Source organism: Triturus cristatus, chromosome 3_2, assembly GCF_964204655.1.
Source record: "Triturus cristatus chromosome 3_2, aTriCri1.1, whole genome shotgun sequence".
Classification (NCBI taxonomy): Eukaryota; Metazoa; Chordata; class Amphibia; order Caudata; family Salamandridae; genus Triturus; species Triturus cristatus.
The window spans coordinates 957716984-957861162 of record NC_140584.1 but is presented as its reverse complement, the minus strand read 5'-3'; the positions used below and the strand labels follow the sequence as shown (position 1 = coordinate 957861162).

General features: G+C 45.4%; 1 protein-coding gene across 2 annotated transcripts; it reads left to right on the top strand.

Annotated features, from left to right (window-relative positions):
- Window positions 1–22795: 22795 nt before the first annotated feature.
- On the top strand, window positions 22796–137992 carry HNF1B (HNF1 homeobox B). Of its 2 annotated transcripts, none has more exons than XM_085649499.1 (9): window positions 22796–23408; window positions 43922–44121; window positions 49558–49822; window positions 51304–51548; window positions 116069–116229; window positions 121145–121277; window positions 123194–123388; window positions 125458–125573; window positions 135173–137992. In XM_085649499.1, exons 1-9 carry the CDS (start codon window positions 23068–23070, stop codon window positions 135191–135193), a joined length of 1677 nt encoding a protein of 558 aa, XP_085505625.1. In that variant the 5' UTR covers window positions 22796–23067; the 3' UTR covers window positions 135194–137992. The 2 variants fall into 2 exon arrangements, with proteins under 2 accessions (XP_085505625.1, XP_085505626.1); XM_085649500.1 differs by having other exon boundaries at window positions 22920–23408; window positions 49636–49822.
- Window positions 137993–144179: the final 6187 nt, after the last annotated feature.

Below are 144179 nucleotides of genomic sequence, written 5' to 3'. Positions count from 1 at the left end.
CTGAAAGTGCACACAAATAATGTGAGAGGGTCTTATTGTCTATACTGAGCGGGCGGGGTCCCTCCTGAACCATCGCCCCGCCCTTCACGAACTAAGGACAATGTGTGTGTGTGAGAGAGAGAGCTAGAGGCAGGGAGATATAAACTGTGTGCGTGTGTTAGAGAGAGTGTGTGCTGGAGAGGGAGAGACAAAGAGTGTGCGAGTGTGTTAGGGAGAGAGAGAATGTGTGTTTGTGTTAGAGCGGGAGAGAGAGTGTGCGTGTGTGTTAGAGATGGAAAGGATGTGTGCGTGCGTATGTGGGTGTGTGTTAGGGAGAGAGAATGTGTGTGTGTTAGAGCGGGAGAGAGAGAATGTGTGTGTGTGTGTTAGAGAGGGAAAGAATGTGTGCGTGCGTATTGTGTGTTAGAGAGGGAGAGAAAATGTGTGCGTGTTAGAAGAGAGAGAGAGAGAAAATGTGTGCCTCTGTGTTAGCGAGCGAGAGGGTGTGTATTAGGGTACATTACAAATCACAAATTAGTTTTGGTTCTGTGATATTCACATAGCCGAAAGCAAGTGGTTAAATGTCTCTGGGTGGAATTATAGGACTAAAGCGCACACGTCAGTATTGTTCATGAACTAGAGATGTCCCTCCGCTGTACAACACGGGATGGATGTTCACATTACGTGAGTTATGGCACTATCTATGGTTTTAGATATGACAAATGTATCGCAGGGTGAATGGTAGTGAGCACTCTGCTCTTACGCATTTACGTCTGCTGTGTCTGATGTTTTAGGAGATTCTATGGCAGGACCGGAGGCTCAGATTATGCTTTTCAATCTTTACTACTCAAAACAGCAGCCAACAAAAAAAACAGAAAATTCACATACACACCCCATGAGTCTTTGAACCACGCTCCCTTCATTAACCAATCTGGTCATTCCAGAGTCTACAAAATAGCAAGGCACAATCTTACTGCCTCTTTCTTTGCTGGGCCGCAGTCAAAATAAGTGCATTGCTATTTTGCATTCCTTAGGACTTATGTGATATACATATTGTTTATACTGTGTTTTATAATAGTTATTTAGGGGCATATTATCAACGGCCAGCGATAATTATCGCTGGCCGTTCATCGCGATAGAAAAATTAACGCCAGCTATCGCTGACTATTATCGCCATGATAACGCTATATTTACAACGCATAGCGCTATGGCGATAATATTTCAGCGATAGCGGTGTTCTCAATGGAACATCGCTGGTTTTCCAGCGATGTTCCATTGAAAACAGCGATAACATTGCTGATAGGACCCTGTGGTCCTATCAGCATAATCCATATCCCATTAAAAGTATGCCTTAGTCAGGAATTTAACAGGTGTTAAATTCCTGTGTTAAGGCTGAGGTAGCGCGATTTATTTTATCGCTGCACCTCCTTGTTAATATCGCAAAGCTGCCTTCACGATATTAACATGTGTTGTTTTCACAGCCACGCCTCTTTTGCATCTCATTAGCAATGCGAGGCGAGGCTGTGAAAAAACGGGCTCTACATCAAGGAAACACGCGCTAGCGTGTCCTTGATGATATTGCGATATAATTATCGCCGCTTTTCACCCAAAAACGCACGCTAAAGCGGCGATAATTATATCGCCAGCCCTTGCTACTATGCCCCTAATGATTGATAACAGCGTTGTGCTTGCGACGCTGCGCTTAAGTTGTTATACCCGCGCGATAAGTTTTTAAATTGCCGATCTCCCCAGCGTGTGTTGCGCTGTTTCTCATACCTCCCAAACTGTTATTTTGCCCCCGTTTAGAAGTTACTCCTCGTTTTCATGCCCAGCGGCAGGGCCACGACGCGCATGCTCTTCGCGCTGATGGTAGGGAGTGGCCCCTTCCTTTGAGCGAGGACCCGTAAAGAGCTCACTTGTGCTATTCGCGCATTCCTCTCGGTAGCCTGCACGCTTCAGTGCATGCGCAGGCTCCCCATACAAGCTGGATCGACGCCTCACCCCGGGCTTGTAAAACAGAGGGTTGCAGCATTGGCAGTGACGCGACTGTACCGGGCCTCAATAAACAAGTATCTGGGCAATTTTTCTCCCTGCATTTAACCCCTTAATACTCCGCTGGCATTCAGCTTAGTTTTTGGAAACTCACAACTGTTATACAGACTTGGGGCCTTCGAGCTCCACTTAAGTCCTTCCATTGCAGCATTTTGGTACTGTTGTTTGGCCTCACTGTTCCAGCCTTTGCTCCCACCTGATGCCCTCTCCTTAATCTGGTCAGGGCTGTAAATAATTGGCTTCCCACTGGGGAATTTAGAACATAATAAGTCATATTCACCAAGATGTCGGACTGTGAAGTCTACAAGCAAGAGCTAGCTGCATATGGTCCTGCAGAGGAAGAAGACTATTATTACAATGAAAATATGGAGACCCTCATTGACAAAACTTTGGATAAAAAAATTAGATAAGACCCTTTCTTCCGCCTTCCTGCCTATCGCTCTTTGCTTTGACCAGTTAGTAGGTTCTACTCCTAATACCCCGCCTGGCAACCTCTCCTCTACCCCTCTCATTCCTTTCTCTGAGCCCCAGGACCCCTCATGGCCCCATGTAAAAATGTACTCCAAGGTCACACAAAAAGCCAAAGATCACAACTACAATGTTAATCCTCTGGCCCCTTCGCCACCGCCTTTCCCCTCAAACCCACCCTCTTGCAGACCGATACAGACACTGATACAGACTCCTCACAGGAATCACGTCAGCGCAAGCGCACCAAGAAGCGCAAACATTCTCTATCCCCTGTTACTCCATCTCCTTTCACTTTTGATCCTTCTAGTATAGGCCACCCTAGGTTTTCTGAATGGGCGCCGGCCCCGGCGGTGGCTGAGTACATGCAGACGAACCTGCGTGAAAGCTTCGATAAAGAACTTGGATCCCGTCTTAGATCAGAATGTCCCTATCCCGATCTCCCCAACAAAACGTCCCTGACCCCAGAGATAGACACGCCTATGCAAACCTTTCTAAAGAAATATAAGAAAGACCCCAAGAAAGGTATAGATAGAGCTCTGAGGGCCTGCCAGGACAAGTTACTCGATGTCTCTGGTCCATTGGCAAAAATCTGGGAACTGGCATTGCAAGCACAGGAAACGGGTGCGGCTATCCACCCAGAAGTCCTAGCTGGATGAACTCAGAGAGCTATTTGCCTCCTTGGCAATGCAAATTGCGCAATTTCTTCTGCGAGACACAAATCGGTCCTTTTGAGAACTGAGCACAATTAGCAGAATTGGCCTCAGCCAAACCAGGCCCTTTAGCAGAATGACAACTTTTTGGTGAGCGGTTCGTGAAGGATATTGCCAAATTTGTGAACACCTTCACATCCCTAGACAAGCCTCAGTCCTCCATCAAGAGAGTATTTAATCTCCTCTCTGTTAGGGCCGGTCGTGGCAGAGGATGCTCGACCGGCCGCTACGGTCAACAAAGTCCTCAACATGGCTTCGTTCCCAGACGCAGAGGCTATCCTCGGCAACCAGATCAGGCCTGATTCTACCCCACTAGATCTCGGGGTTTTCGCAGCAGATACAACAGAGGGATCAATCGAGGTTTCAGAAACAATAAAGCCCAATCTTCAGGTAACAAATCCTTTTCTCCCCTCGATTCCTTTGGGGGAAGACTAATGCATTTTGTTCACAATTGAGCAAAGATCACCTCAGATGCATGGATCATGAACACGGTTCAAGGGTATTAAATAGAGCTGATATGTGTTCCCAACCAACTTGTTTTTCCCCCTCCTTTCCATTTGTCCCTACAAGAGCAGTCTTTTATAGACTCTGAACATTTAGAACTCTTGACAAAGCAAGCTATTGCTACAGGAACCTTCATTCCAGAGGGCTTTTGTAGCAATGTCTTCTTGGTACAAAAGAAAGGAGGAGTCCACAGATTAGTATTAAATCTCAAGGAGTTCAACCTATTTGTAATTTACAGACACTTCAAGATGGAAGGTATCCATCTATTAAGAGACCTATTGCTAGAAAATGATTGGATGGTGTGCCTGAACCTAAAAGATGCTTACCTAACGGTCCCAATTTGTCCTCTGCACCAACAATATCTCCAATTTCAATGGAAGGGTCAGTGGTTCCGAAAGCAATCTCTCCCCTTCGGCCTCTCATCAGCTCCCTGGGTGTTCACCAAATTGTTGAAATCGATAGTGACTCGTCTAAGAGAAATGGGAGTTCGCATGATCGTTTATCTCGACGACATGCTTCTGTTGGCACAAGGTCAGAATCAGTTATGCGTACATCTACAGTGGACCATTTCTCGGCTTCAAGAATTGGAATTTGTAATAAATCTAAAGAAATCCATGACGACACCTCCCCAACAGGTGGACTATTTGGGTTTTCAAATCAACTCTGTGACGGCTCAATTGCTCCTCCCTGCAACCAAGATCAAATCCATCAAAAGGGAAATACTAATGACATTGTCGAAACAGATGGTTTCTTTGAGGTCCCTGGGAAGGATTGTGGGTGTTCTGGCATCCTCGATCCGGGCAATATTCCCTGATCTTCTCCATTACAGAGCGTTGCAACGTCTCAAGATTCAGTACCTGCAACAAAACTTCACTTATGATCATTTGATTGCTCTGTCATCCAAAGCTCAAGAAGAACTACAATGGTGGCTAACACACATGGAGGCCTGGAATGGCAAAGCCATTTTCGGAGCGTCTCCAGATGTAATTATCGAGTCAGACGCCAGTCGCTGGTGCTGTGGTGCAAGATGCGGAGACTTCGCTACAGGCGGCCGTTGGTCAGCAGAAGAGTTGAGGTTGCACATCAATTGTCTAGAGTTGTTGGTGGGCTCATTTGCCATCAAGTCAATATCCCCAGTAAAGAGCAATTGTTGCATCCTCCTCAAGATAGACAATATATCAGCGGTGAGATACAAAAATCGCCTAGGAGTGACGCGATCTCGTCTGCTAGCCAACATTGCTTGAGAATTCTGGCACTTCTGCCTGGCACAGAGGATCACGATAATAGCGGAATACATTCCCGTCAAGGACAATCGAGTGGCAGATTGGAACTGCAAGCTTCTGACAGACATCAGCGACTGGAAGCTCCATCCTGCCGTGTTTCAAGAGATCATGAATATTCGAGGCCCATGTCAGATAGACCTCTTTGCCTCCTGTCTCAACACCCAACTTCCCCGCTTGATGCGGATCGTAAAAGAAAGTAATAATGCAGTTCGTAATGCAAGTAGTAATGCGGTTTGTAAAGCAAGTAATAATGCAGTTCGTAATGCAAGTACTAATGCGGATCGTAAAGGCAAGTAATTATGCAGTTCGTAATGCTAGTACTAATGCGGTTCATAAAGTAAGTAATAATGCAGTTCGTAATGCAAGTAGTAATGCGGATCGTAGAAGCAAGTAATAATGTAGTTTGTACTGCAAGTACTAATGCAGATCGTAAAACAAGTAATAATGCATTTCTGCACCGATCGCGGTGCTAGTGATGGTCTCTATGCCACTCTTGGCTGACTAGCGGTCAGCGACTGCCAAAATATGCCCCCAATACTGTTACGAAGGAAACAAAGTGCAGCTCCACAATCCGACCCCGGTACTGCCACTCCTCGGCGAGTACGGGCCGCAATACTGCAAAGATGGGAAAGGCCGAGAGTGGTCTCTCGTAGCACGCACTCCGCCCCAGGCGGCGACACATGCACGGTCGCTGAGCGTTAACTTGGGGGGGTGCAGTCTCTCTCTCCTTTCTTGGAGTCACGCTGTGTGGCTTTGGTTTGGCGGCGGCTGCTCCTCGCAGTGTGAGTCGGGCTACCAGGCGATGGCCTCGCAGCTGTTTGGCTTCCGGGGCGACTCCGTTGATCTTAGGCAAAAGACCTCGGACCCACGATGGTTAAGGTTCACAGGTCACTCCTTGGGAAAGACAGGCTCGGGCCGGTGGCAGTGATTTCTCACGGCTCCCCCTTGGGACGACGGTCCGGGCCGATGGCGATAACAATCACAGCACTTTGGGTCACGCTGTCGATCGAAGTAGAGCGCAAGACTGCTCCAGGCCACATGGTCATGGGGCAATTCTCACGAAGGTCTCAGGCTGCACAAAGCACACGCACACATCGTCGCTGGGCCACACTTGGAAACTTTTATGTTCCTGAGTTTCCACAACAGGGGGCCAGCTCCTCTCTGGTCCTTGGAGACAAGTTACTTCAGGACACAGTACACAGCAAAGTCCTTTCAAGCAGGGGGACACAGCACACAGCAAAGTCCATTGTCCTTTCCTTAGTCAAATCAGCAAACTGCAGGCCAGCCCCAGAGCACACAGCAAGGGCAATCCTTCTCTTCAGTCTCTTCAGCTGTTCTTCCTTGGCAGAGGTTCCTCTTGACCACAAAGTAGTTTCAATCCTTTTTCAGGCTTGAGTTCAGTCTTAAGTTCTGGGGTCTCAGCTCTCACATTTATACCTCTAAATGCCTTTGAAGTCTTTGTGTTCAGGGGGCTCTGAGCCTGTTCCAAACCAGACCTGGGTGTCTTCCTGCCAGTGCACACCTTCTTTCTTTGATACTCAGGGTCTGAGCCTCAGACACTCCGCAGGAGGTGTAGCCATTCCTTTGTGGCAGCAGCACAGCCCTCTTGGCATCAAAGGGGCTACTCCTACCACCACACCAAATGCAGGCCAGGCACAAAAAGACGAGGTATGAGGCAATAGTGACTGCACCTATTATTTAGTGGAGTCAAAGTCTATATTAATTTCTTGGGGTGCTAAGGATCTGAGGTTCAATACCCCTAAACCTCCTAAAAAATCATAAACAAAGCACTATGATCCAGCACACCACCTAATCATTATATGTAATACAATATTGCATATCAAAGAATATCAGTCCATTCAGCAGGTCTGGTTTCAAATTTCTTTATTTAATTTCTTTTTTTAAATCTGCCTAGCTGCAAACAAAGAGGTAGTAAGATGTTGCCTCGCTATTTTGTAGACTATGGAATGACCGGATTGGTTAATGAAGGAGGCGTGGTTCAAAGCCTCATGGGACATGTACTGTTTATGTGAATTTACAGTTTTTTCATTGGCTGCTGTTTTGAGTAGTAAAGATTGAGTAGCATAATCCTCACCTCCTGTCCTTAATAGAATCTAAAATTCTTGTAGCGAATGCTGGAAAATTTTGTATTCAGCCTTAATGGAAGTTGCACTCTGCGGCCTGTATGCTGTGAATACAAAATAGCTCAGTGGTTGTTAAAACTGCTCCTGAGATGTATCCTCCTGGACCTCAGTGGCAGCTCCTCTGCTATGGCAGCCGAGCGTCGCCCCACTGCTTTTAAGCAGTGCCAAGTAGAAAGATAAAATGATAATAACTTAGAGTTATTATCATTTTATGCTTTGTGTCCTGCTGCTTTGCGGGTGGGCGGGTGGCGAGGCTGCTCTGCTCTCAGAGCAGGGGAGGAGTGGTTTGCCGCATTTGGCGATGTAGCGCGTGCAACAAAATTCATTTTATTTATTTATTTGTATTCTTACCTCCGTTCTGCCATAGTCCGGAGTTTACTACCCTCCACCCTGCCCCTCCCCCGCTCTGCGTCACACCCTGGTAGCACTCCCTCCAGGAGCTGCTACTAGTGTTGTTGCATTTTAGCGATGCAGGCGCTTTACTTATTGCATATATTGCACCCAACGTGGGTGCACTGGAAGCAGGAAGCACAGCATTTAAACACTTCAGCATTTGTCCTCTTTTCAGCTCGCTGCTCGCAGTACGCACATCACGCACACCGAGAGAAGCTCTGGCACACTGTGCATAGCGAGTCACACTACCTCGCAAGCAAAGAGACTGCCCTGCCAGATAACACCGAAGTGCACAGTAAATGCTTCCCTATGCCCATGTGTAATCATGTATACAGGTTATATGCCTGAGGGGCCAGTGTCAAGTTCTGTTGTCGACTAGCGGACAGACTTTTCTGTGGGCCATTGTTAGGGTTGACGCCCCTTTCTTGCTGCTGGTATTTGCCCCTTGGCCTCATTATTGCACCTGTATGAAATTTCTGTCCAAACAGGTCAGGGCGCTAGTTTTTTTATGAGGACTACCAGCCTGACATGCAGGATGATTTACCTCTCTTTGAGGAGAACGTGGTTGAGGCCTTTGTGGCACATTCAATCAACCCTAGAGTCTGACCTCCAGCCCTTCACTAGCCATTTTCGGCGCTATGCATTCAGTACTGCACCCCCTCATAGCCAGACCCAAACAGATACTGATGCGTCATCCACCAACTGGCCCTACATTGCGATTATGATGTGCATTTCCCGCACTTTTTCCTCCAATCAAGCCTACTCTGCAAGTGACAGGTCTCCTGAAACAGTTTTTCCTCCTCCTTCCACTTCTTATGATCCAAATTCTGACCCTCACTCTTCCCCCCCAGGCGCGGCCTGTGCAGGTACGAGTGGTGGAGCGGGGAGTTGCCCAACGATGACGAGGGAAACTTAAATTTAAAGAACAAAAACCACTTACCTTGTACTTGCTGCATCACCGAGTCAACGATGCGGCGAGCACAAGGTAAGTGTTCTTTGTTTTTTTAAATGTAAGTTTCCCTCCTCGTCCTCTGTCGACTTCACTCCTCACCCCGACCTACCGCTCTTTCCTGCATGGGCCGCACCTGTTCACCAACTTTCAGACACTGAAGGGTAGACTTCTCTGCCCCAGAAACATCTGAGGGCCCAACGTGACTCTTCCCACTCCTCCACCTCTTCTCAACCCCCCCTGCTACCTCAGTTGAATTCTTTTGACTTCAATGAGATTATCCACCCTCGATCTGCAGCCTGGGTGCCTCTCCCTCCTATCACAGACTACGCCCATGAATGTGTTAGTAAGGGATTTGATAAGGAGGTGTGCAATAGATTGCGTTCCGAGTGCCCCCGCCTTGACATTGCTGACAAAGTGACTGATACACCAGAGATAGATCCAAATTTAACAACCTTTCTCAAATGCTCTTCTAAGGATCCCAAGAAAGGGGTCGATCGACAGGTCATGGAAGGCCTGTTAGGATAAAGCCCTTGACTTGGCTGGACAATTGTGCAACATTTTGGAGATGGCAGTCCCTGCGAAAGATAGAGCTTTCCCATTAATCTTGACAACTTAGCTTGATGGACCCAGCGAGCGCTATGCATGTCGGGGAATGCCACCTGCGTCTTACTAGCATAACGCCAAAGGGCCATAGCCATCCGCATACACCCTAAATTAGGAGAATTGGCCAACGCAGAACTGTGCCCAAAGGCGAATTGACTCCTCTTTGGAGTCACATTCATGAAGGACTTTGGAAAATTCGTACAGACCTTCACGACGCATAATAAAGCGCATTCATCCCTGCATAAGGTTTTTTGTAACCAGCACCTTTTTGGATGAGCCGGTCAATAAAGAGGGCATTCAACCGGCCACCCTTACACACCAAGCCTTTCCAGATACTACCAGGGTGGAACCCATAACTTTGATTCTGAGGTACGCCCCAATATCTATCCTGCCAGAGCACAAGGGGGTCGATACAGCTACCACAAAGATATCAGTGAAATTTCAACGTCTCCTCAGGCGCCTCAGATAAGCCTTATTTCTTCTTCCTCCGTTCAACTGGGGTGGGGTGAACACAACACTTCCTTCACAACTGGGATTCCATCAAACAAGACCCGTGGGTACTTGAGATAGTCTACAGTTTCAGACTAGAGATTTTCGGAACTCCCCACCAACCCATCCTCCCACATCCTCTCCCTTTTTCCCTACAAAATCAAACTTTCATTCGAAACAAATTGGCTTAACTTCTGCAGAAAGGGGCAATCGCTCTTTGCCACTTCAATTCAGCTGGGTTTTGCAGCAATATTGTCGTGGTCCACAAAAAAGGGAAGGGTGCTCATCTGGTTATCAACTTGAAAGAGTTACATTCCTGGACTCTGTATCGTCACTTCAAAATGGAGGGGATTCACCTCCTCAAAGATCTCCTTCAGGACAGAGATTGGATGGTCCGCCTCGACCTGAACGATGCATATCTTTTGATTCCCATTTTTCCCTCTCATCGTAAGTTCCTCCAATTTCAGTGGGAGGGTCAATGATTTAATTTCAAGGTTCTTCCTTTCGGTCTGTCCTCTGCACAGCGGTGCTTCATTAAGGTGATGCATGTGGTAGTAGAACAATTACGCTCCAGAGGTGTCATTTACCTTGATGACAACCTTTTAATGGCGCGGTATAGATTTCTCTTCCCAACCCATCTGTCATGGACCATCCAGATACTCCAAGATTTGGGTTTTCTGATCAACCAAAAGAAGTTCAATCTTTCTTCTTCCCAGTACATGGAGTTTCTCAGCTTCCAAATACATTCAGTGGAGGCTCTTCTTCCCTTTCTCACCCAAAGCTGAATCTGATACTAAATGAAATTCAATCAGCCCTTTCTAAAGACAGGATTTCTCCAAGAATCCTAGCCAGAATAGTGGGGCCATTGTCCTCTTACATTCAGGCGATCTTTGCAGCCCCATTGCATTATCGAGCTATTCAGATTCTGCCGATGAGACATTTTCAATCGGGTCTTTCTTATTACGAGATGATCAATCTCACTCCAGACACTAGAGCAGAGCTGCAACGGTGGCTCGACAGTGTGACCGACTGGAATAGCAGGGCTATATTTGGCTCCCGTCCGGACGTGGTGATCAAATCAGACAACAGTTATTGGGGTTGGGGAGTCAGGTGCAGGAATGTCTCCATAGGGTGGGGATGGAATCCCAGCGAATCTCAACTCCATAGCAATTACTTGGAGCTTTTGGCGTGCTCTTTCACCATCAAAAGGCAGCCCCCCCCCCCAATCTTCCAGATGTTGTGTTTTACTGAGGATGGACAACGTCTCCGCCATCCAGTACATGAACAGACTGGGCGGGACCAAGTCACAGGTGTTAATGGAGATTTCCAAATAATTTTTGCACTACTGTTTTCAACATCACATCACGGTGATCGCAGAATATCTCCCAGGCCGAGGCAATATATTTGCAGACTGGAATTCTCAATATCTCCAAGACACCAGCGAATGGACATTGATCCCGTCTATATTCCAGTCACTTCAAACACTATGGGGCACATGCAACACCAATTGCTTTGCCTCACGTCTGTCCAACCAACTCCCAAAATTATTTTCTTGGCACCCAGATCTGATGGCTCTGACGACAGATGACTTCCTTCAGGATTGTCATGACCCTCTCTGTTTTGCCTTTCCCTCTTCCTCCTGATTCTGAAGGTGTCTACTCAAACCCGCAGTCAGCAAGCAGAACTCATTCTGATTACACCACTGTGGAAATCCCAACCTTGGTTTCCCGTTCCAATAGAGATGTCTTGCGCGTGTCCGTCTCTGATTGCTCAATTCCTGATCTTCTTCTTGATCCTCAGGAGCTTGACATCCCTTACTGATGCTGGGACACCTACATCTCATGGCCTGGTGCATAATCAGGGACCTCTGGCTCCTACCTGGCCAGGGCCAGACTTGGCGTAGCGGGCACCGGGCAACCGCCCGGTGGGCCACACGGGTGGGGTCCGGTTTTGAGCCCCTGGGGGCCGTTTTTGTTACAGGGCCGTTTTTGAAGCATAGCTGCAAGATCGGCCCTGTAACAAAATCGGCCGAAAACAGGCCCTAGCAAAGAGCTCAGCAGCACCCCCAACCCTTGGGGGGAGGGAGCCGGCCAAGCACTTTGCCAAAGCCGGTTTTGGTTCCCAGTCTGGCCCTGTATCTGGCCTTTCGGAACAATCTGAAAAATTATTTCTTCGTTCCTAGTCCGACGCTACACACAAGCGTTATGCCTCTGCTTGGCGAAGATGGCTGGGTTGGTGCAACCAAAGGAGTTTGTATCCCCTGGAGGCTCCCATTGTATTTGTAATAAACTTACTAGCAGGACTAGCGTCTTCTGGATTGACTTATTCTTCTGTCAACAGCGATCGCTCTGACATTTCAGCTGGTCACGCATTGGTGACTGGGAAACCGGTGGGTGATCATCCCTTGGTGTGCCGAGTTATGCATGATATTCTCTTGAGTAACCCCCAAAAATTACTACTTGTGGGACAAGAATATCGGCCTTTCTTTCCTACAGAGATGGCTGACCAATTCTGACCTTTCACTAAAACAGTTATTGGCAAAGTTGACTATGTTGCTTTGTTTGGTTTCTTGCAGAAGAGTATCTAATGTTAAAGCTCTGGACTTAACATGTAGACTATTTACTCCCAAGTGAGTTTCCTTTACTTTGTCTAGAACAGTGTTCCTCATAGTACGGCCCGCGGGCCGCTGGCGGCCCGCCAGGCCTTCATTGGCGACCCACGGACCTTAATCGAGATCGAGTACAGTGCACTTCTCTGGAGTAAGCAGGGAAGATGCCCTCAGGAGCAAACGTTGTGAATACGCGTTTAATACGTAATCACAACGTTTCCTCCTGCGGCCATCGTCTCTGCTTCCCTCCGATTGGCCTGCCTGCCTCTGACGTCACAGGAAGCTCAGGCCCTTTAAAAGTCAGAGGTAACTAGCGCTAGTTACAGCTGACTTTTAAAGGACCTTTTGGTGAGCTTCCTGTGCCCCTGGTGTCACGACGTCCTTCCAGCCCCGGAGAACCTTCGCAGCAGCGCCTGCACGGGTATGTTTTTTTAATCGTTATGTACATTTGGCTCCTGCGCACAGCCTCCCCAAGCCCCTATAAATTAAACTGTGAGCGCATGCCCCGGTGACGGCCTCTAAGCCTCCGAGTCGCTCCTCAGTGAAAACCAAGACTCCAGGAAACGGGTAGTGCCTTCTCTTTCCTCCTTTCCATATTTGCTGCCCTGTGAAATGGATCCAAAAAAAGAAAACGTGTCTATGGACGTCTGCATTTTCTGCATAGGGCCGACTGCAGGCGAGGCAATTTTATATCAAACAAGGATCTACCACAAAAGTATTGCCCAGACTCCATACCGGGGTGAACTGGAAGACTCTGAGGGAATTCCCACCTGGAAACGTGAACACTAAACACTGCAGGAAAGGGATGTATGTGTTCGCTGCACAGAGGATTGAACGCCATTTAACGGCTCACATATAGCCTGCAAAGGGAAGGGCTCTACATGCATAGAGCGCAGGAGGGAAGATTGCATATCTATAGCCTGTAGGCTGGAAGTCTGCACACGTGCACTCTACAGGGAGAACTGCACACACACGAACACTGTGTGGTCCTTCAGGGAGGGAGACAGAGAGGGAGGGAGGGAGACAGAGAGAGAGGGAGGGAGACAGAGAGAGAGGGAGGGAGACAGAGAGAGAGGGAGGGAGGGAGAGAGAGAGGGAGGGAGACGGAGAGAGAGGGAGGGAGACAGAGAGAGAGGGAGGGAGACAGAGAGAGGGAGGGAGACAGAGAGAGGGAAGGAGACAAGAGGGAGGGAGACAGACAGACAAGAGGGAGGGAGGGAGGGAGACAGAGAGGGAGAGAGACAGAGAGGGAGGGAGACAGAGAGGCAGACTAGAGGGAGGGAGAGGGAGGGAGGGAGGGAGGTACTGAGACAGAGAGGGAGGGAGACAGAGTGAGGGGGACAGAGACTGAGGGAGGGAGAGAGAAAGGGAGACAGAGGGAGAGAGAGAGAGAGAAATAGATAGAGAGAGAGGGGGAGACAGAGAGAGGGAGAGTGATAGAGGGAGAGTGATAGAGGGAGGGAGGGAGCCAGAGCTAGATAGATAGATAGATAGATAGATAGATAGAGATGTGTGAATCTGGTGGCTCAGTGGACGAAGGCGTCTGCTGCAGGGGCCTGTGTTCAACCTCATGGTCACAGTTTTTTTTTATTGCTCTAGCCCCGCCCCCTCCCCCACTGACCCCGCCCCCACCGGTGTGGCCCTCTGCCACAAACCACACTGTAAATTTGGCCCCCGAGAGAAAGTTTGTGAGTACCCCTGGTCTAGAAGAACAAAAACAGATTCCAAGCAGAGTGCATGTCTGCACTTTCCTAACAATCCAAAATTATGCATTGTGCAATGTTTAAAAGAATATGAGGACCGGACTAGATAGTTCTGGCATTCTGCTGGTGGTCAGTTACTAATCAATCAGAAACATTTTAATTATGTTTCTTCTGCCACTTTGGCTAAATGCGTGAAGTGACTTCTAGGAGAAGCGGGAGTTGATACTAGTAAATTTGTGTCTTACTCCGTCAGAGGAGCAATGGCCTTCAAAACCTTTTCCCTGGGTTTGCAACTTCGAGATATTATGAAGGCTGCTGATTGGCCCTCAGATTCTACTTTTAAAACATTCTATTGTAAACCTATTCGATAACCTAGCCTCAGTGGTTTTGAATCAGCTTTGAACAAGCATAATCTGAAGCCTCCTGTCCTAACATAGAACAAAAGATTTTCTAGCTAATGCGTCTAGAATTTTCAATTCTATTAAGGACTCGAGGGCAGGGATTATCCTACCCATTCCTTCTTCCACATTATACCAGGGTTTGGTTGATGTTTATTACCCACCCAGATTCTGGATTTATAGGTCTGTTGAAAACTCTTACCATGTTAAATTAAGGGTATTGTCTTAATAGTATGTGGATGTTGCTCCAGTATGCTTGGAAATTACACGCTCTTCCTTTTTCCAGGGTCTGAGCAGAAATCAGAATAAGCGGATGTCAGCGGGATAAACCAGTATTCCAGTTTTACTTCAGATGTTCAGACAAGTTCTTCGGTCCAGTTGGGCAGTCGTGGGGCCAGTTGGGTTAGACCAGTTCATCCTGTTAACAGAATTTTACATTTTCAGACTGTTCGACGTTGCTGGCGAACAAATAGGATGTAATATGGCATCTTAATATTATATCGGAGTAGGCATGTGCTGATTGGGTGGCTGGGGATGACGTCATGAGTGGCTTATTGGAAAATAAAGGTTTTTTTTTCAAACGTTAAATTAAATTGGCTGCTGTAAAATAAAAAATAATAAACAGCGAAGAAAGAGAAAGTAGAATCCTCGCCTTCAAGCCCTTAATAGTATGGAAAATTCTAGACGCGTTACCTAGAATCTTTTTTATCTCCAGCTGACTTCATCAGACAAATGAACGTTCTAGAATTGCCATTGTAGAGCAGGATGAGAATGCAGAGAAAGAACTTATTCAACCACCTAAATTGAAACAGCCATTGGCAAGGCCAATTGGTCTCGCCCATGAGAGCTATTGGCTTTGGCAATGTTTTAGACTAATGAAGGATATCTGAGTCACCGACACCTAGGTATATACACACTTGGGGAGAGAATGTGGCCTAACGGCTAGAGTGGTCGACCTCAAAGCTGGGGAACCAGATTCAAGTCTCGCAGGGACGCTCAACATCCTGTGATCTGGGCAAATCACTCAATCTCCCCGTGCCTAACAAAAATGAATGTGTCTGTCTGTAACGCAACTCGTGCCCTAATGCCTTCGGATCAAGTTCACGCTATATAAAACTCTGTAGACCTTTTTTTTTTTAACTTGAGACTTTGACAAGGTGTTATTCCTTCTTGCTGGGTGGCCGGACAATGCCAACTTTCTCAAAAACAACTTTTTACTAAACTCACTATACTGCTTTGGCTCATTTATTGTGAAAGGGTGTCCGATTTTAGAGCTTTGGACTCACGTGTTCGATCATACTCCCCGGATGGGGTAATGTTTAACATCTCCCAATTAACAAAATCTAACATAAGAACTGTTTTCTGCCCAGCCTTCCCCAGACAACTCCAGATTGTGTGCGATACGCTGTGTGAGAGACTATGAACATGTGTCATGGGAGCTCTGGCCTACTGGTGTTAACTAGTTATTGATCTCTGTTACTGCCCTCGCAAGGCAGCATTTACACCCACTATGATGGGTGATGTAGGAAGCTGGTATTGATATGTCTGTTTTAGGGGCACATTCGACCAGGGGGCTATGTGGTCCAAGGCCTTCATTTTGGGGGCTAGGTTGGCAGATATTTTACAGACTACGGACTGGTCATCAGATTCCATTTTTAAGAGATTCGGTTTCAAACCAATTAATCCGTTGCCCTCTTAGGTGGTGAGTATAATGAAGCCACTGGTCCTGATACATAATGTAAAATGTCCTAGCAGACGGAAAGGAAAATGTCTATTCTATTAAGGACATAGAAGTGAAGATAACCCTACCCTCTGTATTAACTACAGTACCCATCGCGATGGGTCAAAGATGGATGGTCCACGTTGGGTATAAGTATCTTGATTAAGATAAACTTATGACTAATGTATCTATGAATTGTTGGATTATTCAATGTTGCCTTTGATCAGGCACAGTCTTGTTGATGAGCAGTCATGCAGAAGACTAATTATTATTCTTTTTTTTAGTTATAGATGACGAACAGTAAATTCCATTCTGGATTGAAGGAAAAGCAAGAGAGGCCACCAGTCGCACAAAGAAAGAGGATTTGGGGAGGATGGACTGTTTACTGTGATTGTAACAGTGTAGCCATGTAATGTTGACGTCATATTATTGTTATTCATGGGAGTTGTTTTTTACTTGCTGTTGCTAGTTTTGAGTAAAGAAAATTAAGCATTATCTTCATCTGTGCATCATTAATGGAACTGAAATTTTCCTTTATGTCTGCTAGAAAATGTTTCATTCTCTATAAAAAAACGCATTTTCAACAAATTTGCTAATAATAAGAAAACAACAAAACTGTGTAAAAACATCTGTCATGTTAGCCCATGCGGCAGGTTGAGTAGCAGGCCCATGACAATAGAAATATGCCAATATGGCACGTTCATCAAAGAGATGGAAGAAAGACTTCACCTGTGTTAGTGCCATGGAAGAAAGACTTCCCCTGTGTGTGGTCCAAGGATTACTACACAATACACATGCGCCTTTCATGTTACCAGCACGTGGGGTGTGTAGTTAAGATACTGGAACAAATCCTAAAATAATGTTCTAGAGAAATCGGGAACCGCTGTAACTTGCCTGCTACCTTACACTTGTCGCTTATTTTTTATCCAAATACTTGTTTAGTCTCTGAGTGGAGGCGACAGGAAGAACGGATTACATACATGGGTGCAAAAGGGAAATGGAGGGATGACAAGAGGGGGCATTAAGCAGATCTATTGTTACTGTTGTTGATCGTATTATTTTTAGTATCATTGTTGATAGGGCTAGGATAATTAGCATTATTCTCATTCACTCTGTTATTATTTATAGTATCATTAATATGATCATTGTTATTCTAATTATTACGTTCGTGATTCTGATTATTTTTAGAATTTGTAACTTTAATGTTTTTATTGTATGACCTTTTTTTATTTTTTATGATCTACCTTCGGAGGATCGAATAAAGACAACGGAATGGATTCTGATTATAATTGTATTGTTATCTGAAAATCTGCCCCTCTGTGGCTTCTTTTTGTTGTCATGGCTATTATTGTTGCTGTGGCTTTTTTTGTTTTTAAAATGTCGCTGTCATTGGGGAGTTATTGTAGTTAGATTCTTATTATTTTTATTATTATTAGTGTTATTGTACAGATAAAAGTGGTTGTGATTGTTACCATTACAATTGTTATTATTATTTCTATCGTGGTCGTTTTCAATGTTAATATTTTTGTTTCCCTGGGTGTATTCTTGTGGATGTTGTTGTAGTTGGCTCTATCCTTGTCATTGTTTGTTGTTAAAGTTTTGTTGTTCTTACTGCGTTGTTGTTTTTCCTGTCATATGTGGTAGTAATTGACTGAATTGCTGCAGGACCAAGTCTAGGACTTGGCTGCTCCTGCTAGCTCACTGAGCAGGAGTAAAGAACAATAGACGTAAATTGAAGATAATATGAATAAAACACAGATCCGTATTGTCTTTCACAGGTGTGATGGTGCAGTTTGAAAGGCCAGGCAGGTGTGCGCATCATTTTGTTGTTGTCTTGGTGATTCGCTGTATCCACCATAAAGTCTCCTCAAGCCACAAGGGGTGCGGAGATCGAGGGAACGAAAAAATGGACTGAGAGAGAGGGGCTCAGACAGAGGTAGGACGACCTGGTTTCCTGGATTTCCCGGGACCGTCCCGTTGTTTCCACCAGCTGTCCCGGTAGATTTCGGGAAATTTAGCACATGTCCCAGTTATTAGAGAGGGTGGACTGAAGAAAACCGTGGGAGGTGCCTTTTCATGTTTTCCAAAGCAGATATAGTTAGCAGCTGTTAGTAAGAAGGCAATTAATGTAATGAACATGCATGCTACTGGCTTTAAAAATGGCGTTGTATTTATGTTCCTCCTGCCTCATCTGTAACTGTCTGCTGAGGAGCGCTGTCATTCTTAGTGCTCTGTTAAAGCAAAATTGTAGTCCTTCATCTATTTTTGTGAAATGTCCCGGTTTTAGGCGTTACAGTTCTGGTCAGCCTAGACAGTGGGAATAAAGTGGGAGCTCCTGCTGAACGCTATCGCCGCACTGGACAGGGCCACGGTGCGCTTGCTGCAAAACAGGAAATAGCATATTAGAACATAACGTAATGTCATATTTAACAACACCGCATAAGGCCACTATAAAACTGAGTAAAGCAGCCTACCTAAACTTTACAGGTCCCAGCGAGTTCTGCAGGTGTCAATATTAAATGATGTAACAAATTGAAGCAAAACGCATGATTGTCTGTTTTTTAAAGAGCGCTTCAACACTAACTGTGCGTCCTAGCGCTTTAAAAAAAAAAGACTGGGCGTTCCCGTTGGTTTTGGGACCTTTGACCCACATGTCACATACTAAGCGCTTCAGTCGGTGTTGCAACTCAGAGAGCTACCTTCCCCGTAAAACATGTATGATCTTATGCAAGTGAGTAGAGAGCGCCTAGTTATTTGCTTTTTCTGGCATCGGCGTGAGGCAAACGACTGTGGCTCAAAAGTTAAAAAAATAAAAAATATATATCAACATTGTAAACTTGATTTTATCTTGGTCCTTACATTGTGATGCTGCTAACTTTCCCCATCCAGAGCGTTGCACAATGGACACGTCTCCAGGCATCAGACTTCAGAGGAGAAGGGGTCGGGGAAGGCAGCATTGTGTTCAGAAACCTTTTGAACTTGTACCCGCTGGGGGGCGGTGCAGGGGGCAAACTCGATTACCTCAGAAGTGATCAGAGCTTCTTGGGGCGCGAGTTGTTGATTAGGACAGCAGTGACAAAGACTCCCCGAATCTGAGATCTGAAAGGTGTGCCAGTCTCACCCCTGCTTCCCTCTGCTGCAGAAGGGGCACAGCTTCTGAGTCATGCTCACCCCCTGCTTCCCACTGCTGCAGAAGGGGCACATCTCCTGAGCCGGGCTCACCCCCTGCTTCTCTCTGCTGCAGAAGGGGCACGCCTTCTGAGCCAGGCTCACCCCCTGCTGCAGAAAGGGCACATTGTCGGAGCCAGTCTGACTCCTGCTTCCCACTGCAGCAGAGGGAGCACATCTTCTGAACGCACGCTCCCCCTGCTTTCCTCTGTTGCAGAAGGGATACATCCTCTGCGCCATGCTCACCCCTGCTTCCCTCTGCTGCAGAAGGAGTGCATCTTCTGAGCCAGGCTCACCCCTGCTTCCCTCTGCTGCAGAAGGGGCGCATCTTTTGATCCAGGCTCACCCCTGCCTACCTCTGCTGCAGAATGAGTACATCTTCTGAGCCAAGCTCATCCCATGCTTACCTCTGTTGCAGAATGAGTACATCTTCTGAGCCAAGCGCATCCCATGCTTACCTCTGTTGCAGAAGGGGCTCATCTTCTGAGCCAGGCTCACCCCTGCTTCCCTCTGCTGCAGAAGGGGCTCATCTTCTGAGCCAGGCTCAACCCTGCTTCCCTCTGCTGCAGAAGGTGCACATCTTCTGAGCCAGGCTCACCCCCTGCTTCCCTCTGCTGCAGAAGGTGTACATCTTCTGAGCCAGGTTCCCGCCTGCTTCCCTCTGCTTCAGAAGGGGTACATCTTTGGAGTCAGTCTCACCCCTGTTTCCCTCTGCTGCAGAAGGTGCACATCTTCTGAGCCAGGCTCACCCCTGCTTCCCTATGTTCCAGAATGAGTACATCTTCTGAGCCAGGCTCAACCCTGCTTCCCTCTGCTGCAGAAGATGTATGCTTCTGAGCCAGGCTCACCCCCTGCTTCCCTCTGCTGCAGAAGGTGCACATCTTCTGAGCCAGGCTCCCCTGCTTCCCTCTGCTTCAGAAGGGGCACATCTTTGGAGCAAGTCTCACCCCTGCTTCCCTCTGCTTCAGAAGGGGCACATCTTCTGAGCCAGGCTCCCCCTGTTCCCTCTGCTGCAGAAGGTGCACATCTTCTGGGCCAGGCTCACCCCATGCTTACCTCTGCTGCAGAAGGGGCTCATGTTCTGAGCCAGGCTCACCCCATGCTTACCTCTGCTGCAGAAGGGGCTCATCTTCTGAGCCAGGCTCACCCCCTACTTCCCTCTGCTTCCTGGATTTTATAAAGGGAACTATGTGAGAGTCTTGGTGGGATTCAGAGATTGTGAAACGAAAGGCTCTAGGATGTCATTTTTTTCTAACACAACAATATGTGAATACCTGTAAATGAATCGTAGAAATATTTCAAACTATATCAGCAGTTAGGAAAGGATAAATGGAGCTCGTTTTTTTGTAATAATGAACTTTGATGGAACCAAGATTTTAAGAGGAGGAAAGAAAATTAAGACACTTTGCTTGCTGATGTGCAAATAATAAATATTGGCTGAAACTTTATTTTCACGCATTATCGTTGTGCGCTAAATTATTTTATTAGTGAAATTGCACATCTGTGCAAATTTTGCAGCCATTTCAATGTAAATGTGCTATTGGTAAATGACAACGCGCTACCACACTGTTCCAGCACTATATTTGTGCCTCTGTGATCCAAAATGCATCACCCACTGCATACCATAGCCATACACTCTCCTTCTGAATAGTGGCTCATTTGTTACACTTGCTCTTCGTGGCGCTTGAATTTTTCGCGATCACTTTGACTTCAATGATGTAACTTTGATGGCAGCACCCCGGTTTTGAAGGTTGTTCCTCGCCGCTCTGCCACTGAAAACAACACACAAAGTACCGGCCTTTGGGCCAGGATTCTGGGAGTTGTGAAATATTCTCAGCATTTATACACGCAGAGGCAGAGGGAGACGAGGCACAGAGACGCACACCCACAGTTTACAACATGTTTGATAGGTGTGCGCACAGACTCCTCGCGCACCTGCGCCACGCACGCACTCTTAAACACCTCACGCGCACGGACGCCAACGTCACTGTCATGGCTGCGGTGGCTGGAGATTCGAAACTCCGACCTGGGCAGTGGAGGATAAATCTAGAAAGGAGAGTGTACTTTATAGCATTGTCGGCTTGGAAGTGAGAGATTATCAACACAATGTTTCACCTTCCCCCGGAGATACAAACATGCGTCCCTCCGTGTTTAACAAATCACCGGCCGCGTCCACCGGGTCACGGGCCAGGAGAGCAGGGGTGACGTCTAGATCTAAGCTCGAGACTCTTCAATCACATCCGGTCTCGGGGTCCGCGGGGCGGTGTCTCCTGCGGGGACTCTTCGGTGCCCTTTCGTTCATCTCGTTTGCGACAGACTTTTACCCCGAAGACCCTCGAGGTGCCTTCCCTAGGGTTTAGGGGTGCCTCTGCAGTGCCCTCCACAACCACTCTCTCTCTGCCCTAACCGCTCACGAGCACGCGCGGTCCCAAGTGTGCAGCTGAACACGGCACTGCCCACGAACTGCACTCTGCGGTTACAACGGGCACACTGCACCAGACCAGCTCATGCAAACAACTGATCAATAATAATCAGAAATATTATAAAACTAGAGAAATAATCAAGACATATATTGAGAACATAAAGACTTACAATATATGTTCAAAATAAATTCTAATGCTGTGCGTAAAATGTAGAAATAATGCAATAAATGTTAGTCGTACGGATAATAATAAAAGCAATACCATACATTAACACAATGATGGTAAAACATAATTAGAAATAAGGAATGAGACTATTGACAATAACAACAAAAATATTAATGTCAAGAACAATAGTAATAGCAAAACAGATATTGTCATTATTAATATTTATTATTATGTTTATGTTATAGTTTTATTATTGTGTTTTTTATAATCATCGGTATTATTATTATTGTTGATGTTGATATTAATATCATTGTTATTATCATTATTATTATGGGTATCATCTTTCAGAAATACAATCCCCGCGTCATCAAATGAAAGACCACACAGGGTAGAACCCTCGCTCTAAAATGTCACACTCCTCGCAGCGCGAGCCGTGCTCCGTGTCTCAGACTCTGACAAGGATAAACTTCTGCGAGTCAAACCCATGTCCCGATGGCCTTTTCCCGGCGTTTGGCGCGTGGCACGGGGCACTGCAGCGTTCGATCCGTGGATGAATCTCTACCAGGGCTCTAAAGTGAAAGTACCAAATGCCACCTGGAAATGACGTTTCCCAAGTCCGCTGTGCCCACCGCCTGCCACCACTGGCGTCCCCGGTTTCATGGCCATGTAGCTGCCCTGTCAGAATCTGGACAGGTGGCACACCACGGTGCCCGAGGGTACCCTGGCATCCATGGTTTCCTGTGGACACAACTGTCCCTGGCAAAATCTGTCTGGAGGTGGACAGGTGGTACACAGCGGAGCCCAATGGGTACCCTGGCATCCTTGGTTTCACAGCGATACAGCTGCCCCTGGCGGTATCTTTCCACAGGTGGTGCAATGGTGGCACAGCGGCGGTAACCCGGCCTGTGCGCAGACTCACCTGTCTGTCCCTCACCCTGCTGCAGCCTGCAGGGCCGGCAGCCACCGCGCGGTGTTTTTTGCACTTGGCTGCGCAAGTCTAAAGTTCACCTAAAGTTTGGCTGATAAACAGCGCCAATGGGGCGAGTTTGAGGAGCCGGCGCGCACACAATGGGCTCCGCAGGGCAGCCTCCCCCTCCATTTGCATCCTGTAGGAATGTCCCCTGCCCTCCCCGCCCATTTGCATAAGTTATATGGGCTCCTGAGGGATGGAGGGCTGCTAGAAGTGTCAGGCGCTGGGAGGCCGGAGAGGAGCAGGTGGGATCTCCGGACTCAGGAGGACTGTGGTGGACTGTGGTGGTGTTTGTGGTGGACTGTAGCGGCCCCTTCCCCGGCAATCCCCTCGCCATGGTGTCCAAGCTCAGCTCCCTGCAGCAGGAGCTGCTGCACGCCCTGCTCGCCTCGGGGGTAACCAAGGAGGTGCTACTGCAGGCCATCGAGGAGCTATTGCCCGCGCCCCCCTTCGGGGTCAAGCTGGAGAACTTGCACATGTCCCCCGGGGAGCCGGACCCCGACACCAAGCCCGTCTTCCACACGCTGACCAACGGCCACGGGAAGGGCCGCCTCTCGGGCGACGAGGGCTCCGAGGACGGCGACGACTTCGACACTCCACCCATCCTGCGGGAGCTGCAGTCCCTCAACACGGAGGAGGCGGCGGAGCAGAGGGCCGAGGTGGACAGGATGCTGAGGTGAGGGGCCGCGGGAGGTGGGGGGCTCCACTGACCCTCACTACATATGACAGGTGTGCTGTGCTTGCACCCCCTCACACCTGAGGGGCTTTGAAGACCCCGGACCCCCTGGCACAGCGGGCAGGGCCAGAAGAGGTCCCGCGACCTCTGGGCCACAAGCCCCGCAGCGGACCGCACGGGGCTCACTTACCCGGTCACTTCTTCAAGGGCCCTTAGCGGGGGCTTTTACTTGCAGCAAGCTAGGGCCCCTAAAGAAAGGCCCCTTACTTTAATGTGATCCGTTCCATTCGGATGCATAATTGTATTTCATATCTGATATTTGTATCCTAATCGACGCCTAGTGCATGGTGTGTGTTTTGTGTGTGAAAGTAAGGTTACACACATAAACATACCAATACACTCACACTTATATTCATAAACACATCCATAATATACAACACTCACACATGCGGAAATATATATGCTTTTGTAGGTATATTGTATATGTGCATATGCATATATATTGCAGATTAGGGCAGGTTATGGCTAATCGTCATTACACATTGGGTTCAGAAAAGAATGAAAACTAGTATATATATATATATATATATATATATATATATATATATATATATATATATTTCCACTCCGTCACTCCTCAGCTTGCTCGCATAGACGGAAACGGACCACGGTATGGTGCATAAATATTTTTTATTGCCTTGCTCGGTCCTAATATATATATATATATATATGTGTGTGTGTTTATATATAAATATATACAATTACTTTACATTGTAGCTTTCGTTTTCATTGAAGCCTGGCTCGTGATGGCCGAAGGTACATTCTTCTGGCAGACTCTGTGTGTCTTATCCGAAATGTCATCGGACTCTGAGGGTCCAGCGGTTTACACGCCGATGACAGAGCAGGTCAAATGTTACAAGGTCCTCTAAAGTTAGGGACGTCCCTGTAAAGTGAGGCCAGACTCGGCCCACATCATAAACAATAAAACAAAAACAGAGGGCGTGAGATCCGAGATGGCCGTGCGGATTTTTACTCCCCACAGACTCTTTCAGGTTACAAAGTAGAGGAAATGTTATGGCTAAAATGGAGAACAGTGACTGGGAAGTAACTGAAAAGAAGGGATAATCCCCGCCGCAAAAGCGGCCGGTGCTCTCAAGTGAAAGTGACAACGACCCTGGCGTCATGTCACTGGCTTTTAAAACCGCTCTTTAGTTTTTAAAACGAAACAACCTGCCCTGGATCCATTAATATTGGGAGTCTGACGTTTACCCTTCTGACATTCACCTATACAAACTAAAACTGCAGGAGAGCTCTCCCTGAATGACTGCTCTGAACACAAACACACATTGCTGTTGACTTGAAAAGGGCTTTTGATAACTCACTCCCCCACCTTGTCCTGCGACCAGTCGGTAAAGTGGGGTGAGGGGACATGAATGATCCGGCACCCGCACCCCTGGGGATAGAACAACACGTTTAAAAAGTTAAAGTGCCCGCCGCATCCCAGCTCCCAGGAGCCGCTCACTGATTGTCTACCCTGGTGGGTATTTCTCGTCTTAATCACAATATTTGGCAGATCTGCGCATTGTATGTTATGAACACTAAAACATGAGCGCTGCGGGCTTCGTCTGCGGGTCCGGCTCGGCTTCCCACAGTCCAGATACGTTTTAAAATCGGGTTTTTTTGTATGGATAAAGCGGTTTTTGGCTCTCGCGTTGTTAAACCGAGTTATTAGCCGCAAAACTCAGCGATGGCCCCGAAAACAGCGCAGACAAAGCCGCAAAGTGTCAAAGTTTGACAGTCGAGATGTCAAATGCACTTCTGGACGGATCTTTCAAAAAAGCGGCCTTTCCAAGCCTGTTAAATAACAAATGTGCTTTACAGAGCCAAGTATGGCAGAAGCATGTTTTATATCAAGTAAACATTGCAATCATTATATTTTACACCGTAGTTGTGCGTAAGTAAGAGAATCGCTCGTGACAGGTATTTTCACTGAACGGTGTGTTACTTTTCCACGGTTCTCTCGTCATTGCTGTTTCGTTATTTATGTATAAAAATATGTTTACTTGCCCGCTGAAAGTTTACCTGAACGGGACAAGTACTACTATATTTAGTTCGCGTTACATTCATTTAAATAATGTATTATGTATTTTACTATTACTGTCAAGCATTGACCGTACGGCGCCTCATACATATCTGCCCAAAGCAAAATTCAAGATACACAATTTGCATTAAAAGAATAGACGGTTCAGCCACCGAACACACAATCCCCCCCCCCCCCCCCCATTTTTTAAAATATTTTTCTGTCATCATGAAAACAAAAAAAATGCACCGAAATCAGCAACAGGGACTTGTTTCCCTTTTAGGCCGAAACTTTCCAATTATATTTACTTGAAAATGTCTTTGAAAGTCTTTCTCAAATATCTCCTCTTTAAATGCAATTCAAAGCGGCGAATATAGTAATAATATAAAACCTTCTTACTTTTCACCAGGATCCTAACTGAATGGGGTCAGACTAGTAGATAATAATAAAGATTAATATATAATATATTATTGTTACTTGTGATTCCAAATCTATCTATCTATCTATCTATCTATCTATCTATCTATCTATCTATCTATCTGTGTGTGTGTGTATATATATATACACATATATATAAAATTCTACTTGTGATTCCAAATATATATTTATATATATACACATACATTCATATATACATCTATATACCATACATATCTGTGTGTGTATACACACACACACACATAGTGTAACGAGCATTAATATTCGATCATTCTGTTTGTTACATCTCTCCTACCTACTTTTTTTTAAATCTCAGAACTCGGAGTATTGCTTTTGTTGTTTCTTCACACATTTCGAGAGGTTGTGAGTGGGACACTTTCGAGCACTGGCTGGGAAGTTTAATGAGGGATAATTTGCATTTTAAGCCCTCTCCGGGGGAGGGGGAGAGATACAGAGGTGTCGGGAGAAGAAAGGGGGGTAGGCCTTGAGGTCTGTCTCGTGTGTGATCAGGGCCGTCTTGCACTTGTCCCTCTTAAATCTCTCTGCTCAGACAGGCTGTCTCACGTACCGGGGCGGGTAGCTCAGAGGGTTTTAAGGGGCTGGGAGATGTTATTCACCACAAACCTGTGTACATTTTATTTTGGTAAAGGGTTTCTCTACGACTCCATCGGGAAAATATCAAAACAATAATAAATTGTTCCCCGAAAACAGGGACGGGGAGATCCCGTCGATTTCACGAACCGAAAGTCGGTGTTTTTCACCAGTGGGTAAAATGGGCCCAGACACCAAAACAAAGCGTACCCGGAAGCACGTGGAGTCGGCGTTATTAATTTATTTCTATAAATCATCAACGGAAGACACACAAAGCGCCCGAAGAGGGTGAATGGGAGGCGGGTTACTCATTGGCGAAGTTGTAAAAATCCCAGGCTGCCGGGAGGGGACATGTGGAGGCCGCTCTCGGCTTTCTCCAAAGTGACAGTCTGCGGGGCGAGGAAAGCACCGCACCGAGCGAGGATCCGGGGTGAGGATGCGGGGTGTGGGGGGCAGGGGTCCGCTCCGGGGGATGTGTGGGCGCAGGGGTACGGACACCCACGAGAGATATAGGTCCGCTGCCAGGGCCTTACAGAGGTTTGAGGCCCGGCCAGTCTGCAGGTATTAATGGACTTTCGAGGCTTCTCTGTCTGAGGGTATTAATGGAGGATAGAGGCCCGCTTTTCGGTCCAGTGTAGAGTGCTGACATTTTGATTGGCCCAGGTGGCTAGCTGTCCCCCGATATCTCCGAGACTGGGAATTGACACTGGTGATGCGACGTTTCAGGTAGAAACATCAGGAATAAAGGGGATGTCTCGCGTTCCTTCGGCGAGGTGACCCCTAGAGTTGAATCGGCCAGTGGGTAGGCCCCGTCGGGGCACTTTTTACAGGGGGCACACAAGTTTCTGAATTCCCCCCACGACAGCGCCTCGTAACGAACGAACAGTAAGGCATGCTTCAGATTGTTTACAAACATTACAAATTAAGATGGCAATCAAATGGTAAAATATTAACATTTCGGTGCTATTAAAAATGACACCTTAAAAAAAGTGCCTCTAAAAACGATTATAATTTTCGAGTTTAGCTGCTATTTATGCTAATGACTTTCTCTGCAAATAAACTTTCAACATCACTGAATTACATCAGTCCAAGCGATACTCACAATAATCATTTTTTGAAACTATCCAAACCCCTGAAATCCAAGCGAAAGCGTTTTTCGCATTATTCATAGCGTTAAGAAGGATGCGCTCTAAAAACCATTGACCACGTTAGTTAATACTTAAAAAAAAATAGCATTGAGATATAGGAAACATTACAACACCCTACAGACCAAGAGATGTAAACATTAGGAAGACGGGAAGGGATGTGGCGTTATGGCCAGCGCCGTCGAATTTGAAACTGAGGAACCGGTTTCGAATCTCGGCGTCTGCTCAACCACTTGTGATTCGAGACAAATTACTTAATCTCCTCGTGCCTACAAAAACGGATAAACCATGTGTAATGGAACTGGTGATCAGTAATTCCCTCCAATACCTCCGGTCGACGTAGCGCTACATAAAACTGCAAAAAAATTACCAAATTCTGGCGATAGGGCAACAGACCCCCGAAAACACTAGACCTTTTCACCGGGATTTAAAAGAAAGTTTTACTGCCTGCAGCACACACATCAACACATTTTAACTCAATTTCAAATGTGATTTCTAAGTCTCTTTTATCTCAGAAGTAAGTAAACCTCTGTGATGGCGAATTAGAATTTTCGAAAACATTATGAAATCTGAAAACTAATATGACGTGTGCCCACAAGCTTTTCAAATTCGATTACGCTGACGGTGGGCTTCCGGATAGTAAATTGCTAGGCTATTGGGGACTGCTTGGGTGCCAAGGGCTGTCTCTGCTGTTTTTTGGGGCGGGGTGAGTGTTGGGGCTATATTCACTAGCTCAGATTTATTATGAAGGCAGTAAATACACCCGGCTGTGAATATTAACCATTGATGGGGTGGCAGGCTGAAATTCATGTTGTCTGGGTGTGATTTATATTTCCATAATGGCATGTTCACATGTGCATGGTGTTACTGCGCTGCTTCCCATCCCCAGAAACGCACACACCTGCAGTGGTGAGGCAGGGTCCTTGCCGAGCTCCAACCAAGGCTTCAGGAGTGGATGGGAGGGTGGCCTCACACAAGGGAGGCGCAGGCTCGCCTGGGAAAGAGGGGTTCATGCCCCGCCCGTGCCTTCATTGCGACGCTGTGCTGACGGCGCGGGCTCTGAAGTCCAGGGCGCTCCCAGCTGTAAAAGGGAGTCTGCAGGGGCGCAGAGCTGAGGGCGGTCCTGGAGCAGAGAGCCAGGCCGGTAGTGGCCTTCCGTGGGGCTGTGGTGTTCCCCCATCCACCCCCATCCCTCGGTCTGACCGGTTCCTTGTTTGTGCGAAGGCACCTTCGGGCCGTGTCCCTGCACTGCATGCGGTGTGAGTGCACAGCTGTACATGAACCTACAGTGTAGAGGAAGGGGGTTCTTTCCACCCAGACCTGCGGCTCTAACAGCCCCCACCAATAAACACTCAATACGTGGCTGTGTTCGATGATGTCATCTTGTGCTTTGAGATGCCTTGTGACGTCTTCACCGGCTCTCCCGTTTAAAGGTTTGCACCGATTGCTGTTAGGCTATCCTGTAAACAGCATAGCGCCTTGTTGACTCCCTGGCTAGGTCTGCGCTTTATAAAAGCCCCTCAGCAAGTGTTCCAAGGCATTGCCACCAGATAGTAATCGTTTGTAGACTGGCAAGCTGCGGACCGACCTCTCACCCCAAAAAGATACGCACACCCCAATAATCATTTTTGGGGAAAGTATGGGTCATAGTTATTTACAGTAACATTTGTCAACTTTCAAAGCCACTATATTACTGTTTAAAACATTAACCTGTCAAGGAATAGAGGTTGAAATAACAGTTGACAATTAATTATTTTCATAAGGAATATACTTGCATCTGCCGAACAATTTGTGGTCCGCATTGCTCCAGCCCAGAAGCCACTTCAGTCACTTGATGGCCAAGCGTGGATGACTGACAGGTCTAACCCACCTGCACGACCCTTAAGATCATAGCCAAAGGTGACTACCTTGTCACTGTGCTCTTTCTGTATGGACAGCACAGGCTGGTGACAAAGGTGTCAGAAGCTGGCGCAAACTCCCTCCCCAGCTAAGCTCACTGGTGGCCCACACCAGGGCAACACGCAGGGCTGGACTGGGAGCCAAAAACAGCCCCGGTAAAAATGCTCAACCGGCCACGCCCTCTCTTCACTCGCTGTCTCTCCGGCCCACCTGGGAATGCCCGGTGGAACAGAAGGCCTGTCCGGGCCTGGCAGGCATTCAGGTATAAACTGTGAGATGCAAAGTTCCCCAAAACACTCAAAACAAACCTAACAGGCGCCATTCTAACACCCGCCCTCCTCCGGCAACCAGAAGTGGCATTGCTTCCAAACAGCAATGACAGCCTCAAGCCCTCAACGCACCACTGGAAAGAATCGCTGCACAGGGCACCGGGCGCAAGAGGGCATCCTAACAATAGCTGCAACACGCCTGCTTGCAACAACGACAGCATCAAACGCCACACACAGGGCAGAGGGCTGCTCTCCGGCAAGCAAACTGCCCACTGGCAACGCACCTGACACGGGGCACGCGCAACAACTCTGCTCTGACATGACATGCGGGGGTGGGGCACCTGATGCCACCAATACAAGGCGAGACTCTCGTGGGGCAAACACAAGACCCATGGTAGGGCACCGACTTGATCCGAAGCGCCACAGCGCATGCCAGTCACTGACGACCACCGTGCAACAACGAGTTAATGCAAGTGTTATCTGCAGGGGAAATAGCGCAGATGAAAGATATGGATTCGGACTCTGCCTTTCACCATTGTAAAGCCGATAAAATGAGTGCAGCTGAGTTGGGTAGGACCTGAGTAGGATCTGAGGTATCCAGCAGTACGAAGCTTCAAGGCTGGGTAGCAAGCGCTATGTCCGTGTTATTACTTCGAGCTGATGCCCCTTGGTGGTTGCTGAATGTCGGGTGCTCAGGGCTGGACGCCCCCTTCTTGCTTTGAACACAACACAAGGTGGGTGCCAGAAGCGTCTGTCTCTGTGTGCTGTCAGCCATCTGCCTGTTTCAGGGCAGACATCTCAAAGGTTTCTGCAGCGTGGGTTTGTGATCGTTGGTGTGTGCGGGGTTGTGTGTATGTGAGCCTGCGCGTGTGCAAGACCGTCGGTGTCTCTGGTGGAGATTGAGCGCGTGCTTGATTTGAGTGTGTGTGGCAACGTGGCTCTCTGCTGGTTTTTGAGTGTATAGGCGAGCGCGTGCACGTGAGTGTGTCATGTGTCAGCGCAGGTGTGCATGTGTGTGTGACTGTAGGTGTCCTTGGGTGTGCGGTGTGTGAGAACATGCGTGTGCGACCGTCGGAGAGCGTGACTGCGTCTGAGTGTGTGTATGTATGTGTGAGTGAGTGTGTGTGTGTGTATGCACGTCTCAGTCTGCGGGGCCCACAGCCTGTTCATTCCATTTATTAAAAAACAAAAGGAAAGGAAACCAAAGTCCCATACAAACAGCTCAGGCGGGATACCTCAGATTTACTTTCTTCCTGTGTGAAGTTGGCCTTTTGAGGAACGCTTGTGTGTTTCGGTGGTGAAACAGTTCAAACAAGACGGGCACAGACGTGAGGCCGAGCCTCTGCTGTGTTTGCTCTCCTGGGGCCTCCGGGCTGTCAGAAAAAAACCGGCATCTTCTGTGCGCCGATTATTAATCATTTTAGCAGCAAAGTGAGCCGGGCCGAGTCACATTTCTATGGAGAGGGGCGTGCACAAGAGCAGACCATGGCTATGTCATACCTCCACAGGAGCAGACCCATGGCTATGTCATACCTCCACAGGAGCAGACCCATGGCTATGTCATACCTCCACAGGAGCAGACCATGGCTATGTCATACCTCCTTAGCAAAGTGAGCCGGGCGAGTCAAATTTCTATGGAGAGGAGTGTCTACAGGAGCAGACCCATGGCTATGTCATATCTCCTTAGACAGTGTCAACACCCAACCCACGGGCATTCGGTCAAAACTCAAAATGAAGTTCTTTCCGGTAAATAATCACACAAACTATAGGTTATGGCACCACCGGTCTGCTATTGCTCAGTAGTGACCACTATATGGACTTACTGAATCCATCCATTTATCCATCCATCCACCTACCCACCCAATCATCCACCCACCCATCCATCCCAATCCACCCACCCATCCATCCATCATCTATCCATCCACCTATCCATCTGTCCACCCACCCATCTATCCTGTAGTAGCTCCTGCAATATTATTTAGGATTTTTACAAGTAGAGAATTAACATTATGAATTCCCAAGCACTTCATGCAATATCACCTTTATCTAAGCATCCTGAAAAGAATGAGAAATAATGCAATATTATACAGCCGACTGATAAATACAGGCTGTATAATTAATCTGCATAGCAACCACCCAGAAGTTAACTAAAATATTACCAATTCACAAACCATTCCACACAAGCAGCAAAGATGCATCCGAACCTAACAACCACGAATGGACAGCAGTTCACTCCACCAGATGGAAACAAACATCAAAGACCTTCGGCATACACATGTGCACACATAATGATCCACACAGATCCCAGACTGGATCTAGACAGTCACCATCCACGGAAATCCATCAATAAACACATTCGCCTCCTCTAACCAACATAATTCATCTCCAACAACTACAAAACACAACCAAATACAATATCAATGCAACCAACACCTTAACTCCTGTCTACAAGAATCCCAGAACCCCAATGAGCTTCCAGATTCTCACGGCACCACGGAATAATACCAGAGGGAGAAATGTGCTCTAAAATGCACATAACCCAACACAATACACACAAAACACTAGTAAGAAGCAATGGAAAGCACGCACTCCAACAAAATACACAAAACACCAGTAATAGCAATCGAAAGCACGCACTCCAACAAAATACACAAAACACCAGTAATAGCAATGGAAAGCACGCACTCCAACAAAATACACAAAACACCAGTAATAGCAATGGAAAGCACGCACTCCAACAAAATACACAAAACACTAGTAATAGCAATGGAAAGCACGCACTCCAACAAAATACACAAAACACCAGTAATAGCAGTGGAAAACACGCACTCCAACAAAATACACAAAACACCAGTAATAGCAATGGAAAGCACGCACTCCAACAAAATACACAAAACACCAGTAATAGCAATGGAAAGCACGCACTCCAACAAAATACACAAAACACCAGTAATAGCAATGGAAAGCACGCACGCCAACAAAATACACAAAACACTAGTAATAGCAATGGAAAGCACGCACTCCAACAAAATACACAAAACACCAGTAATAGCAGTGGAAAACACGCACTCCAACAAAATACACAAAACACCAGTAATAGCAATGGAAAGCACGCACTCCAACAAAATACACAAAACACCAGTAATAGCAATGGAAAGCACGCACGCCAACAAAATACACAAAACACCAGTAATAGCAATGGAAAGCACGCACTCCAACAAAATACACAAAACACCAGTAATAGCAATGGAAAGCACGCACTCCAACAAAATACACAAAACACCAGTAATAGCAATGGAAAGCACGCACTCCAACAAAATACACACAACACTAGTAATAGCAATGGAAAGCACGCACGCCAACAAAATACACAAAACACTAGTAATAGCAATGGAAAGCACGCACTCCAACAAAATACACAAAACACCAGTAATAGCAGTGGAAAACACGCACTCCAACAAAATACACAAAACACCAGTAATAGCAATGGAAAGCACGCACTCCAACAAAATACACAAAACACCAGTAATAGCAATGGAAAGCACGCACTCCAACAAAATACACAAAACACCAGTAATAGCAATGGAAAGCACGCACGCCAACAAAATACACAAAACACTAGTAATAGCAATGGAAAGCACGCACTCCAACAAAATACACAAAACACCAGTAATAGCAGTGGAAAACACGCACTCCAACAAAATACACAAAACACCAGTAATAGCAATGGAAAGCACGCACTCCAACAAAATACACAAAACACCAGTAATAGCAATGGAAAGCACGCACTCCAACAAAATACACAAAACACCAGTAATAGCAATGGAAAGCACGCACTCCAACAAAATACACAAAACACCAGTAATAGCAATGGAAAGCACGCACTCCAACAAAATACACAAAACACCAGTAATAGCAGTGGAAAACACGCACTCCAACAAAATACACACAACACTAGTAATAGCAATGGAAATCATGCACTGCCCTGTAGTTAAAATGAAACAAAAAATTCTGAAGTCCAGGGTACAAAGACTTGCTTCTAGACCTTGTTTCTGCAGAGTTAGTGTGACTAATGATGTGACAGAGGAATTGACACAAGTCCTATTGCAGCATTATTTAAGCATGCTCTCAGCATGTTCATTACATGCTTGCACTTTTCATGTCTCTAAAATTACAGAACAGAGGACAGGACCAGTCGAAGATTACGTGAAGAGTGGCGTCACTAGAAGGGATTTTTTGTGGGGGGAAGCAATAGACCACAACCAGGGCTAGTAGGGCGACCTTCATAGTGTAGCACTGAGGAGAGAGAGAGAGAGAGAGAGAGAGAGAGAGAGAGAGGGAGAGAGAGAAAGAGAGAGAGAGAGAGAGAGAGCGAGAGAGAGAGAGAGAGAGAGAGAGAGAGAGAGAGAGAGAGTGTGTGTGTGTGTGTGTGTGTGTGTGTGTGTGTGTGTGTGTGTGTGTGTGTGTATATATATATATATGCAGGGAAATAGCCAGAATAAAATACCCCCCACTTTGAACCATGTTTGGCATGACCTTGAGTGAGTGAACGTGGGAAATGTGCATAACCAAATTTACCAAGGGTAATTTGACGTAGTGGATTTTGTACAGTATAATTATTGAAGAATTTAGCAAAAAGCTTCACCTTTTCTGGCATTTTTCGAGGAGTGCTAAAAAAAAACAATCAGGGTCTGCTCTCTGAGGTTGGCCTTCTGCAGAGTTTTTTTGTGGGCTCTTTCCAAGAACTCTTTCAAAGAACTCTTTCCTATAACTGTAAAAAAATCCAAATGGTGAATCTAACCAATTTCCCCAGATAACACATCCAATCTGCTTTCATCCACTCACGTGTTCGTAGTTCGGTTTTCCCAGTTAGAAATGCAGCAACCAGTGCTTATGAAATTACTTTTCTTTTGATATCTCTGAGAAATGGGTAATACCAATTTTTGAAGACAAACATCTTGCATTTTTTCATCATTTGAGACTGAGAGCTGTGGAAGGGGAATTCAGCCATTCAAAAACGAATACTTTCAGGTAACAGGCTGGCACAGCACAATGCAACTGGGCATATATTAAAGCTCTTCTCCATTCAACTTCAACTGCAAGATCGGGGAAGAAGAAACATTAAGTGTCCATGTAATTCAGCCTTACAAGTGAAGGGATACAGGCTTGGTTTGCAGCAGTACATTTAGTAATGCCAATAACTTTAGTGTCGTTTTATTCCAAACGAGAGAGGGAAAAACAGTGAACAAAACAGTGGCGCTCACATGCAGTGTTAATGTCGCCCACGTCTAGTGTCAATGTTGAGTGGCATGCGTTGTGGCAAGCGAAAGCAAGCCCCTGCTGCACTCCTCACTCACAAAAGCAATCATTAAAGGCCCTCTGAAGAAGAACGTCCTGCTTGAGGAGTACAGCTGCTATGGAGCAGCGAGGCTCCAGTCACTGGGAGGTGCGACCCTTACTGGGCTGTCTACACTGATAGGGTTGCTCGATTCTGCCTGTCGCCAGCTTAGAGGGCTCAGTAGGAGCCCCGCAGCCCCTGCCTAAGCTGATGGAGCCGGGGCCTTGCAATGCCACTGTGTGTGTAAATAACATATATATTTACGAGCATGTGTGTTTTTTAAAGTGTGTATCTATCTATGTAGATATAGGTAACTACACACAAACATACAAAGCCATATTTAAACATTTTAAGCAACAATGTAGGCTCGCTTATTGCCTCAAACAATAAAGAATCACTGCTTTCCCTTGAAAGGTAGTTGGACATATTAATGTGAGTGGCACAGGGCGACTGCATTTTATTTCTGTGCCATCCCCGGGCACGGTCTGACTTTTAACAGCTGTAGTGGTGGGGGTCTAATGATGAGCCAAGACAAATGAAGCTGTGGTCCTATAGGCAGGGCCACAGGAATTATGCGATTCTGTGACTTTTTTGCGTAATTAATGATTAGGCGCATTTGCCACATAATTCATCACCTACTGCATAATCTGCAGAGTTTAACCAAAAAATGTGTTTCTAGCTCCAACGGACCACAAGTAACTAAAAAAGTGGCAACGTGTTTTTGGTTGCAGTGGAAGGCCCTTCGCAAAGGTCAATTGATCATCTTTCAATTGCTTATTTCTTTATTTGGTTGTTAAAATGGTACTAATGAGATGCAATCTTTGGCCAGACAGTATTATTATGTGAAAAAATGAAAAAATTATGAGATAATACTATCCAAAAATGTACCGAATTATGATGCATAAATTGACTTTTCTAACAGCATAATTTAGTCAACCCTGCCACATAATTTGGTACTCCCTGCCACATAATTCCAGTGCCCCTGCTTATTGGCCACATTGCCTCCACAGACGCCAGAGATGTTAAATCAGAGAAATGTGTTTAATTTGCGCAGTGACCTGGTCTATCTTCATACTCAAGATATAATGAATTCATGTCTAAACTAAGTTTACCAGTTGGCATTTATTAATGGCACCCCAGTCTTGGGCAGTCACTTAACAAACCATTATGAGTACTTTAGCATTGCAGGTTCCATTGCAGTTAAAACAAGACTACATCTCCCACAATGCATGAGGTTGTTCAATAAAGTCCAGCACTAAAACCATGGTGTGCCTGGAGGGATGGATTCCACTGCTAGTGCTAACACTATTCACCGCCAGATATTTTGTAAATCCTAATGTTAGCTTTCTCTCCAAACGGGTTAAACCTCCTAAATGGAGCCTGAAGGGCCTGAAAGGATTGGCAGCTCTTACCTGTCATTGACTGCCTCCATTGGCTAATGAGAAAGTTGGAAAGCTTAAAAGGCCTGCACACTCCAACGCATATAATGAAACGTCCATCTTTGAGGGCCAGGGATATTTAATGAGCGGTGCATTATGGGATCTGCATTGAAGGGAGAAGTGCAGCATTGATTGAGGTCATGACTTGGGTAGAAGAACAGGTTCTGGGGCAGGTGCAGATTTCAGTGCTTCTCTGTACAGGGTGAATGGTTTGACAATGGTGCTTGCCGTACTCGCAGACATGGTGAAAGCGCAGATTCTGTGCTGAGGAGATGCTAGCGCCTAGCAAAGACATTTTAAGCTATGGGAAAAGTGGGCTATGGCCCAGGGCCCCGGGTTTGCAGGGGCCACCTGTGATAGCGCAAGCTGCGTTCTGCAGAGTCTTGCCATGATAACCTTGAATAATTCTTAAACAGATTGTTTTAAATACCGTTTTCCTTTAATGTGTTTTTAATGTGGGTGTTGTGCGAGAGCACATTACAGACATTTTGCAAAGAAACATCAGTGGGCTGCTGCAGTTACAATATTGAAAGCCCGTCACTATCCCCGAATATTAGATTTAAACACATTTACAGTGTGCCTATGCACTGTCAGTGGCCTCGCAAAGAGGGGTGAAAGAGCTAAAAATGTAATCATAAAATCATAGCTGTTTCGAACAGGGCCCCCCAAAATTCATTCGGCCAGGCCCCACAAAATACTGTCCCTGGCGCCTAGTTGCACCTGTTGAGAGTCGCTTTGTGAATCTGGCCACGTGGAAAAGGACCAAGCCTGCTCAGGGTGGTGTCTTTTGTAATTCTCCAGGCAAGTAAACATACTCCGATTCCCCTCACTGGACAGTGTGCCCTGCTGTTTATTTACCTGAGAGTTAATGTGCTTCCTTTGTGTACACTTGTTTCTTGAACAAGAGGGCACGTGGACAAGACTGGATTTTCCAGCTACGGATGCCACGCAGGACTGCTCCCTTCGGACCGCGAGAGACCAAAACAAAATCAGTCAGCGCATTAATTGGGCACAGGCTGAACTCTCGAGACGCCCTTGAGCTCAGAATGACTTCCTGCTTCCTGGGTCGGTTACCATGCCTGACAGAGCCGAAGGAGCGGTGGCCGATGGGAGAGGAAGTGACTTCATTCCTCAAGAACATTCCACGTTCTCAGTCAGGCATTGCGCCACCGGACAGCAGTCCTGACGTCATAAATGGTGCCTAGTAACAGCATTCGGCCCCTCCCTAGAGAACGGCAGAAGGTTGTGCTGCCCTTCTTGCCCAGGACCAAAACTGGATCTTATTGAGGCCTAAGGTGAGCTCCTCCTGCATGCCTCGATCACTGAGCGTTCAATGGCACCTACTTACCCAAGGACATCGGCCATCTTGCCTCTTGCCTACTGACATGATTTTTTTTCTTTGTGTTTTCTGAAGGTGCTTGTGGTTCTACAGCCCATCTCTAGCAACACTTATTGTTTGGCTTTTAGAAAGAAAATAACAAACAGTTTTTATTCACAGCCTCCTCCACAGCATTCCGAATAAGTGCCATGCAGTAATTTAGTTTACAGTGTTGTGGAAGCCATAAGTAATGTGGGCGTGTCTAAAAGCTAGACGTTGACTGGCCACAGTACATAAATGGCAACATTTTGGAAAAACAATTGGGAAAATGTATTTCCCCCAAGCAATTTCAGGGGGAACACTACCAAAAGAAATCAGTTTTTTGGCTTGAGAATCGTGAGTCTCCCGTCTGAATCGGATCTATTGGTATGTATAATAGTAGCAGCTGTGAGTGAATCTGGCACTAGCTATATTGTTATTAATGTTTGCAGACACCATGAACACACCATAGGCATTTCTGCATTCTGGTCCCTGAGGGGGGACGGGTTCTTGTTTGGAGCATTAGGGGCAAAATCTTGAGGTGAAGAGAAGAGTTATGCTGTCTCTAAGCATCCCTACCACTCGCAAATGTGTCCGTAGACCTCCCTAGCAAAGTCCTCATGGAGTCAGTGGACCTAAGCTCGAGGGAGCGGGTCCCCAGCTGTCAGTGCCTTTGCTGGCCCTGGAGTTAGGGATCATGTAGGTAGCGAAGGAAGACAAAGAAGGCTGCCCTGTTTACGTCCACTCCTTGCACTTCCCATAGCCCTCTAGTATGAAATAGGAGGCTGTTGTGGGGCTAAGCATGGGACAATGGATCAGCATTCTAAGGTCATCAAGGGTCAGAAGTTGGGTGATGTCACTTCCGCTGGTGTGGTGGTGAATGCATGTTTAGGGGCCCAGCAGCACGAGGGAGGAGCTGCTAATGCTGGGCTCGGTCACAACACTAGGCCACATGACTTGGTCACGTGATCATACCTTGCACTCCTTTCTCTAGGGCCAGCCCTAAGACACCACAGGCACTTGCTAGGCACGTTAGTTCAGCGTTTGCCCGTAAATTGAGAGGATTTGGCGGGAAGGGCAATCGCAGATAGTCTGAGATTCACCGAAAGCGGTATGCTGGTGTAAAAAGTTGGTGTACAGCGAATTATGCGTGTTTCCTCATTTGGTTTCCAAGCTTCGTGAACCTGGACGCCTCTTTGAGACCAACTCTCCCTATGAAATGATATGCTGTCTTTTGGGAATGAATACAATGTACGTGGGTGATGAGCAGAACCGAACTGTCCTCTGGAGTACATTGATGTAATGCTGCATATATCTGTTTCGGCTGGGTGTGGCACCTTTTACTGCACCTACTGCACTATTTCCACATCGGTCCAATGTGTCTCAGAGCATGGACTTCTGCACTGTCACTGTTAGTGATCTAGCTGCTTCTCCCGCTTCGAGGGTGCACCAGGGGTGGAGCTGCTCCTGAGTAACTTTGTTTCGATAACTTGCATGCACCAGAAGTGATATCAGAGTGCTGCAGATGAATCAGAGTCATGGTAGTAAAGTGCTACAGGTCTGTAAAGTCTTGGTATTATAGTGCAGCAGGAGTGACAGAGTCTTGGTACTATAGTGCAGCAGGAGTGACAGAGTCTTGGTATTATAGTGCAGCAGGTGTGACAGTATCTTGGTATGATAGTGCAGCAGGTGTGACAAAGTCTTGGTACTATAGTGCAGCAGGTGGGACAGAGTCTTGGTACTATAGTGCAGCAGGTGTGACAGAGTCTTGGAACTATAGTGCAGCAGGTGTGACAAAGTCTTGGTACTATAGTGCAGCAGGTGTGACAAAGTCTTGGTACTATAGTGCAGCAGGTGTGACAGTCTTGGTACTATAGCGCAGAAGGTGTGACAGAGTCTTGGGACTATAGTGCAGCAGGTGTGACAAAGTCTTGGTACTATAGTGCAGCAGGTGTGACAGAGTCTTGGTACTATAGCGCAGCAGGTGTGACAGCATCTTGGTACTAAAGTGCAGCAGGAGTGACAGAGTCTTGGCATTAAAGTGCAGCAGATGTAACAGTATCTTGGTACTATAGTTCTGCAGGAGTGAGAGTCTTGGTATTATAGTGCAGAAGGTGTAATAGTATCTTGGTATGATAGTGCAGCAGGCGTGACACTATCTTAGTACTGTTGTGCAATAGGTGAAAAAGAGTCTTGCTACTATAGTGCAGCAGGTGTGACAAAGTATTGGCACTATAATGCAGCAGGTGTGACAAAGTCTTGGCACTATAATGTAACAGGCGTTACAGAGTCGTGGTACTATAGTGCATAAGGTGTGACAGAATCTTGATATTATTCTATAGCGAGCGTGTGAAAATCTTGGTGTGGTAGTGCAGCAGATGTGACAGAGTCTTGGTACTATAGTGCAACAGGTGCGATAGCGTCTTGGTATTATTCTATAGTAGGTGTGTGAAAATCTTGATGCTGTAGCACAGCAGATGTGACAGAGTCTTGATACTAAAGGGCAGCATGTGTGGCAGACAGATTCTTGGTATTATAGTGCAGTGGGTGTGACAGAGTCTTGGTACTAAAGTACATCATGTGTGACAGATTCTTGGTACTATAGTACAGCAGGGTCTTGGTACAATAGTGTAGCAGGGTCTTGGTACAATAGTGTAGCAGGGTCTTGGTACTATAGTGCAGCAGGGTCTTGGTACAATAGTGTGGCAGAGTCTTGGTACTATAGTACAGCAGGATCTTGGTACAATAGTGTAGCAGGGTCTTGGTACAATTGTGTAGCAGGGTCTTGGTACTATAGTGCAGCAGGGTCTTGGTACAATAGTGCAGCAGAGTCTTGGTACTATAGTGCAGAAGGTGTGACAGAGACTTGGTGCTATAGTGCAGCAGGTGTGACAAAGTCTTGGTGTTGTATTGGGGTGACCAACTGGACTGGATGCAAATTCGGGACGGTGAGTGTAAAATTTCAGGACAAAGGGTCAAAATTCAGGATAAAAATTAATCCAATAAAATGAACTATTCATTACATGTTTACCTTATTTCTAGCTGGAAATGAACCCCTAGCCCTCCCCAACCCTCTGTAAAATTGTCTTGTTAATTCCTATCAAGTTTAGACAATTAATTAGATGTTGGGTGTACTTTATTATTATTATTTTTTTTTATTCAGAGAGACATTGTACATATGATCATATTCATAATTAATTCATTTGTTATACATTATCAATAGTTATCTAATAATCCAAATTAATACTTATTACAAAAAAGAAAAACAGGGGAGAGATAATACATTAGAGCATTTAACATTTACACATTGCCCTACCCCTTTTAATCACTTCGCAATTGGAGCCCATAATTTTATCCCTATTTTCTAGCCTGGTACCGCTTGCAGGCATATAAAGCCTGTTCAAGTTTATATACGGCTATAAAACGGGCCAGGTATTCATGAAAGCATGGGGGCATTGGGTCCTTCCATCTAGTTGCATTGAGTAACCTAATTATAGTAACTGAAATAAATATGATACTGATCTGAACTTGATCTATCTCAGCACTACTGTCGTATCCTATCATCATAAGGGGTTAATACCACAGTTTTGCCAAAGATCCTCTCCCAGAACTTTACCAATTCTATTTTTAGCAAATCAAGCTGTGAACACCCATAAAACATATGAATCTCTTCTGCTGGTCCTACCCCACATCTAGGGCATTTGTCGTCCTCCCTTTTCCCCCATTTAAATAATTTGTTCGGGGTAAAATACAGATTATAGATCGTTTTATAGTGTTGCAACTTTAAATTGGCTGATAAGAGGGTTTTCTTTACTAACCGTCGTGACATATTAATATCTACTTCATCATTCTCTAATCTACTGGCCCTTTTAGTTTTGTTTTTTTCAATATCATCCGGAACTTGCTCCATCATCATGCCATCATATAAGTGTTTAATTTTACAGGTAGATCTCCCCATAATCTCAAACAATAACATTTTAGCACTAGGAATTGCCTGTCTCCTTTTATAAAAAAAAACCTTAAGTTGTAGGTATTTAAAATAATGCCCATCTGGAATTCCATATATTCTTTGTAGCTCACTAAATAAATATAGTTGGCCATTGGACTGAATATCTTCCACTGTCCGTAAGCCAAGTTGCTCCCATTGTTTGCCTATAACATCATAAAACACGGGGGAAATAAGGATGATCTCCAAGTGGGTGTTTACTTTGTAAACTTCTCGATATTCATATGTTTTTGTATTCTACCCCAAACTTTCCATGCATTCATAATAATCTTCAATCGAACCATCTTATAATAGCTGGGTTCCAGATCACGAGGTAGCAGTGCTTTTGACCTATCCCCGAGCGCCAGCTTGTAAATTGTTGGGAGACCCTCTGCTTGTGCCCCGCTGGTTCCACCAGCATTTTCAAAAAAGAGTATATTCATATGTTGTAGCAAAGCTGCCCAATAATAGAAAGTTAGGTTAGGAGCAGCCCACCCTCCCCGTGCTCGTGGCAAAGTAAGAAACTTTAAAGATCTCCTAACCTTACCATATTGCCAAATAAATCTACTGAATATGGAGTCTAAAGCTTTGATTATGGACCCTTCAGTTTAAACCGGGAGGGCCCTGAACAGATGTCGTGTGTACCTTCAAATGCACTATTTATCACCATGTTTACTAAAAATGTATTGGAGGAGAACTCCCATCCCGCCTGCCTGATATCGAATTGTTTGCCATTCCTTTGTATTCACCAATGATATGGGCCGAACGTGTTTTAAAATGCGGGATTTGCCTCTCATGTCCCAAAATCATCAGTAGAAAAACCTGCATATTCATGTAAAGGTCCCTTTAAAAATTATATACAATTTCACCCATTTCTGCTGTCGCAGTTTGCCGTAAAAGGCACTGTCTACCACGTTGTCTGAAATGTGGCACCATATTACCTAAAGAACATATAGTTAAGTGAGAGTGAGACTTTAAAAAAAAAATCTTTATGGTGATTGGTCTCATTCTGACCCTGCTGTGAGGGGAGAGATTTGGTTGCACCACCTCGGGGTGGGGCTGCTGTAGGCCCTTAAGCTCACAGCAGGTGCGCAAGCTGGCCCCTGCTGTGAGAGTTAAAGAACTCTCCGGCTGCCTGCCGGGAGATATCTCACTCTAATGGCCGAAATTACATAAAAAAGGCGTCCATGAAAGAATTCCTCACGGACAAGAGGCCTAAATAACGGGCGGTCAATGAAATTTACGGACGGTTGGTCACCCTATGTTGTATAGTTCAGCCAAGTCTTGAGGTGAAGGAGGGAGCTGAAAGTGCGTGTAAGGGTAGGATTAGGAGGACGCAATGAGAGTTGGAGTCTGGATGAGTGCCGCGGAGATGACATGAGTCTTCTGTCCTTTGTGGGACTCGAGGAAGTCCAGTTCAAGTGACCCATGTGTTGGGAGACCATTTTAGAATAGTGAGCCTAGGCTGGGCATAGGTTTTTCACAAAATGGTTTACATCTGGAGGGGCAAATGGCAGTGGGGCCTGGGAGGCTGCCCTCCGCATCAGTGAGCATACCTTTGTGTAATGCAAGCTAGCAGGTGTTGAAATGAACCACTCGTGTACGGTGTAATCCACTCTTAAGAGCCCTCGTCATTCACCAGTGGGAACATGCTGAATGCTGTCATATGAGGGAGAAGTCACTTGGCCCCCTGGAGATCTATCCTTTCAAGCTCACTGTATGATTCTAAGATAGGTTCCCATTCCCCCCTCCCCTGTATGGTCTCTCTCTTAGCAGCTTCCCGTTTTTTAAACTTCTTGGTGTTGGCTTCACAGTCTGACTTGTCCTTTGTCTTTTTCCACTCCAGTTTTTTAAACGTCTTGGTGGTGGCTTCACAATCTGACTTGCCCTTTGTCTGTTTCCACCCCTGTATTTTATACTTCTTGGTATTGGCTTCATAGTCTGACTTGTCCTTTGTCTGTCTCCACTCCAGTGAGGACCCGTGGCGGGCCGCGAAGATGATCAAAGGTTATATGCAGCAGCATAACATTCCTCAGCGAGAGGTGGTGGACGTCACCGGCCTCAACCAGTCTCACCTGTCCCAGCACCTCAACAAGGGCACACCAATGAAAACCCAGAAACGGGCAGCCTTATACACCTGGTATGTAAGGAAGCAGAGAGAGATCCTCCGACGTAAGTACATCCAAGCGCATTCCTAACAAACTCTGGCGGGCTCGTCAAACCCATCTCTCCCTATTTCAGAAACACAGTTATGCCTGCCCCGTTGTAACCTATCTTCTGTTCCACAGTAGTTTCCCGTGTTCATTCTCATACACAGCGACGTTGGGTAGAGGATATGACGCAAAAAGATAAGTGAAGGGGCAAACGCTATAGAGGTCAGGTATAAACACCAACACCAACAGCCTAGCCCAGTCTTTCCACAGATACTCCTGTGCCAGGGCTTGCCCTACGCAACCTGCGGAGAGCTTTTCCCTTGTACCCTGAAGTCTCCATTCTGCCAGAAGCCCAGGGAGTGGGGCTTTAGGGCCAGGGAATCCCTGACACAGTGTGATACCAGGTCAAGAACTGACAAAGGACCCATGGACTTGGACCCAGACTACAACTGAAATGGGGGAAAGGGGACACATGTGTCCCCATTACAAGGAGAGCAGGAACAAGTAAGCCAATGTAGGCATTACCAGACCCAAACCCATGAGGGAACACCCCAGACGGGAATTTAAAGAGTCTTGAACATCACCCTTGAAGACCAACGTGCACCTGCGTAGGACCTCAGATGGGCACAGCCCTTCGCTCTTGCAGCTTCAGCTGAGAAATGACAAGCATCACTGCCACAGCTGACATAGTTTAGGCGGGAAACAGCAAGACCACCAATTCAGAGCACCCCTTAAGGACAATCTCTGACACAGTTAACACTCAGGCAGGTTAGGCTGGAAGATCCCAAGACTACACCATAGGGAAAACCATGCACCTTCCAGACACACCGTGCCCACACTTAGACTGACCAGGAAGGATGGTGCAACCCCCTCACCTCTGACCGCGACCTGTGGCTGAGCAAACCCACAATCATAGACACCCCCTGACCAAGAGAATAACATATGAAGAGGCTACGTGCTTGCAAAAACTGTGCAGCAGATTTTATAGATGACACAATATGGAGTAGTTGAGGGGGAGATCATTAGTAACATTACAAATGCAAGGGTGTAACTTGGGATTGTTTTTGGCCAGGGTGTCAAAACACACACAAAATGAGCAGGCTAGATGGATCAAATGCGATTTAAATTACATTACTTCTAAATGTAGCTACATAAAGACACACACATTCAACAGAAAGCCATGCAATGTCAGTAAGAGAGCCTTCAATGAACCTAAAAACCCTGAAATGCACATAGTATCTCAACCACAACACCGTTGGCACAGTACAGAATCCCAGGCTGGAGATAAGTCACAAAACAAGCTCTAAGACCCAGATTTCTATAGCACCAACAAACAACGTACATACCGTGGTCAGGAGTCAGAGAGTAGATGGAGAGCGAGGGCGAGTATTCTCAAGCACCAATGAGATCTCAACAACAGGCGCAAGAAGTAAGCAATAGGGTAACAGAGACCTGCGGTACAAACACACAGTCATGAGCTGAGGATCACAAGACCCAGGCCCACAAGGGAATTGACTACTTTTCGACCATCGAACCTGCAGGCTACTAGTGTGCAAACACTGCTGTGGGTGGACCACTATCAAAAACTCCACAGTAGAACATAAGATGCCACTTTGCTACTCTCTCGCTGTTTGTCTATAGTCTTACTGACACATTACTCTTATGGCGAACTCTCCACCGCCAGCAGTCATGGCACTATTATCTGCCATACTCTACTTCTAACATAAATTTCTCGTGAGTGGTGCCGCGCCACAAAATGTTGCCAAAAAAGTAAAAATAGCCATAGTGACTAGTGTTTATCGGTCTTTTACTTTGAGATGTCTGCATCCTTAGATGCCATTTATAAAATGTTGACTCCATACAGTGGCGGCTGCTATCGAACAGGGGTGGTGGAGAGGGAGGGCGGAGGGAAATGTAGAAAAAAGCACTTACCTGGGTATGGCCGGCCGCCGGCTCTCCTCCGTCCTCATCTTCTTCCTGTCTCAAGTCCCGGCAGCACAGACGCACACAGGGTCCCAGACTCCCCTAGCCAATCACGACGCTGCTGTCACCAGCATGACAGCAGCATCGTGATTGGTCTGAGCGCCTTAGTTTAGAGCTCAGACCGGGACTGGGAGCTTGTGCATGTTCTCTACCTACGCTGTACAATATAGCTGAGTGGAGAACATGCTAAGTGCGCATTACTCTTTGGCCGGCCCAAGACGGCCAGCCAAACGGGGAAGGAGTGGTGGCACTTACCACTCCTTCCCCCTGCTGTGCGCAGCCCAGCCGCGCCACGCCCCGCCCCGCCCCGCCCGCAGGAAACTAACTGAGCCACTGCAGTCTGGAAAAATAAAATGATGATAACGTTGCATTATCATTTTATTTTTCCAACTGCTCGGAGGGCAGTGGGGCAACGCTCCTTCCGCCTTAGCGGAGGAGCCGCCACTCACTCCATGCACCGACATGATAGTAGTAGGGTGCTGAGTCCCTATGTATATATTACACCAGAAGTAGGCTAGAGTGATGCATGTGTTAAACTCATCAGGAAACACTGTATATCGGCTCTTAGATATAAGACAACTGTATGCATGTATACATTGTTCATAGAACTGCATACTTGGTAAATGTATTTTTTTTCTCATATCAGACAAACCCTATGTACATACATGCTAATCTTAGAAGGATCGACAGTATGTGAACGTTTTTGATAAGACGCCTCTATTCACATGTGATGCACAGATAAAATCCTGCTGCAGGTATCTTCATGAAAGACGCGACACTTCATGCATGTGATAAGCAGAACAATGGGCATAGTGCAAATATTTTAGAATCAAATGGTTGGATGGATGTATATGAAAAACAATTAATTATTTGTGCATATCTTTTTATGGTAATGAGGTGGCCCCTTGCACATACGTAATATACCTGGGGTAAAGAACACGGCATACATATGTCATAATGAAGTGGTTTAACCTCATAGGTGATGTTGTTCAGCAGAAACTTGTCATAGGAACTTTTTATCACACCATATAAAGTCCATCCTCTATTGGGTACAATAAACGTCACACCAAACACTGGGTCAAGCGAGGGCCAATGAGCCATTCTAAACTCAGCAGTGGTGAGTATAAAACACTAATGTTTAAGCTGGGTATGGTTTTAGTGGATTAATGTGCCCACGGTAGGGGCCTGTGTTCGACCTCATGGTCACAGGTACAAATCCCAGTAGATCCACTCAGCCTTTCATCCTTCTGAGGTCGATAGAATGAGTACCATTGAGCTGGTTAACAATAAACATCTGTTATTCAGCGCCAAGACACCTTCGGTGGACGTGCGCTTTACAAATACACGTTATGTAAGCTCCAAGCGCTAGTTTCATCTGTTATTATGTTCCCTTTAAATAAGAACGTACTTGCTTACAACAAAGACAGTTTAGCTCCTTGAAAAACGCGTGCAGAAGGTCCTTGCCGCCTAAAATGTTGGCCAGATCACCGAGGACCGCGCCGCCTCCCAAGTGCAGCCAAGAGCCTTTTAATGAAGTGCAAAGGCGCATCCGAGAGGTTATCATGGCGGCGGTAAATCACGAGGGCAAGGGGGCTGTCTGGTTCCTAGGCATGCTACGCGTCACCATGGTGATTTCCCACGGTACTGGTCCTGGACGGCCCTCGCTCTCTATCACCATAACATGCACACACGTCTTCCCGGTTCCTCTGTGGTATCAGCAGGTAGAACGTGGTCCCCAGCTCAGCCCCTGCGCAGTGCGTTCCTTTACACGTGACGGAGGAAGCTCGCGGCAGCTGTGGCCTGCCTGCCACAACATGATGCCCACACTGCACAAAATGAGGATAGTCCAGCGTCTGACGTAAATACACAGGCCCCGGGCTGGGTGTGGTCCCTTCCTTGAATGGTGACTCCCCCCATCCTACCCAGGGCCGGACTGGAAATCAAAATTTCCCCAGGCAAAAACTCAGAAAGGCACCAATCACTATGCAGGAGACAGAGACCAGAATGGGGCCATGGTCTCTTTCATGGTTGGGCCATGGCAGCTCAGAAAGCATCCGCCTAGCCTCCACTGCACCCAGAAAATGGCAGCATAGCCAGTTCGACCCTGCCACGCCTAAGACCTCATACTTTAAGTGATGGCGTCGCCCCCTCCCTCCCCCCCACTAGCAGGGTGCAGCCACTGCCAGAGCAAGAATGCCCTGTAATTGTCCACCCTGAACCATTACTTAAGGGCAGGTTCATTCGCTGCATTTCCGATCAGACATGTTGTAACAGGAAGTCCCGCCTCAACAGAAAGTCGTGCTTGAAGAACATAGAGTCAAGCGGCTTATTTTAAAAAAAATGAATTTAGTGATTGGCACTCTCTAAATGTAAGTGTCTCTTTTGAAAGGACAATGAACTATACAACGGATGTCAGAGGAAAATAAGGGAAACAGTCCAAAAAAAGGAAATAGTGAAAGTTCCCCCGTGCTCTGTGCCACCTAAGGAGGTGTGCTGCCCTCAACGACAGGAAGAATCTCCAGGTTCTTAAAAAGTAGACTCCACCCTTTAATGCAGTTTGCCTGTTGGCTTTTATGAAGCTATTTTGAGGTTGTGGTGCAGTTGGTGGGTGTGTCTTCTTTTTGAAGCGCAACATCCTGTCCTCATAGGTGATCACCCAGGCCGCCGTCTTGTCTTAACACCTCTTCTCTGTCCAGATTAATTTTTCAAATCTCTAGTTGTGTCAACAAAACAGGTCAAAGGTTGTGGCAAAGGGGTCAAACAACTGATATTTTTTTTCTACATATTACATGTTATTCGTAATTATTGATTTGTGTTGTGTTGAGTTATTTTAATGGTGAGGCTGCCGGAGACTGGGAAATGGGGATTTGGTATGTGACCCTTAAAGGCCAATGGAATGGGAACAGAGTAAGTGAAATGTGACCCACTCCACCCCGACCCATCGGCCTTTCAGACTCTGTCCCATCCCACTAGCCTTTCAAAGTTGCTTGCCGGATTGGAAATCTCCCCATTTCTCAGTAGACTATAACTACAATATGGCCTTGTCGCTATTGGTCCTCAAATGGCTCTCCATCGGGGTGAAGGGTGCTCAGTGGTTGAAGTAGTTTAGCATGATTGATTTTGGTACACGTTGCATTTGCCACTCAATATTGTTGTAGCGGACCACATTGCAAATGGAGTTTACATCTGCCCATGTAATCACAACAGTTTAATTAATTAGCTGTCTGAAAATGAGCAATCTCTTGTTTTCCCTTCGTCCTCTTTTGGTGAAATGGAAGTGTTCAATTAGCCTGGCTGTCCTGCTGTCATTGTGATCTAAGCTGATGGCCAGGGTTCTTGTCCCCTGTAATGATTGCTTTGTGATTGTTTGTGGTGATTTGATCTCTAACATAGACTCAATCTCATCACATTTGTTCTTGATGTCTGTAGCTCCTGCAGACCCGGTCCAATCTACCATTTTGTTTTCTTTCAGAGTTCAACCAGACAGTCCAGGGTTGTGGAAATATGACAGACAAAAGCAGTCAGGATCAGGTGCTGTTTCTCTTTCCAGAGTTCAGCCAGCCAAGCCAGTGCCCGGGCCAGCCGGACGAGTCCTGCACCGAGACGGCCAGCAAGAAGATGAGGCGCAACCGCTTCAAGTGGGGGCCCGCCTCCCAGCAGATCTTGTACCATGCCTACGAGCGACAAAAGAACCCGAGCAAGGAGGAGCGCGAGGCCCTGGTGGAGGAGTGTAACCGGTAAGGGCACGCTTGCTCAAGTGGGTGCTTGTGTAGCGCTAAACTGTGGACTGAGGGCTACAGGTCTCTTATGTCTGGTCTGCGTATACACACATATGAGGGTCACACAGGATATGTTGACATAAAGACAAACCTAAGTCAGGACCCTTAGAGATGGTGCAGTGAGAGGGTGGTACACTTCATTGACATGTTTCCCCGGCTTAAGTTTACGCCTTCCATTGCTTTTCTTCTGTATGAGGCTCGCTACCCTTCCTTAGTGGGAGGACCTTTGTTGTTGCTTTTTGAAATAGTCTGCCTCTTGCTCTTCGTGAAACAGCTTACAATAAAAGGTTCAGCAAGGCCTTGGAGTCACATCTACTACCCTACTAGCATAGACCCGTTCACATACCTGGTTGTCCGAGGCCCAAGAAAAATGCTACAATGTGTACTTAATATGTCACTCGCTCGCTGAGTCCATCAGGTAGGTGGTTAGGGCAGAAACAGTGAAACCCAGGGGCGATTCATATTTTAGCTGTGTTGTCGCAGTGTTTGAAATACCTTATTGTTTTTTGTGCGTTTTTCCTTATAAGAGACAGTGTAAGGATGGCCAAAAGTTCTTTTGATAGTGAGTTCCGCAGTAGGAGTCCCCGAACAGCAGTGGTACTGCCTCCAAAGCACGGTTTTCTCTATTTCACTGGCAGGATCTGCTTGTCTTTACCTGATATCTTTTTCAAGGTTGGCTAGTTGACTTTTTGGGCCCCTTGTGGTGGTTCTGCAGAAGGGTTAGCAACATAGGGCCTTATTTAGAGTTTAGTGGGGTGGGACATCCACTAAATAGTGGCAGTTGTTCCTGTCCGCTGTATTTAGCGTGCCATTGACATCAGTGTGCTTTTAATATGGCGAACAGGGCATCTCGCACATTTTGGCACCAAACTCCATACTAAGCCCTTGGCCAAACCTGTGTACACAGTGATACACTTACAGTCAGAGCAGCTGAATCTCAGGCATACCTCTGACTTCTGACTGTGCAGGGTTTCAGGCAGCTTTTAACTTTCAACTGTCTCTCGTGGCCCTGGTAGGATGACGCTGGCAGCAAGAGCCGCCATTACCTTTCATTGTTTCTTGTGTCCCTTGGAAGAATGACGTTGACGATGTGAACCACACCTGTATACGCTCCATTGACTGTCAGCTTTCAGCATCTTCTACTGTCGTATTTGTATTAGCATCCTGGTAATAATAGTTCATTTATAAATTCAAAAAAAGACAAACGTACCAATGAAAAGAAAAAATGCAGAAAACCAAAAAACAGGACTGTATAAACTACTCTCATATGGCATGGGATAACGTAACATCCCAGACTGTTGATTGACAGTAACTTACTTAAACATCTCGGTAAACTGCAGAGATATTTCTGTGTGTCAATGTGCCTGCTGCAGAAATGTGCATGCGTGCAGCAGTTATTTTACGCATCCTCTAATAAGTGCTCCTTTTTCCATCTTTAGAGCGGAGTGCCTTCAGCGAGGAGTTTCCCCCTCTAAAGCGCATGGACTGGGCTCTAACTTGGTAACGGAAGTCCGTGTATATAACTGGTTTGCAAACAGGAGGAAAGAGGAGGCTTTCCGACAGAAATTGGCCATGGACGCTTACACTACAGGGCCATCGCACCCTCTTAGCATGAACAATCTCCTTTCTCACAACTCTCCACACCACCCTCAGCCGAATGCCTCCTCGCCCAACAAACTGCCAGGTAAGTGCCTCATTTTATTTCCAATGTCACCACTGGAGAGAGGCCTGCCCTCTTTTTAGGGTGTGGTTCTTGTTTGGGTGCAGGCTGTGGAACAGATGCACAAAAATGCCCAATTCAATAGCCAAAACCCAAGTGGGACAAGCTGCCTCATACCTAGACATTGTGTAGGGTAGATGGTCTGAGTTTGAGCAAAATGTGATGGAATGGAAGGCGCTGCTTCAAGAGATACATTTAATATCCAGGATTTTTACGCATGTGGTTTTCTTCTAATGGTAACCTATTTTGTCAACAATGCTGGTGTTGGTTGCTCCAAAGACTCAAGACCCCCTTCGTCTCACACAAGTCCAAGATTTACTATTGTATGGGCACTGCTGTGCATGGGGATATCGACTGGCTTGCAGCTTCACCCAACCAAAGGAAGTCAGGTCTACTTCACGACATAAGCTGATGTCTGAACGCCTCATATTTCCAGGTTGGCCAGAAATAGGCATTCCCCATTTTGTGATCTGTTTTGAGGCCAAAATCATGCCCTGCAGCAGTGACTTTAGCATCTGGCTTCTAGGGGTAGGTATGCCATGTGGCAGGCATTAGCCTGCTTACAGAAAGGCAAAGTCGGCTATACACAGACAGTGCCAGGATTTTGTCCATCAAGAGGGCCATTGGAGGTCATGCCAAGTCAGCTAATGCTGGGGGCAGGGGGACGAGGAGCTGGTGATGTCTCTCCTTGTGCATACATCATCTCTCTAGGGGGTCATTTCAAATTAGGTTGCTAAATGATAGCCATGCCGTGCCATTCCAGACTCACTCTAAGCCCTCAGGAGATACATTTACAAACAATTAATCTTGATGGCAAACAAACTCACAGGCAGTGGTTTTCCTGAACATCTGGCATGGCTTCTGCCCTCATGGGCCAGTGTTAGACAACCCTCATTTAAAAGTATGACTACAAAAGATGGCAAAACATTATGAGCATTCTGGAACTATTTCTAGAACTGCAGCCCCTTACAGATGTTTAAAGCGTGAAAGTGTTCATCTGCTGCCGGACTTGTGAAGATCTTGGAGGTAGTTGCTGTTTTTCATTGGTTACTGAATCAGAAATAAACGAAAGTGGGTAAATATGCCCTTGGGTGGTGGGTGTGACTTTTGATAAGACTTATATTAATGACAAATCATGCCACGTCCAGACATGTCAGACTGGGACACAGAGAGGGGATTGAAGCCTTTTGTGCCATAGGTCTTCATACCGTTTTACCCTATTAAGGTTCTTTTAGTGTGTTGGCACCAACATTCTAACAATGTCAGTGCTCTAACGAAAGGAAGAAAGGGCTATGTTGTATGATGGGGAAAATGGTAAAGCTTGTGATTTCCATACATTGCGGACCCTTCATGTCGATTTGTTTCCACCAGTGAGAATACATCATCCCATTGTGTTAACTTTCAGCGTACTGGACCACACGTTTCATAGTGTGAGCTTGGTTATGGTCAGGGTCACTGAAATTATGCAGCGGGGAGGGTTGAATTATGCAGTATATTATGCAGCAAGAAAAGGCAAATTATGAGGCATAATGCAGCACATTTTCTGATAGTATCATTTCATTATTTTGTAATTTTTAGGTCTCACCTGACCCAGCGCATGCGCTGGTCTAGCGAGACTTATTGAGAGGGCTCCAAAAGTGCTACCAGGCCAACCTAGAGCTACAGTGCATGTGCGCGGGCGCGCCTGCCGCGCTTTACCGCGATTACTTTCGCTTTGATGTTTGATCGTGATCACGATCACTTTCACTTTCGCGGCCGCTTTGCATAGCCAATAGGTCTCGCTTTTGGGACCTTATAAGTATTTAGTTATGCAACTGTTGCATGGTTAAACACTTATAAGGTCCCAAAGGCGAGACCTAGTGGCTATGCCAATGCTTGTTACACTTGTTAACACTGTCTGGACATTGGGTGCACCTGACTAGTACCAGTTTAACACCCAAAGATAGTAATAAACAGCAGAAAAGTGACCAGTCAACCTTTGCAAAGGGCCTTCCACTGAGCAGCAATACGTGTCGCTGCGTTTTTAGTAACTTTTGACATTATGAGATGGAAGCAATTTTTTTGTTAAATTCTACAAATTATACAGCAGAGAATGGATTATGTGGCAAATGTGGCAAATCTATAACTATGTGAAAAAAACGCAGCAGCACAGTTGCATAATTCCAGTGGCCCTTGTTATGGTGTTTTGAAAGACATCATGTTCAGTACATACTGATCACGTTCTGTATGTTCCTATTTATACATATGTGATGCCACGTTGTGTTACTCATTTTTTGCGTAGCTCAGCATTAATCAATTGCTTCGTCTCTTCATACCTTACATTTTTGGTGCATGTTGATGCCTGTGATTGTAAGTTTGCGCTGACATCGGGCTTCTGTTGAGGGGGTGATAAGTCAATTGATCTTTCCCACATCTGAGAAAATGTGGGTGAACACTCTTCCTGCGGGGATGCCCCTTAGAGTATGGTGGATGTTGTGTCCTAACCTGTGTGAGAGTAAACTATGTCCTGGATTTTGCCTGATGGGTGTTCCGCAGGCCTGGTCAAGCCTTTCATTCTTCTACCCTACCCATGACAGCTATAGCAGTGATGGTTATTGTGTTGGAGCCCTGATGGATATCTTTCTAAACAAAGTATCTTGTGCCCTCTGTGCAACTTGGTGCCCCTCTGTGACACTCTGTGCTGGTCAGAGTCTCCATGTTGTGGTGTTTTTAGGTCTCGCCTAGGCTGTGTATGCGCTGTCTCTCGAGACATGCTGTATCTACTGTATGGGCTTTCAGCACTCAGTTTCGATTCGGGCCTTCATGTGACTTTCGAAATTCCTCGTTTTCATTGGTAAATAGTTTACATTTGTCCCTCCTTTAGCTGTTTTGGTCATGGCCTGGAGACTGACTCTGTTATATGGATGACTTCACTACCGGCCATATAAGTTACTTTCGGTGCACTACATTTTCTTTTGCCTGGGCTTGCATGGCTTTTCGAACGCGTTCAGCTAAGGGCTGCAAATCATGTTCTTATCTTGTTATCCACTGTCTTTGGTTTCACAAGTGCTTTATCAGCCAGAGGTTATGTTGTTTTTCATCCAGTAACATTTTTGATTTAATTACTTCAGATGTCCAAACCTTAAATAATATCAGTGGCGACCGGTAAGGTATGGGGGTAGTGAGGCAGGGGTTTGAATAATTTTCGACGAGTGAGTCTTCCAGGGACCGGGAAGCACCCAAGCTCCCGTAGCCTGAGCGCCATGGTTCAGCGCTCAGCCAGGAAATGAGGACCTAGGCATGTTCTCCATGCAGACTGTAATGCAGCATGTGTGGAGAACATGCGAAGTGTGAATGAATGTTTGGCCAGCCCGAGAGGGCCGGTCAGACATTCATGCACACTTTACAGACTGCACAACCACTCCTCCTCCCCGACGTCAGGGGAGCAAAGCCCCGCCCCGCCCTAGCCTGACCCTACAAAAAATAAATTTATAATAACTTCAGTTATTATCATTTTATTTTTTCGTTTACGCTGCTCCGTGAGCAGTGCGGCACCACTTCTCCGCCTTAGCAGAGGAGCCGCCACTGAATAATATATTTACTTAATAGAAGTGTAGTTTAAGAAGACGGCTGACAGGACAATCAGCCTATGTATATTATACTTTTGACAGCATGATTATTTGGATGCGGTTAATGAGGTAAACATGCTGATATTGCTTGGTTTTATGAAAATGGAAGCAGCTTTAAGTTGCGCGCTTCTTTTAGGTTTCAATTGTTGGTGAAATAAAACCAATATCAAGGGATGTCTCCTCGTGCTCTTCAAACGTGGCATGTAATATGAGGTTTCGTAACATTATATCCTGCAAGTAGACAGTGCAACACCACCACAGTACCAGCTCTGCTGCACCTCAGCATCAGTGCAGCACCACTTCAGCACCAGTTAGTGTCGCTCTGCATCACTATAGCAGCACCACAGCATCAGCACCTAAGCACCACTCTGCAGCACCTGTGTGCGCCACCACACCACCAGCACAGCACCACCTCATCACTCAGCCCAAGCACAGCACCACCTCAGCACCAGTGCACCACCTTAGCACCAGCACAGCACCACCTTACTACCAGCGCAGCACCACCTCATTACCAGTGCAGCACTACCTCAGCATCAGTGAACCATCACCACCTCAGCATCAGTGCAGCATCAGCTCAGCATCAGCGCAGAATCAGCTCAGCATCACCTCAGCAACAGAGCCGCACCACCTCAACATCAGCACAGCAGCATTAAAGCATCAGCACAGCACCACCTCTGCATCAGTGCACCACCACCAGTACAACGTCAACTCAGCACCAGCGCAGCCCCACCACAGCAACAGCGCAGCATCACCTCAGCACTAGCGCAGCACCACCTCAGCAGCAACTCAGCACCAAAGCAGCAGCACTTCACATTAGCGCAGCACCACCTGAGCACCAACTCAACATCACTCAGCACCACCTGAGCACCAGCACAGCATTACCTGGGCACCACCTCAGTATCACTCAGCACCTCCTTAGCACCACCTCCACACAAGCACACCACCACCTCAGCATGGCCTCAGTATCACTCAGCACCAGTGCAGCACCACCTCAGCACCAGTACAGCATCAGTCCAGTACCTCAGCATCAGCACAGCACCTCCTCATTCCGAACAGCACCACCCCAGAATCAGCACAGCACCATCTCAGCATCAGCACAGCACTACCTCTGCATCAGCACACCACCACCAGCACATTCTCACATCAGCACCAGCTCAGACCCCCAACTCAGCACCAGCTCAGCACCACCACCTCAGCATGACTCAGCACCACCTCAGCATGACTCAGCACAACCACAGCATCACTCAGAACCACCACAGCATCACTCAGCACAGCACTACCGAAGCACCACCTCAGCATGAGCACAGCACCATCTCAGCATCAGCACAGCACCACCTCCTTATCAGTGCAGCACCAACTCAGCATCAGTGCAGCGCTACCTCAGCACCAGCCAAGCACCACTTCAGCACCAGCGCATCCCGACTTTATCATCAACCCAGCACCATCTTAGCATCAACACAGCACCGCCTTCACATCACTGCACCACCACCAGTGTAGCCCCACCTCAGCACCAGTGCCTCCCCACCTCAGCACAAGTGCATCCCTACTTCAGCACCAGTGCATCCCCACCTCAGCACCAGCACAGCCCCACCTCAACAACAATTCAGCACCAATTCACCACCACTTCAGCATCAGCTTAGCACCACCTCAGCATCAGCGCAGCATCACCGTAGCGTAGTACCAACCCTGCATGACTCAGCACCACCTAAGCACCAGCTCAGCACCACCTCAGCACCAGTGCACCACCACCAGTGCACCACCAACTCAGCACCAATGCAGCACCCCTCATCACCACCAAAGCATCACTCAGCATCAATTAGCACCACCTCAGTATCACTCAGCACCAGCGCAGCACCACCTCAGCATCAGCACAGCACCACCTCAGCATCAGCACAGCACCACCTCAATACAGCACCACCTCAGCATCAGCACAGCACCACCTTCGCATCAGTGCACCACCACCAGTGCACCACCAACTCAGAATCAGTGCAGTAGCAGCACCTCATCTGTTGATTCTCCCCTAGTGTCCGTCCGCTGCGCGTGTTGTAATTGAGGTACTATTTACCAATCTCCACCCTCCCATTGTTTATCCCCGCCCCATAACAAAAATGCTATAAAAAACAAGCATTAGAACAGTCAGGAAGAAGTTGCCAGCATTGCAAGGGCAAAAAAACGAGAAGACATTTTTTATGTTCATTAATTTTTAGGTCTCGTCGAGGCAGCGCGCATGCGCTGCTCTAGGAGATGACCTTTAGAAATTGGTCCTCTCCTTTTCAAGCACAGGTTACGAGCAGCGGCTCGCGGGCGCGCGCACTCACCACTCGCGGGACGCTGGAGCTGCTTTTGGGGCTGCGCTTGTTTTGAGTGTCTTGCTCTGGACTTCAATACGCATGACAATTAATTGCTCAAGGCCCACAACCAAAATACCAGTGGAAGTCCAAAAGGTATGTCCAACCAAACGTATAAACGCTTCGAAGCAGCCAAAGAGCACCATTTGCTGCAATATTGTGAAATAAACAAAACAACACCCTCCACGCCAACAAGGATGCTCGCCTGGTTCTTCATCACAAACAAGGAAGTATGCACCTTCCTCCCTTAACAACAACAGTCAGGCACTTAACCCCTTTCACATAAAACCCTCTTCCTTCCTTCTTCGTACAAGCGAGCAATAATCCTCATTTCCCTCCAAAACTACAACTTTGCAGACAACTATTCACTCGCACCCCAAGAATAGAAGCATTGAATGTTTGTCTACAAATGTGGACTGCTGCACAACAGCCATGTGCGCAAGTGTGTACTCTCCTTCACTACATACATAGCTGAACCTCTCTGTCACACGCAAGCATGTTACCTGCTTCTGATTACACAATATGTACCCGACTTTGAATAAACATACGCATGCATTGTCCATCTTCCCACAAACATGCTTGCCCTGTGTAAACGTACCCATATGTAGCCCTCACTCACAACTTTTAGATAGGACACATAAATTCCCCCCAGCCAATCCAAGCAACTGGTAACCAAGTAAACTCTCTACAGCGGCATTTGGCACGAAACGAGCCTCCCAAACTAGGCGCATACATTCCATCTCTTAACACAAGAGCACACGGTCTGCCCCCCAGGTGAAAGTATGTACTCTTCTTCTAAAATACAAGCCCATGCTCCTTACGAACACACAACCATGTGCCCTGCACCCACACTCAGACAAATGCACCCTGCTTCACAAGCACAAGCTCGTGTTTCCCACACAAGTGAACGTGCAGGGCCCCTCATTCCATGCAAACACACGCAATGCCGTCTCCACAGAAGCATGCACTGCCCCTTGCAGTTGTAAACTCCACAACTCATAGCTGTTGCAAACCGTCCTGCCATGTGTCATCCCACTCACTCCTCTTCCCTCCTTCATGCCATCTGTTTCACGTGTACATTTGCCAGTAAGTTCTTATGGACAGCCTGCTTAGCCCATGCACAATGTCTCTTGCTAAGACGCTTGGGTAAGCATGGAATACAAACACATGCCGAACCACGCTCTTCTGACACTTGTGCACGCCTCTTCATAAACACACAGACGCAGAGCTCACAAGAAGCCCCATCTCCAGCAGATCCGTTCCTTTTTACTTTGCATTCTGGGACTTGTAGTCCTGTACCTATAACGGGTAAATACAAATAGGCCACCTGAAGACTATGATAATGGCACAAGTGTCTTCAATCTCAACACCACACAAGATCAGTAAGAGTGTCGTCATGGAATCTTATGGCACAAACCGCACATCACATCCCAAGTGCAAAGCTAATGACAAAAGACGCACCTCTCAAACACGTGGGGCTGCAGTAAGTCACAAGACCAGCCATTTGTCCGGACGCGTGGCTTCCGTTGGTGCAACAGGTGCAGGGGCACCGTGGCCCAATGAACCATGATTATTGCTGTATTTCACTGTTTAAACATTGGCGTGGGTGGTGGCCGGACATGTCTATCACTAAGCATCACTATGTCTTTTCACACTCCATCAGTATGTTTTATCACACTGCATCACTATGTCTTGTCCAAGGCCACTGGAATTATGCGATTGTGTGGCGGCTGCGATTTCCGCATCATTATAGAGTTGCCGCATTTTCCGCATAATCGGCAGATTTTAACCCCCCAAAAATGTTCCTAGCTCAAACGGTTCAAAGGTTACTAAAACTGCGACGGCAAGTGTTGCTGCACAGTGGAAGGACCTTTGTAAACCTGGACAGATCAAATATTACTGTATTTGGGTGTTTAATTGGTACTAACGTAATGCAACCAATGCCCAGAGAGTGTTAACAAGTTTAACAAGCATTGGCATAGCCAATAGGTCTCACCTTTGGGACCTTATAAGTATTTAGTTATGCAGCACAATATCCTTGGTGCAACAACATTCACTGTAGCATGGGTAAACATTTATAAGGTCCCAAAGGCGAGACCTTTTGGCTATGCCAATGCTTGTTTTAATAGTGTCGGTCAGTTGTACATAATGTCTTCTTGGTTATATACAAGGTAACAAAAATGCTTATTACACTTTTCTATTATAACTTTTTATCATGCTGAACAGCAGCCACTTCTCTACAACATAGCTTAACCTCTTCGATGCCGATGACGGAACGGTTCCGTCATGCACGCCGGTTGGGCTGTGCTTATGACGGAACCGTTCCGTCATGGCCCCGCCCGCGCTCAGATCTTTCAGCACTGCGCGGGAATCCGCGCAGCGCTGAAGAGGTTAAAGACATTAGCAAAGCGAAGTGCTCTGGCTAAACACTTATAAGGCCCCAAAGGCTCGACCTATTGTCTATGCCAATGCTTGTTGACTCCTGTGTCCTCTCCATCGTATTTGGTTTCAAAACTCTTGCGACAGCCTCCAGGTAGTCCTGTCTTTTTGCTTCCATGTCTGCCTGTATTGAGGCAAATGTGTGCTCTTCCTGCCTTGCTTCTCTTACTCCTGAGTCCTGAGGCATTTCCTGACCCAGCACCACAGCAAGATTCCCTGAACCCGAGTGCAATGGTGTCATTGCTTTACATGTGCATAGAAACTGCTACTTCTACATATAAGTCCCTAGTTGTAAACAAACATAGCTATTGGTGCACACAAGATACCACTTCTACATGCACACTGTTACTTTTACATGTTAGCTGCTTTTCACACACACACACACACACGCACACCGCTTTTTGTTCATACAAGTTGCTGTTTTTACATACAAGGTGCTATGTCTTCATAAGAACTCCTACCCATACATGCATTTGTACATGCAATGTGCTATTGTGGCAAGCAATCTTCTATTTGTACATACAAGCCACTATCAGCGCATGCAAGCCACTTCTCATGCATGTCATTCATGAGAGTTCGATGGGCATACAAACTTTTACTTGTACACAGAATCTTCTTTTTCACAAGGCACCATGTCTGCGTACATGTTCATTTTAATTCATACGGGCTGTCATTTGCAAACCTTGTGCAGTGTCCCAAGCCTGCGTGTGTACACAGAACCCGGCTGAGCCCCGGAGGAGTGATCCATGTGTCTGTGGCTGGAGTGGGGGCTGTCTGCGGGTCCTGAGAGGAGAGATGTGACTATGTGCATGGAGCTGCGAGGAGGGTTCAGAGAAGGAGTCAGGAGAAAGGGGGACAATAAGGCAGTGCCAGATAATCAGTGAAGTGCCTGAGCGAGTGGCCGGGAAGAGGCATTGTGTGATAAGCGGCGCGCATTGTCTTTCCACCTGTAATCTGCACACCAAAGTCAGCAAACTGGAGAGGCAAACAAAAGAAAGGCAGACTCTGACAAGCACTGGGGTCAAGAGGGGGCCAGCCGAGGGAAGCCGCCTCTGCCTGCAAGGTGAGCCCCCAGAATCCTTCACTTCTTTCAGAGACTCCCTCAGTTGGGACCTACAGCTACCGCTGCCCCTCCCCTACCGAGCCTGACTCCTTACAAACCCACCTCACCTTACAGGCAGTACCTCTCGCTGAGCAGATGGGGTTCAAGTTTCTTAAACCATTGGTGCGTGAGTAGATAACCAGGTGCCTATAGTTGCCCGAGTTCCAATTCTCACTTACTCCCTTGATCACAGTGTGTGATCCTCGCCAATCCTATTAACCATTGTTGTTTTTTTCATCTGGATTACCCCTGGCTCCTCAAAGGGGAACTGGACAGCCCTTGCTGGGTGTAACACTCTTCCTGGGCACCATCTTGCAGAACACTAGTGTTGACTAATATGCAGAGCCACTGGAATTATGGGGAAGGGGAGGGTCAAATTATGCGGTGAGAAAAGCCAAATTATGTGGCACATTTTGTGATAGTGCTACTTCATTATTTAGTCATTTTTTAACTTGCTTACACTGTCTGGGCATTAGTTGTACCTAATCAGCACCAGTTTAACACTCCAATATGTCAAGCAGCTTCACAAATGTGACCGATAAGCCTTTGGAAAGGTCCTCTTACTGACAGGCAACAGCTGTCACTGTGTTTTTTACTAACTTTTGAATTGTTTGAGCTAGAAACACGTTTTTTGGGTTACAATCTGCAGATTATGCATTAGATGTTGGATTTAAGTGGCAGATGCAGCAAATCTACAATTATGTGGAAATCACCGCAGCCGCACAATCGCATAATTCCAAAGGGTCTGCTAATATCTGAAGGAAGTTCCAGCGATCTGTTCAGCCTCGCAGTGCCCCCGTGGGATGTGCTTTGGGATGTTGCACTTAATACGTTTTGCTGATCAATACCTCTTCCCAGGAGGCAGGTTTGCCTCTCCTTCTGCTTTTGTGTGGTTCTATGAGTGTGGGGATGGTGGTGCCACAAATTTAGGAATGCCAAGCAACAGAAAGGAGGATAATTTATATTGAAGAATGCATTGGAGGCAGACATTAGTTTCGGAGTTGAATTTGAGAGTAGCATCTTCCTCTTGATGTAGATGGTTGAGTTATGAATAACACCTACAGATCGTGAATCGACGACAGTGAAGTCTGTGCATTCATACTTATAACCGGGTTTTGTTTTTGCCGCTGCGCAGCGTAATGCAGCCCATCCACAGAGGCATTTCAATTAGTGACCCCAGGAACGTCGATTAAAATAGTTCCACTGGCCAAAGTATATGTTTGTGTTTGAGGTGTGTAAGTGTGGATATTTTACTTAGGGTGTGTGATTTGTAGGTCTGGCCTGACACACAGCGCAAGCTGTGCAGTTGCAAAAAACCTTATAGTGGGCTTGTAGTGCGCCCATTGCTCACCATTGGTTCACTTAATTGTCACTCTCATTGGCTCGCTTCTCATTCCGTGGCTTGCCTGGTCCATCGGGTGGTTTTACCTGCCCCACAGCAGTCTTTTACCCATCCTTTTGCTTGGCTGACTTGTATTCTTCAACTGCTCACATTTAGGGAACTACTTTTTTCTCTCAGTATTTCATGACAGGGCATGTGTTTTCTAGCTCTTTCCTGCTGCTCTCTCATGTGTGCTGCTCTCTCATGAGCTTTTACCCTTCACCTGTGCTCCATGTTGCACCCTTCCTTGTGTGCTGCTTTCCCCCTTCTTCCCTCACACCGGCTTTATTTTAATTTTATATCTCCCTCTCTGTTGCTTCCCAACACTCGCTCCTCAGTTGCTACCCATCCCGCAATGGCACTTAACCTTTTTTTTTCTCCACTTTTAGAGAGCCTGGTTCAGCAGCGGCTGGCACAGGTAACTGTGGTGAGGCGGGGTTGGAGAGGGGGGACAAGTCAACAGAGGAAGGAATAGGTATAATTAAATAAATAATACTTATTCCGTCGTCTGTCGCCTGCCGCACCCTGTCCCGCCACTGGCCTGGTAGCTACCATTTGCTGTTACAACAAAAAGCACTTTCACTGACTTAACATAGATTTTTCTGTATTTTCCAATCTAAGTTTGAGTAACCATCTAACTTTGGTCAATAAGGAAAAGAGAATGGCGCCCACGTCATTCTGTAGGGGACACATGCAGGCACTTTTAGAATGACATTACCGGCAACAGCAGGCGCATCATCGAGCCTTTGGGTTTTTTTTGGGTGGGGGAGGAGGTTTGCCAATGCTGCAGTGTTTCCATTTCTAGAAGTGTTGGCACCATCCCTTTAATACATTTTATTTATCCTTTCAAGCCCAGTACTGTTTCTTTAAAACACTGTGACCATTTTCTGGATTGTTAGAGGTGTTCTTTAAAGTATAGTGTGGCTACTCTCCCTTAACCAACTGCGTCTCTCTTGTGAAGTCCCTTTCTAAGTATAATATACTTATTAGCAGTGCTTTAAATGGGCCGGTACTGTCCAGTACAAAGTACCGACACTTTTTTATTTTGAGAGGGAGAGTACCTGCACTTTTCAAGAGAAACGAAATACTTTTAATTGGCGAGTACAGGCACTTCTCAGAAACAGGCAGGCACTCTGGCACAGAGTACCTGCACTTCAATTTTTCAATTTCAAGCACTGCGGCTCTATAGGTTACACCTTAACCACTAGACCGTACCTCCTCCCTGAACGTTGCACGTCCCCAGTCGGGCGCCATGACAGTTTACCACTACTGAGGTGTAGGCCCAGCCATTTCATAATATTGCCATAATCCTTGTGGCAGCTTGCTCTGCAAATACAGCAATTACATGATGACCAGCGAGTGACCCTGGGCTAGGAATGTCCTGGGCGGTGGGGGGCCGCAGAGCAGAAGCTGGCCTCCCAGCCATGGCCTGATTGCTTACAAGGTGTCCTACGAGCATGTTGTCCGCAGCATCAGCTGTTTGCAGTGCTGCGCCCGGGCCCTGCAATAATACACCAGCGTGTCGCCTGCCGTTGTCATGGCATGCCCTTCCATATGCATGCTTAATTGACAATTACGCCCGGGCTTTGAGAGGGTCTTGTCGCCTTTGATGTGCCCCCATCCTTGCAGGCCGCACTCAGTCACCCCAAGACACCCTTTGTTTTCTTGTATTAGGGGGCTGCAATTACTGTAACCGTGTTCATTTATCTTGGCTGGCAGGCCCCCAGATACCAACGCCTTTATTTCCCCCCAGCACTAGACTCGGCCAGCAGGGGTGTCCGGGCTATAGGCCGGGGTGACAGCCCTTTCTGAGCCCCCTTTCAGCGGGCTGGAGTGATGGTGGCCGCCTGGCTAGGAGTGACCACAATTGGGGGAAGCCGCTCTGGAGAGGTCAGAGGGGTCGGCCGGGAATCGATTGTGTGGGCCGGAGACTGGTGCGGCTATTGATCGGCTCCTGAAACAAGGAGGAAATTGGCACAGTTTATGAGCTAGTCTGGCCTTGGGAAGCGGCCCTATTGGCGGGTCTGTTTTATGGAGTCTGTTGACTGTGCTGGAAGTGCCGGCAGAGGGTCTGGGACCTATAAACAAGTATCTGTCAACTGCGTCGCCAGGCACAGGTTTACACTCCACCTCACGAATCCAACAAGCCACGAGTGTTTGTTTGTATGCGCTGGCATATTTATTGCGAAATTACACATTTTGCACTATACCTGCGACACGCAAAGCATGCGTTTCAAAACACATAATTTACTAGAATGACGTTATATATATATATATATATACATATGTGCGTGTATATATATTTATATATATGTGTGTGTGTGTGTGTGTATATATATATATATATTTCATATCTCCATAAGAGACATTTTAAAGTAATGTTATAGTTAGGTACATTTGTCAGTGACATTAACTTTTTGAATTAAATTAAAAAACTGAAATTGACCAGTTATAGTTAGCAGAGCTAACTATAACTTGCACCCCTCCATGCTCTGCTTATGACAGCACATATTACTTCCCTCAAAAAATCTTCTATGACATAATTTATCACATCACTAATGACATCACTACTAAAATTAAAGGGGAGAGGGGCTCATGCGGCCCCCACCCGAGCCTTGTTAGGCCCTGGGGACCATGTATTTTTTTAAGGGGAAGAGGTCAATGTGCCCCCCTCCCTGAGCCGCTATTGGCCCCGGAAACCCCATCCCCAATGGCCCTCATTCTTTTAAAGGTGGGTGCCCTGGTGCCCACCCAGGGCACCCACCATATACTTAATGGGGGCTTTGAGAGGAGTCCTGCGGCCCCAGCCAGCTCCCCCATGCAGCGTGAGGTGGCATTGCTCCCATCCAGTGGTAGCAGCTACTAACGTTGCTTCTTCCAGGCGGGAGCAACATTTCAATCTGTTTCCCTGCCCGCTTCAGTGCAGATGAAAATGCTGCTCTCAGCGGGCTGGAGCATTTTCAAAGCTCCTGCTCACTGGAAGCAGGCTTCGTGTTTGCTTCCGCTTGAAAATATTCCACCATGCGAAAGCATACACAGGTTCCCTGCCTGCACCAGCGCGGGCAGGGAAACCACTATGTCTCAGAGGTGAGCTCCCTGGGCGGGACATAGCTAGTGAGCCAGCCCGGTCGATGGGGTCCCCAGAGGATTAACAGCCCAGGGGGAGGGGGCATTGCAGGCCCCTCCCTAAAAGTAATCAGCCCCAGGGGTGGGCTCTCTGGGGCCTTAAATGGCTCGGAGAGGGGCCCCAGAGGTCCCTTTCCCATTTTGGTAAGTTTAGGCCCAGGGGGTGAGCTCCTCAGGCCCTTTGAGGCTCAGTGAGGGGGGCAGCATGTCCCCCATCCCCATATAAACTAATTTTGGCCATGAGGGTAGGCTCCTTGGGGCCTCTGAAGGCTTGGGGAGGCCGGCCGTGCAGCCCACCCCATTTTCTTAAATTTCAGCCCCAAGGGTGGACTCCCCGGGGCCTTTAATGGCTCAGAAGGTGGGTTGCATGGCCCCACCCCATTTTGTAAAATGTAATCCCAGGGGAGCATTTTGAGGCTTTTGAGACTCGGGGAAAGGGGCTGCAAGGCCCTTGACACAATTTTATTACATTTCAGCCTCAGGAGTGGGCTCCCCGGGGCCTTTAGAGGCCTCATGGCCATGTCACCATGTAAACTAATTACAAACATGGAGTGGGCTCACCGGGGCCTCTGGAGACTTGAGGAACAAGGCTGCATATCCCCCCTCCACATATAAAGTCATTTAGGCCCCAGGGATGGTATCCCCGGAGCCCCGGGCATAAACAAAGTAAATGCGTCCCAACTGCAGGTTTTTTTCTTTTCTGCTATTTTCAATCACATGGGAGTCCTGCGGAATGCAGTATTTGTTGCTGATTTCTTTCTTTTTGGGCCCTGGGAGGGGGCGTGTGTCTTAGGTCCCCCTATGGGGTCCAGGGGCTCAGGGTTTCCCTACCCTGCCCCTTTATACTATTTTTCTTTTTCAATTTCAGGACAGGAGACTAAGTCCCTAAGTCCGATAATGGCTACCAGCAACATCTTTCTCATGTTGCAGGCAGCCATTGAGAACGCTTGCTCCTATGGGAGTCAGACTCAATGATGGCCCAAGGGATATAGAGCTTCCTGGGCCAATCAGAATGTTCCATATTTAAAGTGCTGCTCCCGCAAGAGTCTCCAGAGACTCTCAAGGACCCAACAGTCCAGATATGCAATTATTTTTAACCTTAATTTCTCAAAACGTACTGAATGAATTTACACCAAATCACAAAAAACACAATCTGTGGACCAAGATCTAGCTTCATAACAAATTTGGTGTAATTCAGTTCAGCAGTATGTGCTGTAGATTTGTCTAAAGAAGTCTATTGAAAATGCATGGGGAATTTGCGTTTTGGGTCTCCTCTTGTCTCTTGGCCACCCTTAATGGATCCCCCCGAAACTTTCCATGCAAAAATGAGTCACAAAGTAGCACCTTTTTTGAAAGTTTTGTGGCGATTCGTCAAACGGTGCCAAAGTTATTAGCAACACAAAAAACGTTTTTCCTATGGAACAGCTGACCTAACTCTAGCTACCTAGTGGTGACTGCCACTAAGTAATAAAATATGAATATATATATATATATATATATATATATATATATATATTCACTGAAAAAACCATAGGTTTCACACACGTTATAGTTAGGAATTAGCATTTAAAAAACCTTGCAAATTCACTGAAAAAACCATAGGTTTCACACACGTTATAGTTAGCGGACATTTCACTCATAAAAAACCAATGAAATTCCCCCGTTATAGTTAGTGCAGGCAACTATAACTCACGCGACCGCAATCCTCTGCTGATGACATATGTGTCTTTATGAAAAAAAAATATTTGTAATATATGTATAGCTAAAATTTAATGGAAGAAGACATGGGCAAATAAGTGTCTAAATACAGTATTAGCATCAGCAGAGGATTGCGGTCGCGTGAGTTATAGTTGCGTGCACTAACTATAACGGGGGAATTTCATTGGTTTTTTATGAGTGAAATGTCCGCTAACTATAACGTGTATGAAACCTATGGTTTTTTCAGTGAATTTGCAAGGTTTTTTAAATGCTAATTCCTAACTATAACGTGTGTGAAACCTATGGTTTTTTCAGTGAATTTGTACGGTTTTTTAAATGCTAAGTTACTTTACGCCGTTCGTGGCGTGCGCGCCCACTTCACGCAGTTCGTTCCGTGCGCGCACCGTGCGCGCACAGTGAGCACGCGGTGCGCTTCGCACACCGCACGCCCACTTTACGCAGTTAGTGCCGTGCACGCACGGTGGGCACGCGGTGCGCTACACGCACCGCGTGCCCACGTTACGCTGGATGGGCCATGTACGCACGATGCGCTTCGCGCACCGTCCGCACACGGAGGACATATTATGCGCTTCGTTGTGAAAGGTTATCTATTAAATGTTCAATGCTCGTATATGCCATGCACAAAAGTTGCCCTGCGGGCACCTTTTGCACACTGGGGAGGGAAAATGTGGATATTTTTTTTTTTTATTAATATTTTTGACCGTACGCGTACGGTAAGCGCAATCGGCGTTTTAAAAAAAAAAAAAAACATTGAATTTTTGGCCTTGGGGGTTCTTTTGGGACACCCTAACCAAGGCTAGGTGGTTAGGAGCTGTCTAGCCTGCCCCTTTTCATGATATCCGACTTTGTTTTTCCTCCCCCCCCCTCAGAGTGCGAGAGAGAAAATGGCGGCCGCCATTTCCTGGTTTCGACCGATTCGAATGTTTACTAAGATCTAACAGCCAATCAGAATCGCGCGCGCGCACGGCACCGTACGCGTACGGTAAGCTTACCGTAAGCGCACGGTAAGCGCACGGAGCGCTGTCACAGATATATATATTGATTTAAATGCTATTTTCTCAGGAACTACTGAACAGATTTACACCAGACCTACAAAAGGCACTTCCTTGACCTGTAGACTACCTCTCTGCCAAATTTCAAGTAACTCTGTTCAGCCGTTCGGGCTGTAGCTGTGTCTAAAGGTCCTATGGAAAAATGCATGGGGAAAACGCGTTTTGGGACCCCCCTTTTTTCTCAGCCCCCGCTTGATGAATCCCCCCGAGACTTTCAGGGTAGGAGCGGAGCGTAGCGCCCCATTAGTTTTGAAAATTTCGCGAGGATTCGTCGACCGGTGCCAAAGTTATTCCAAATAGAATGTTGCGGATTTCCTATGGAAACAGGGTCCTAACTATAACTATCTACTGGCGACCGCCAGTAGATAATATATATATATATATATATATATACACACAGTGTTGATTTAATATGTAAGGTCATAAGTAGTGCATGGCGAGGATGCGAGTTACAGTTACTTCAGTAACAGATAACAGAAAATGAGAGAGTATTAAGAAAAAAAACCTTTTTATATGGTGTTTGTGCAAAACCAGTCTTATTTGTCTGTTCATCACTATATAAAAACATTCAATCATGACCAATTAAGTATCATGAGGCATGAAAATACTCCTCTTTGCCTTCTTGGTCTTTAGTTAAAGACATGCTCTCCAACTTTATTAATTTTCATATATTTTCTTCAATTCATTTATTTATTGAGGAATTTTTTAGATGCAGCATGTCACATTATGCATTATGATTTGTTTGTAGTCCTAAGGCGTGAAGGGGGACTTCTAGAAACACTGTTTGTGTCTGAGCACTTCTGTATCCAGTCCTTGTGAAGGAACATGGCTAGTTTCGTCATCAGGAACAAATTCCGGCATTAAGGGTCTTGGACCCCAAACTAACAGGGATATTATGTTAGCTTAAGCTGAATATTTGTGTGATGCTTAATGCCTCCATCAGATCACCTCAAGATGCTGAAAGGGGAGAGGAGAGGTCGAAAAGAGGGGCCACTATGGTGGAAAGAAGGGGACGAGGTGGAGGAAATGATGAAAGAACCCTGTTAGTGGACTGGTCTTACCCAAATGTTATCATCTTACCCGAAGAACAAATAGTGCACTGTGAGTTACCAGTCTTAAATGTCTACCTGTCAAGTAGGAAAGAAGGAAGCAGGAGCAGAAAAGGGAATTGGACAGGAGGCAAAACGAGAGAAAAAAGGGTGAAATTAGTAGCATGGGTAACAGTGAGAAGAATCACGGCCTAGCAGAGGATTTGACTTCATGGTACATTATTTGAGAGGTCACAGGGCCGGCCAGAGAGATTTCCCCGGAAGTCACAATACTTGCTCCTATTTGTCCATAATGTTTTTATAGCTCTCATGCATGGCTCTTCTGGCAAATTTCATGTACTTGTAGGACTGCACAGTTGTCTACGTGCTTGACTTTTGGGTGCGCAGTGACATCTGGATCAGAGACTAGCCGTCTGCAAAGTGGAGAAACTCACCTAAGTTAGTGTGGTCTACACAGCTTCTAGGGCTATCACCCTCATTTTATGTTGGCCAAGTGGTTTCTCAAGTGAGGACAATTATACCTGTGGCACAGTGAGGATGGGAGCTCATGTTTGGGGTATGTCCTGCACATACTGCTGAACTGAATTACACCAAATTTGTTATGAAGCTAGATCTTGGTCCACAGATTGTGTTTTTTGTGATTTGGTGTAAATTCATTCAGTACGTTTTGAGAAATTAAGGTTAAAAATAATTGCATGTCGGGACTGTTGGGTCATCGAGAGTCTCTGGAGACTCTTGCGGGAGCAGCACTTTAAATATGGAACATTCTGATTGGCCCAGGGAGCTCTAGATCCCTTGGGCCATCATTGAGTCTGACTCCCATAGGAGCAAGCGTTCTCAATGGCTGCCTGCAACATGAGAAAGATGTTGCTGGTAGCCATTATCGGACTCAGGGACTTAGTCTCCTGTCCTGAAATTAAAAAAGAGAAATAGTATAAGGGGGCAGGGTATGGATACCCTGAGCCCCTGGACCCCATAGGGGGACCTAAGACACACGCCCCCTCCCAGGGCCCAAAAAGAAAGAAATCAGCAACAAATACTGCAATCCGCAGGACTCCCATGTGATTGAAAATAGCAGAAAAGAAAAAAACCTGCAGTTGGGACGCATTTACTTTGTTTATGCCCCGGGGCTCCGGGGATACCATCCCTGGGGCCTAAATGACTTTATATGTGGAGGGGGGATATGCAGCCTTGTTCCTCAAGTCTCCAGAGGCCCCGGTGAGCCCACTGCTAGATGGGCACAGGGGGAATTTCAGCCACTTTTGCTCTGTGATTTCTAGCTCCATAGCAAGAGGATGAATTTCCATGCCTTGGGACGGTCTGTGCAAAAGTTGGAGTGGAGAGCAGTGTTGGCTAAATGAGACAAAACAGTAAAAAATGCTCTATTAGCATGTCTTTCCAGACTTGAAAATGTGGGCTGGGCTGGAACTTGGACTGAGCTCTTCTTATTGTCATGGTGCACAATTATAGGATCTACTGCTACGTTTTCTCTTTACATTTTTAGACTTGGGTATGGTACCTGAATATTACGACCTAAAAATCGTTAAGCAAAAATATTGTGTCATAAATATTGTTTATTTACATTGGCGTTAATAATAAAAAATCTACACCTAATGGAGCAATGTTTTTTATGTCTTGCCTAGGCAGCGCTTGCGCTCTCTCTTCAAGACATGCTGTATTGAGGTATGGACTTTAAGCTCCACCCATTTTCGGCAAATCTTTTCAATTGGCTCCTCTTCCTGTCCTCTGTGAATGGTGGCTTTTGATTCGTGAATAGGCTTAGTAGCCCCTCCTTTTCTTCTTTTGTAACCTCCCATGAGGACTGCCCCTGTAACATGTGTTGTTACTTCGTATGTTTTATTTACGGTCTGTGACCACTATTTTATTAATGACTTTCTCCTAGCTGCTGTTGCAGGCACAACAAGCTCTTCCGCTTACACCTGCACACGACCTAAATTTAAGCCACGAGGCACGCCTTCATCCTTGACAATGGCGGCCACGTCTTTCTTTTCTTTGGCATGGCTCGCCAAACTCTATTTTTTCAATATTATATGCTTTCAGTAAGCATTGTGGCATGCCACTGTCCTGTCCTGTCCCCTGCTAGCCGCTTAAAGATAAAGGCGATGTGCTGCACTGCTTACGAAAATCTTACAATATTGAATAAATAGAGTTTGGCGAGCCGCGCCTTTCTTCAGCACCACCCATCAAACTCTATTTTTCAATATTGTAGTTTCTTCGTAAGCAGCGTAGCACTCCACCTTCAACTTTAACAATAGTAGCTGCAGCGTTCTTTTCTTCGGCACGGTTCGCCCAACTTCCTTCTCTCCCTTTCTCAAGCCGGACAATTAAGGTAACAAGTATTTGTAATGAAATAGGTCTCGCATTACTGAAAGTTTGAGCTATTGACGTTACAATCAATAATGCAACACCAATAGCTCAAACTTTCAGTAATGCGTGACCTATTACATTGCAAAGACTTGTTGTAATTTATATTTACGCTACATTATTTTTATTTCAGAATATATTTTGTATTGATCTTCTAACATCATAACGAATAAACACATACACATAATTTTCTATTTTTTTCTAATGGTGTTCAGCATCAGAAAACTTTTTTGCTAATGCTTTTCTACCATCAGCAAAAGACACTGGCAAAGCCATGAGGTACCCATTGGTAAAGCCAAAAGGCGATGCCTGTTGACTTTGCTTGTTTACTCTTACGATTTTGCAAAAGAAATTCCCAGCAGAACAGGATTTTTTTGTATGTTCATCCCAGTGCCAAGCTCTCACTTTTATCTCCAAAGAAGGGGATTTCGCGTTTTTCCAGTATCATTTTGTGTATACATTTGAAAGTGAACCTGGCAGTGTCCATTTAGCTGTGCTGGCGGGCTCATGTAGATATTGAATGACAGGGGTGAGAAAAGCACCCCTAAAGTTCTCCACAATGCCCCCCCAGTGGGTCCATTTCTGCCAGCCTTGTTCATAATTGTTGAATTTGTTGGGTACAGAAATATACCGACTTAAAGGCCTTTCAAGGCAACTTTGTCGATGTTCTTTTCATATTTTGAGTACTGTTACTGCCACTGGTGGTTGGAGTGTACCAGGGTGATTTCTGTTTGATATAGTGCGCACCACAAAGCAAATTGTCTCTGTGCACTTAAAGTGTGAGTAGTATTATCTTTTAACTAAAGCTTACTTTAGTCACATGACTATTTTAATTTAATTAACTACGTTAGCTCTACAATGGATTAGAATTTTAAAAAACTAGATGTATTGCCGTAATCCAACCATTGATGTATTCCAAAATCACCGGATATTACCCAGGTGCATATTCCGATCTCTAACTGTACTGACTGGTTGTAATGGTGTGTCACAATGCGACATTCTTGAATGTCCTGGTATCTGCTGTCTTTGTTTACTCGGTTTTAAAGATGCAATAAAAAAGAGTCTTTAAAAAAATATATCATTTTTTGGGGGGTTATGTAACAGGGTTTTGACATCCTTAGCCCCGTGGAATAAGGGCAAATCCTTCTGGGCTGATACTTTTAAGGGGTTGGTCAGATCCAGTTTGACCTAGTTTTACCCAGGTACTGGTCTAACAGGAATTCACCTGATTACTGTGCTACGCAGTGGCAAGCACAGTCCAACTGAGCAAAAACAATTATATAAAAATCAGCCTTCCATGCAGCAGGGGATGACTGGCTCAGCTGCTAAGGTCAGTTCTCAGGAGATTCCAAACTTGTATTCTTCTGGGGGTAGATGACAGGTTTGCGTTTCTATAGTCTTTGGGTCTCCTCCCACACCCTCAAGAATACCTCCATCCCCACATTGTTTTAATTACTCAAGTCAGTTCCATAAAATGATTTTCCATTACATGAATTTATGATTTGGCCTCTTCCACAGTGCTGGATAAAACATGTGTTTGTCTTTTCACTCATCTTCCCTGGAGGGGTTTTGAGAGCAAGGAGGGAATGTGTGCTAAGTGTAGTGAGTGGAATGCTGTGAATAATAACAATAATATTGATTCTTCTTACATCTGCTCTTATTATTATTATCCAACTCAGTCGAGCTTATTTTCGGGTTGCAGTAAAACAAATAGAACTAAAAGGGCAGAGTAATAAAAAGGTGGAGACAAAAAGTAATACATCAGACTACAAAAAAATAGAATACACAAAAAACAGAAAAGGATATAGTGAAAAAAGTTGGGGAATGGGGTGCAAGAAAATGATGTCTTGGGAGATAGGATGCTGTGTCACCCTATGAAATGGCAAAGACCACAAAATGTAAGTGAAAAAGGTTAGGATTGGAGAGGAAGTAACAGTTAGTGGTCAGTAAAAAATATTAATTTATGTCTATGTACAGTTCTCAAATGCAGCAGTAAAAATTCAAACTGTTCACCTAAAGATGTTTGTACTTTCCATCGACATACGTTAGCCACAAACTATTATACCCCTATTTTTTACCTGTGTGTTTTTTTTAATATAATCGTATTTTCATTGGCTCTGTGTGGTTTAAAGGGATTTCTACTTGACCACAGTGACTGTGGCCAGCTATTATAACGTTATAATAGATCTGCTCAGGAAATTGTTGAGCAATATATGCTACTGGGTAAAGGAATACCCACTGTGTGGTCTTCGAGGTGCGTGTTTGTGTACCAGTTAGTGTGCCACAGGACTCATTTCACAAGAGTGAACTGTTGCCCATTGCCCGCCCAGTTGAGTTGGCTCTGTAGTTAGGAGTCCTTCCATTGACATGGATATGCTTCCGGGTTCTTCATGCAAAGATGACAGAAGTTCTAACTGATGACAGCTGTGCTTCAGAGACCGCCTAACAGCCCCCCCCCCCCTTTGACTGTCTGTCTCCTTTCCCCTTCTTGTTCCTCATCCGTTGGGTCGGCTCCCTGGTTTTCTTCAGATTTGGCCCTCCTAACTTTTGGACTAGGACTCGTGTGTGCCCCGCCATTTTGGTACCGTCTCCTGTTGTCACTCTTGTCCTTGGTCCGCCATCTTGCGAGCGTAGTCTGTTCCTCCGTCCCCACTGGTCTCAAGCTGGGCAACCTATCGATCGTCCTCCTTCTCCACGGATCTGCTCCCTGTATGTGACTATTGTTTATACTTCTGGTCCCATCTCCATTTTCTCTCTCTCTCTCTCTCCCTCTCTCTCTCTCTCTCCTGTCCCTATCTGCTTTGCGTACTTGTTCCTCGCTCATACTCTTGTAAATGCCATGCTCTGTAAATTTGTAATATAATTGTCTAACCCTAATCGATTTTTAAATGTAACCTTGAGTGTTTTGCAACTTATATATATATATATATCTAATTCTTTCCACTAGAATCTGTAGTAGACGTATTTACTTATTAGTGTTCTTATGTAATTTTAGAGTTTCTTCTGTTTGTTTCTTCTCCTTGAGTGAATCTTAAATGTGTATACATGCAACTCTAACCTCTAGTATCTGTATTAGGCGTATGTACTGACTACAGTTCTTTTGCGTTTTTAGAGTTGTTCTGTCTGTATCTTTTATGTAACTCATGTACTCCGAAGTCCTTATGTTATGTAACTGGTCCTTTTGTAAAGCGCTCTAAACACTAGTATATGTAGTAGACCTTTGTACTTATGAACATTCCTATGTGATTTTAGAGTTTATCTGTTTGTATCTCTTCCTTGAGTGACTTTACAACTTGTACATTTGCAATTTTTCCCTCCTTTCGCTCCACTTGTTTTCATATCTCTTCACAAGAAGAGTTTAATGTGATTGCTGTTGGTATTTCCTCAGGCTCTCCTCTGGACCCGATCCCACATAAGGTGTGGAAGGTATTCGGGAATGAGCTCTTCCCATATCTTTGCCAAATCTGTTGTCAATCGCTAAATAATGGCACAGTACCTAATTGCTGGAAAAAAGCAGTGGTGCCCCCCCTACTAAAGAAAGCAACACTAGACCCTCAATGCCCGTCTAATTACAGACCTATCTCCCTGTTGCTCTACCCGATCAAGATCTTAGAGAGAGTAGTGTGCAAATCCCTATCGAAACATTTGGAGGAATATAATTTCGTGGACGAGGTCCAATTTGGTTTTAGGCCAGGACATGGCACCGAAACCGCCTTGGTCACAGTTCTGGATGACCTGAGAATGCGGGCTGACAATGGCCAAATGGCCATTTTAGTGTTATTGGACATGTCAGCCGCATTCAATACGGTCAACCATCAGATCCTGATTAGGAGACTTGAGGAGACTGGTATTGTGGGCAAGACACTGAACTGGATGCAGTCCTATCTTTCTAATAGACAGCAGGCAGTGTCCTTGGTGCCTTTTTTCTCCAAAGATAGCCCCGTAAAACACAGGGTTCCACAGGGCTCAGCGATTAGCCCAATTCTTTTTAACCTATATCTGTGCCCTCTCATTTCTCTTATAAAATATTTCGGCATTGATGTCATAAATTACGCAGACGATACTCAGCTTGTCTTCTCCTTTGAGGGTAATAATGCAATCCCTCTGGAGAAATTCCATAATTGTATGCGAAGGGCAGCTGACTGGCTCAGAGACAACTCGTTGCAATTTAACGGAGATAAGACGGGAGTACTCTGCTGTGCTGCTAGTAGAGTCCCTCACCCCCTACCAGCAGACTTCTGGCCAACCCCTGCTAATAATCCTCCATTGCCCGTTAAGAGAGCACGTAATTTGGGAGTGCTACTTGACTCTTATGTGAATAAAACTGTGAGCAATTGTCTATTCTTGCTTCGAGCCCTCCGAAAATTACTCCCTTTTTTACCCGCCACAGCTAGACCCCAAGTGGTTAGGAGTATTATCATAAGCAGATTGGATTACTGCAATGCCGTACTCCTAGGAGCTCCAGCTTGTCTGCTGAAAAAACTACAAAGAATACAGAATATGGCAGCCAAGCTCGCGCTAATTAGACAACGTAGTGCATCAGCTTCGCTTGCCTTAAAAGATCTTCAATGGCTGCCTGTGGTGCAGAGAGTACAGTTTAAGTCGCTGTGTATCGTCTATAGGGCGATACATAAAAAAGGACCTAAACCTCTACAGATGGCATTTCAATGGTATTCTCCAGTCGGAAGCTGACGCTCCTCCTCAGCCAATTTGGTGTATAGTGCTCGTGCTAACAGAGCCAGAATGGGCGGCAGATCCTTTAGTTTTGCCGCATCCCGTCTCTGGAACTCTCTACCAATTGAGCTGAGACAAATGAATACTTTGGCACGCTTCAGGAAGGAGTTGAAAACTAGACTCTTCCCTAGAGACTAACTCCTAGCTGCTCTTCAATTTCGCTACACACAGTGTCTTTTTCTGGTAATCCAGCGCCAGGATACCCGTTGGGTGGCAGCCGCGCTATACAAGTACTACCTTACATTACATTACATTACATTACTTGTACATTTGCAATTTTGTTCCTGTTTTATATCTCTTATGTAACTCATTTAATCCAATGTCCTTATGTTATGTTATGTTATGAATTTGATTAAGCGCGAACAGCTGCCCCAGCAACGAGGCGTCCCGGCGCTAAAAACCATAAAATACCTGCTGAGGGAAATGGGGAGGGAGAGACAGAAGGCCTAAAACAGTGGGAACAGATGAGTTTTAATTGCCTTCCGGAAGGCGGACAAGTTATTCAGGGAGCGAATGTTCGGTGGCAGGGAGTTCCAAAGTTTAGCCCCCAGAGCTCTGAAGGAGCGGCCCCCAACACGACAGAGTTTCGTTCGAGGAACAGTCACAAGGTGTTGACATAAAGAACGCAAATTGCGTTGAGGGATGTAAGGTACTAAGAGCAGGCGTAGAAGTTCCGGACATTCTGATTTAAGAATTTTAAAAGCAATAGTGAGGGTCTTGAATTGAATTCTAGATTCGATAGAAGCCAGTGTAATCTTTGGATAGTAGCTCTGACGGAGCACCTACGGGGGAGGCCCACCACGGCCCTTGCCGCTGAGTTCTGTACCAGTTGCAGCCGTGCTATCTCTGCTTTATTGGCGCCTAAAAATAGAACACTGGCGTAATCCAACCGGGAGAGAATGATGGATTGGATTATTAGCTGGCGCGTTTTCGAATCAAAGAAACCGAGTATTGGGTTGAGGCTCCTCAGCAGGCCCACACAGGTAGCAGCCACTTTCTTTGTGTGGGTCTGAAAACTAAGCGAGGAGTCCAGCCATACACCCAAGTTTTTCACCAGAGTTTTCGGTGATGGGATGGGGCCCAGCAAGGAAGACCACCAGTGATCACTCCAATAACTGGAGTTTTTTCCGAGGAGCAGCACCTCCGTTTTCCCAGCGTTCAACTGTAGGCAGTTGCCCGTCATCCACTGGGCAACTGCAGCCAGGCCATCCCTAAATCTCGTGGCCGAAATAGAGGGGCCCTCAGTGAGAGTGATGACCAGCTGCGTGTCGTCAGCGTACGACACCAGTGTGAGGTCCCACTCTTTGGCCACTGCCGAGAGAGGCTGCACATAGAGGTTAAAAAGGGATGGACTGAGTGCAGAGCCCTGGGGGCCGATGGAGTGGGACCGGGAGATAAACGGAGGAGCTGAGACCCGAAAGGATCTGTCCTTCAAGAATGAGCGGAACCAGTCAAGGGCGAGGTCACTAATCCCTATAGCCTCAAGGCGTTTTAGCAAGATGTAATGGGAAACCGTATCAAAGGCTGCGCTGAGATCAAGCAGAATCAGCGCAGCACTCTGACCGGCATCTAGTATATTCCGGAGGTTTTCGGTGGTGGACAAAAGGGCAGACTCGGTACTATGACCTGGCCTAAACCCATTCTGAGATGGGTCCAAGATGTTGTTTTGGACCATGTGGTGGGACAGGACATTATTCACGTGGGCTTCTGCTAGCTTAGACACCCAGGGGAGCAGCGAGATGGGTCTAAAGTTTTCCAACTTTGTGGGGTCAAAAGTAGGCTTTTTAATAATAGGGGTGACCCATGCTTGTTTCCAGCAGGTTGGGACCACAGCCGAGGAAAAGGAGAGATTGAGTAGCGTGGCCAGGGAAGGGAGAAAAAAATCTAAAGACTCAAGAAATTGGGCCGGTCTCATGGGATCTGAAGGGGAGCCGGACTTAACCTTTCTACAAAGTTTGGCTAGGTCGTCATGGGAAATTTCAGGTAAGAGTGACAGCCTAGTGCCCTTGATAGGTGGATTAACGGGGTTAGTGAGGTCGGGAAAGTCCTGTGAGAAGGCACTATAAATTTTCCTCACCTTATCTATAAAGAAAACGGCGAGATCCTCACACTGCTGTGTGGAGGTAATACAGGAGGCTGGATTGCCGCAATTTTGAAGTTTTTGCACCAATTTAAAAATAGTTTTTGTAGGATTAGTGCTGGAGTTGATTTCTTTTGCGTAGAACAGGGGTACTCACAAACTTTCTGTCGGGGGCCAAAATTACAGTGTGGTTAGTGGCCGAGGGCCGCACTGGTAGGGGTGGAGTCAGTGGGGGCGGGATCAGTGGGGGCGGGATCAGTGGGGGGCGGAGCTAGAGAAAAAAAAAAAACTTCCAAAACATGATTAGGCAATGCTGTATTTCACAATCAGATGCAACTACAAAGAGCACATTTTGATAATACATTTTTATTTGAAGGCATTTAGTGAAAGTAGAACAGCAAGTACAAAGGCAAACATGATGGGGAAAAGTCTTTCCCAAGGCACAGAGTTTATCCACTAATTTTACATTTCATGTCCGCAATTAACTTCTTGTATTCTGGAACCTTTTCAGAGAGTGCAAGTCTCATGAGGTGATCCAGATGTGCATCAGTCAGTTTGTTTCTTAGTTTGTTTTTTATAGCACCCATTGTAGAAAAGGAATACTCGCATACAAATGTGGAGCCAAACATGCAAAGTATTCTCTGTGCCAAGGTAAAAAGAAGAGGGAATTTCTCAGGTGGCACACTTTGCCAGAAATCTTCTGGTTCCTTCCCCAAGAAAGAGGACTCGAGCACAGAGCTGAATTGCATGTCAATTAGTTCCATCTCAGCTTGTGCCCTTTTCAAACCAAGAAGTTCAACAGCTTCAAGATTCCTTGCACTAACCATCCATGGATTTTCTACAAGTCTGAAAAGTGGGGTGAGAACTCTGAACTGAGAAAATCTCCTCTTAATGTCCCCAGACACTTCCTCCAGATAAGTACACAGATTGAGACTGAACAACATTTCCTGAGCTTTTTCAACCCTCTGTGTTAAAGCCTGCAACTCAGGAAAGTGTGTGAGATCACCATCGTTCATCTGCTCTCGGAACAGCTCGAGTTTACTTTCGAAGGAGTATATGGCACTCATCATTGAGGACACAAGTTTCTGTCTACCTTGAAGTGCCAGATTGAGTGTGTTGAAATGTGAGAAGATGTCACACAGAAAATGGAGCATGGTGAGCCATTGCAAGTCATATAATTCTGGGAAGGACTGCCCTCGGCTGATTACAAATTGTTCAATTTCAGGAAGCAAACTAATAAATCTTTCTAGCACTCTACCTTTGCTCAACCACCTAACCTCAGTATGCAACAACAGATCTGCATATTCACTTTCCGCATCCCTCAGCAATGATTTAAAAAGTCTGTGGTTGAGTGCTTTCGCTCGAATATAATTAACAATTTTAACGACTTGCTTCATAACCTCATTTAGTTGCCCTTGTTTTATTTTGGCGCATAATGCTTCCTGATGGATTATACAATGATAATCAATTAAAGTGGATGATTGAAGTTTTTTTCTTAACAGAGATACAAAGCCCTTCTCATGTCCAATCATGGAGGGTGCCCCATCTGTAGTGACACTTACAAGATTGTTCAATGGCAGGTGATGAGTATCAAAGAAATTACACATGCTGGCCAATACATCCTCTCCTCTTGTGTGACCATGCAATGGCAAAAGGCAGAGTAGCTCTTCCTTTGAAATGATTCCTTGTTCCAAATACCTCACCCAAATCATTAACTGTGCCACATCACCTACATCTGTTGACTCATCCACAGCAATGCTAAAGAAAGGGGACAGCTTGACTGCATTGATGACCTGCGCTAGAACATTGTCACCCATTGACTCGATGCGACGTGTGCATGTGGAATCTGACAGTTGCAATGCACCTATTTCCTTCATAATGTTTGCTTTATTAGGATAGTTGGCAAATAAAATGTCTGCTGCCGAGAGAAAACACTTCTTAACCAGCTCTGCTTCTGTAAATGGCTTTTTATGTTTGGCAAGTAAGTAGCAAATTTGGAAGGATGCCTCGGTTACTGCCTCGGATTCTTTCATCTGGCACAGAAAGAGCTTTTGTTGGGATACAAGTGCTTCCTTTAGTGATGCCACCTTCGCAGAACGCAGTTTGGAGTTCAGTGGATAGTTTGCAGTGTATCCAGAGTGCCGCGTTTTGTAGTGCCGTTCCAGATTATATCTCTTAAGCACATTTACTTTCTCTTTGCAAAGCAAACAAGTGGCTTTTTCTTTTGGGCATTCCACAAACAAGTACTCTTCTTCCCATACTTCCTGGAAGGTCCTGTGTTCACTCTGGATCGATCTGGGTCGTTTGCAAGGCTTGGAAACTGGACTGTAGGCCATTGCGGAGCTCTCCAGCTACTTTGTTACTACACAATAAGTAACACGGACCAGGATTCGGATTTTGCGCCCGACAGCACCCTACGACTGGTAAACCGACACACTCCACGACCGATACTGCGTCACGACCGATGGACCAACACCACTTCGTGCAACAGATCTGTGAGCAACATCAAAGTAATGTTTTGTTTAAACATACAACATAATGGGTAAACCTGCACATGTCACTCAATAGGGATTTGAAATAAATGGCATGCCCACACACGTATTTAAAAGCACACGTTCACGCGCAGGTATCTTGGCGCTAAATAACAGATGTTTGTTGCTACCCAACTCATTTTATCGACCTCAGATGCATGAAGGGCAGGACCCGCCGGGATTTGACCCTGTGACCATGAGGTAGAACGCAGGCACCTGCAGTGGACAAGGGGAGGGCCCTGGTTTCAGGTGGGGCCAATTTTAACAAAACATTGTAGCTTAACTTTGCCCTATATGCCAGCTGGTATCTATGCTTGAGGCCGAACCCGATCAATCAACCGCCATCAATCAATGCCCCTACTCCGTGCAAATTTGTTCACGCGCAAAGCTACTTTAAAACAGAGCCAACCAAATCTCACATAATAGGATATTTTGCTGTTTATGTTTGCACTGCTTTCGTGGAAAAGGGGAGGGAAAGCGCTGATGACAGAAACTGCACGGCTGAGAGACAAATGGCTTCTGATAGCACTTTGAAGCGTATTTGGGACACGTATCCCAATTTGTCAATGTATTTTAATGTCTGAAGGCAGTGCGTGTTTTTCGCGGTGCCTGGTAGTGGGTCACAAAGGTGTGACTCATCCAGTTCTTGGCCTTTCTGGTGAACTGAGGAGGGGATAGGGAGGAGGCCAAAAAGGGTCACATTTAGAGCTCTGAGATTTACAATTGACCTTACATCCTCATATGCACAAAACATGAAAGCCATGTGGTTAGCAAAGGGCTGCCAAACAAGCAGCACTGTCACACAACATACACCGTGGAAAATTCAGCCTCAACTTACCATGCCCTAAAACGCATCACAGCATAATTACCTACCAGGATTGTGAATCATGTTAGAGGACACTTTACTACTGATTAACATGAACAATTGACCACACAATCCAAAGAAAAGAAAGAGATTGTAAAGGTCCTTTTGGCGCACCCACCCATACACAAAAGGAACTAAAAAGATCTTCAGAGCGAACACAATTTACTGTCCTGCTAATAAACAATCCAGTTCAAAACTAAATATCATAACATACTCTCTGCTAACCTCATAATCATGTGCCAACATGCGCAAGAGATCGATGGCCTCCCCAGATTACTGCAAAAGGGGGCCCAATGCTATTGTAATGGTAGTTGTTGATATACAAATGCAAATAACATGAAATAGTAGGATTACTGTTTGCTCCAAACACACGTCTATGGTCAGCCCACCCAGAGCAGCTCACCAATCCGAAAATGTATTTTCCGGTACAAGGACAACTATACTTCACATTAAAAGTTGATTCGCACACAAACTAGCTCCCAACATATCAGAAACAGCCCTTCACTTGACTGTGATAATCATTAAAATATTGCACTTTCCCCAAACCCTAGAATAGTTTCAAGAAAAGTACTATGTGAGAGACAATTTAGTAAATTGTGTGAGTCAGCAAAACTTGTAGCATTTATCGCAGGATTACAACACCACTAATAGAGAAGCACCCCCTGCGCCATCAGCTAGGTAACGAAAAAAAAACAGATGGGTTTCATTCACTATTAATTATTCCGGTCCAAGAACACAAATAAAAGGTATTGCGATTGGCAATCGTCTTCCATCTCTAGAAGAGCGGAGTGGGGTGAACGTGCAGCAGGGCGATGGTTGATGGGAATTAGTGGCAGTAAGCAACTGCGGGGCCCGGCAGTGGTCAAAACAACAAGCCGAGAGCGCCACGCTGCACAAGGAGGAAACTGCGGGATTGCGCAAACACACGATTGTGCAGGCCTGGGATGATCTTCTCAAAACGCTCACACCACCAGACATCGCAGAACAAGACTCACAGCCCCCCAGTGACGCTGATGTGTCCCCAGCGCAGTAAGACACTTCCTCCCCCCTACTCTACATGGCGTTTTGCGCCGCCACCAATCATGACGGGGCTACACGCAGCAAGCTGATAACTATAGGACTCGTACCCCCCAGGATGGCACCCGGCCCAGCCCTCCTCCAAACCCACGAAACAATGCTTAACAACCAGCTGTGGGTTAAAAAGGCCATGTTTATTACAAATCTTCACACAAACATGACAATATATAAATCAAACAATTTGATATGATCTGTATTTATCAAATTCAAAACGTTAATCACCATTTTAATTTAAAGTTCTCCCTAGCTTCATGCTCCATCCGCAAGTCGGGGAGAACTCAATTTACTTACACGAAGAACGTTGTCTATTGCTCCAGCACTAAGGGGCCTTCTGGCTCGCGTCCCCCAACCAACTGAGAACCACGCAAGGCGCAACCCACCTGCGTCCTTGAAGGGTGAGCCCCTGTCCTCTGGTCTAGATCCGCCACCTGAGGGGCCCACCCCTCCACCACCAGGCTGCTCATCGGGCGTTCGTAGGGAGTAACCAGGGGCGGAAGCCCCATGCCCTATTTTAAAACTGGCGCCCTTGCCCCCAGCCGGTGTCCCGTTCTCTCTGGGGTGAGCTTACCATCTCTCCGCCTCAGTGCTGGCCTAACGAGTATGCAGGAGGACTCCCCTTAACAATGTAAAGGCAATTTCTGTGGCCTCTTTACCGCCACCAGGGGGACCAGGGCAGACCGCCCTTCGCCCTCCCCACCCCACCATATGACCACTAAGTTCCCCTCAACTCCAGGCCAAGAGCATGCCTGATTCAAATGGCTGGATTCGTCTGGTTACCTCTGCAATGCAAGACAACCCACTCAGGGGACGGGAGTCCCACACGACGTCTGACACCCGCTGCCACTGTGTGGGCTCTGAGGATCAGCCATGTCGAAAACGACATCTGTCTGAACAGAACAATGGGAATTGAACCTGTAACATGGAGAGCAAGCATCCTGGACCTTAACCCATTAGGCCACAGTTACTCTCTTCGACCACCCTACCTAACCCTTGCCAGTGAATTATCTATCCTGCTGTGCATGTCACGGGTCCTAGTCTGACTCTTGAGGCCCACTACCTTACATCGACCGCTGTGGGGAAATAACCCCGTAAGAAATATGCACCCACTCTGCCCGCGTTTGTCACGGTACCCAACAGCCATGTATACCCCTTTGTACGGCCACCCACCGCCTCAGAACCGCTCTTAACTTGCTCCGGTTACAGACTTCCGTCAGTAGGGAGCCTGCCTCCCTAGGCTAACCCAGTGTCCAGGCATTTCCCAGCCTCCCAACCCCCTGAGTCACGATGCCAGTACCGTTCAGCTTCTTCTGGGAGAGCCCCCACCGGCGCCCTACCCCCCTGCCGTGATGCAAGAAATCAGGTAAGCTTGTCAGACAGACTGCGGGGCCCGGCAGTGGTCAAAACAACTATTTTGTGCGTACAAAAAAAAACATACCAGTTCAGGCGAAGAGACGCTTTTCCGGACACCAGGCGGCTGCGAAGGTTCTCCGGGGCTGCGGGCTGGAAGGACGACACCAGGCTGCTGCGAAGGTACTCCGGGCTGGAAGGACGACGACACCAGGCTGCTGCGAAGGTACTCCGGGCTGGAAGGACGACGACACCAGGCTGCTGCGAAGGTACTCCGGACTGGAAGGACGACGACACCAGGCTGCTGCGAAGGTACTCCGGGCTGGAAGGACGACGTCGTCAACAGGAAGCTCACCAAAGGGCCTTTAAAAGTCAGCTGTAACTAGCGCTAGTTACAGCTGACTTTTAAAGGGTCTGAGCTTCGCGCCGGGTCCAGGTGTGACGTCAGAGAGGCAGGCAGGCGAATCGCCGGCAAGCAGTAAACAGGGAAGATGGCCGCAGGAGGAAACATTGTGAATACGTATGCAAGCGTATTCACAACGTTTGCTCCTGCGGCCATCTTCCTTGTTTACTCCAAGGAAGGGCATACCAGCATAGTGTATGATTCGAACATGGTCCGCGGGCCGCCAATGAAGGCCGGGCGGGCCGCCACCGGCCCGCGGGCCGTACTATGAGTAACGCTGGGCCGTAGAAGGACGCGCGCGCAGCGCATATGGCTTTGTGATAGAGTTTTAATTTGGACAGGTAAAGAGCTTTATCCCTGTCTTTGTAGTCCTTTCTCCAACTACGCTCAGCTACTTTACACTCTTTCCGCATAATTTTCAGATTATTAACTGGTTCTTTTGTAAAGCGCTCTGACACCTTCGGGTAATGTTCGCGCTATATAAAATCGCATCAAATAAAATAAAATAAAAAATGATGGGAGAGAAGTGATGGCTTAAAGATTGTTGTACAGGGAGTTCTTGTGCAAGGGCTCAAGCAGGCAGCGGGGACATCAAGCAGGGGAGCCAGTGGTATCAGCGCTTCTTTTGATTTGCCCTTTCGTACCCCGGGTCTCAGGATCAAGGGCTTCGGAACCTTGCTTACGTGGTACTGCCTTTCCTTCCACTAGCCCATCACCAGTAAAAGGGAGGGTCTTGAAAGATGAAATGTGGGGCAAGGGATCAGACTGTGATATCATTGGCGCCCGAAGGCTGTGATGTCACTTCCACCGCCTCTAACACTGGTGAATTGGGGAGAGGATGTGGTCCGTCGGCTGCGCTGCCGCCTCTGGTTCGAGCCTCGAGGTCGCGTCCACATCCTGTGATTCTGGGCAAATCACTTAATCTCCCCGTGCCTGAATGTGTGACGTAAATACGGTGCTATGTAAAGCGCTCCAATACCTTCGGGTCGAGGTCAGGCTATATAAATATGCACACAAAAAAAAATTACCGGCTACATGGCCAGCCGACAGACCAGGATGTTGCAGATCTGGTCTAGGCTAGGCAAGTGGCCTCAGGCCCGCATATCATGTGTGCCGCCATCAGCCCGCGCGGCACATGCCTGGTGTGACCTGAGAATCTGTACTTAACACTGTTAACAGTGGAATTGAAAGCTCCGAAAATGCAATGTGCTGTTTGCTAAAAACCAAGGACTGGCTGAAGATGTCATCCCTCACTTCTGAGAGTCATTTGAGACTCCAAGTCAGCAAACCGCGATCCTGACGAAATGCCATCACATTTCTCAGTTTCATCGAGCTCCCTGGTCTGCTGAAAGGGAGAGTTCTGGAGGTTAGACCCGCACACGTACAACAGGCGCTCAACTCACTGCGCTACCTTGCTGCATAAAAAAGTACATTCCGAGATAGAGCACAGTTTTCATTAGTGCCTCAGCTGAAAAAGGCAAAAGATAAAAGCATGTTATTGATTATTCCGCCCAGGTCTGCCTCTGACGTTCGGTTTTGGAAGCCTTGAAACTGCAAGATTAGTTCTGCGGACCGAGCGGCCCTGGCTTTGAAAGGGCTCGGCTGCCACTCTGTTGCTGTGCCAGTGCAAGAGGCCGCCCACTTTTATTGCGGCTGGAGTTTTACAGCGCTGGCGAAGTGGGAAGGGCCCGTCCTCAATAAACACATTTATAATGGACATAAACTCAGCTGCAGCCCTGCCCAGCCCTTGCACTGCCACGGAGAGACGTCGAGCAGGCCCCCGTGAAGGGGGGAACGGCTAAGTCCGCTGTCGCTTTTTAGCTCACATCCCTCTGCATTCTGGTAGTTGTAGTCTACCAATTTCCTTCATACATGCAGTGCTTGAAATGGACAAACAGAAGTTCACGAACCTTAAACCAGAATACCTACTTGCTTCTGAGACGTGCCCCTACTCTCCAACTGTGCTGAGAAGTGCAGGTGCTCTCCCTCTCAGAATAAAGTGCCGGTTCTCAGTACCCAACAGTACCGGCCCATTTAAAGCACTGCATACATGCAGGATTGCCCCCCCCGCCTTCCAGCTCTTTCCGCACCTGTCTGCTCCTACACCTTATTCGGGCATTTTGGTCACTCTACATGCATGAAGTAGCAGATGAGCCTTCATATATCCTTTGACCCCGGTGACGTCACAGGATCGACCCCTTGCCCCACTCTTAGGCCACCGGCAGCCCCCGGCTTGCTGCCGAGGGGTCAAGAAGAAGGACAAGGAGTGTGTCAGCAGAAAGTAAAGAAGGCACAGAGCCCGTGGCCTTTACTTTCCTGCTGCTGCCTCCATGACTCTCAAGACCAGGGGTAGCAAGAACAGCGCTGAGGGTAAGGGGAAGGGGGGTACAGGGGCAGCAGCTGCCGCACTCGTTAATCCTTGTCCGGACTCCACCGGGGCGTTTACCATCTGACTTTGAAGCACATTTCACCTCCATGGGACCCCCAGGCACTGCAACTTTGAGCGAAAGCTGCCTCTTTCCTATCCTTGTCAACAGTATATAATGCTCCCCTCTTAAATGCAGATTGCTTTTGATTCATTCATTGAATCAAATAATTCACTCTTTAAAAGCATTCCTGATTAGGACACATCTGTTGAGTCTCTCCGCTCTGCCTTTTCCCTCGCCTTCTGTACTGCCCCCTGTAAAGCTACCGTATCATACAACACAATGGACTCTGAGATCAGCATGGGTTATGCCAGTTCTTGGCCATGGCTTCACCAAGCTTGCCAGGGACATTGAGAAAGGTGGATTTCACAACAGATCTTGAGAATGGCGTGGAACTCATCAATCATTGGCCGCGACCTTACCAGATGGTGGATAACACATAGGATCTTAAGAAAGGCATGCACTGCACCTGTACTTGGCCATTACTTTACCAAGATGGTGACTATCTCAAGGGACTTTATCGTTAGGTATATGCTAAGAATATGAAAGTCAATTGCATTGTTTTCCCTACATTCATAGTGTGAGGTCACTTCCTGTTTGCTTTGTAGGTCTTCTTCCTCTAGAAGGATTTAAATCATAGAGAAAAAACCAATTAGAGCATTTAACCGGAACACTGTGGCTTAAATACTTAACTATACAAATGTATCTTCCCGGTGTGGTGGTAGTCAATATTCAGATATTGTTATAAGACAATACTTAAAGCAGATTATTGTAGCATACTTCCCAAATAAGTGTCCCTAACTCAAATACCACGAAGGCATTTGATAGATCACAACATATTGAGGGAATAACCTACAACTCAAGGTCCAAAATGAAAGAACTTATTAGGAAGGGTAATCACAAGAAGGTTGAGGCAGACATAGGTGTTTGTCACACATATAATCACAGAGTCAAAGTAGATATAAATTCAAAAGACCACAAACAGATCCAAGTTGTAATTCGGTTTTCATTATTTATTTTTCTTTCTTGTATTTTCCAAATATCATTACATAGACATGACAGCCGACACGTGTTTCGTCCATCCGGACTTTTTCAAGGCTTGTTGAAACAACAGTATTTCTTCACGTGTTAGTTTGGTACGAAGTATTGTCACTTCTGTTCTCTCTGGTGGATTCGTATTGTTAAATACATCAGCAACCCATCTCTAATGGATAACGTTCCTATGAGCTGTACAGTTCTCCCAGTCGTAGTTGATTTATCTAACGGCCAGAATATCACCGTTTTCAGCAGGTAATGATACACCTGTCATCGGGGTCAGTAACCGCGTCCGCACTACCTCAAGCTCGTACCGATACGGTATCGGTACGAGCTTGAGGTAAATCAACTACGACTGGGAGAACTGTACAGCTCATAGGAACGTTATCCATTAGAGATGGGTTGCTGATGTATTTAACAATACGAATCCACCAGAGAGAACAGAAGTGACAATACTTCGTACCAAACTAACACGTGAAGAAATACTGTTGTTTCAACAAGCCTTGAAAAAGTCCGGATGGACGAAACACGTGTCGGCTGTCATGTCTATGTAATGATATTTGGAAAATACAAGAAAGAAAAATAAATAATGAAAACCGAATTACAGCTTGGATCTGTTTGTGGTCTTTTGAATTTATATCTACTTTGACTCTGTGATTATATGTGTGACAAACACCTATGTCTGCCTCAACCTTCTTGTGATTAATGTTGTGACCTTAGTTGAATACCTTTTGGTTTTCTAGACGGGTCAATTGTTCCTCCTAAAAGCAGAGGGGGTACTTTGGTTTGAGAGCACTATAGGATCCTTCACCTAAGAATTGTTAATATGTGGATGTGCATGTAATTTCTAGCCTACTGCTGCTTAGGTGCATGTGCGTAAAGAACTTATTAGGAAGGGAATTCCCAAGGGAGTTTCTCAGCACAGCAGCACTTAGTGAAAAAAAGAATACAGAACAGTCCTTGCAGGTTTTGGATGAAGAACATGGAAGCTTGACGGGCAGTACATTGTTGACGAACTGTTTTTCATGAATGCTCTGCATGACCAAGGACACATTGTACAAGAAATATTAAAACAGCCACATGGGAGTCCCTCTTCTGAATATACATGTTTGTAAAAAGTCATCAATGTTGATGCATACTGCATCCAGGATATAAATAAAAGAATGGTCTCCGTTGTGGCCAACATTTTAGAATTTCATGATCAAATAATGGGATTCCATAATCTACAATTTGGTGGCTTGGGCTCTGATGGACTGTTCAATTATTGTCTTTCAAAAAAAAGCTTTACCACTTGCAGCTGTACAAATGATCTATTTGGACTAGATCTGAAGCAATTAACTTTGCATAAATAAAATGAGGTAATTAAACCCGATTGCTACCATTCAAAACATACACTGGCTTGCAAAGTAAAGGAGCATTAGTTTCTACAATTGAGAAGAGGGATTTGATTACAATATTTTTTAGGGACTTAAAGTGAAAGCACTGGGCTAGGGAAGATACAGAATATGTTGATAACAGAAGGACCTTTTGCATGAAGCAATATTCTGCCATTAATAATATTTGGCCTGCCTTCATCAAAATGGTACATATCACAATGGAATCTGAGCTAAGCATGGGTTGTACTAATGCTTCGCCATGGCTTCACGAAGATTGCCAGGGATTTTGAGAAGGGCTCGAGGTGCCCCACTATTCCGCAGTGGTGGATTTCAAAGTAGAGTTTCAGAATGGAATGAAATGCATAAAGCTTAGGCCGTGACTTTAGCAGAAGGTGGATAACACATAGGAGGATCTTGAGAAATGTACTTGGCCATTATTTTACCAAAATGGTGAATATCACAAGAGACTTATGAAATTCTTGGGATGCACCCGTGTTAGCCTTATAAAGATGGTAGATAACACGTAGCAATTTCAGAAGAGTGTGGGAGACACCAATAATCAAACTTGGCTTTACCAAGATGGTTGATATCACAGGGGGATTTGAGAAACACATGGGATCTACCAGTGTTCAGCCATGACTTCAACAAGATGGTGGATACACACAGGTGAATATTTAATGATTTTTTCAGAGAGCGTGTTTTTAGTTTGCATCAATAATATTCTATTGAAAGAATCTGTTGAGGTGCCCACGGATAGTACAAAAAATGTCACCTCGGGTGCAAACTACATTTAAATAGCCATGGAAGATTGTGAATTCTTTGGCAATGTCACAAATGTTACAGTCGATACTGGTAAAAATAAAACATTGATGTTGGTTGGTTTTATCCCTCAAGCATTGTTAGATATTGCTTGTAATTGACAACACTGAGAAGTTCTTAACATAAAGAAACGTCTCGGAGATTGTTGAATATCTTTGACAGCAGTCTGTCTTTTGCTGACATAAACAGGGTTAAAGAGACAATAGTCTTCTGTCACAATACTCTGTGTTTGGAGTAATTCCAGTTAAAAATGAGCCTTCTTCTAACAAAATGCATATACTTAAGTTACTAGTTGTGCATTCATTGGGCGATCAAATAATAATTTCTCGAAATGTCAACATAGTTGAGCAGATGATCTTAGGGATATTTTACTTTGTCCTAAAAAAACACTGGATGATTTGTTTCAGTGTGTTTGTTTGTTTGCAATTGCACAGACATTCTGGAGTATATCTACACAGGGTTACGTGAAAGGTCTTTGAAAAATAATGTAATCAATACCTACTGGAAGTATTTAATGATCATAGAGCCCAAAAATAATGATTTGCGTGGCTTGCTCCACAGTCTCATAACACTCTTTGGATTCCCCAATTTCTATTTTTGGAGTAAATCGACAAAAAACATTAAACATATTACTTCTGTAGACCCTAGTTCTGGAGATCGTTCTATGACTCAACCATACGGAAGACTAGAAGGTATCTAATCCAACCTGTATAAAATCTGGTTTTCATTAGCCAATATATTTCAGTCCCACCGCTCTAATTTAAAAAGTCAGTACGAGTAGGTATGATTTACCAAAGCTGAGAACAGCACTCAAATTACAAAAGTGCAAACACTGATAGGAGTATTTTTGTACTCACTGTAGCCATCTAAAGAATTGTCAGCATTTCTCCCAATATTAGTTTTCTTTGTGGAAACATTGTTGGGGTTGAGATTGACAGCTAAAGTGTATCCGGAGAATATCGGGTATTATAGCGACAAAAAATCTCTCGTTTTCGGTGTAATGGCTAAGCAGATGCTTGAAAGTAAGGCCTGAAATCTCCCACGTTTTAAAAAAAAGTCTTAAAGAACAATGTTAGATTTCTATACGGTTAATTGATGGATATATGTGTGTGAAAGGCCAGACAGAGGAAGGCAGGTTGAAATGATATTGATAGTGTTTTTTACTGTGAATATAAATGCACACATCAAAAATGTGTTGTTTTTCTTTAGATTGGATTAGAAAGTAGGTGGTCAATGTGTTGGCTGTGAAACCAAGAGGAAGAGACTCAAATCCTGCTTCCCTGCCTAATTTCTGTAAAAAATAATTACAAAGGAGTCATGCTGTTGCTTTATTGACTAAAAGAGGGGCCTGATTTCCACAATCACAACAAAATTGAGAGCGTGTAGAAACGTGACTGTTGCCTGTGTTACGCTGTACGCGACAAACAAAACCAGACATTTGCAAATGTAAATCTGAGGGAGAAGAATTCCTATTCAATTTTTTTGGGCCTAAATATGTCTTTAAAATTGGACTGTGATCTCAAGAGTGGACGTGCAGTTGTTCACTGGACATGAATGTGATGCACGTATAATATGTGTGTATACAAATATTTTATTTTATGCAGACTTGTAATGGTGTGTGAGTGGTCAACAATTTTATAATTCTTACATGTGGTCATGAATGAGGCTGTGCAAACTTCTGTGCCAAAACGAGGAATTGGTGAATACTACATATGTCTGCCCTTATTATTCCAGTAGATACTGTGCAAGATTTCTGGCATCTCCAGAAATATTCTCCTGACTGATTTCTGCATTACTGCCTAAACCTAGTCTTAGTGATATCAAAACTTGGAATCTGAGGCGGGGCAACTGGAGATGCAAACTTTTTCTGAACCATTTGCCCATAAGCTGTCCTCCACCCTGGGTTCAACGACTGCTCGTGGGCCCGAATTGAAAGAAATGATTAACTCTAATTAAATGAGGAAGCTTTCTGCTGGTCGTCCATTTTGGATTGGTGAACTCTAAACTGGGTTTACAGATCCGAAATCTCTAAATCTGCTGGCTGCAAAAGAAAAATGTTCTCCTGTGGCTTCCATTACAGTCTGTGGAGTTCGGACTCCCTGTGCTGAGAAATTATCAAAGGCAACGGAAAGGGGCATAGTCACCCAGGCATTCATTCGAGGGAACCTCTAAAAGGGCGAGCCCATAGGTCAAACAGTAAAAAAAAAAAATCAAACAGTCTACAAACCCTGAGAGGAATTTGCAGACTCTGACAGGCACAGAACCCCTGAGACCATGATCAGTAGTACGCAGTCGATGGTCCCAGTAAACCTATAAAAAAACAGCAAAAAAATACCAAAGTACAACATCCCCCAGAAAAAAACGAAAACCCAAAACCAAACAATAAGGTCTCTTTTGAGAACCACCACCAACAAAAAATAAAGAAAGAGCCTGTCTCTATTAGCTCTTACGCACTACACAGATGCCCATGGCAGGATACTAGAAGGCTAGGTCCTGTAGCCAGTTCCTTCTGTGCACAGCCAAAAGCTGTGTGCACGGAGGGTTGACTGGCTGCAGTGATATGGGCAGGTGCCAGGCCACGAGACCAACACCCACTCTACATAGATATAGGTTTAAGCAGTGAGGGTTGGCTGCAAGTAACTAGTAGAGCACAGGCCTGGGGTGTGTTTTTACTTTTTAGGTCTCGCTGGCGTTGCAGCGCGAAGCGCTGCCGCCAACGAGACTTATTGTCGCCGTGTTTGCTCCCAAAGGAGACAGACCAGGGCACGCGCAGCGATCGGGGTCTGTGGATGCGCAGACGCACAGACACACGCGCGCGCACACACGCCTAACGCGCGCGCACACACCTCGTTGCTGACTTGCTCCACGGAGACAGCTTGTTTTTCGCTTGTTATTATTATTGTGGGGAGGGTAGGTGGGTTCCGATGTCACTACTCGACTGCCTTTCAGACGCAGTCGTGCTCCTACGACTCATCTCTCTGAAGGCTGGGAGAAAGTCAGTCACCTCCCGACCTCTGCCCTCGGACTATCCCTTCCGTCAGAAAGTGCCGGGCATTTTCCCTGTAGTTCTAGACCCCCGCCGCGTCTCACATTCCCGGGCGTCCTGATCTCCACAGCCCCGTCTGTGCCTCCACCTGCCCCCGGCCAGTGTTCACACTTAACACCCTCCGTCGTGCTGTGGTACACGCCAACGACAAAGGGGGTGCCAGGCAAAGCTCGTGAATTCTGCACAACCAATGCTACGGCTCGACAGCAATTATCCTACCTGGAAAACTCGCTTGAAGTTCCGAAATATGTAAGTAAGACCGTCACGAATTCCTTTCTTGCTTTGATCGGGAAGTTTTCTCAACAGTTAAGCCCCGTCAGCTGTGTTTCCCCATTTATTGTTTATTAGACAATTATCTCAATCCAGATTTTAAAGGTCTCTAAGTGCACCGTGATTTTGCTTTATAATTAGTTTGTCAAATAATTCTGCTCAGGTGTCTGTTTTGTTCCTGTTTTTTATTGTTTTCATGTAGCCCCCCTGTCGCTTAATGGCTACTGCGCAGCTCTTTTAGAAGTAAGGTTGCACGTGATGAACGAGACAGCAGGACAGAATGTGGCTGCATTGTTGAGGAATCTTGTCGTTCTGAATTTATAGCTATAAGCAAGGCCGCTGAAATTGGAAGATTGCGGTTGGCGGCGCATTCAGACCCCTCCCGCCTCCCACCACAGCATGCTGAAGCGCCTTTGTGTCGTATTACTGGAAGTTTGGGCTATTGGCGTTGCATTACTATTAGCAACGCCAATAGCTCAAACTTTCAGTAATGCGAGACCTATTGCATAGCAAATGCTTGTTTTATTGTGTATTTATATTTATATCTATATGTATTGTGTTAGTTTGTGTACTTTTATGGGCGGACAACCTGAATAAAGTATTTTGATTATGATGAACTAGTAGAGCACAGGCCTGGGAAAGGCGAAGCTTTGGGGTGCATGTCCACGGGTAGCAAGAAGGGAACTAAGTTCAAAGAAGCTGGGTGTTGAATATTATAGGATCACAAAAAAAATACATTAAAATTAAGTGATGGTTAGGATTGGTTATGAGACCTTAATGCATCTTTTATAACTTTGAAATTCAGTTATTAACCCCAGATAAAGTGAAGTTATGGTTACAAGACCCAAAATACACAGAAATACACAGTTAGGGTTAGTTCCACAACCGATAACTTACACAACAGACATGCAAACTATAACACGCAAACCTGGTATAATGCTTATGACTGCACAATAGGTATAACAATAATTCACAACTCCTACAAGCACTACGTCATACAATAACAACACAAACTCAAACCATAACTTTCATAGTCCTCTCGTTTATAATGGTAATGTTAGGTGCAGCCTCAACTGCATGTAAGATGATTTATGACATTTGAATTTGAATCTGTCACATCAAGGGTGACGTCATGAACATTGCATTTGGGGTTCGGTTATGAGAGTTATGATTTGCGACTAACCATAACTGGTGAATTTCAATGGTTCAAGAACTAGTAGCCAGTGGTTTCTAACTCTGCGAAATTGGGAATTGTATGGAGATTTAAAACAAAGCCATCAAAGCCTGGCACAATACATTATTCAAGGTGACCCTGTATTTTGGAGGAAGTGCAACCATGAGTTTATTTTTGTTTAACAAATATAATGTTTTTCAGTACTACTTTTTATGTGTTCCAGTGTCCCCCGTTGTAACTTGTGTTTTTCACACACACACCGATTCCTAGCATAATATATGAATTGGTCAAGTGCACGTTCCCCCCTTGGGAAATGAGAGTAAAACAGATGTTTATTGTTACGTAATTCGATCACACGTACAGACATGCGCAGACACAAAACGCACACACAAAATATACCCTGCCATGAGAGGCATGCGTGACCCTTTCAAGCCATTAGCGGGAAGAAAGCAGGTTGTGACCGACACCCCGCTGGGGCAAACACTGTGGCAGCGCCCCCTGCCGGCATGCGCACCGCCGAACAAGGGGATTAGCCAGAGAGGACAAACTGGAGGTCCGTTTCTCTGATCGTGTCCTTGGAGCTGAGGGGAAAACACAACATCCTGAAAGGGGCTGCGGCCCTGTGATATGTAAAGGACCCGCGCCCCCTGCTCGCCGCGGCGGCTGCCCTCATGGTAATCAGGCCTCTGATATTACACGGGTCCCGTGCGGTTTGTGGAGGAGCCGGGACGCTATGGGGCAGAGGGCGGGGCTGGGGCATAGTGACCTCACTCCTACCTTTGTGGTGTGTATTTGGTGTCAATGTTTGAAGTATTCTCTCGGGCCCAGCTCTCCCACGCTGCGCACAGAGGCGCTCCATTAATAATATTGACCGTTTATATAGCGCACACCGCCAACTACAAAGTCTCTCGGCGCTAAAGCGGAGTATTTTTTTACTTACTAACGCGGCGCTGCTTATTTAATTAGTTCATTAGTTTAAACACTGAGAAAACACACATTAAAAGGGACTCTAAGCGCGAGACCAAAAGGCTGCGCGGACTTTGCAGACGCGAGCCTGTGACCTGCAGGCGCTCCAGCCTCCAAAGGGCCTCACCGGTGAAACTAGGCCTCTAGGCGCATATAGTTAACAATTAGTCAAGTTCAATCAGATTTTCAGAATTTTTTTAATGAATATGCACGAGATAAATTTGCACATATTGAATTTCAGTGGTGATTATTTGCACATTTCTTGGGCATTTAAAAACTAAACTAGAGTTTACGATTTGGTGTGTAGACAAGTCCAGCAATCCTTGCTTGTCCAGAGGGCATCTGGTCACTCTGCGCCATGGAAGCAGGCACAGGAGATGGCCTCGCGTGCACCACACTGCCATGGACCTGGCATTGCAAGAGAATGGTGCCATGCCTGGAGTACATGTGGAGTAAACACAGTCTGTGTGTACAGCACAGCAGCTGTCAAAATACATTTTCACTTCCTGGAACTTACTATTCCAAAGTGTACTGCTAAAAATTAAAATATAATCAAGCTCTTTTCGTAAATAGTGCGAAGTTGAGTCTGGCCGTATCTGGTGGACCTCCTATGCTGGCTTCAAATAAAGGTGTTCCCTGTTCTTTTAACTGGAATTATTAACAGGAAGTAGACCTTAGAAGCCAAGCCTTAACAGAGATTCTTATTCTCCATGTAATGCTCTGCCCAAATGTAGGGGGTGTGGGCCAATACATAGGGTACCCGCTGGCGGCCCTGGGATGTCATATAATAAAATAATACATAGTGGGAGGGGCCCCCATCTTGGGATTCTCCAGTCGTGCAACTAAGGTTCCAGATTAACAATGGCTCTTAACAGAGACCCAAGGACTGGAAGTCATTTGTCTTGGTGACGTGGAAACATGGAGCCCTCTGGTTGCCTATCTCAGGCAAGTCCCACGGGTGAGACCATCCGGTGAGACCATCCTTGTCACTGAACACGTTTTGGGAATGACGGTAACTTTTAACAGCACCTGCACAACTGAAGGCATCGTTTTTCGAGGTCTGTGAGTTCAAGCGGAAAGTCCTATGAGTTTGGTGCACTTGTACGCATCTCTTGTATTATCAAGAATGTTCTCACCATAAGATCTATGACTGCTGTAGAGGCGAATGGATGTGTAACTTCTCCCTTTCCTTCTTTTCTTCCTTTCTTCTCTCATTTCCTTTCCTTTCATTTCCCTTCCTTTCCTTTCCTTTCCTTCTTTCTTTCTTTCTTTCTTTCTTTCTTTCTTTCTTTCTTTCTTTCTTTCTTTCTTTCTTTCTTTCTCTTGCACTTTTTTGAAATGATAAATATGTGATATTTTGTCAAATCCAAATCCCATGCCTTAAAAGGAGAAAAGAAAATAGAAATTGGTGAGGGACAGGCAAGTGGCAGAACATAATCAAATGATCAGCTTTTTGTACTTTTTCTTTTAAACTTCAGGATTTCCATCAATATAAATAAAACAATTTCTTCTTGAATGTACTGGGTACGCTGTTTTGAAAGTACTGCCTTTTCCTGTTGCCTTTTTCACAACTTGGGCCTTATTTAATAGCAAAGAGTTTCCCTCTTTTGCATTGTGTTTGGTAATCGGTGGCGTGTAAAGACGGGGAGCATTCTGGGGCTGAAATAGGGTGGTAGGGTACTGTTGAGTTATTGGAAATGTCGTCGCCTCAATGGGCGTCCTTCAGAAGCAGTTTTACTAGAGCTGCAGCAGAGGTATAAAAGCAGTTTATTAGGCCCGGTGTATTGTTTGGATAACAAACTGCACAGCCCATGAAAGCTTTTTATTGGCTCGCTCATGTTTTCTGGACAAACTAGCTTGGCATCATCATCATCATTTGCTCATTGACTGGCAACTCCATCCCGGCAGCGCATGTCCAAGTGGTGTGGCGCAAAGGACATTAGTCCTTTAAGAGCCCTGGCGTAGGCACTACCGTGACAGATGAGCTATCAGCTCAGCAAGCCGGAAGGAATACGCTATGAAAGAAGGGCAGAATGGTGGCGGGTGGCCTGGTGCCCCAAGCCTTCATCTTGAGTGCCGAGTCCACCAAAGGTCAATGGTCTGGCAGTCGCCATTGTCGGACCAGTCCCTGATCTGTCACCAGTGGAGATACCGTCCTCATCAGGGTTTGAGTGGGTCGTGGCGGTCAGAATCATTTGAATAATAGATTCATGTACCTCTTGACCCTGAGGGAGTCTAGGAGTGTGGGAGGGAGTGGTGTCCAAATGATCTGATCGTGAACCTATAGGCTGATGACCTGGTGTATTATGTCCCTCCCCTAATTTAAGGGAAGTGTTTACTATTTAATCATTTTATGAAGCACAATGTGTTACCTTAATATCTCTAAACAGATCCTACTGAAGTCTGTTTGAAGGAAGAAATAAAGGTGTTAAGATTCCTATTGGGTGAAGGTTTGTCTGATTTTCTTAAGTCGTGTGGAGATCATTGAAAGGCAAATTTAAGTAGTTCAATTTTTGGTGATCCACATACTACAGCCATGAACTCCCAAGGATCTGCCTCCGTGTTTCAACAGAGTGAAGGCTCATTGGTTGGTCAAGTGCGCATGCTGGTAGCTCTGTCTTTAACCTCAGAAGACCTTGAAGTTGACCCTTACATCCATTGGTAGCCAGGTCCAGTGGAAGACAATGGCGGCTTTAGGGCTTGTTAAGTGTGGTCATGCTTTGGAAGGTTCAGGCGTTTATGGCCTCCTGGTTCTGCAGTCTCTGCAACCTGGTGATGAAATTCTTTGAGGGCCCTTCGTACATGATCGTGCAATGTTCTAAGCAAGCCGTTAGTATTTAGCTATTATAGTTAATACTAAGATAACTAAAGTACTGAAAATTATGCGTTGAAAAACTTTAGTTAAAAAAAAATGGGTTAAACTACCTTGCTGGAATTGTTTTATTTAATCAAAAATACACAACTTAAATATGTACTATTGAGTTACATTAAATGTTTACTAATCCTTAACATAATATGTAGCTGATCATTAGCTTGTTTTTTAGAAACTGTATTTGTAATATAGCCAATTGAAACTGGTTTACTTTCACACCTGGGAAATTGTTGGTTAGCATTTCCCGTGAGGTTTTTTTTTCATTCTCTTGCTCCTTTTATTGACTCTTGGCCACCATGGATCTTTTGGAGGTTGGCAGGAGAGCGATGGGCGACACCCCCCATTTTTGAAGGTCAAAATAGGTTTCAGAAAGGGAATTAAAACACTTTTTCACTTCTAAGTGCTTATTTTTGTACAAATGATAGTTCACTGAAATATATTTTGGGTGTCCATGAATAGTTTTCACTTAGGTGCCGATTCCGATCCGGTAAAAAGGCCCTACGAATCGTCGTATGGAGCGTTTTCTCCGTACGACTCGTACCCGGTAAACTGTCCGTACAACCTAGGAAGTACGATTCGTACAGAAAGCCTATTTCCGTACGAATCGTACAAAAGACCGTACGGGTAAAAAAACCCTACGAATCAGATCCGGATCAGCCTGTACGTGACGTCCGTACGTATGTAAGCAGCGTTTTATGGCCCAGCAAGTACGATCCGTCCCTACGGCACTCCGTACGGCTCTTTTTTTACGGGAGCCAAAAACAGTTGTAAAAGCTGAGTCCCCAGGGGTACGAGTTGTACAGCCCCCCCCACCCTCTTATGTACGCACCGTACCCCCACCACCCCCGTATGTACGCACCGTACCCCCACCACCCCCGTATGTACGCACCGTACCCCCACCCCTGTATGTACGCACTGTACCCCCACCACCCCCGTATGTACGCACCGTACCCCCACCACCCCCAGTATGTACGCACCGTACCCCCACCTCTGTATGTATGCACCGTACCCCCACCACCCCCGTATGTACGCACCGTACCCCCACCCCCCGTATGTACGCACCGTACCCCCACCACCCCGTATGTACGCCCGTACCCCCAGCGCGTATGCGCTGGGGGTACGGGGCGTACATACGGGGTGGTGGGGGTACGGTGCGTACATACGGGGGGGTGGTGGGGGTACGGTGCGTACATACGGGGTGTGGTGGGGGTACGGTGCGTACATACGGGGGGGCCTGCACGACTCGTACCCCGGGAACAACTTTTCGCGGGCTACGAGTCGTACAAACTTCGCTTCGTAGCGGGTAGAGTCATTCCTCGTGTACGGGACGTTTTCCGTACGATTCGTAAATCGGATAGCCGGTCCGGATCGTACTTGTACGCTCGGACTGTCTTTTTACGAATCGTACGGAAAAGTGTCCGGGTACGTCTCGTACAACTTTTCCCGCTACGATTTGTATGTACTTTTTCCCGTACGAATCGTACTTCACGGGTCGGACGTGACTTGTACGATTCGTACGGGTAAAAATACGGATACGAGTCGTACGGAAATATTTTTTAATGGATCGGAATCGGCACCTTACTGCCCAAAATATGCCTGTATTTGCAGCCTGTTTCCCCAGTGACACCAGATGCATGTTTCATTTGTATGGTATATTGTATATGTATTAGGAAGGGTATCAGTGTAGACTCCAGGTACGTGTGTTCTCTGTTAAGGTATGTGTGAGACCCCTGAGAAGGAATCAATGCTGGTAGTTATCTCAGTACCCTCATACATATGTAAGGGGAACATACTCATGTATTAAAAAGGCACCGACTTTTTTAGCTGCAGTTCCCCTTCAGGTACTGTTTTCAATAATATATTTATTTGCATTATGTACTGTACTTTCTCTGTGGTGATGCTGTCACCTTTGCGTGTTGAACTCTTAGCGGAGCCACCGCGTCAGAGGTTCTGCAGTGAATCCAATCATTCATACTGTTTAGACCCAAGTTGTTCAAGTGTGTTAGGCAGCACAAGGAACACCTTACAGTTCTGCAGTGGTCAGTCTGGAAGTGATAGTGGACAGCTGAAGGAAGGGGCCAAGGGGTGGGTTATTGAAGGTTTCCGTAAAGACAACAGGTCCTGAGCTGTGAGGGTAGGCGACCAGCTACTTTAGGCAAACAGCCTCTTTAGCAGGTTTGGGGAGCACTAACAAGGGTGCTTTCGTTGGAATGTTCTGCAAACGAGTTAGGTGTGTTGGCCTAGAATCTAGGCAGACAAAAAGCATTACTCGAGGCCCTAGAGAGTGAGGCTTTTTTTCTGCGGATGGCATTGCTTGTCTTGCAGAAGTCTTTGAACTGCACGGGGAGCCTATATCCAGCCCCTGGAGCCGAGAGGAAATAGGGTGCAAGGACCTCTGGGCTTAAACTAAGTGGCTGAGTAGATTCTAATCTACCCGCAGCCACACGTACCACCTATGTGCTGTGTAACTGAGCAAGCTTACTCCAGTGAGGGTGTTGAGGAGACACACGTATGTGTAGAAGAGAAGGGGGTGATAATGCAGATTCGGGGCACCGTGCAAATCATGGGTTTGGGTGGTAAACCATACTTTTTCACTAAAGTGCAGACGGTAGTTCATGGTTTTATCTCAATGGTGACCACTTAGGTCCGTAGGGTGCAGCCTATCTTCATAGTCATGGTGACCATTTGGTTGCATAGGGTGCTGCCTAACATTATAGTCATGTCACACTGCGTGACCTATCAGCGATCCCCAGGAATGCCACTGTGAAACCCCCTTTAAGTAGCCAGACAGTTATTGGTGCTTGTGAGGGGTGCTTTTGGAAGAAGGTCTTTACTAATTTGTCACACTATTTTAATTCCCACGGAACGGGAAAAGGCACCTGCACAAGCGGGGCGGGGCGTTCTTATTGTTTCACCCGCCCCTGGGCCCCGTGAACTCCTGGGAGCCTTTGGCGGAGCTGCAGCTTTGATCTCGGGTCCCGTTATTTAGTTCTCCCACAACCTGCTTTGTTTTCTTGCGCTTTTGGAAAAAAAAAGCTGGCAGGCCTTCTCCCGGCCACGCTGCCTGCCTCCAGCGCCTTACTCCCACAGCTGAGGTCGCACACCTCCGCCACAGCCCTCCTTCGTCCTGCGCGTGGGGGGCGGGGTGACCCAGGGGCTGTGCCGGGCAGCCGTGGTCTCGTGAGAAACAGCGGAGCCGAGGGAGGCCCCCGTAGGAGGGAAGGATGCAGACAATCTGTAATAATAACTTGATAGTCATGTAGCGCTTGCTTCCAGGCTTGCTGCTTCTTGGAACTGTAAATTACAGGAGTTACTGTAACCCAGCTCAATAATTCTCATTGCATCTGCATCAAAAATGATAAAAGGAGGAGTCCGCCTCCCCCAGTTTTCATCCCTGTGACTTGCCGGTTGCAAGCAGGTCTGTGCAACAGACGATTAACCCACTGAGGGTGTTTGTTCCTACAAGGCATTCGGTAAAAGTGGTCGCATTTTGCACACTGACCTTTACTGAATGCATTGGTTTTTTTCAAACTAACATGTTCAAACATGTTGATTCCCAAAATTCGAATGACAGGGTCGCAGGGTGACCTACCTCATTAATATGCATGAAGTAGGTCATAAATTGTGACCCACTACGAATCACTGCCATCACAGGGATGGTGGCCTGCTGGGGTCAGCAGTACTCCATGTCTGTGACCCCTTTTAAATAAAGCAACCTTTTTTTTTAATGCAGCATGCTATAGGAAAACAAGATGCGTTTGAAAAGAAAAAGAGTTTTCAAAAACGTCTATTTACGAGTAAGCAATGGTCCCAGAGACAATTTTTGTTACAACATTGACAAAGCGGAAGGGGTCCCTCCGAGACCCCTTACCGTTTGCGAGTGGGTGTTGGTAACCTATCAATGATTTGTGACCGCAATTGCAGTAGGAAACCATAGATATATACCATAAGAAATCATAAATTGGAAGGGACGCCCTAAACACGCCCCTTTCAATTTGTGATTCAGAATGGAGTCACAAACCCATTTTGGGATTCAGTACGAGTTACCGAATTGTAATTTGGATTTGAATATCTCCTAAAGCTATTTTGCAGTCACAGAGGCTCCTATTTTGCGAGTCAGAGCGTTTGTGACGCAAAATTGCTTTGAACGTAAAGCCCTGAGTTTTTTGCTTGTGTTCAGGCGATTTTTAGATAAATATAAGATTCTGCTGCAATGTGCCTGTATAGATGTGGCAACAAATTCAGCCATGAACAATAACACTTCCCGCTAACCTATCAACGTTGATCAGCAGAATTAATCCAATATGGAGAGACCCAAGAAAGACGATTTCATTCATATTTTTATTTTACATGATTCATTTTGTAGCAATATTTCTTATTCACATGTAAATCATCTTCACATAAACTTTTTTGATGTAGATACAGTCCTTAAAATTAATATATTAATTCTATAAACAACACTACACGATATATAAAGACGCATCAACACAATACTTTGCATTGCAATGTGACAATCACCCCTCTCGCCAATCACACTCTTACTCATACAACACTACTATGCACTCCATACATACAAGTCCTTTACACTCCCAGAATATAAGCATTTAACTGTCCAGCAAGGAGACCATTCTTTCTTGGACTTTCATTGGTGTGCCCTGATCTGGGTACTTCCAAAACACTGGTCAGCGCATGTTTCGGTGGTGTGTAGTTCTTATAACCACCTTCTTCAGGAGCTATAAATCTTTGAATTCTTAATCATTTTGATCTAACAAGGGAGGAAGCTAAAAAGAGGTAAAAACATGCATACATATGGGTTAAAATATCCATTTAAAAAGAGTATACCTTCAAATACTTTTTCCAGACGGAGTTGCTCTTGACCATATCCCACCATTTCGTCAGTAGACTCCCATTGTATGAAAAATAGACAAGATTAGAAGTAACTCACCAAAAATATATTTTTCAAAATGTGAATGAAATAATTTCTATTGGGTCTCTCTATATTGGACTAATTCCACCGATCAATGTTGATAGGTTAGCAGGATGTGTTATTGTTTATTGTTGTCGTTCCCCCTTTTCCGAACCTGGAATTGTATGTTTTTTGGGTGTACTCTTGTTTGATATAATCATACGGATTCAGTCATGTCTTTGAAATGGGCAAAGGATTGCTGGGCATGAACCTTCAAATGATCAAAATATGGTGAGAACCAGGCCTTCCAATGTGGAAAGGAGTGCCGGGCATGGACCTTCAAATGATCAAAATATGGTGAGAACCAGGCCTTCTAATGTGGAAAGGAATGCCGGGCATTGACTTCAAATGATCAAAATATGGTGGGAACCAGGCCTTCCAATGTGGAAAGGAATGCCGGGCATTGACTTCAAATGATCAAAATATGGTGGGAACCAGGCCTTCCAATGTGGAAAGGAATGCCGGGCATTGACTTCAAATGATCAAAATATGGTGAGAACCAGGCCTTCCAATGTGGAAAGGAATGCCGGGCATTGACTTTAAATGCACAGTTGAATGGAAGACACGACTATTGAAATATGCAGTTCTATGTCAGACACATATGAGGAACCGGGTGGTAAACATAACGTTTCACATGTGTGATGGACTATGAGGCCTTGCAGGTGTAGTAGAATGTAGTACTTTGGCCTTTATGTATGCACAAGGGAGCGTCAGGCAATCAGGAAATGACTTTCGCTTGGCCAATAAAATGTCAGATCCGGGCCTTCACATATGCAAAGCAATATCAGGAAATTGTGCAATGGAATGTTAGGAATGAACCTTCAAATGCGCACAGGAAAATTAAACATTTGTGCAAGGATTGAGGCCCACGCCTTCAGGTATACAATGGAATACCAGGCCAGTGTGCGATGAATTACCAGGCATGAAAGTTCAAATGTGTAATGAAACGCCAGGCTATTGATGATTTAATGGCAATACATGCAAAATGTGGATCGCCACAAAGGAAGACCAGACACGTGTGAAACGCCAGGCACGGAAATTGAAATGTGCAATGGCGCACCGGGCCATCGGAGCTTCCCTGTAAAACGAGCAATGAGATGATAATGTGGACCTTCAGAAGAGAGAAGGAAGGCCGACGATTCGCTGAATGGAATTACAGTTGTGAACCCTCGAATGTGCAAAGGAGTGCCAGGCATTTGTGCACAGGGAATACCAGGCATGAAAATTCAACTGTGCAATGGCGCACCAGACACCCGAAGATTTACTCTCAAATGGGCAGTGAGGCTCCAGCTACGTCCTTTACGTGTGCAAAGAAATGTCAGCCGTTTGTGTAGTGGAAAACCAGATGTGGGCCTTTAAACGTGAACTAGAATACTAGGTGTGAGTGCGATGGAGAGCTAGCGATGAGTCTTCAGTCGTGCGACCCAATGTGCGCCACGCTGGAAGGAACACGGGGTTCAAGGCGGAAACTGAAGCTATCCAATGAAGAGAGACTTGGGCTCAAATTGTTCAGTGGAAAGCCTTGTAACCAACTCCACCTAGTAAGGTCACAGTCAAACAACTTTTCCCGACATGTGCCCCAGTTATTTTAGCCGCCAGCACTTTGAGAGCTGCGATACAACCAACACTGTACTCTCCATGAGTAATGTGAATATTTACAGATACCACTCTCCTCCTCTTCCTCACCTATCTCCTGCTCTTCAATAACTAACTTATACATTCATCCATCCCAGTCGACAAATATATATGTATTTAGTAAAGAGCACGGTGCATAACATAATTGCTTCTAGGCACTTGTGACAATATGATTTAGAAGTAACAAGGGAAGGAGGTGGGGTTAGAATTTTCTGGAAGCCAGGAGGTTGTTGGAGCTGCAGATAAGGGGGACCATGAGGTTGTTCCACAGGCAAGCGGCAGCCACTGAGAATCCTGTACTCTTGCGGTTTATTTTTGGGGGCCACTAGAAGGTTCAGGCCCTTCGAGCACAGGTTTCTAGGATACAGGTACATCTGTTGCTGCAGTAATCTGCTGGTCTAGAGCCTTCAATGCATCTCAAGGTGATGCAGAGTGCTTTAGAGGTGATTCTGGCTTTCACTGTTTCCTAGTGGTGCTGTGCTTTTGAAGTCTGCTGATCTGGTAAGACTGTAGACTATTGTACAAGGCGTTGCTGTAGTCGAGGTGGAACCCAACAAGTAGACTGACTATCAAGGAGTGACGTTCACGAGGATAAATAATAGTATTTTTTTGATAGACTTCAATTTGTGGAATGATGATTCAATTACTGCTTTCTGGAGTTTAGACAGAGGCCAGTGTGCCCGATTTTACCTAATATTTCCACACTCCCCAGCTACATGTTACAGCACCTAGACACATTTAATTTTATACCAGGCACTATCCAATCAATTATTGCGACCCCTAGCTTGCCCTTTGCTACCCCTGGCCCTGCCTTTGCGACCCCTGGCCTCAGAGGTGGCAATTTCGGTGGCAGGAACACAGTGGCAGCTGGGGTACACTCTCTTTATTTTCTGTAAATGTTTTATTACACTAATAGTGAATAGATAAAATATTATTCACTAATAATGTAATAAAAATGAAGTACAATAAGCTGGAATATGCTCTTCCGTGGCAGCTGGTGTAAGTAAAAAATCCTTTAAAATGTATGTTGTATGCGTGCTTGCGGGGGAGAGTTTTCTTTATGTGTGACAGAGTATGTATGTGTGTGTGAGTGAAAGTGCAGGTCAAAGGCTATGTGATGTCACTTCTGCTACCCCAGGCATTTCGGTGAATGGTCATCCATGGACACAACTTAGTTGATAGTGTTTTATAAGTATATAATGTTATATTCACGTACCTCTTCCAAGCACTATATTTCACCAGTAGGCTGTTCCTGGACACAGACCTGGCCCTCATCACCCTCATGGTAAACATCTGTACAGCATCTGCGAACAAGATAGTTCATATCTATACAGAGCCTTAATGTCACTTGCAGAATTGGGTTCTGAGCGAATTACATATAGTATCATTGTAATGATCAGAATAAGAACAGCGTCAGTCCTTCTGCAGTATAGTGAGAGGGTTGTGTTTAAGCACTAGCTAGCCGCACATGCTTCACCATTGGATACAACAGGGGATGTTTCTGGTTTGTGAGGTTAGTGGTATCTCTTATCTCAGTGTCACTGTGCCAGGGGACTCCAGCTGCACCTCAAAGATGAGGTCCGAAGAGGACGAAACCGGTCTGGGGTTGACTGTGTTTCCATCTGGAGGGGGCCTCGCCTTGCATTTCAGCATGGACAGTTCTCATTGGAGCATGCACAAGGTTGCTCCCCGTCTGAAGTGGCATAGTGAGCAAAAAGCAATGGATTGGAATGCAGTTCTGGAAAGTGTCTTTGGCAGAGTCTTTTGCAGACATACACCCATCACCTTTGTGTTTCAATGCCTCTGTTTAAACCAGCCATATAGCATTTCAAAACGTTTAGTATTATTAATAAATGTTGGCCCTGGTCCATTTTCATCACCTTGGAATTCCTGTCCCACTCCAACAGAGAGGAATTCCAAGCTCACGGATGTCTTACATTTATTATGTCTGATGTTGTCTCTGCCTTACTCTCTTTAGAGTGGAAACATCGTCACACTCCCTAGCCTTAATGTCCCCAACACGCAGTGCTTAATTTGTGAGGAAAAAAAAATCAGGCCCCAAAGCGTTTCTTTGGAGACCACCTCCAAATGCAAAGGCTGCCGAATCCCGAGTCTTCCTAGTCTTGACTCACCTGATATCTCTTTCCTTATTTTCTGTCTCTTTTACTCTTTTTTTCAGGGTCTTAGTCGTTCCTGCTTTCTCCCTTCGTCGGTGTTTTCCTATCTTTCTTTAACTCCTTCTTTCTCCATTTTCTTCCTCTAGCTCAAAAGAAAAGAAAAAAGAGTACCGCTCCCCAAAAATGTATTGCATTGCCCCCCACCTGAAACCACCGGCACAAATTCAGCACTGCCAACACCTCAATCACACCTAACTCGCCAGGACCAGAGACTGATCCAAAGGATGTCTCGGGTAGTGCTTAATTTGAGCCGAAGGTTTCCGGGGCTCGGTACTTAACTGTCAACACTGGCACTGGTGACAGTCTGCCACAAAGTGGTGCTTTCTGGCTAATTTATATATGACTACAACAACAGTTAATTATTAATTCGATATTCATTTCCTGCCGTCCAAGCCATTCTTAGAGCTTTTGGGGAGGGGATAAGGGGGGGTCCGAAAGAGTCCGAATTGCCACACTTGTAGGAGCGTGATGGTTAGTAGTTGTGTTGTTACTATCATTGGCAGCATGGCAGGGGCAATATGTGGTGCAAGCTGCAGCGGCCTCCTGACCAGAGCTCTGGCACTTAAACAATGAGAGCACTGGCCACTCATTGTGATAACATGCCCTACTTCAGATGTGATTTTGACTTTAAAATGCCTCCCTGTCATCTTTGTTTCATTGTTTAACGAGCGAGCAATTGGAAAACACTTTGCATGAGGTTAGAAACACAGCTGAAGAATGCCCGTGCCTGGCTGCAGTTGGGTAATGTGTACACAGTGCCTGGCTGGGACACACACGCTCTAAAATTCTTTTACTATCAGCCAGGGGAGGTTTGTTTTCAGGTGACGAGGAGGTAATGGCATCCCCAAGCAAAATACAAGCCTTTTAATCCTTTTCATTGCAAATTTAGATTCCGAGGAATGATGTACAGCCAGAGGCGGTGTCAGCATCCCACATAATCAGCATAGGGCTGTTAGAAGTAAGTAGAACACATTTATTGAAGGGGTGATACAATTATTAATCTGAACCACAAAATGGGCCCAGCAGGATCACACCCCAGGTGCCCTGAGATCAGGGAGGGGGTTCAGCACTCGCCCACCCGTGTCTGGGACCAAGGTGCTTGTTTTTATTGTACACTTTGCACTGTAGGCATAGATCTCCCCGTGGCCTATCAGAGCCTGAAACGTGGCCAACAAAACTGTGCCAGGCCTTGCCCATGTCAGATGTGAACTATAAAAATGTAAGTACATGTTGATCATTTCCAAGGCAAATTTCCTTTTTAGGTCTCGCCTGGTGTTGGAGCGCGCATGCGCTCCTCGCCTGCAAGAGCTATAGTAAACAAGATTTAGAAAGGGACATGAATCCCCGCCCCTTTTTCCGATTGGCTTGCGTCATCCGTTATGGTAAACGGTGGCGCGTGATTGGATATCGGGCTTTGTTGTTACCGCCCTTTCGCCTTTTGGGACGGCCCATGGCGACTGGCCCACACTATCTTCGTTTGGGTAGCTTGTTATTATTATAATGTTTGTGTGCGCTGTACTTAGCTGCTGGCGGCCCGCCGTCGTTTTTCCGATAATGTTTGTATGCGGTGTACTTAGCTGCACTGTACTTAGCTGCTGGAGGCCCACTGTAGTTTTTATTATAATGTTTGTGTGCGCTGTACTTAGCTGCTGGCGGCCCGCTGTAGTTTTTATTGTAATGTTTGTATGCGCTGTACTTAGCTGCACTGTACTTAGCAGCTGGCGCCCTCCGTATTTTTTCTAATAAAGTTTGCTGTGCTTGAATGTGCTGTACTTTCGGGCAGCCACCCTTACCTCAGAGCCCTGCAAGCGCCATGGGCTAACGCTCCAACAAACTCGTCTTTTGGCAGACAGAAAGTGGGTTGGAGCCATGCCGGAACCTGGCTGCCATAGTCGGACATCGACAGTGCTTTCTGCTCTCCATGGAGCATGTGACATGGAGCGGCAGGATCAGTGAGGATGATAAGAGGCGCTTTGTAAGTTCTTTACATACCTTACATACATTTTGTATCATATTTCTCTCAAATTAAACAACTAATGAAACCGGGGAACACCAGGATAAGGTGATATGCTCAAGATCACACCATTTCCTGTAGCGAGGAAATGAGTATGAGAGTTTGGTGCAGCTTATCAATGTGAGACCCTGCCTTCTTTTAATGGCACAGAGTGTTTGTAGCTCCAGTATGTGCTTTGGCAATGCTTTTTCAGTCTGACGCGAATTGGAATACACATAAACATCCTAGATTTCCTTTTGACTCGGAACAACATTGCTTTTAAGGTCTGGCCTCAAAGACAAAGCGCCTTCCATGCTATTTTTTTGTCACCATGGCACTGCATAGCATACTCGTTTTCTTTGCATTGGCGTCTGCTGATGTAAACCAAGTTGTTCTCAAATATAAAGTGCTAGATTACTGTTTTCAACGAAAGCACGGTGTACAAATACCATATGTAAAGTACGATATATTGTATATGTGCTCAACCCTGTCAATCATTTGACTGGAAATAGCTTTAATGGGAGCAGCCACAGCTGCTCTCTGGGAAGATTGCGGTATCTTATGCATGCTGCGGGTCCACCTATAAGGCTATTGGTCTGTGCTGAATGCATTAACCTGATGGGACAATATCTGTCAATATGGTTATCTTGGCACATGGGCAATGACGATTAATGCAAACCTGATGTGGCAGTATTATGCTTGCATTTTCAAAATAATGTACATCGAAGCCATCGTTGTTGCTTATTTATCTTATGCAGCTAACAACCATTGACAGAGCCGATAGTCCTGGCTTGTAGTAGGTGTAATTTTACTTGTTGTATCTGGAAGGAATGACAAAGCAGCAAAATACCAGTGTGGCGACACACTATGCTAAGCATGGATTTTTAGTTTGTGTTTTTATTATAATGTTTGTGTGCGCTGTACTTAGCTGCTGGCGGCCCGCCGTAGTTTTTCCTATAATGTTTGTATGCGGTGTACTTAGCTGCACTGTACTTAGCTGCTGGAGGCCCACCGTAGTTTTTATTATAATGTTTGTGTGCGCTGTTGTGGACTTCCTGCCCTCGTCTTCCTTTAGCTTTGGCATGATGACTGACCATATCCCCTGTTCCTTTACAACGACTGACAGCATCTTCATTCAGTTCACGTAAATACACTTGGCGTTCATTGGATTTCTGACCGTGCTTTTAGAACTGCAGGAAGCTCCTGTGACATACCTGTACTTCCAGAACGGGTGACAGTGCTTAAGGGGCACTGACATAACAAGCATTAAAAATGCAATAGGTCTCGCCTTTCATTAAGTTAAAGCCATTTGCTTTGCTATAAATACCATTAGCTGAGCTGCAAACAAAGCAGTTCCATTTCTCCAAAGTCAATTGAGTTATCAATCTCTTCTTTCCTCTAGTCTTGAACCACCTTTATGTTGGAATGTAGTCTTGTCTCAGAACGAGGCAGGTCTTCCTAGCTAGATGGCCAGGGCAGGATGGCACACAGCCAGGCAGACATCACAAGAAGGCCCTGGTTTAGAGCTCATTATTAGTACCTGAAATGTGTGATAACAAGTTAAAAGTAAAATTTTTGCTTTAACAGCATATTATGAGGGTTGTAGTAACTGTGCACCAGATCACACCAAATCTGTGGCTAGTACTTCCAGAAAAAGACTATGGATTACTTATTTTAATTAAATAGAGTAAACCATGCGATACACCATATCAATCAATCAATCAGTGGTTTATAAAGCGCGCTACTCACCCGTGAGGGTCTCAAGGCACTGGGGGGGGGTGGAGCAGCTCCGGATCAGTCGAAAAGCCAGGTCTTGAGGCCCTTCCTGAAGGTGTGCAGGGTCGAGGTGCGTCTGATGTTCACCAGGAGCTTGTTCCAGGTCTTGGCTGTGATGTAGGAGAAGGCTCTCCTGCCAGTTCTGTTTCTGCGGATGCGGGGGACCTCTGCCAGTGCGAGGTCGGTGGAGTGGAGGTTCCTCTTGGGTATGTGGAAGGATACACTCTCGTTGAGGTATTTGGGTCTGATGTTGTTGAGGGATTTGTAGGTGTGGGTGAGGAATTTGAAGGTGACCTTCTTCTCAACAGGGAGCCAGTGAAGGTCTCGTAGGTGTTAGGTCATGTGTTTGTGATGCGGTGTCCCAAGGACAAGTCTGGCTGCGGCGTTCTGGATGGTTTGGAGTTTGTGTAGAAGGGTTCTGTTGATTCCGGTGTATAGGGCGTTTCCGTAGTCCAGTCTGCTGGTTATGAGCGTGTGGGTGACGGTCCTTCAGCAGTTGGGAGGTGGGGGTCCATTTGAAGGTCTTCCAGAGGATGCGCAGGCAGTTGTAACTGGTGGAAGCGACGGTGTTTATCTGGCGGTTTATGGAGAGGGAGGAGTCGAGGATGATGCTGAGGTTTTGTGCGTGGTCTGTAGGGGTGGGTGGATTCCCGAGGGTGGAGGGCCACCAGGTGTTGTCCCAGGCGGAGGTGCAGGGTTCGAGGATAAAGACCTCGGTCTTCTCTGAGTTGAGCTTCAAACAGCTGTCTTTCATCCAGGCTGCCACGTTCCTCATTCCATCCTGGAAACAGAGTCTGGTATGCTAGGCATTATTCCTCATTTTGTGCACACAAACTCTAAATCCTTTGGTGACACATGCAGTAAAGATAATAATACATCTCAGTGTTACCCTAGGATTTAGTGAAGGGCTCTGAAAAGGTGGTCTAGTCTTCTGCAAATCACAACTCCCATATCAGGACCATGATCACAACTTGCACTTCTGCCAACAGAAAATCCAGCTTTAGCCATCATAGCTGCTTCCATAGGATGCGCTGAGATCCTCGAAGCAAGGTTGTACCGTCCACATTGTTCAAAACGGCCCTCTGGAAGCCGAAAGAGTCCCGCTTTAAATGAACAATGGCAAGACTCTGGCAAGTGCCTGGCCTGTTCTTCGGAGCACTAGCGAACTGAAGCATGAATTCTTGCATTGTTTGAGTTCCCTCGTATTCCAACCTTGGAATCCCTTGGAGCAAGCCTCTTCACACACTATCTTCTTGATCCTTCTCCAGCCTGTTCTATCCAGTTCTCATCTATGATCCCACGCATTGTTAATGTTTGTTTCTAACCTAGAATGTTTGTTTCCTGATCGCCCCCAATTTACCTTCTTGTAGTGTTATAAATTGTGTTTTACCTCTCATTCTCCAATTTAGTTTTGAGCCTAGGCCTGACGAGTCAACACATTTTGTCTGCTCCATTATGGGGTAATGTACCATTTCTCTGAGAAAGCTTATGACATTGACCGACAGTGTGATAATAAAAAAAAAATAATGGTAGGGGAGGCTTATTTGGTTAGGTGGAAGCGTGGAATGCCATGTTGTAAGAACTCACCGGGTTCTTGCTCTTTAAACACCATTCACGGTTTTACAGGCCAAGCAGGAGATAACAGGAGACTGTAAATAGACCACAAATGTATTGGGTGACGCCCCATGTTCAAGGTATTTACAGCTTATAAGACCAATTTCAAAGGCAATGCATCTGTGCACTGTGTCATAAACTGTGCTTACATTTACCGCCAAAGTCCACCTTCAAATTCTCTTATGAGAATTGCCAAAGTGGTCGATTTCACTATGTCCATGTGATTGTAAACTCGCTGAGTGGCAAGGGCACAGTAGCCTTCAGCTGCTGTCCTTGTGCATCATAAGTTAGTCCTGGTGTTGCCCAAGCCTCTCTGTGTCACTTCTCTAAACCTGACAAAATCAATTCAGGCCTCACGAGATTAGCAGAAGAGTTGCTGAGTATTAAGATTCTATCCCACAGGTTGAGAGATGTGTCTGTATATTTTAAGTTTTCTCCAGTTAGCACCGTCTCTTTGGACGATACACCAGTCTGAGTTGAATAAGTCCGTTGAGTCGGACATTCATGTACAATTTATGCGGGATCAACAGAAATTTTACATTCAATTTGTTTGCCGACACAGTCCTTGCAGAATTGATCTCACACACAAAGTGCATAATCTATTTGAAGCAAAACCAGAGAATTTGTAACATTTCATCATTCCTTACCCAGATATACTGAACAGATGCCCTTGTCTGACCGTGATCCAAAAGATAGAATGAATAACATTGACCCCCATGGTGCACACTGATCGGACCACCAGCTGAGTCGTTGAAGCTAATGAACCTGCAGCACATTCATTTCTTATGCCCTTCTACGGGACCTCTCCACGTTGTCTTCTATGAAGAATACTTTGATTTTTTTCCAAAGCAGATAATCTCATGTATGAACTACTTAATCCAGAGCTATCAGCACAGATTCAGGCAGGCCGACTGAGTCACATTTAGATGTATTATCTATAAATTTATCTCACATAAAAATCCTGAAAATATGGCATGGATTCTGTATAGCTTCTTGGGCCTCCCTCGTAATCTCTGTCTTCCATCCAGACATGAACTTGAGTTGAGGTACATATAGAGAAATTTGAGCAAGGATTCCTCTCTTACTTTACAAACGGATTTAGACCAGGTCACTGTCTTTAGTCGCTCTCAATGGCAGTCGCGGCCGGCATGACTCGTGGGTGGGGGGGGGGTGCGGGTGAGTGTTTGCGTGGGGGGGGGGATTTAAAAATAAAATAAACTTACCTTAACGGGTCCCGCACCGCCTCCGCTCCTGGCCGGGTCCCACGTTTTCCTGCTGCTTTCCTGCTCTCCTGCCTGTGGCAGGAACAGGAAGTACGCAGCCTCCCTCCCCTCCCCTAAGACATTCACAACGCTGTAATGGCAGCGTTGTGATTGGTGAGGACAGCGCCCAGACGGGCACCTCTGGGGAGGCCATTTTCTTTATATAGGCTGCATGCAATCTACATAGAGAAAATGCAGAGTGCGCATGACTGGTTTGGTCGGCCCGATAGGGCCGAACAAACAGTCAGGGCCCACAGCATTGGGCAAGCCACTCCTCAACCAGGCATACACTTCAGCTTTCTCGCAGCGCGAGAAGCTGAAACATAAAATGGTATTTAAAATACCATTTTATGTTTCTGCTTCTCGCACTGCGAGAAAGCAGTGGGGCGACACACCTCCGCCCTAATGGAGGATACGCCCCTGCTCAAAGGCATACTTTTGATGATGCTACCCAGAGGCGAAGAGAGGTGTTAAATTGGAAGAGGGAGATTGAGAAATTCTGGCTGATAATACACTTCACCATAGCTTTGCCAAAAAAAGTTGTTTTCTTGCGCCCAGGCACATGGGAACTATAAACCAACTCATGGAATGAGCGCTCTGTGCTAAGGCGAGTTGAACGGCTTTGGAACAATAGCTTGTGATTGGTCATGTGTTTACATTCCTAAGCTTCTCCTATAGTCTTGCAGTTCAAACCATGCATCATTTTGATTACCCATCCCTGCAATGTCTCCAGTCTGTCTTTGTTGCTTGGGAGACATGGTCTCTGGATGATACAGGGTATAGATATTTGTTCCATATAAGGATGTCTCTTGACCTTTCCTGAATGACTGCCTAGAAAGGAAGGCCCTGTCAGTAAATATGTCCATTCTGCTTATGGTAAATTTCTTGCTGTACTAGGACTCTGAGTTCAGCCAAATCCTAGGATACTAGAGAAACGGCAGGGTCTATGAATCCTCGTGACATGGGCGATGGGTGTTCATAGGGAAGAGTATATTGCACTAACTCTGCCTTAATTTCTCCTCATCTGCCATTTCAACTGCCCCAACTTTCTATCTTTGGCTTGGTATAAGTGTTAAAATACACATATTGTTCTTGTTAAATGGCACTTGCATAACACACTATGCATCATCATTATTAAGGGTTTGCAGTACTTTCCAGGGTATGGTGTATCAAAGATTTCCACCACAAACATTTCATTACAGTAGTCCAGCCTCCCTTCCGCTATCAACTGGGCTCCAAATGTATCTCTTAGGAAGGGAGCAAGAAAACCCTGTCCTGCTTTAAGTGACAACCAGCTCGCTCTGGAAGAGGGAAAATGCCAATATTGAGACAACACACACACACATGCACGCACACACACACATCATACTTAAATTGTTTTGGTGGAAGGTCAGAAGAGTCAGTCCACTTATGGGACCCCTCTCCTGGGATAACCATTCTGCATTCTAGCAACAAGCAGCCAGTTGCCTGTACATGGAGGCATCCAACAGCACAAAAAGACAGGGGATGGCGTACAAAAAGCACACGCCACAGCATAGCATCCTCTGGGGAAGACTCCCTATTTACAAGTCAGCCACTATCACCTTGCTTACTTGGTCTTCCCAAGCAGATAAAGGTGATCAGAACTTGCAGCCGAAATCTTCATACCACGTGAATGAACACGGGTTTGACCCCTGTTGGGAAAACATGGCCTTTTTGAGGCAGTTATGTCACGAAAACGCCTTCTATTAGTTCAAAAGACAGGCCAATGTGTAGCGTTGTTGCCCTCCAAGATGTCGCCATTACTGTTATTGTCCTCGTCTGAAACGTGTGCTTAATTTGCTCCCTACAGGAATACGGTACAGCCATCAGGGGAACAATGAGGTCACTTCCTCCTCGGCGATGAGTCACCACAGCAACAACTCGATGGTGACCAGCCAGTCGGTCCTGCAGCAGGTTTCTCCTGTCGGCATGGACCAGGGACACAGCATGCTCACACCTGATGGTAAATTGGTGAGTACACCTGGTCCATTGTAAAGCTGATTAGATAAGAGAGCCCTGAGCAGGCAAAACAAACAGGGCCTTTTTCAGTTTCTCACAAGGCCTAGTGTAAACAATGAGGCATTGTGGGCCGGGGTTGGGAGGAACTTCGGCGCGCAGCCTCCTGTGAGTGAAAGGCAGTGCTGTGACCCCACGCTTTCGCCTGTGCTGGAGGTGTGTGTTTTGAACCCGTCCAATAAACCTGACAAAGAAACCTTCGGGTTTTATTGATTAAATGCTTTGCAAGGCAGCAGAGTGGGTGAGACTGACTATGTTTGCACTTGGCTGCCGAAGAAATTCATGTTGATAAAATGTTCGTTCAGTTTTAGCCTTCTCATAACCTGTACTTAGCCAAGAAAGATAGATTACTTTTTTAAAAACTTTATTTTGTTCTCGGTTTTCTTTTGACGTAGCATTTATTTTATTTTAAATATTTTATATAGCATAGGGGACATTTTGGTAGCAGGACCTTCTCGGTCATGTAGGGCTGCATGCAGCTAGTTGTTCTAGGCCACGTTGAGACCAGATTATATGATATTTTGAGGGAATAATGTGATGGAATATTTGCACACTTGCACGTGTTTATTATGTTAGGTTTATTTACAAGCTTAGACAGAAGGAGATACATTTATTTGCTCAGAATCATGAAGCCATTATTAGAACTCTTTCCCCATTTTCAGTAAGTTGACTGCTAGACCTCATCTCTTCCCAGGGATGTGTAGCTTCAAATGTGTGTTGAAATAAGGGTCAAACACAAGGCACTGAAACTTTTCAGACACTCACCCCTAGTCATAGATCTGGGTTGAATCCATCATCATTCTTTAGCTCACTTCGCCACCTCAGTTCAGACCCAGCTATATGAAAATCAGTCTTGGCCCTATGCCTCATGGGAACAGTCGAACCCGAACTGCCAAACCAGGTCTTCCCTGAACCGGAAACAAGCATCCTGGGACCAGTTTCTGGGTAACACCCTTCATCAGCGAGGCTAGCTTGAATCCAGTGGCAAAGTGAGCAAGGGACCCACGTCTGGGCATACCCTGCCAACTTAGGGCTAACAAAGCAAACACAAGGAGATAATGGATGGAGCGCTGAAACTTTTCAGACACTCACCCCCAGTCACAGTTCTGGGTTGAATCCATTCTTTAGCTAGGGTGAATGTATGACATTGTTCTGCATTCTGTCCATCAATTGTTCTTTTTGCATTTGTCACCCCCAGTGGGACGGTTATACTCAGACGTGAGTCCCGTGCTCTCCATGCCACTGGAGTCAAGATATCCTGGCTGCTGAGGGCTGAAAGCCGAAACTAGTCCTAGGATGCTTGTTTCCAGTCCAGGAAGGACCTGGCCTGGCAGTTTGGGATGGAATGTTCCCATTGGGCACAGGGTCAAGACTGATTTGCATATGGCTGGGTCCAAACTGGAATGGCATGGTGAGCAGAAAAACAATGGATTTAGGCCCAGATCTCTGTACTGGGGTGAATGTATGACATTGTTCTGCATTCTGTCCATCAATTGTTCTTTTTGCATTTGAAATAAGGGTTCCCTGACTCCACATTGCTGGTCCAGCTTGAACTTTACGCTGAAAGACTTCGGACTAGAGGGATATTTTGAAGGTTTGCAGCAGAAAATGAGTCACTTTGCTTTTGAATAAAAACTGTTGTAAGATGCTAGTGAGGCTGTGCAAGTGAAAGTGATTTGATAAATATGGAACGTGTCTCTCGGCCTGTTCTTAAAAATCACCATCTCCTTATTTTGTGGTTGTGATTAGTACACGAACTTGAATTCGTCCCCAGGGCACTGGAATCCGCAGTCTGGAAATTTCTGTGCAGTAACAGTAAATGGCTGAGGTGGGCTGGGGCTAGCCCCCTCCCCCTTGCCTTTGGAAGGTCAGCTTGTATCTGTGGTATTGCTTGTGCTCTTGGTCTCAGAAGTTGGTTCCCAGGCTGCATTGCTGGACTTTGCACACATCTACAGACACTAAAAGGAATATGCCATGTGTGCCATCCAAGATAAATGCAGAGACATTTGAAACGTGGATTGGTGCATCCATGAGTTAAGTGCTTGAAACAGATTATAGACAAACTACCCTCGGCCTAACACAATCCCTGGCAAGCCAGTGCTTAATTTGAGCCAGTGGTATCCAGTGCACGGCACCGGCACGTAATTGTCAACACCTGCACTTAGGACAGTCAACAACATGGAGGCGCTGTGTGAGCTATTAAGAGATGGACACAACAACAGTTGTTTATGAATTCAGTGTACATAAAAATTACTAAAAAAAAATGCCGCCCAAGCCATTCTTATAGGTATTGGGGCCTGGATTAGTCTGAATTGTCACACTTGTAGGAGTGTGATCGTTAGCAGTTGTGTTGGTTCTGTCATTGGTAGTGCTGGCAGGGGCAATGGGTGGCGCAAGCTGCAGCGACCCACTGACTAGAGCCCTGGCGTTTATGATTTTACAAATTAAGCACTATCATACACACCCACACAAACAGTTACTGCAAGCACTGCATGATACATCAGTGCCCTGATTGTATTATGTGTCTGGTGTATGCCTGCTCACAGACAGAACGTTAAGAGGGCACCATTTATATAATGCACTCACCATAGGCGGACACAAAGATGTATTGTAAACATTGCACTCTTGTGTCATTGACATAGTGTAACCAGACTCAAATATAAGCAAGCTGTAAACAATGTCTCATTTGGATATTCTGCATAGCACACCCTGGTGCACACTTCGAGTGGGATGGGTGTGCTCAGATGTGGGTCTCGTGCTTTCGATGCCACTGGAGTCAGGCTAGTCTGGCTGATGAGGGTGATACCCCGAAACTGGTACCAGGATGCTTGTTTCCAGTCCAGGGAGGACCTGGCCTGGCAGTTCGGGCTGGACTGTTCCCATGAGGCACAGGGTCAAGACCAATTTGCATATAGCTGGATTTAAACTGGAATGGCATGGTGAGCAAACAAACGATGGAATTAGGCCCAGATCTCTGTACCGGGGTGAATGTTTGACACTGTTCAGCATTCTTCTGATCAATTGTTCTTTTTGCATATTTTACACATGGCACTGTTTCCGGCATGTGCTCAGTGCATGTCAGCTCACAGAGAGACTGTAGATACTGTGGTACTCATGTCATGTGATTGACTCTAAGCAATGCTCTAATAGCTGAAACAGTGCAGCCAGACATCCAAGTTGTAAGCTCTGTACTATTTGTGTCATATGCATATAACAGGCAGACATATTTTTATTGTATTTGTTCTATTAGGATTATTTATAAAGCGCAGACCTAGCCGTGAGCGGCAACAGAGAACTGAACATAGGCCTAGATTACTTGCTGCTTTGTGCAGGTTGCAGAGACTTTCACAAACTCAAGACTAAACTCACCAGTCCAGACAGAAACACAAATATGTTTAAAAACTGAGCAGATGTCCAATGGTGAGAAGGTGTAGGGATGACATCATTGGAAAACAGGATGATAACCTCTGTAAAGCTAGCACTGTTTGTATAAAATACTTATTTTAAGCAGGCATAAGAAACAGGCCGCAAACTCTACATTGTTTACGCCAAGTGTTGGTGTAGACATACAAACAGTAATTACTGAATGGTTTGTTGCAAGTGCTTGGTGTAGAGACATCTAGACAGGCGACAAACAATACACTCTTTTTTATGATGTGCTTAGTATAGGCAGACATACATCCCGTCAAATAAGATTGCCATCTGGGGTCTTGAGATCCTATGTAAAATGTTGCCTTTCAGTACTTCCTGTCTTGGCACAGTGTCCTTCCTGTTAGGTCCATCTCTAAAACAATAAAGTTAGGTTATGCTAGATATTACAATCCTCATTTTAGCTAGAATTTTAGCTAGACCTAATCAACCTGTTGTGTACTTACTTGTCACCAAAAAGTTTCTGGCTTGAGAAAAATGTTGAAATTGAATTCATTTTATAGTACAGTCAAAAATGTTAATTAGTCAGAAACAATTTAGCTGTAAATGGAGCTGATACTGTCCTGGGAAGGAATGCTGTTATTCCAAGATTCATATGGTACGGTCACAATGCTAATTACTACAAACGCCGCTCGCCCTGTATTGGGAACTAAGTTAAAAAAAAACCACAGCTTTATGTTGGCAGAAATACACACAGTCAAGATGGAGTGCTGCTTACAAGTAGTTCCTGTTATGTGTAATGTTTCCTTTCTGGACTTCCGGTTAGGTGATTTGGAGTCCCTGCTGCAAGGCTTCTTCCTAAGAACCGACCAGTTGGTGCCTGAAAGAGCTAATATTCATTTTAGCCAGACTTAATAAACCTTAGTCTAGGCCTGAGTGACTCAGGAAATGAGTGTGTCAGTCTGATTTGGAGTCCTATGGTGCACTCTACTGACAAAGCCTCAACCATGAATCTGGCACAGAACCTAGGAGGGCTGATATTGACAGGGCTAACTCAACACTGCTGCATCCATTCATGGATCTCCGAGAAAGTAGGGTTTGAAGAGGAGGGGATCTGTGTTTTTACCATGCAATATGGAAATTCGTACAATGGCAAAGTGTCATTCATGGTTCATGGCCATACCTATATTTCTTCTGTAATCATACATATTTTTCATAAGCACTTTGTTACTTTATTTCCCTTGGAGATCTTTACATCATATAGTGTGGGCTAGGTTTGAGGCAAAACCTGTTGCTCCATTGCTTATGATGCAGACAGCAAAAATGTTGGGAAATGGGTTTGCTCCAGTTTTACCCAGCCCACCACTTCCTGTGATGTGGCACCCTAACACCATGCTAGCTGTAAACAAAACTGTATGATACAATCTACACCCTTGTTAGAACCTGCCTGCCCTGGCAACTGTCTGTGGTTCATGGACTGTTCTCATTTGTTCTATTTCAGATTTCGGTTTCCGGAGGCGGGCTACCCCCTGTCAGCACGCTGACGAACATCCACAGCCTGTCCCATCACAACCAGCAACAGTCGCAGAACCTCATCATGACGCCGCTGACTGGAGTCATGGCCATCGCACAAAGTAATAACAACAACAACAAAAATAATACTCCGACTATTACAACTACTGCTACTAATATTAATAATGCAACTGCAGCTAATTATTCTACTATTACTAATAATAATTCTACTATTACTACTATGACTACTACTACTAATATTATTAATGCAACTGCTGCTAATTATTGTACTATTACTAATAATAATAATACTTCTACTATTACTGCTACTGCTCCTAACAACAACAAAAATAATACTCCGACTATTACAACTACTGCTACTAATATTAATAATGCAACTGCAGCTAATTATTCTACTATTACTAATAATAATTCTACTATTACTACTATGACTACTACTACTAATATTATTAATGCAACTGCTGCTAATTATTCTACTATTACTAATAATAATAATACTTCTACTATTACTGCTACTGCTCCTAACAACAACAACAAAAATAATACTCTGACTATTACAACTACTAATATTAATAATGCAACTGCTGCTAATTATTCTACTATTACTAATAATAATTCTACTATTACTACTATGACTACTACTACTAATATTATTAATGCAACTGCTGCTAATTATTCTACTATTACTAATAATAATAATACTTCTACTATTACTGCTACTGCTCCTAATAATAATGCAACTGCTACTATTTATTCTAGTACTACTACTACTAATAATAATAATTCCAGTATTACTACGACTACTAATATTAATATTACAACTGCTGCTAATTATTCTGCTACTACTACTAATAATAATGATAATACTTCTACTATTACTACTACGGCTACCAATGTTTTTAATGCAACTGCTACTATTTATTCTACTAGTACTAATAATAATAATTATATTACTACTATGACTACTAATAATAATTCTACTATTACTACTATGACTACTACTCCTCTAATAATATTAATAATGCAACTGCAGCTAATTATTCTACTATTACTAATAATAATTCTACTATTACTACTATGACTACTACTACTAATATTAATAATGTAACTGCTGCTAATTATTCTACTATTACTAATAATAATAATACTTCTGCTATTACTACTACGGCTGCTAATATTAATAATGCAACTGCTACTATTTATTCTAGTACTACTACTAATAATAATAATTCCAGTATTATTACTATGACTACTACTACTAATATTAATAATGCAACTGCAGCTAATTATTCTACTATTACTAGTAATAATTCTACTATTACTACTATGAATACTACTACTAATTTTAATAATACAACGTCTGCTAATTATTCTACTACTACTAATAATAATAATGATAATACTTCTACTATTACTACTACAGCTACCAATGTTTTTAATGCAATTGCTACTATTTATTCTAATAGTACTAATAATAATAATTCTATTACTACTATGACTACTAATAATAATTCTACTATTACTACTATGACTACTACTCCAACTAGTAATAATAATAATAATGCAACTGCAGCTAATTAGTCTACTAATAATAATAATAGCAATATTATTAATAGCAACAACAGTAGAACTAATACTAATACCTTCACTGCTCTGCATCATCTGCGTTTGTTGTCTTTGTTTGTTTGTGTAATTGTCCGTTTCTCTGATGTTGTCTTTGTCGAGTCGTTGTTGATCAGACAAAACTGAAAATCTGAAAAGACACTGTCAGAGCTGCCAACCGCTCGGTGCAGAGTTAGTGGTCAGCGATGACCTGTTACCTGTGCTCAAGGTTTCTTGGACCTTGACGGCCGCTGGAATGTTGAGACATGTTTCCATCACTTACAGGCTCGCCGTTGGCCATAGAACCTGTCATGTGTAGTAGCTGGTCAGGCGGCGTAGTGGCACGTGTTGGTGGATGGACGACACAGGCACAGAAGAGGCTGACAGGATGTGTTGTCCTTTCTCTGTTTCGTAGATCTCAACACCTCCCAAGCGCAGAGCGTCCCCGTCATCAATAGCGTGGCGGGAAGTCTGGCAGCGTTGCAGTCGGTGCAGTTCTCACAGCAGTTACACAGCCCGCACCACCAGCAGCAGATGATGCAGCAGTCGGGAGGCCACATGTCCCAGCAGCCCTTCATGGCCACTGTCGCACAGCTGCAGAATTCCCACAGTAAGGATCTTCACGGCGTCCATTTTGTGTTTCCTGGAAGTTGGGCGGGGCTTGAGTGTTATAGGCTTATTCCAAATAGCCCTGTGAGCAGCTCAGGAGTGAGGGTACACATGACAAATAAATATCAGTTATTATATAGCGCTATTTCCAAATAGTAGTGTCACTGCACTCTGCAGCATAAGATGATAGACATGTAGCTGTGCAGCACATATAGTATAGAGCATAATGTGAATGAAACTACATCCAAGCATTTGAGCTTTAACCTTGAGTTGACTGGAATTTGGTGGTCACATGCAAGGCCAGTACTGGGGCAAAGGCGGACAGCCATGCTGCCTTTAGCGGAGGAGGGAAGGTGATTTTCCCTAAAATGACACAAATGTTGTCCCCATGCCAGGAAAGACAGTTGCAAATATAACTTTGCAGAATCCTTCCAGTATCTCTGTACATCGGGGCCTACAAAAATGTCTGACTAATATTATTTGCCAATTAGTTTACTGAACATTGTAAGGCCCTATATACACGCCTAGGGTCCCCTTCAGAGTGTAGAAGGTCTAAGGAAAGATGCAGGTTCAGGGAGATGGCAATGGAGAAGATATGGTGATGGTGAGGGGCTGAAGGTTAAAATGTAATGGGCACACCTGCACACCACTGTAAGGATCATACACAGATGTGACCTCTGCATTTAAGTTCTGCTGCACAGAGATGAACCTGTCACTCAAACCGAGTTAGAGTTATAAAGTCTCTGCCATTAAAGCGCAGTAAGGATTTGCTTCATAAATCATGCCCGCCTTGATGCTAACGTAGCGTCGCCAAGCACGTAGTTGAAGAGGGCACCACATGTGATAATTAGTTTGGTACCTGCAGGACAGTGTTGCCAAGGACTCTGGAGTGCCAGTTGTAGGAAGTTCCTGTTGTGCTGGTAAAGAAGGTACAGTGAATGGTCACTGTAAATAGTCGGCCATTTTGAGCCCTCCTTCCATGCTTTGGTTAGGGCAGTTATGGGATGATGAACACGTGAGCAGAGGCATAAGGTGATGGATGACACCATAACAATAATCTTTCACCAGCCTCGTTGTGTGCATTATGGACTCTGCTTGAATTCAGCCAACTGGATGCTAATTGGCGAATGAAATTCATATTTTGTGGATATGTAATGTATTAATCTGTGTTCAATAATCTATTTAAGCAGCAGGGATACCAAACAATTCCCTACAGTTTAGTAAAAAATTCTAGCTCCTTCACCTGGAGCGATATCAGTCTCTTACGCTGTTATGTGTCTTTCCAGCTAAGCCACTGACATAGTCCTACATCTAAATAAGATGCGAGTAAGTGTGCAGAGTTCTGTTGTTGCATCACCTTTATGCCTCCCACTGTTTGAATAGGATCAGAGACTAAGGTGACACCTCCCATCACTTGGTGCAATTGCGGATGGGCATTATTTAATCGATGACATGAACATTTCCATGGGAACACATTACACACAAAAAATCTCATAGGAAAAATGAAAGTTGGTGAGCCCCTGATTGACTCACACAACCCACCCCATCCCCAAGCAACCCCCTTGCTGCCACATTGCATCCCATTCAGCAAGAACATTTACACTAACCTCGTTGCCTAGACACAATCTCCACTCTATGCAGGCCAGCCATCTGCCCCACTGGATCTTCTGTCCTCCTCCTGGACACTGCACTGCACGCTCCCACATCAAAAAGGCAGCATCCTGGAAGCAAGAAGCATTGAGTCTGCAAAATAATCACACAGAGGGGCAACCACAAAGTGACTGCAGCATTGCGGTACAAAGTAATGTAGTAACCTAACAGGTTTCCAGCGATGGGGATGCCACAGAAGGATGTACACTCCCTTTCAGAATGTGCATTAATAGTTGGGGATTTCGACCTGCGCTGGTGTGCCCAGCTTTGCTGTCGTACTCTTGTTACGTGTTGTTTTAAGTAACTTCTGATAGTTGCTTTTGCCAAGTAAGCGGGAGCTGCATGGCTTCTGTATAATGCACATGTTTGAGGTTAGTAACTTTAGTCAAATTGTTTTTGTTTTTCTCTTGATATTTGCAGTGTACGCACACAAGCAGGAACCACCCCAGTATTCCCATACCCGCTTCCCTTCAGCCATGGTTGTCACGGATACCAGCAGCATCAGTACGTTAACAAACATGTCTTCCAATAAACAGGTAAGCGGATGCCATACAATTCTGTGTATGCATGTATTTCTTACTGTGACTTTCATGTGTTGCTATCTACTACCCAAAGGTGAGTGAGCATGGATTTCTCTACAACTGTATGTAATCCAGTAAAACCTGTAGCGTCCCTGCAGTGTTTCTGATTAAGCCAAAACACTTGTGTGTGCCAATATTACAGCTGGTAATATGTCTGTAGCCTATCAGCGCCAGCTTTAAGTCAATTAATATCAACCTCTTATTTCGTGAATGCCAATGGTGAGGGAACACCTGGCCCTAGAAAAACCCTGCAATAAACATAAGCAGGTTCTTGTAGGGATAAAAGAGGCATGAGGATAAAAAAGAGAGAAAAAATGGTGAAGTGCTGGAGAGGGGAAAGTAAAGGTAGGGAGATGAAGAGTAGTAGAGAAAGCTTAGGTGTTATCTATTCGTATACCGTCCGCTGTGAACATGGCATGTAATATGGGTGCCCCTATCTCGGGCCTAGTCTATGCACCTACCTCACGATAGATGCAGAATCTTGAATGTGCCTTCATCTCCGCACACAGCCTGCCTTTACATAGAGCCGGTAAAGCTCTCCGCCGTGTGGTGAGATGTGTTGTCTTGTTCTGCATCATGACAGTATTCTGACGTTGCACCCTGCAGCACTTGCAAGCAGTAGATTTTCTAGTATACAGGTTGTTGGCATACCACCATTGTATTGTACATTCTGCAGAACAGGTGTTGGCACACCCCTCTTGTCTTGCCTGTGATCATCATGGAAAAGCAGTAGTTGGACTCATTGTCCAGTGTGTTTCCATGCTTGGTCACCATGTATTTCCTTAAAATCCAGCAGACTTTCTCTCTGGAACTCACTAGAATGTCATGCTTTGCCTTTCGCCTTGCAGTATAGTGTTTGCCATCTTTCCTTTACATTTCATGCTTGGCTTTACTCCACTTCTTTGGATTTTCATGCCACTTCTCTGCAGGTGTCTGTGATCGCTGGTTTCTATTTACTGTAATGAAATGATTGGTCTCTGTCCATCAAATTTGGTGCATTATTATGCAGACTGTCTTTCCAAGAATCCCCATGTTTAGTGTCCTGTCATTCTGTGGCTTTCTAGACTCATTACCATGGATGGCCATAAAGTTCATAGTCTTAGAGGCACACTCTTTTCTCCATTGAATGCCATGGATTTGCGTGCTTGGCCACTGACCATGAAATGTCTTGCTGGGTCATTCTTAATGCAATTCCACGCTTGGTATGTTTCTGTGGGATTCCATGCTTGGTGTCCACAACTGTCCATGCTTGGTCTCTGGATTTGATTGGTTCGCCATGATTGGTCTTTTTTGGAGTTCCATTAAAGTATATCATAGGTTGATTTCTCACCATGTAATATGCCAGATTTCGTTGCTGGCTCTTTCTCCATGAAATGTCAAGACTTTCCATGCTTGATTTCTCTCAATGAAATTCTGAAGATTTCCATGGCAAGCCTCTCTACATGAAATATTAAGGATTTCCATAGTTGACCACTTCTCGGCGGTTGTATGTTGTTACAACGCATTCCGTTGCAACGTATGCCTTTACCACGCATGCGTTACAACGGAATGCTATTTCCACGCACAACCTTTACCACGAATATTCCTTTAGTACGCATACTTGCATGGTAATGGATTACTCTTGGTAAAGGTTATACCCCTCTCCTGTACCCTTACGTGACCCCGCAATCATTATTATAGACCCTGCCCGTTACCCTCAATCTATAGGTATATATATTTCTAATACTTTTATTCCCCTTACCTCTTCACGTCTTCTCCTCGATCTTCTTTGCTTATGTCCTATGTCGTAAAGAGGAAGCGTCATTCCGTTTCCTCTAAAACGATGCCGATTGTCACCACTTCCCGACGTTTTAACATGTTCTTCTTTTTTGGGGAGGGGTGGAGATCCCCCAAGCCCCCTTTTTTTCCGCACGCATTTTTATTTATTTATGGGGGGAGACCCCCCAAGCTCCCTTTTTCTATTTTTACCCTTTAACACACGTCTTCACCGACATCAAAAACGGACTGAACCGGACGAAGATGAACACGTTCCAGTGCAGCTTGCGTGGTAAAGACGGTCGTGGAAGGCATACGTGTTGTAAAGACGTTTACGTGGTAAGTGTACCGTTGTAAACGTAACGCGTAGAAAAGCCTTCGTGGTTAAGGATGTTTCCCCTTCTCGGCAAGACATGGATTTCCATAATTGCCAACTCTGCAGGAAGACCTAAGGAGTTCCATACTTGGTATCTACGAATGGAACTCTGAGGATCTAAATTATTGATCTCTCGATGGAAGTCTACGTGTGTCCATTTTACATTAATAGGAAAATAGTGTGATGCAATTTAACTCATTCCTGTCCTTTTCATAAACGTCCACAATAGTTTGTGGCTTTCTGTAGGCAACAGTGTGTGATTCTATATTTTCAAGTTTTTTTTAGAGAGGTATTCAAAAAGTGTGAAATTGATTTTACAAAATGTATACAAAGTGGCTTTCACACGACAAAGGTCTCTTTGCAGACTGTACTACTTTGTATAGATGTTTGCTAATATGGACACTGACGCATCATGATACTAATGATAACTAATAGTGGACTCAGGTATGTTATCTTATTTCCAGTTAACCTATGAGATTCAATTAGTCTGATAAATTAGAGGCAAGGCTGTCGCTACCCTGTGACATTCACATTTATTCGGGAAAATGCAGTTTAAATAAACCACAGACAGTTTACATGTGGATGGATTCCAAAATTTGGTGCTAATCCAATAGCAGTGCATTAGCTTAAAAAAACACCCCATTTTAAATGCTAGCTCCGACTTGTCGGGAAATGTGTGGCATGTATCGATTGGAGATAAGGCGGCCTTGAACTTTAAATGTGATAAGTTTTTTTGCGAGTATTGACATTGCTGTTGCGATCCTGATAACGGCGTCGCAGGAAAGGCTGCTATTTCAGAGCGCTCCATGTGAATTTTAGCAAAATTTGTCTGGAGAACGACAGTCTGTCAGATTAGTTCCTGAGAAATGGGACGAAAAAAGTCTATTTCTTACTCTGTGAGTATTTACTTTGCAATATTTATTTTTATGTTAGGATGTGTAAATTCCTTCCTTGCACAATCAGGAAATTGCAGAGGTGTCAAGTGTAGCCCCTGCCTTCCAGTGCTTTTAATAAGATACCTATAAACTTATAGATACAGTTGAGACTTGTATTGCGAGAACCTTGCAACAAAGAAACCTGGCGTACAGTTGTAAGTCTCAAGGAAGGCGGTAGGGAGCAGGAGGAGGTAGCACTGTGATACGGGGGTTCTGGTAATCCCCTAACAAATGGATAACCCATAATTAGCAGAAAGGGGCAAGAGGTGTAAGTGTAGTGATAGAAGGAGCCAAGAGAGAGTTCAGCTCCGGGGAGATTATGTTGCAACAGGTCTATAGTGGAATTTTTTACTTAATGTGCTTGATCAGAGTTTAAAAGGACATTTTGTAATTGGGTCACAAAGTTTTTGCCCAGCTACCAATCAGTCTGTTGGACTTTGGATGACTTGATGGTGCATGTTGGCATTTTGGTAGAGGGAAATATTTTGGAAGACGGAAATGTAAGCAATTTAGCATAGTAAAGTTTAGATTTAATGATAGTTATGGTGCTGCAGATTTGTCTTTCATGGGATGATTGTTTTCAGGTTTCAGAGGAGATTGAATAAGTGGTGGGATATACCAACCATTGAGTGGAGAAGTGTGGCTCAATGATTAGAGCGGCAGACCCTGATGCAGAGGTCTAGCCCGGGACCAGGGTTCAATTCCCCGCCTCGGCGGGTCTTGGGCTCAAAAATTCCACAGACCTGATAATTCTCGCCTTGGTGCCTATTCCAATCATGGAGTCCCACTCTGCAACTCTGGGCAATAGCTTGCTTAATCTCCACAACGGCCCCCACAACGCTAAGGATGCCTGGCCTCCACCTTGGGGGTGCCCAGCAGTGGACGCCTCACAGGGAAAGCCAGGATGGGTTCCACAGTGGTATTCGTACAAGCGCCTTGAGACCCTTGCTGGTGAGTAGTGCGCTATACAAGTATCAAATTTACATTTTTACATTTACATTGATTCATTTTGAGTGTTGAGTTTCATGATGAGTCAAGGCGTCCCACTTGAAATCTGTTTGTGAACCTGATAAGATAGTTTGTCCTAAGGGTGGCGGCTGTGTAATGGTGGTGTCTGGGGGCTTTGCTCCGTTTGAAGCTGAATTGGTTGGTCTGTAAATGCTCTTACCAATCATTTGGAAGGTACATACATTTGCTGTTGTCTTCGGTCTTTGCTTGTACAAACCTGTGATCTTCAAGATACACTCTTTTGTTCCTCTTAAAGCTGCGCAGAGGCTCCAGTGCTGGTGAGTGCCATCTTGTTTAATCTTTGGATCATTATGTACTGTGCATGGACCATTCAGACAAATGTTCAGGGATACAGAGAGGGGAAAATATAAATTCCATGTACATGATCAGCCCAACAGGTCTAATTTCACTTTCAGATAATGCCAATAAGAGATGAATGAGTATAAAAGTAACCTCACGGTGTGATGGTTCACCTCAGCTCTGTCTGCCAGATGTTGGGAACTTGTTTGGTGAATATTGTTTGTGTATCTAAGCTGCCATTGTTATCCCTTTTCGCAATGAACTTTGATCTATTGATTACCATCTCTTAACTTTTTCACAGATGATCACTGATCTGTAGTTTACCATAGATGCCTTCCTCATAGATAACCATTGATCTATAGGTTTCCATGGAGGCCCCTTTCATAGATGCGCATTGAACTAGCTATAGGATATCATAGATGTCATGTTCCTACATAAGCGTTGATCTGTGGTGCATGTCGGAATATTATCTCAATAATATTATGCTACCAGAATAACATGGACAAACTATCGAGCAGATAAGTGCATGTAGGTAAGTTTAAACTAACTATTCTTAACTCCACATCTATGTATCTTGAAGACAGGTAGATATATTGTCAAGGTACCTATATGTTAATTTAAGCAAGGGCAACCTGTACTTACCTGCATATACTTACCTTGTTGATATTTTGGTCATGATAATATGAGCACGCGAGAATATTGAGACGATGTTCTGGTGAAATACCTTGAGCTGTAAGTCAGGATGGTAGTCCGTATTCCTACATCAACATAGATCTATAAGTTACCATAGATGTCCCCGCTCATATGTGTTCTCTGATCTATAGAGATGCCGATACTTATACAAAACCACTAATATATACATACACAATAAATGGGTTACCTCTTCAACGACGAATACTAAAACATTAGGTTGCCATCTGATCTGTACGCATCATGTATGTCCTGGCGTTAAGATGTCTACTGAGGAATCAAAATGAAAGTAACCTCTCTCCATCCAAAGTACATATATATTTTCACATTATTGTGCTCAGTAACCAGCGCCTAGCATTGAAAGTAGAAGGCAGTAGTAGACCCCCATGGTTCAACATTAAAGCCCCCTGATCGTTCGATATGTCCCCGATGAGGATTCATAATAACTTCGTAGCGGATTTCCCCCCAATTAAAGTGCTCCCATGCATCTTGGCAAGTTTTTAAAGCAACTCCTCTGTGTTCGTGTTGGCAACAAACTTCAAATATATCCAAAAGTGTGAGCTCACAAGGCCCCTGCACTTTTTGAACAGGTCAGGCTCTACGAGATGGTCATAAAAACCATTTCCCCATAAGTCCCGTCTCCTCTGATAGCTTAAAGGGGCCATCCATTGCAGAGAGGAGAGCTCTTCCCTGTACTCAGACCCACTATTCTTGCAGTCGCCAGAATAGGCAGTCACAATGTAAACAAAGTATCTTCATACCAGGGCACATTTTTAAGGTTGTTTGACTCTGATTTCAGCTTTGAAAAGCATACAAAGTCTTGGCAAGAGTCCACCACATGCCTTATTTGATGCCCCCCTCTCTCCAGTAAAAGGTGAGGGGGTAATTCTAAATTTTTCTTCCCGGCTACTCCTGCTGAATTTCCCACTCTTTGTAGTGCTGAGAAACCCGTCTCTCTGGGAGCCACAAATCTCAATCGTGCAGGCGGCCAGGCACGTCGGGCCCTCCCCAGAACAGCGTTTCCTTTGAAAGGCTCCGTGCCCATCCGTCTGCGGGGCGCTGGGCCCTGACGGGGCCTGATGAAGTCTCCCGCCTCACCCCAGCTGACTTTGATGCGTCTTGTTGAAACAAGCCCTCCGCAGCCAGGAAACGTTGCGCTGCTTTAATCAAAATAGGGCGAGATGCTGCCCGCGAGGGATGCCGCTCGAGTCCAATAATGACTGCACCCTTCAGTGGCCAGGGTGGGCACCCCACCTTGAAGCCTTCCGCACCCGAGCCAGCCAATGACGCGCCTCTCCGCGCCCACCGCACTAGAGGAGCTCACCAGGCTCATTTCGGTATTTGCATAATAAATTATATGGGCAGCCCTTTTTCTGGTATTTTTTAAAACATTTCTGCCTGTACTTTTGCATGTTTCTTTCGTGGCAGCTTGTTGTGTCAGTATGTTTTTTCGTGTTCATTTTGCGTTCTACAAAAAAATGAAGTTGCAGCTGGTGCATTTTCTTATCAAATTGACCTGTGACATGTCCACTTGCGCTTGATGCCTTTCCTGTTTAGCACTAGAACCATCCGAGGGGTATAACAATCTGACAACATTATCCCTGTGCACCACTGCAGCTGTTGATGGAAGAGCCATCCCTGTTTTCACCACGCAGGGCTCCCATTCTGCGTGAATATTGACAGAGTGGAGAATTCCCCAAATTAAGATCTGTTTTTTTCTGTTTTTTTTTTGCTTTTTTAAAATAGCAGCAGACAGATGAACGCATTATGTCATGTCTGACTTTATAAGTAGACAAATCGGCAAAAAACAGAAAGCTATGAGCCTTTTGCCTAATGTGGCCCTGGTTTTATAATATGTTATTGTTTCCTAGGATTTTCTTGGGGTTTTCAAGATATTTCATCCACGTAACATTTGACAGAATATTTCCACCTGTACATCATTGTGTATAGTCCTACTTTACCGTGGTTCCTGTGTTCTTTTATTTGGCCTTTTACAGCATAATAATATTTAGAATGAACATGCATAATGGATATCAATTTAGACTGAGGCCAACAACTCACCTCAACTTTTAGCCTACAGGTTCAGAGCAAAGAATACTGTAATTGATTAATTTTATATAGAGATTGCACCTGTGTAGCATTTACTGAACTTTGCTAATGTATTAGTAATGTCTGAGGATGGATACGTTTAATTATCTGAGAGTGATCATTGTGTTTCATTCCCAAAAATTAAGGGAGACTGCAGACGTCAGACGCCTTTGTTCCTAAAACCAATCAAAGCTTACATCAATATCCCACTATTTTCCATTGATACTATGTGGCTTAGAGATTGATCTCCCCCTAATGTTCCAGTTCTTATCCTCATGAATGAGTGTAAATCTGAGAGGACATAAGTAACACAGACCCAAAAACAAAAGAACCAAAATAGGTCCTTTTAAGGTGAAAATAACTCTGTATGGACCAAAACAAATTTGCAGGGCGAAAGAATACAGGTAGGCACATATGTACGATGAAGAGAGGCAGGCCGACAGGGCCAGGCTGACGAATAAAGCTATACAGTCAGACAGAGTGGTACACAGTCCAACAGAGCGACCAATAGAAACATCAGCTAGACAGAAGGATTAATAGATAGGCAGACAGATAGATAGAGTGATTAATACGTAGCCAGAGGCCCATAGACAATAGAGAAACAGGAAAGCATAGGCACAGATGGGCCGATAGCTAGGCACACAAGCCAATGATTAGATATATAGACTAAGGGATGGATAAAAAGATAGACACAGAAATTCTGATCAAAGATAAGCTTTCAAAGGTAAATACAATTCAACAGACATGCAGAAAGACAGCCACATAGGCGCAAGAGAATGAAGGACACTACTGAGAGTGTTCTAATGAAAACACTGGTACATTAGAGATGGGAATAAGCTAGGAAGGTGGGTTTTCATAGACATTGGCTCACCACAGATCGAATACAATTTAGACGAAGGATACTTTGGGGAAGGGATTTAGAAAGGGCAATGGTATGGACAGATGAAAAAAAGGGTTATAGGTTGCGTAGGCCAATGATATAGAGAGGAGGTTTAGATTAAGGGTTAATATAGGCAGGGTCCTCTATAAATAGACGTAATACATCGATGCAATAGATGTGAGTGTTCTTTAGGCTCACTGTCTCAAGAAAGAAGGAATGCATTCCTACGTTAAGTGAGAACTTGTGAAGAAAAGCAATTCAGAAGAGGTAGAGTGAGCACTCGCAGTTTCAAAGAAGATTACATTTTCTTCCTGGTAGTATTAATTTCATCTCCAGGTTGGAGTCAGGCTAAACAGTAACAATAGTTGGGTTCCTTGAGCCAGACTAGGAAAGAGAGGTTCTCCGTCCATTTTCTTACGTTAGATAAGATTTGATGTTTGCAAGTGACATCTCAAGAGACGTGCCCTAGAGTCCGGCTGACGTGGCCTTATCTCCTGCCATGTTTGCTTGAAGCAAGCCTCTCTGTGCAAGGCCAGCGGCAGGGACCCACCCGTCACTCTAAGCCCAACATGGACACAGGCGTAATGCAGTTGTATCCAGTGTCAGAGGGGGGACAGTGGAGGCAACGTAGAGAATAAATAAAACACCTTAAAGGAATCACACCTCAAGAAACTTGTCTTTCGGGCTTGAAACATGTTTGCCAGCTGTAAATCCCGTACTCTAGTGGGATTTCATATTTACCTATTTGGGCAAAGTAACTAGTAAACATCTATTGCGTATCGCCTGAATGTTGTGTCATATTAATATACTGCTAGGGTACAGCTGTACAACATGTTCTTTGGCTTAGAATAATCAATCTCTTCAACCTCCATACGGGGTATCATTTACTATGGTTTTATGTTTACTAAGACCATGATTGCACAGGTATGGAAGAAACAGAGGCCTCCGCGGGCAGACCAATAGTTCCAAGAATTACTACATGTTTGTGTTAGAAAGCTGGAAAATTTGCTACAACTAGAACAAGGAAACTGAAGACATACCTCTTGATCAGCTAGTAACTTAAAGAGTGGTAGATACTGTCCGGGCTTAGGCGGCACCTTACGAACGTTAAATATGCAATGGCCAGATTTCATGGAAATGCCTAAAAAATATACCGTATTTGCAGTGTGCTCTTCTGACTTTTTCTCTTCTCTCTCTAGCGCTCTCTTGTGTTTTTTCCTTCTTCCTTGTTTTCTTGTTTCATTTTGCTTCTTTTATTATGTACATTGTCAGATATTACCTCTCGCATTCCCATATCTTGCATTATTTCTGTTTAAAAAATAAGAGAATCCCTCAACATATATATCTCCTGTCAATATATATCTCCTGTGGGTCCATCTGAGAAGAAAATGAAATGACAAAGCGGGTGTGCCTTGTGGTTTTATGACTTGTGGTTTTATGACGATGTGAAATGTCACAAAAGCGTTCAGTTTTCCTACACAGAGCAAGTGATACATTCTGCTTTTCTCTTCTCTCTTTGCAGTGTCCTCTGCAGGCCTGGTGATGTTCCACACTTCGCTTGTCTTGCGCATAGCAACTAGAACTTATTTTCCACAACATCATGCTGGTTACCACCAAGCCGATGTGGGGGGTGCCGAAGGAAACCGACAGAGCTGACCCGTGCCCTGTGGATGGGTCTATCCAGCTGAAACGAGGCTGGAGGTCTCAGGCTCCAAGTCTGCAGTTTTCAGGCCCAAGGCCAAGTGTGGGCAGGAGATGCATCTGAACAAATACCTCCGGCGCATCAACCAGGGATCAGACGCAGTGGCGGACAGGCGCACACCCAACGGGTTCAATGCTCGCTGCTGATCTGATCGGCACAGCTTATGGACAAGCGGGGTTCGATGTGAATTCCTTTCTCACAGTATTTCCAAACATGTCCAATGTGTGCCTTCCTTGGCCCAGTTCTTGGCCGCAGAGCAAACAAAATGAGAATACCAGAAGTCGCAGAAAAAGAAGGTACAATCAATTTGATTTAAGTTGGACATCTTCACCATCCAGGCTGATGAGAACTTTTATTCTGTTACGGGATGCTGGCAAGCGGAAGGACCATGTGCTGTTGAACTGAGCCAAAACATGTACATATGATTAGGGAAAAGAAGGATGCAAAACAAGGCAAATAAACAATACATGTATGTTTCTTAGAAAGAAATATAGCCACACAATGACTGCTGATCATCGGAAGACCAAGTGCAATTTATTTGACTTGTACATACTGAACAATTTGTAGTATTCATTTGTAAACACCAGAATCAAGTTTGACCCTTTAGCAGGTGTACGGGATATGGAGATGAGACCCTTGTAAAAGACATCTACACACCGGCCGGGACTGTGCTTAGCAACTCATGTACGACTGTTGTAGGAGTGACGTATAACAATGCATAATCTACGCCACTACTGCTCAAATCACAATTCTTTGCTGGGATTAACATGGCCCTACAATGCTTATGACAAATGTTGTCAGGTTTTAAATGATGAGGTTTGTCTATATCCAGGATGGTATTTTCATAACACAATGTAGGCTACCCAAGTACAAACATGTACACCCTAGAATACAAATGAAATAAACCCAGCCAGAAACGAGAGCAAGTGAGAGACGGGGAGTGATCCGCCTTACCCAAGTGTGATACTGTGCTTTCTGTTTTTCCTGGGAAAATACATGCTGACGCCACCTTTCCCTTCGTTTAAGTTCGGGGTGCGGGTCACCCCTTTCTTTATTGTAACAGACCCCTATATTTGTTGATCTTTCGACTACTTTACAGATATGAGATCCCCTTCTCCATTCCTTTAGTACATAGGACATTTCCTGCTGCAATCCATACTTGTCTTCAATCATATAGCAAATATGGCATTACGTGCTCTACTAATTTATTAGCTATTACATTACTTTTTCCAATCCTTCCATCTTTAATAGTCATGGCATCCCCTGATCCAGAACTTCAGTGTATATGACATTCCCTGCTCCTGTCCCTTAGCAGAAAAAGGCATTCCTTGCACATGCCTTCTGTGGATATGACATTCCATGCTTCAAACATTTATCACAGGTGACATTCCATGCTCCAAACATTTATCCCAGGTGACATTCCATGCTTCAAACATTTATCGCAGGTGACATTTATCACAGGTGGCATTCTATGCTCCAAACATTTATCACAGGTGACATTTATCACAGGTGACATTCCATGCTCCAAACATTTATCACAGGTGACATTCCATGCTTCAAACATTTATCACAGGTGACATCCCATGCTCCAAACATTTATCACAGGTGGCATTCCATGCTCCAAACATTTATCACAGGTGACATTCCATGCTCCAAACATTTATCACAGGTGACATTTATCACAGGTGACATTCCATGCTCCAAACATTTATTTATCACAGGTGACATTCCATGCTTCAAACATTTATCACAGGTGACATTCCTTGCTCCAGTCCCTCATCAGATATAGCATTCTATGCCACAGAGATCACATTGTACGGTTTTCAGACATTCCACCAGTGAATGGCAGTACTGTACAAAATGGAACCTCCCCTCCGCCCAAACCCCCATCCCTCCTAAAAAGATGTTCCTGTGTTCACTTTCAGAGAAATCAAGGCAAAGCCGGTGTCATTTTCACTCGAGTGTCTCATTTCGTGATGTCTGACGTACAAACAGTATTAATTGTTATCTCCAAATGAACTTTCGTGCACGTCTACCGATGCTCTGATATTATAATTGCAATGTAAATATATATTTTATATTTGAATCTGTGACGCAGGCATGGCCTTGGCTGACCTTCCCTGCTTAGGAACACATGCCTTGCTGGTGAAATCCTGGCTGCGGACACGCCACAGAGTTGCTCCTTAAGATTTTGCACTTGCAGGAGGGGGAAGGTGGGACATTGATTTTTATGGCGGAGGAGGATCTCTAGCAGTTTTCGCTATTTTTTTTATTACATGTAAACCTTTGGTCAGAATCTGGAACACTGTGTTTTCCTAGACCAAGCATCTCCATTTTGCTCCGTTACAAAAATCAGTTTGGACCAGTGGAAACCTTCGCGTGCAAGGGCCGAACCTTCCGAGTACATGCACACTCCATGCGTGCAACGCATCGGTCATACAAGGCCCCTCGTCCCCTTTTCGTATTCTTCTCACCCTGTGTACTGCCAGAGATATCCGCCAGCCTCCTTAGAATAGGGAAAAATTCACTCAAATCTGATTGTTCCTCGTGTATTATTTTGTACAAAATTAAAATCGATCTTTTAAAATCATATTTATAAAAGTTGACATTTGAGTAAATATAAACGTGCAGGTAAAGAAAGTGGCTTCCTTTCGTTTTTTAATTCGATTCGTAATTGATAAACCTTCTAGGTACCCGTGTGATGTCCAAGCCCAGAATCCTCTCATTCATTCATCCATCCTGGAAGCATAAATGGATGATTGACTGCATCAAAGCCCCCCACTGCTGGATGCTACGTGGGTGACTGTCCTGTACTCCGAAATGATGGCAAGATGGTGATTTTGTGCTCATGGTGATATGCACAGCAGTGATGACGAACTGATAACCTTGGGCCTCTGAAACATGCCTCGTGTGTAGCACTGTACCCCAACACCATGTGTGCGTGATAGTTCGTGCAGTTGAGAACAGTGCCTGGTTGATAATGCACTGGTGAATAATGCCTGGTGGATAATATGCCTCAAGAATAGCAATGTCTGGTTGATAATGCACTGGTGAATAATGCCTGGTGGATAATATGCCTCAAGAATAGCAATGCCTGGTTCATAATGCACTGGTGAATAATGCCTGGTGGATAATACGATCAAGAATAGCAATGTCTGGTTGATAATGCACTGGTGAATAATGCCTGGTGGATAATATACCTCAAGAATAGCAATGTCTGGTTGATAATGCACTGGTGAATAATGCCTGGTGGATAATATACCTCAAGAATAGCAATGTCTGGTTGATAATGCACTGGGGAATAATGCCTGGTGGATAATATGATCAAGAATAGCAATGGGTGGTTGATAATGCACTGGGGAATAATGCCTGGTGGATAATATGCGCAAGATTAGCAATGTCTGGTTGATCATGTGTCACCAGCGATGCCTCGTTGATAATGTGCCTAGGATTAATGCCTGGTTCATAAAATGCTAACAAACCACGATGTCTTGATGACGACATACTCTTGGATGATGCCTGGTTGATCTCACAATGGCTAGTAAATAAGGCACTTGTATTTAATGCCTGGTCAAGAATAGGTTCACAAATAATAATGCTTGGATGATAACTCGCTTACAAATGCTGTGGCCTTACCACATTGTAGATGCATGCCGATGGAATCAGAAATGCCATCAGCGGATCAGGTATGGCCCGGAAGAGGCAGGTGATAGCAACTGGCCCTTCAGATAGAGCCATCATGAACTTTCAAGAGCCTGCAGCACTCCTGGGGGAAGGTAAATTAAAGATATAAGGGAATAGTTATTTTCTATTCAATCAATCGATCAGGTTTCTTGTAAAGTGTGACTACACACCCATCAGGGTCTCACGTTGCTGTGGAGGGGCAGGGGGTTGCGGTTCAGTCAAAGAGCCAGGTGTTGAGGTCCTTCCTGAATTGAGGCAGTGACAGTGATTGCCTGAGATGTAGAGGCAGGGAGTTCCAGGTCTTCGCAGCAAGGTAGGAGAAGGATCTTCCTCCAGGCGTGGTCTTGCGGATCCGTGGGATGGTGGCCAGGGCCATTTGGGTGAATCAGAGATGTCTGGTGGGTGTGTAGAAGGAAAGGTGGGTGTTGAGGTATGCAGGTCCGGCATGGTGGAGGGCTTTGTAGGCATGCGTGAGGAGCTTGAAGGTAATTATTTTGTTGATCGGGAGCCAGTGGAGGTCTCTTAAGTGACTGGTGATGTGGCTGCAGAGGGGGATGTTCAAGATGAGTCTGGCGGAGGTATTCTGCAGTTTTTTTAGGAGTATGGGTGGTGCAGGCATAGAGTGCATTGCTGTAGTCAAGTCTGCTGCTGACGAGCGCATGGGTGACCGTTTTTCTGGACTCGGTGGTGATCCACGCAAAAAATCTTTCAAAGCAGGCGGAGCATGTAGAAGCAGGAGGACGAGACAGCATTGATTTGGCGAGGAGTCCAGGATGATGCTGAGGTTTTGTGCATGGCCCGTGGGTGTGGGGGGGGGTTCCGAGCGCTCGGGGCCACCAGGAGTCGTCCCAAGCGGCTGGGATGGAGCCCAGGATGAGGAATTCAGTCTAGTCTGAGTTGAGCTTGAGGCAGCTGTCCTTCAACTGACCTTCAATTCAACTATGTTCAGCATGGATCAGTAACACAGGGTTTCGTGAACACAAACTAGTTGCTTCCATATGAGGGGAACCACGAGGTTCCACCACAGCACATAGCAGAGTGCGCTCATGGTGGTCTGCTGACGAAGTACTCAAGGAAGGTCTTAGCCCATGGAGAGGAACATCAAAGTTGACAAGCTACAATAATGCTAAGGATGGAGCTGCATTTTTCCTAAAGGCAACACAAATGAGCAAGTTCAGCTTTTTACCATTATTAGAGATCTGCTGGAGTTATTGGGATTCGGAGATGTGTACATAACCTGGCATAACTGCAAAGATATGGCTATACGTGCCATCTGCGTCTCAGGTTGTCAAATGGACCAAATTGAAATATATGGTTAACATTAATTTATTTTAGGTGCTTTGAAGGATTTTTATGATGTCACAAGGCCTCTTAAGTCAAACGTGTTGAATCAAAATGACAAAACATTTTGTTTGCATGCTACATATTCTGTGAGGTTTTTGGCAAGTGTTGCACATTCTATTTAAACGATGGAAATGTTTTGACAAATGTAACACCTTTTGTGGGAAACAGGGTTATTCAAAGGTACAGTGGAATAGTCCTGTTTTGATTTCTAAGATTGCAGCACTTTGACCTGGAGAAACATGACTTCTAGCCACTGGCATTCAACCAGGGATCCATACTCGGACCTTCAAGGATAAGCTAACTCGGGCAGTTTGGGACCAGAGAAACGAAACAGGTCCGATTAGAAGAGTTTTATCATAGGGTAAGATGTGCAAATCATTTTTATGGTGTCAAACACTCCAATTGGGAATTTGTAACATCAAAAAAGCTTTATCTAATGTACCGATTGAATTTTAGGAGTTGGTAAAAGTTTCCCGACTCCTTAAATTGAATTGCAACTCCATACCAATTCAATATTTGGAAGGGCTTTTTGTGGGCATCTCAAATGCTGAGTCTGTGTGAGATGCAGGCGCGCAACACCCATTGGACTCACAGGGCTTCAGCCCCCCCCGTCGTGTGTGGCAGCCCGGGATGAGACACCTTCCCGGGCAAAAAAGCAGCCGCACCCGAGCACTTCACAGGTCTTTAAAAGACCATTTGCATGTTAATGAGGCCTTGCTGTTGTTTCACCCCTTCTAAGAGCCCCTGCAGCTCCACTCTGTCTATTGCTTAAAGTTCAGCCCCCCCCCCGAAATTTTTGCTCAGCCCCCCCCGAAATTTTTGCTCAGCCCCCCCCGAAATTTGGCTCTAGTTGCGCCTCTGGTGAGATGTATCATTTTTTGCGACCAAAAACCAGTCTCAAAACATCAAAATGTTACCCTCTGCCAAGCTGGAGTGGAACCCCATTCGCAAAAGGAATGGGGTCCCTTTGGGGCCCTTTCCCCATTCTGAATGTAAAAGCAAAGTTTGTTGAAGAGTAGGCAGTGGTCCAGAGGACTACTACCAACTCACAAACACATTTTTTTTTAAACACAGCCTTGGTTCCTTAGGGAAAATGGGCTGCATTAAACAAAAAAAGGTCCTTCCATTTAAAGACGATCACAGACATGGTGAACATCTTACCCTAGGAGGCCTTCATCCTGGTGATGGCCACCAATCAGAGCGAGTCGAAACTTCCAACCTACCACATTAATATTCATGAGATAGGTAATATTATGACCCACTCAATCAGAATTTTAAGTACAAATTAGTACAAATGTCGGTTCGTAACATTAAATACAGGTCACAAATTGCAAGCAGGTTTTGGCTGCCAGTATTTAGTATATCTGGCCCTATGTCTTCTATTCAAGCCTCATAAAAACAGTAGACATCTTCGCTACTGTCAGGGTTTCCGGTCTCTTCTCAGTTAGGTGTTTTAATGGCTAGGTGTTGGTCCTTGCCATTGGTTCAAGACCTCCTTGTCAGGCTTCTCTATATTACCCCCTTGGAGTATACCTAAGTTGGCCATTGATCTGCGTACAGAGAGAAGACCGAACCATCAGTGCCCATGCACATTTGATGCTCAGTCTCACAGCCATCAGGGCCTGAAACTGTCTTACTGATATGGGGAGATGTGATTGGTCTTTTACTCCCTTTTCTGACCTTCCCTGAATTGACATCTTTCTCGTCTGGATTATTTCTTACTATGGGGTCCCTCCCACTGTTTAGCTAAGCACCCTTCTTACCTGCCTCTACTGCCTTTGCCTACCTACTAGCTTAAGGTCCCCATGACCTCTACAGGAGTCAAGGAGTTACCATATGGCACAGAGTGAGTAGTTACCAGCCGGACCCAGCAGATCCAGAAGCCACCTAGGAGAAAGCAGCCAATCTACGGGTAATTGCAGAACCGGAGTGCATGACACCATTGGGCTGCTGCAGCAGACTGTGCTTGAAAAGGGAATGGGAAAGGATGTTGTGTAACAGCCAGAGCTGCCGACTTTGGAACTGGGGAACCCGGTTCGAGTCTCGGCGTTAGCTCAACATCCTGGGACTCCAGACAAATCACTCGATCTCCCCATTGCCTAAAAAACTAAAATGAACTTGTCCCTGTGTAATGTCAAGGGTGCTCATGTAAAGCGCTCCAATACCTACGGGTCGAGACCACGCTATATTTAAAAAATTTAAACTGCATCGGTTGGAGGTGAATAGGCAGGATACCTGGATTACTTGAAAAGTTGCTCAGTTATTGCCAGGACCCAGGAGTCTATTAAGTGCCACAGGACAGCTGAGAGCTGCAAGAGAGCAGGATGCTGTGAGAGAGCATCACAACCTGCCTTCAGTGAGAAGCAATGGGAACTGTATATGGCTGTGGTACAGAAGACCACTTAGTAGTCCTTGTACGCCCTACCCTACAGCATTCCCTGCCTCTGGACAGAAGCCATCAGTGCCATTGACTGCAGCAAGTTTTCCATATGAGTCTCTAAGTTATCTCTCTGATGCTCGACAGCAAACACTGAGGACAGGAGAGTTGAAGCTGGTGCAACACCGCACTATTAGGGTCAGAGCCGGCTTTAGGACAGTGCGACCGATGAGGCTGCACTGGGCGCTGACTTAGAGGTGGGAACTGACCTCAGGGGGAGGCACTGTCATCCGCGGCCCATGCAGGTAATAATAATAATAATAATAAGCACATTTGTAAAGCGCCTGGTTACATTTGGCCAGTGTGTCCCAGCGCTGCAGTGCAAAAAACTGCCTCGGAACTACACCCTATCCTACCCAGGCGTGTCTATCCAGAGGGGAAAAGATACGTTTTCAGATTTTTCCGGAAGGTACCCTCCGAGTCCTCCAACCGGAGGCTCATGTGGAGCTTGTTCCATTGCTGTGCCGCCAAAAAGCGGAAGGAGTGGCTGCCCATCCTAGCTCTCTTAATGGCAGGGACACACACCTGGCCCGTCCCCCATGATCTTAGTTGGCGTGTTGGGGAGTAGAGAGTAAGTAAATCAAACAGGTAGGATGGGCCCGTCCCCTGAAAGATACGGTGGCATACGCACAGTGCCTTGAACAGGACTCTCTCCCTAATCGGCAGCCAGTGGAGGAAAACCAACGCCATCTTCGAGGAGGCCCTCCTCGGAAGCATAAGAACCAGCCGTGCTCCTGCGTTCTGTATGACTTGGAGTCTATGCATGCATTTAGCCGTGGCACCCAGGTACAGTATATTACTATAAACAAGGCGCGATGTCACCAGGGCATGCACCATGGTCTTCCTGGCTGCAGTAGGCAGCATGTCCAGAGTTTTCCGAAGGCCTCTCAAGACTCCGAAACAGGCCCCTGCTACCCACCTGGTATGGTACTCAAAGGAGAGCTTAGTATCCAACCAAACCCCCAGGTTCTTAGCCTGAACGCAGGGCGTGGAGGTGGGTCCCAGACTCTGGGGCCACCATGCCGATGACCACACCGACGGGGCATTCCCCACCACAAGCACCTCGGTCTTATTGCCATTCAACTTCAGGTAGTTATTAGCCATGCATGATGCAAGATCTTGCATGCATGCCACGAAGTTGGAGGCTGCCGTATCCTGTGCTTGTGTCAGGGAAACCACCAGTTGGGTGTCATCGCATAGGACACAACCCTGATCCCAAACCCGTCTGCAATCTCCGCTAACGGCGTGACATAGAGATTGAACAGGGTCGGGCTCAGTGTCGATGCCTGCGGCACCCCTTGTTTCAGTTTGATGACTTTGGAATAATGAGAACCCTGCCTCACCTGAAAACTGCGCTCAGAC

Bases quoted from the DNA above. Each gene is read 5' to 3' on its own strand.
- HNF1B (XM_085649499.1), top strand. From the start codon at position 23,068: ATGGTGTCCAAGCTCAGCTCCCTGCAGCAGGAGCTGCTGCACGCCCTG. The intron at 51,549-116,068 runs GTAAGTGCCTCA...TGCTCCCTACAG, and splicing joins CTCGCCCAACAAACTGCCAG to GAATACGGTACAGCCATCAG. The intron at 121,278-123,193 runs GTAATAACAACA...TCTGTTTCGTAG, and splicing joins AGTCATGGCCATCGCACAAA to ATCTCAACACCTCCCAAGCG.